Genomic DNA, 144,179 nt, shown 5'->3' on the forward strand with positions numbered 1-144,179 from the left:
TTCAAATAAGTTTAATTTGACTTACATATTGCCACCCTAGACAGTATAAGTTAGTAACCTAGCCCACACAATATTCTGAAATGGTGGTCCAAACTCCAGCTCTTTGGGTTGTGCTGTTTTGTATACTGCTACTTTTAGTTTCAATACCTGAAGTCTTTCTTAGCCTGAATAAATGATTTAAACTGTGAATTAGACAAACATGCAGCATCCTACAAAAGGAAAGAAAACTGTGCATATAAAAGACGTACTGTTTGCCAAATCTGCTGAAATGGAGCATAACTCCCCAGACTGGTTATCAGAACTGATAGTGCTGGAAAAGGGATGGGAAGGCATGAGCACGTGAACCTGTTTCTTTCAGTTATAGAAAGTCAGTGCAACTAGAATAAACTGAGGGATTTCAAATGTTTCTATTTGATAGCTCAGGACATAAACTAGTCTCATTCAACTATGAACACTGAAAAAGGATTCAGTCTTGCAGATCCAGGTTGTTGCTCTCACCCTACCTGGTTGCTTTGGCTTTCTGGTTATAAGGTGAGTTAGTGGAAGGGATTTTTTTTCTTTTTTTTTTGTGAGCATATTTGAGTTTTTCTTAACTTCTTCCTTTACTTTTTTATAATTTCAAAAAGCAGAAATGAAAATGTCCCTTCTCATATTACTAACTTTTTCTTCTTCAAGTGGGATTTTAAGGTTTTTCTTTTCACAAGGAAAAAAAAAAAGGAACTCAACATGTCTATTTTAATGTTTTGTTCCAAATAAACTATGTTGTTCTTTTTTTTCCAAATAACTCTTTTTTTTTTTTTTTTACTTTTTTTTCTTCCCTTCCTTTTACTCTTCAGCAGCCAAACAAATACAATCAGTTATTCACACAGGTCCTAATAAACACGACAAATGATGAAAGCCAAAGATTTCCTCTGACATTGGAGAGCTGGTGAGAGCCCAGCATTGAAGATTCTCTATAATTTTGATTCCAAGCTTTATCATTGTTCAGCTCTGGCCACAGGGACAGCAATCCTCTCAGAAACTGCTGGTCCCTGGCCAGTAATGAAAGTAGGAAAAGAGAAAACTGGCCAGTATTCTTCTCCAGTTCTGATAAATGACGGTGATTTTAAATAACCTTTTAATTTACAAACAGATCCTTGGAAATGTAACCAGCATGACCCAAGAAAGGGGTGAGTTCAGACTCAGCCAAGAGGATAAGGCTGGACATGCTTTGGCAGTGGGAGGACCAGGCTGAGTAACGTGCACCCATGCTTATTGCTGTCTCAGGAACATCTCTGCGAGCCGTGAGACCTGTGTGGACCTTCTCCCATCATAGACCAAACCAGACGGCATTTTATCAAAAGCCAAAGAGCTTTGCTGGAATAACTCCAATGGAACCCTCTGATTAGACTCCTATGTACGAATCAAATGGGACACAAGGAGACAGGGCTGGAGTTTAGTAGAGAACTAGATCACACAAATACTTACTTGGTGGGAAATACATGATGGGATGCAATGGAAAGCTGCACCTTGTCCAAACCAGAAATCACATTGCATGCAGCATCCTGTAATAACTTCCTCCAACACTGCAGACAGAACTACATTTCTGTCAGATGCCCATAATTATTAGCTGGGAGCGGACAGGTTTTAATGAAATATTATGGCTTCTAATTGTTTCATGTTGAAGAGCTTAGAGTTGGGTATTTGATAAGAAAAGGTCATTGATAAGGCATCCCAGCAGCATAAGTCTGTAAGTGCTGGAGTAGGCAGATTCTTGGCAGCAGTGACCAACCCAGTATTGACTTCTTTGTAAAATAAGATTCACATGCGGATTCAGGTAAAAGGTGATAATTGGGTGCCATCAGGACCTGCCAGAAGGCAGGGAAGGATGTACAAACCTGTAGGTGTTGGTATGGCACTGTTCCACCCTAGTTTTCTTCATATCACATACAGGCATCACTGTGCTTTAAAAAACTCTGCCCAGCTCCCACCCACACCGCTCAGTTTCTAAGGACTGGAAAAGTGCAGAACTCTCTATAGCTAATGAGATGCTTGCTGTTGTCATTTTTGTCACATTTTGGCTGGAAACCCAGCTTTGAATCTCCTTTCTCCTTTATTTTGAGCTGATAAGTGGCAGGACTCCTGCTTGTCACCCAGGGTTTCTAACGATCAAGGTACTGAAGTTCTGAGTTGAAGTAATTGTCCTGTTAACTCTTGGACAACTAAGTGTGCTGCAGAGTATATGTTTGGTCTTGGTTCTCCAATAAGCCTACTAGCCCTCAGGCTTACAAGTCAGACGTTGTTTTCCTTTCTCTCTCTCCCTCTGTCCTGGTTGAGATGCAATAAGGATGTCCTGTAGAGTTGCTCTGAAAACCGAGAGCAGGACTGATGCCAGCTGGTTTCAGCACACCACACTCCTGTACCCTTAGGCTGCGTGTGATAAGGGTGCGAATCCTTGATCTGCAGTGGGCAGAGCAGAGATATCCCCATGGGGAGAGGTTCAACCAGTAGTAGGCAGGGACGGACTCTAGGACAGGGTTCATCACTGAGCACGTTCATGGGGAGATCTAGTGCCATGTACACAAAACAGCCTTCTCTGGTCTTTGGCTGCAAGTCCAATTTGGTTCTTAGAATACTACTATGTGGGAAATGGCTATTTTTAGGTGATGTTTCAGCTTTTGTCCATATGATCCAACAAAACGTTAAGTGCATATGGAATTATGCTGGTAGGACTGAATCCTCTGTGAGCAGTGCTGGAGGAGGAGGTGTTAAGCCTTTGAATGCGCATGGTATTACAGCAGTGACACAGTGCCTGGGCTCTCTGTGACACACTCCCTTGTGATCTGCAGACAATCCAGAGTCTTTCTAAACTTATCTGAAGGCAAATGGACTCTTTCTATGGATCACATTGAGTTGAAGTTCAAACTTTATATCCCCAGTGAGAGAGAGTGAATGCAACCGGTTGCATGTAGAGGGAAGATAATTTAACAGCTAAAATTGATTCACTACACAGGAAATTGCTTTAATGTCATGGAGATCGCTAAAGTCCTCATCTTGGCATTTTGCCATGGAAACCACAGGGGATCAAAGGAAAAGAATGTCATTGCCCATTTTTAATCACGGCTCTTTTTTTTTTTTTTTTTTTTTATTGAGTGATGTTTTTGCAGCCATGAAAAGCCACTTCACCACCGAACTTACACAATGAAGCTTTAAAAGCCAAGCTCAAGGATTTCCAGGTATATGTGATCACATGTTCATCAAATTCAGAAAGACTGTGAGGGTCTAATCAATGCTATGCTCATTATAAACCAGGAGGGATGGCTCTTGCACAGAGGACACTCTGCAGGCATTTGGGATGGCTGGGTTTTAGTGATGATTTTTGCCTCAGACTTCTCAGGTGACTTTCATTAAAGCTACTTATATTAATTAATTTCTGGGCAGCGACTGGAGTTCCTCACATGGAAAACAGTTTTTGGCAGCAGGTGATTATCCTTGCTTCCATAGATAATAAATGCAATTGGTTATGCTTCCCTTTCCTCAGCATTTGTATCATGTTTTTCTGATTTCTGAGTTCTGATTTAATCTGCAGAGGGATCCAGTGAAAGTCAGTATGCAATATTTTGCTTCTCAGAAAGGCCTAGAGCATTAGACCCTTTGCTTTTAAATGAAAATGGTTAATTCACACGGAAAGGAGGGACAGATATAGCAAAGACTTGTCATCCCTAGTTGTAGATTTGGCCCCTACCAGTCATGTGAACTGGTGTAAATCAGCTTAAGAAGGGGGTGATCTGTGGAACTGGCCCCATGGACAAGGAAAAGCTCACTGATCTCTCACTGCGATCTATTTTTCACTGCCTGATATTCAAGTGCATTAAATACTGTGTCTTTTATACAAATAATTACTGTTCACTTGCAGTTGCCTGCTAGGCATTTCTCCAGCACAGAGGAAGGCTGATGCTTTGTTCTGAGCGATAAAGACCTGAGAAGACAGCACTGCTGAACTGGGCACACAGCAAGGATGAAACACACCCATGATGCAGGAGCAGATGAAGCACCCTTAGGAAAGCTGGAGGGGAAGATGCACGGGTAAGACCACCACAAGGCTCAGGAGGTACTGGTCACCTGGCAGGGTGGGAAAGCAGCCAGGGATGAGCACAGAGTCCCTGCAGCCAGGGACCAGCACACAAGTGCTTGGCATGCACGGTGTGTCGAGGAGGCAGGCAGGCCAGGGCTTTGCATGCCCCTCCATGAAGGGGCAGCAGAAATGGAAAGAAAGGGTAAGTCTCATTAGACCTATTGGGCAATTCTGTGCTTGAAAGAAATTTATTTTAAATGGCTTGCTAAGGAATTTAAATCAATAAGCACAGATTTTGATGCCTTGCAAAATCTATGTTAAAAGACCAGTCCATTTTTTTTTCTCCCATGGAGCGTGTTATTTTCAACTCAAAGTGCGTGTGAAGAGATTTAAGTGGACAGATTTGCACTAGACATCAAAAAGTTACCATGAACTCTGCATTTCCAGAAATCAAAGCATTCCTTTTGAGCTGGATAAAAAACACATTTGGGAGATTCACTTAACCTAGCACTGTATCCCAGTGCTGAACTAGAGTAGCAACCAAGCAGCAGGATGCTTAACCCCAGACCCAACTGATTTACACCTGCAAGTCATTAATTACCCACTCATATAATTATTCCTACCGTCAGATCTATTGTGTTTGCATCTGCATGTGCGGGGTTGGTGTGCTGAAGTGCTCTCTGTGGTACTGAGGTAGATAGCTGCAAGAGTTGTGTGCAGGATATCATTGAATCAGAGTCCTCTAGGTTGGAAAAGACCTTCAAGATCAGCAAGTCCAACCATGAGCCTGACCTCCCAAGTCCCATCACTAAACCATGCCTGTCAGTGCCACATCCACACGTCTCTGAAATACCTCCAGGGCCGGGGACTCCACCACTTCCCTGGGCAGCCTGTTCCCATCCTTGACCATCTTCTCTGTGAAGAAATTCTTTATAATGTCCAATCTAAACCTCCTCAGGCACAACTTGAGTCCTTTTCCTCACATCCTATCACTTGTCACCTGAGAAAAGAGACTGATGGCCTCCTTGCTGCAACCTCCTTTCAGGTAGTTGTAGAGCGATGAGGTCTCCCCTCAGCCTCCTCTTCTCCAGAATTAACAACCTAATTCCCTTGGTCACACCTCATGCCTTGTTTTCTAGTCACTTCACCAGCTTTGTAGCTCTTCTCTGCACACACTTCAACAATTCATCCTCCTTCTTGTAGCGAAGGGCCCAAACCAAATACAATATTTGAGGTGCAGTCTCACCAGTGCCACATACAAGAGGACATATACTCATGATGCACAAATTTCATGAAATTTGTTCCCACCACTACCGCTGCAGTATCATCTGGTTGTGACAAGCCCAAATCAAACCACTGCCCTGGGCTGGAAACTGCACTGGACGATATCCTATGCCATTATATGCCATTACATGTCTGGCATTGCCAGACAGTTGCAGGATATTCCAGCGCTGAAACCTACGCTTGCAATAATATACTTAACAATGCAGGAATCACTTAACAACTCTTTACCATGGCAAAAGAACTGTAATGTTTTTGTAATTGCATGATTATTACCTCCATATATGAGTCTTAAAAAAAAATAATAAAAAAATCACATCCAGCCACCTAGTTCTTGCAGTGGTGTTGCCTTCATTGTGGTGGTTTTGGGGATCACACATGGTACTGATGCTTCTACTGGCACAGATGTTCTCAATGGTCTCTCATTTTGAGAGTGATTTGGTCTGATTTTGTGTGAGATTATCATGCTTAATTTGCCATGCCTCCTTACTAGCTCACTGCCTCTGTCTCAGCCTTTCTTCCTACATTGCCTTTGTCTGTGTCTTCTTCAGGACTGAGAAAAATGAGTCAAAATATCAGGTGGAACACCTTAAAACATGATTTCTTCACAATGGTTTTATTGCTTGTTTCCAGCAGTGTCAACCACAGAGAAGAACCTCCTCTGAAGCAAGGAGATTAACCAATACAAAGGAAAAAAAATAGCCAATTTATTGCATATGTACAGAGTCAGAACAAAATAAATAACATCAGGCAAAAGGCCATGAAACAAGGCAGAGATTTCACCTGTGCTGAGCAAGCAGGCCTGGTCTCACTGGCATGGAGAATACATCACAAGCACCTAGGTACATAACAATCCACAGAGATGTGGCTTAACAGTGATTCTCTGTTCACAGCCAGTTTTCATCACTCTTTGCTGTCAAAGCGTATTTACAGGAGGACAGAGCAGAGGTGCTTACAGTTTGAGTGAAAAGAGTCAGTTGGCACCAGCTACTGAGCAAGAACAGCCTGAGCTGCGTTTGAAACAGAGTATGAAAAATACACTCTTGAATTCAAAAGTGCCTTTTTAAACTTAATTTATCATCCATAGAGTATCAAAAGTGTGTGGTTTTTTTTTTTTTTAAATCTGCTATTCAGATCTCCTCTATGTACAAGATTACAATATCCACAAAACTAGGGTATAAAACACCAAGTTCTCTGCTGATGCCAGTCTGTGTGTCCCAAAGGCTTGGCCCTCAGAACCGAAATGGGCATTATTTCCATTAGAAACCTGTTATGGATTTTCCAGTCCCAATGACTATCTTCTTCCCTGTGACTTCACAGTATGCTAGAAATAACTAGGGTTTCAAACCCAGGGCTCTTCAATACATAATGCAACACCATGCAAGCAAACAAGGACTTGGGACTTTCAGGCAGTAGGGGGTGGAAGAGGTTGTCCATTGGCCCAGGAAAGACGTGGTTTGTAACTTTACAGATCTCTGAAGGGAATAAGATCAGTCACTGTAATTATATCTCATCAGGCTGGTATGTAAATAGTGGGTTTGGCAACTGGGTGAAAAGTTGACTGTCTGAAAGAAAATGGATAGAAATCTACTCTGCTCTGGATTTGGGGATGTCTGACTCCAAGTACCAGTCCCAGACTTTATTCTTTTCCCTGTTACACCAGTTTATATCCAGAATGATACCATCAGAGTCATTCCAGATTGATATGGGTATGTACGAGGCCAAGAGCTCCACCTCCTACTCATCAAGGGTCATCTACAATCACGAGGCGTTATGGTCCTGTAAGCACTGGTCTGTGAAAAGTGCAACGTTGCATTGCAAGTTGGGGAGCTCAGGACTCTGGTCCTTGTCCCCAAGTCTGGCACATTCGTCCTGGTGCAGAGATGCCGTGGGAGGCCAGGACACAGCGGAGAAAGGGCATGTTTTACATGGGCTGCGGTGGCAAACCTAGATTCCTCTTCCCTATGGGGGGCTTCTCAGGCTCCTTGCTTCTGGTATCACATGCAGTCCCAGAGAGCATTAATCAAACCAGGTGCAAACATGACAGAATAAAATGAGCTTTGCTATGGCACATACTGGCACTTCCAAGTTTGAGGGACTTCCTTCTAGTCTGAAAATATCACATATTTCCTGCAGAAACCCAATGGTTTCTGCCTTGTTTGAACACTATGGTGATGGTAGAAGGAATGCAGGCAGAGGGTTCCCACAAAAACCTGCTAACCCCTGCAACAGAGCCAAGCGACATTCACTCCTGAGCTTTCTTTGTAACTTCATTTTGCTTTCTAAAATCCAACAGAATTTTTTCTAATCAGAAACAAACAAACAAAAAAAATCAGATGTTTCATCTCCTGGTCTTGCTTGGGATCCCTTTTTTCTTTCAAAACTGCAGTAACGATGCTGCTGCACATAGTTCTGTTTTTAAAACCTAATTTCAAGTTAATGCCCTGAAATTCTGCCACAGCCTAGAATTTCTTTACTGCTCTTTTTCAAGCCCTAAATGTGGTCATATTCTCATTTCTAGCTGCTTATAAGAGGGCCGCCGAGCTATATAGGTCCCAGCTGAATAGAAATATCTAGTCTAATGTTAGCATTGAACTTTGTACCTCTAGACCTTAAGAAAATAATTTAATTTTTATAATTTAATTGTTCCATACATATTAATAATTAAGAGTTTAATCACTGAAACCTTGAGTGACTAATTAATAGGATTGGATTTGATCTCTCACTGGTATAAAATGGGAGTAAACAGTTCCAGGCTGAAGATAAAGGATTTCTTCTAAAGGCAAATTCCAGTTTCAAGCTTGTGTAAATCAGGAGTCACTGCAGGGAACTGATGGATGCATGTGGGATCAGAATTTGGCCTGATTTCTGTAAAGAGTTTCAGAGTCCAACTTCAAGATCCTCAAACATGTCAAAAAGCTTAACACATCCAGTTATACCTCCTCAACTTCTTTTGTACTGAAGTAACTGTTGCATTCACCAGAGTTGTTCCTGTCTTACCCCAAGTTAAAGAGGTCAGACTTGTGCTTTGTGACAAACAGCAGTAGCTCTGAGCACAGCATCGTGTATTCTGCATTGCTTTAGCACGATGCGGTTTGGGTTGTCATTTGGGGTTGCAGTGAGGTCCTTGAACTCTATGTTAGCGATGCATTGGGTGAAAAAATTCAGAGCAGAGAGGCCAAGTTATCCAGCCAAATTCCTGCACTAAGTCACCTAAACAAGGGCCCGATCCGAAAGCCAGAGCAGGCATGAGAAACATTTTTTCCGTCAGTCGATTGCTCATATCCCCGGAGAGAAAAGCTCTGGTTTCATCCCTGGCTCCTCTCTTTTCCTGAAAGACGGGGCCAGCACAGCCGGGCTGGCAGCTCTGCCCTGTCTGCATCCCCAGGATTGCCATGCCTGTCACAGCAGGTATTCACCACATCCATTTCAACCCTTCAACACCCCTGACAGCATAATGGCAATGCTGTTGGATTTTCAGTGATTAAGTAATTGCAAGCAGGATGTCTGGGAGCACTGTTGCTGGCATGTTAACGTAGTTAATTTCTGAAGGAGCTCCCCAGTTTAGGTTGCGGCCTATCTTCAGGCTGGTGGTGCAGCTCAGGGGCTGCAGAGGGGCCTGTTGCATGGATAATCGGCCAATTTTTTTCCCTGTTATGTTTCTAAAAGGCAAGTCTATTCCTGCTGCCTTTGGCACGTGGTTGATGCTGGCACAGGTAAGCACAGGGCTGAAACTCATCCTGCTTGAGGCTCCCAGGCAGGGACCTTCTCCCACAGCAGTGCTGCCTGAGACAGATGGGACACGTTTCCCTCACATCTCAGGCAGGAGGGTGCTGCCAGTGGTGCTCCACTTGTGCTCAACAGCTTTGGGCTTAAGGTCCCTGCTTTGCTCGGCTGGGACCTGGGATTCAGGTTCACACCTTAGGCACTGACAAGATTAGGCAGTTCTCCTCTGCAGTCCACCAAGTTTGCTGGGCATTGAGAGCTACCACCATGACAGACGATGGGGGCATGACTTTGCAGCCTGAGGACTCAGGTCTTTCCCAGACTGACGCTGCTCCCAAACTCTGAACCAGTTTACAACAACAGGAAACATTTTACAGAAAGTGTGAAAACTTGGAAACCGAACGAGAGCTTTCCCCACTTCTGGGCATCCCAGCAGCTGGCCCTTCGTGTGGTGAAGTGCAGAGCTGGGTCAAATCCCTGCTTTGAACCACACATGGGAGAATTGGTCGTGCTCATGGGACTTCTCCAGCAGGTTCTGTGTGAGTCCTGATCCAGGTCTGACTGCACTCACCACAGCAGAACCAGTTCCAAACACAAATTCCCTGCCTCTGAGGGCTTCAGGGGGATTTCAGTGGGTACCTTGCTCCTCGGGGTGTCAGGCCATAAGGGCTTTGGTGCAAGCAACATGCGGGAATTTTAAACACCTTCTTGGTTTTTCTGGATTTTGGGAATTAGACAACTGCTAAGAGGATTTTAAAGACCTCATGGCACATCAGTGTTGGATCCTGACTGCTAATGATATGGTTTCAGTGCAGCATAGCCATAGCAAGGATGACTTGTACCTGTCTAGCCTGCAGTTTAATTCCAGGAGCATGGAGGTCAGTGTGACTATCTTCACAAATATCTACCTATTCTCTTAGTGTTTTTTTTTGTTTGCTTGTTTTTTGTTTTCAGGCTGGATAGCCATGGTTACACTGTGATAGCATCCGAGCTAGCTTGCTGGAAACCCGTGAGTACATGTCCACCTTTCAGAGCAGTTGTATCACACTTGTGCCCCTTACTAACTTTGTCCCTCTCTGCTGCCCTCAGTCCCATATGTGGAGAAATATTTTGGTAGCATCCAGCTCAGATGATAAGTATGGCTCCAGGGAGGGGTATGCAGTGGAACAACAGCTCCTCAGAACTGAGAAAGGAATGGGATGTCCTGGTCTGCAGCCCTCCTTCTGGCCTTGGTGTGGTTTGTTGGCAGCGAATCGGAGATGTTTCAAACAAGCAAGCAAACAAGCAAAAAAACCATTAAATTAAAGAAGTTTCCCTTCGATGAACTACAACTTAATTTTGAAGAAAGTCCAGTTGCTGTTAGTACCTGGTGGAAAAGTTGAGATCTTGGATTTTCCACACCCAGTGTAAAACTGATATAACCCCAAATCAAAAAGGGTGGGACACAACCATGAGCATCTGCTATTTTCTATGTTTGGGTTTGTGGGATTGCCTCAAATGCAGGGCCTGGGAGTTTGAGCTGTGATTCCCCATGAGCTGCCAGCTTGGCATGTCTGAGTGGGATTTGGTTTCACCTTTCTCCTTATCCCCTCCATCAAGAAAATAAAAGAAAAAAAAAACCTATTCCATTGGTTTTAGCAGGCTCTATGTACATTCCTCAAATAGGGATTGCCCCAATATGGAAACTATTAGACCTTCAAAAAAAGATGTAAAATGCACATGCACATCTTAAAGATCTAACAGTGCCTTCATCACAGGATGAAAGTTCCCTGCAAAAGCTGAAGAAGAAATCAATTTAATAGCTCCTTCGCTCCTTCCTGACTCCTGGAGTGCCAGTTACGTGCTGAGGCAACCTTGTTTTGATGAAAGCAATTTTGCTTGCTGCTGTGAAGCTAATTTTTTCATCTGGAGAGTGGCTCCTTATGGCAGGTCTGATTCAATTAAGGATTACAGGGTTCTACATCTCCCTTCCCTGGCAGTGTGTGCTAAGCAAGTGCAAACGAATTACAGACCAATTGCTTTCCCCTGATCCCTAATGATGCTGGGTGCAGTAATGCACCAAAATCGATGGGTGAACTTAAAAAGAATGAAAAACACAGCCGTTCTCCGCTTTTGGCATCTGTACCTGGTTTTTATACATGCAAATCGAGTTTCCTGTCCATTGAAAACAACCAAACAAGACACAATGCCATGAACGCAGTGCAGAGAAGGACATTTGTGCTGCTCCTTCTCAGTGAGTGTTTTTCCAGAGGGCACCCAACGGCGCTCGGAAACCTTTTGCTAACGAAGATGGCGAGCAATTAGCAGAACTCGCTCCAACATCGGGACATCCTCCAAGGGGCTTTCCTGGTGCTGCAGCTTTTTCTTCGCATGGGTAAAACACAGGGCGGGGGCCATGCGCTGGCCTTTCCCCTTCCTGCTCATGTTCCTCCTGTCCTTTCTTGCCGTTTTTGACTCTCTGGTGCCTTATCACCACCTCTTAGCTGGGCTTTTGGCACATTCAGAAGTTTTTAAAATTTATTTTCTTTTTTTCACTTCTTGCCTCCCTCTCTCCTTTACTGGCTCATTTTTGTAATCTTTTAAAAAGTGCAATTTATCTGTTTCAGAGATGCCGGTTCTGGTAAAGCCACCAAGGACTCAGGCTCTCCCCTCCCTTTCCCCCCTTACTTCAGTATTTATAATAGGATCTCCCAGGCTCTCCTCAAGTGACAGGGACCTTTACTCATAGTTATCAGCCCCTGAGGGCACCAACTCAGAGCGAAAGGTCTGAAAAGAGGGAGAGGAACAGTATTTCTCTGCCTCTTAGCTTGTCTGATCTTGTTCTGGATGCCAGTGGCTTTTCCAGCATTTTGTCCTCTTTTGGCTCATGCGGAGCACGTCATTTCACAAGGGTTTGTCAATGTGTTGCTGGTTCCTGGGGATCCTTCTCTCCCTTGGATGCTCAGTACTTGGAGAGCCTCTCCCTGTCACACCAGAGAGAATTCGGCCTGGAAGCTGGAGCACCGGCGTGTCTTTGGCGAGCACTTGGTCAGCATGGAGATCTGGGTGCTGAAGTTGGTGCCATTGCTGCCTAAGGAAGGGTGGTGATACTTCATGTCTGAGCCCAGGAACCGCTCCAGGTGCCACCTCCGCCACTTTCGCTTGAGCTCAGCTTGGACCTGGGTGGTGGAAAGACACACACGTCAGCAGAAGACAGAGTTTACTATTGCTCTTGTTTGTGTGAGCAGCAATGGGCAACCCACGTACTTAGAGGCCAAGAATTATTTTATACAGGTCACTAAACTCAACCCGGTAAGAACTGTTAGCCACTTAGAGGAGAGGTGACACTCCAGTCGATAAATTAACAGTGCAGAAATTCCTGAGCTTCAGCAGAAAGGCCAGCAGAAAGTTGCTTATCTGACAAGGTGAAGGTGTTAGACTACTTAACTTCAATGGAAACATGTTCTATACTTTGTGTGCAATTAGGATTTCTTTTTACTGCCCTGTTTTTGTCCAAATACAACCAATTTAACTACAGCTTGTTTGTAAAGCCGTCAATACAGCTGCGCTTTTTTGACAGAAGCGCCTTGTTCCTGCTCAGAGAGTTTACACATGTCATCTGGTCTGCACTGTTCAGATTCAAATCCTGAACAAATCTGGCCACTGTCCCTGTCCCCTCATGCAGGCTTCCAGTGCAAAGTTTTGGATGAATTAGATGAAATAGCTGTGTCTGAGGGTTTCTGGGATCAGCAAGCACAGGAAGAGTACAACAACACAGATGCAAACCCCAGGACTGGAAATGTGGAAAACTCAAGACCAATTCCTCTAAGGTGGAAACATGTTCACCTGGCATTGGCCTGTGCATAACAAGTCACATCAACCCTATTTGGGTTTTGGATCGTTAATAGGTGTGTGTGGCACTGCCCTGCTCCGAGCAGGCTTACCAGCAAAGGTCTCTGCTGGAACTGCATGCCACTGCGTGATGCACACATGGCATCGGCATGGCTGAGAGAAGTATCAGAGCTGTAAGACAGCAAGTTGTGATTCTGGACACTCTTCCTCTCCCCAGGAAGCTGGAACACAACCCAAATCACAGCTGTTTCTTGTCAGTTTATTGAGCTGAACGTGCTCCAGCTGACAGCAGCAGCTCCAAGCTCTCAGCGGCTCACACCTACTTGGTAGACTTTGCGGTTTGGGTTTGTTCAGTCTCTGCTGAATTTCTTACGGGCAGATGGAGCGTGGTACAAAAATATCAGTGGTAACAGGCCTCCATCCTGGCAGTGGGCCTGATTCTGTGGAGGTTTCCTTGAGAGGGTAAGCATGAGTAGGACTCAGAAGATGGGCTTTATCACCTGCTGAAGGTGACCCGTTCAGATCAGGGTTTATACAAGGTTATTTGAGAGTTTTGCTGATGCTGTCTCTTGAGTAAAGGAAAGACTCAGTAGCAGCAATACTAAAGTGCACATTAAAGTCCTAAAATGTTTATTAATTGTGCTGGAAACCATCTGCCAAATGGTTGAGTTGTTTTTGTGGGGTGAACCATTTGACTTGGAAGCTTTCCCTGATGTGGTAATATCAGAAAGGGGACACTCCTCAATCTGCTCTCCGCAAGCATTCAATTTGCCTCAGCTGCAAACATTAACCAAAGAACACTGTTGATCTTACCTCCCCATTGAGGAAACAGTACAGAACCGCCACCACAAATCCCTAGGGGAAAGGAGAGAATAGGCTTTTAGCATCTCATAGGTTATGCTCCTCAAGACCGCAACTCAACCTCACTCCAGCCCTGGAGAAAGGCACTACTGAGGTGCCCCTTAGAAACCACTTGGTTGCATCTTCCCTATAAAAGGAGCAGGGGAAGATTGATTAGGGTACATTGAAGAAGATGCATGGCTGTGAGTCCAAAGCTTGCTCCAGACTGATGTTTAAGGCCATCGTCAGTCCGCTCAGCTGTAAGTGGAGCACCTGGTCACTCCGACTTGGATGTTAAAGGCAACTGGATGGGATACCAGAGCTAGCTTGCTTCTCACAGCTAAAACTGGGGAGATCTAACCATGCTCACTAGTGTGTTGTCAAGGTCAGAAATATCTTAGGCAGAGAATAGGGCTAAACTGTTCCTTCCCTATCACCCCTATATTTTGAGAATCTCACCTTTCCCTGAAAAAATTCTCTCCAGCCCTTATGTTTGCAGACACTCAAGACAGGAATTGAGAACAGGTCCATCTAACTCTCAGAGATGCCAGATGTGAAGTGATGTAGGCAGGGATGTTAACAAATATACTGAGTTAACATCTAAGCACACCTCTGACATGTGTATGGTACACAGCGAGGAATTCTGCTTGGAGGCTGTGCCAAAGTGGCTAGAGCTGACTAATGGATGGGTACAAATGCACTAATAAGTTGTTTTTTTTTTTCTTTTTTTTTTTTTTCTCCATGGAACAGCAAGGCCAAGGTTAACAGCCCAGCTGTGGAAGTGACTGACGTGAAGTGTGTGAGAAGGTCTACAAAGAAAACTCTATCAGGGTTTCCTCAAGATTAATGCATCCTCCTGTGGAACCTGCCTCCTGCACCTGCCCCTTGCCTTGGGCAGGATGTAGAGGCAAGACTTTGCTAACAGAAGAGATGGTGCACGAAAGTCAGCTTGTTGAAGACAGAGTAGGATGCCATTAATGGCAAGAAAGAAACTCTTGCTGAAGAGCATTTATCTCATCTTACTTTGCTAATGATACATAAACTGAATGGAGGTGTTTGATTTTCTCTGCTAAGTACACCCCCCCTCCAAAAAACAACAACAACAACAACAAAAAAACAGCAACAGGGAACTAGCTTATAAAGATCTGTTTTCTTTCCAGGTGCCTAAAATGAGGAGAGAGAATCTCCTCCTGGAATTTCAGGAGGCAAAATATAACATTGTCTTCCATCCCTGCCAAGCAGGAGTGAGTAGCTTTTTCCCCAAAGGCATAAGAACTACATTGGGTATGTCCAGGGAAAACCCAGCTCAGATGTTCGTTTATTCCTGTGATGGATGTGGTGACTAACTGGTGGTCCAAAGGGTGACTTACCTGGAACGACCCAACCACGAGCTCAAAGACCAGCTTAACTTCTGCTTTGAAATTGTCAGGGAAGAAAGCAAACATGATGTAGTGAATGCCAAAGAGAGGGATCAGCAGCAAGGTGGACTTGGCCAGTCTCCTGTTGGAAAGACAAACATGAGTCATAAGGGGAGAGGGAAGAGGAGCTAAAGGGTAAGCTGATGAGAAATCCTGCAGCTGAGCCTTATGCAACCCTGAAACTTTAATTTGCTGCTGTACATATTTGCCGATTGCCAGGATCATGATGTTGTCACCCGCATCACACACGTTAAATGCCTTTGTTTGTCATTAGGCGATGTGATACAGGCCATTTACCCTGAGGTCCTGGGAACATCCAGGTTTTCAACAGCAGCCTCGAGCGAGCAATGTCAGGATGTTGACCTCACCCACTGGGCAGAAATGTCTGGGATATAGCAAAATGAGGGAGCTGAGATTAGCTCCTCACAGCTTAACGTCCCTAAGATCCCCCTGACAACCTGGGCTGGGATGTGATGAAATGTGGAACCAGACCCTCAGCTGGCCACAGTTGCTCTACGCCAGTTCACACAAGCCAAGGACCATGCTGGGCACATTTCCACACGCTTACTTTCCTTCTCGTTAACAGCTCTCAAAGAAATACACATCTTTGGCTGAAGCAGAGTGATCAGCCCTAGATCATTTCTTCTTGGCCTGCAGACTGCAGATGGCTGGTGATTTCAAATGTGGTGACAAATTAAAATGTGATATCTTTATTCCCAGTAACTTCAATGGAGGTATTTCTTTCCCCCCTCCTCTCTTCTTCCCCTCCCACCAGAGATCTTTTTTCATCTCTACAAGCTAAATCACCATCTAGCACTGTCTTTGTTTGCTTAGGATTTCTGAAAATTACAGCTTCTGGGAGAGAAATGGTATGTTTAGCTCAGAATAATGACAGGCTATCGCACAATGAATGTCTCCAAAGGAGGGGGATGAGCAGTATTAGTGCTTAATGGCATCAGGCTGGGTAATCAGTGGTCTAATTAGGAAGAGATGATAATTTATTAAATCTAATCATTATTAGAATCTAGCTGACAAAAAAAATAAGGATTTAAGAAATTAAGAATTTAAGGATGCTTAAGGTGGTTTTGGCTCCCTTGGTCACCCACATCCTCCAGCATCTTCCTCTCCCAGAGACTTCTGGAGGAATTGAAGGTAAGGCTAAGATGCTGGAAATACTTGTTCTTCCATCTGCAAACCCTTCACCTCCCAAGTCCCAAAAGGCTCAGTCCCCTCAGATCATCTTCATTTGTTTTCCATCTGTATAAGCCCACTGGGAAGGCTGCTGTGCCAGCATTATGCAGATGATGTTCATCACTGTATCTCTCAGCAGACATTTCCAGCTTTCCCTGGGCCTGGCCCAAAGACAGTTTGATGTTAAAGCTCTGGTTGGAGGCTGTGGTTCTCCAAGGAAAACCTGCTGGCTGCAACTCATTCCAGGCAACATCAGTGCCTGCAGGAAGCTGGGGATCTTTCCAGGAATGTGCCTTTTTCTCACGCCATCCCTCACTAGCAGGCACATCCCTGCTCATAGTGAGTGGATTCAAAATAAGAGTTTTTGTGGATGTCTTGCTCTGCCAGAGGATGTCCTGCCCCCAGGAAAGCAAGGACTGTCATTGTCATCACTGACCATCAGAGTACCATGTTCCTTGCTGTAAGAAGCAACTCCCTCCAGTGTGACACACATGACTATGATCCAGCCCTAATTACCCCTATTTCCTGACAAATGAGAAAGCAACTAATTTTCTAAGCAAATCACAATTAGCTATCTATACTGGCTTTGCAGAGATCTCTCCTCTCCAGTCTTTCAGGAACAAATCAAGCTAAAGGAATCTGAAGTAATGCCACCTTCACCTACCCTATTTGTAGGGGAGCTGTTTACAATCTCCAGTGGATTAGAAAAATTTGTCTTATCATTTCAGACAATGTTGGGGTCTCAGGTACAGCTTTTTTTTCCACCTGCTGAACTCTAGCATTGAACAGGGCCTATATACCTGTACACTTAGGAGCTCCCTCCTCCAGTTTGCACAGCACCTCAAACCAGTCTCCTGCTTCCAGCACTGAGCTTCCCCAAAATACCGCATGATGTTTTGTTTCTTCTGTCATCTTCAAGGCAAGCTCCCTCTTGTCTGGCCTCATGATATTAAAAAGACCTCCCTGAAAACCACAAGGAAAACTGTTGTCCCTAGTCATGGTGTAATTTCTCCGAAGAAGCTGACTGTGCAGGAGACAGAACTGCTTGAGAGGTTGTCTCAAGTTTGTTAATGTTACCTGCTGGAAACCATGGCTTCTCAAAAAAATTAACTTCCACTCCTGGCACAGGGTGCATGTCTTATACCTTTCCTCTCTGAATGGTGACAGGTAATTTAGGAAAAACACGTTTCCACTAGCCTGCACTGAACCTACTCCTCCCACTGGGAGTGGTAAGAGTGAACCAACATTTTAGTCATGTTCCTGAACACATAATGGAAAGTTGCCCAGAAAACTTTGATGGTAATATTGATCTATGAACATGCACAGAATAGAATGAGATGAATTTTGCTCAACTTTTCTTTGGAGAAAACAAGGTGTTTTCTTCTTCTATTTCCCTGAAATATTGCTGTCCTGTTCTTGCACAAGTCTCTGTCATTTGCAGAAAGCTGTTTTGGGAGATTTGTTTTCGTAGTCTCTGATACATTAAAGCCCAGCTCAGTGTCTGTGGCATTAATGAGTGAGTCAGCAGCATACCTGAATTTCCAGCCTGCAGCTAAACTGAAACTGGTTGGAGTTGAACAATACGATCAACATATCAACATTTTTTAAAAATAAACAATATAAAATAAACAAGAGAAGGAGGGAGAAATTCAAATGAGAGATTTCTGATCTTGTTAGTTTAAAACATATTCATCCCACGTTTGGCAGGAGGAACCAGCACTTATCATTAGCAACAGTTTTTGGTAAGCTCTCTTGGGTCCTGCAGGCCAAACCCCCTGAAGCAAGCAGCAGCATTTCAGATAATAGGGGTATGACATATAAAAGGATCCAGACTGCAGATTACACGCCGGATGGCATTCATAAAAGGATCTGGACCCCAGACGTGCCTAGCTGTCACTGTTTAAAGGTACAAGTCTTCCATAATTCCTGCGTCCTAGATGCCAGGCATAGGCAAGTATATCAAATGTCCTAAGGCCTTTCATACGGCTTGGACACCTATATGTGAGCAACTGATTCATGCCCTAATGGAGCTGAGATGCTTTTCCAGGCAGAGGAGGAAGGTGAGGAACTGAAGACACGAAGATCATTCATACTTCAGCAATTGGTTCCTGTCTGGCAGGCCAGTGAGGGGAAGTCTGAGTTATTTACTGCCATGTCATGCTAGGCTTGTTTACCAGGCAATGAGAGATTTACTGGCAGCTCACACTTCACTGGAAAATGTGTAGAAAAAAGCCCTGAACTCAAAGCTCAGCATGACCTGCTAGGTAATCTGGGCATAACCCTTCTGATGCTTGTTGGCTGCACTTCTGCAGAGATGAATGGGAGCCAACTGCTCCAGGCTGCTGCATAGTACTAGAACATATTTCAATATGCTGATTTAATCTATCTACCTGGCTGAAGCTGTTGCAGTCCTGGAGGCAGGATGATACAATGCCCAACTGGAAATACATAAAGAGACGTGATAGAAAGCAGGGGGCCTGGTAATGTTGGTGTGTTATGACGATGAAAAAAGAAATAATAGGTTTTGGCTGCTGAAGGAAGAAGCTAAGGTGAAATACTGGAATTTCCCTTCATAAATTTGAGAATCTCTAGAAGGAGATGAAATACATAATTTACCATCACTAGAGAGAAAGACTCAGTATTGTGGTTGGTCGATATTTAAGAACCATATTGATATTAAGTATTCCATCTTGCAGAAGGATGAACTGAATTCAGATTCTTCAACGTACACAGCTCCCTCCAGTGACAAAGAAGATTTTATGAGCAGTGACCAGGTAGACACTGTACTTTTTTAATTTTCAGTTACTTTCTAGAAATCCTTTAATAAATATCCAGGATATTTAAAATGCTAAGCCAGGACAGTTGCAGGAGACAAAAATGAGACGAAGTCTGAACTTTTATTTTATTTGCTTTGAGGTCATAAGAAATCCATACAGATAGACTGATTTCTTACAGACTTAAAGTGCTGCACCTAAGACCAGTCTTGCACACGGAGACAGATGCTGATCTCACTTGTTGTTCATTACAAAAAGCCCCATTAAGGTCAATTTTTTATCCCTATGATAAAAGTGCTACACTAAGCAAAACTTCTAAAACAATGTGACTTCTCAACATTGAAGAGAAATGGGAATATTAGGGATGGATTAATTCAATCTGGTTCAGGGGTCTTTCTTAGCATAGGGAAAATTTGCGATATATTCTACTGAATGTATGGATTTTCTGGATCTTTCTTTGAAAAAGGTGTGCTGAGGGTAACTATTTCAGATAAAAAAGCACCTGTACTGTAGATGGCTACTCTTTGTTCTCCATCAGGATCCCTTGACCTTCAGAATCCAATATTGAATATACAACGAAAAAAGCCTTTTTGTTTCATGATCATTGCTGTTGCTCTCGTGCCCAGACATTTAGGCAGATGTCCCATTTCCTGATTTCTGATCATCTTTAGTCAATTAACAGTTACAAGATTCTAATGAGTGAAATGCAGACAGATGCAATACTTCAATTAAGACCCAAATAGGTTTTGCAAAACCATGCAGTACTGTTGAAAAAGTCTAGGACTTACGAATATTGGCTGGTTTCGTTGTGTCCAACGTCTGGGGAATGCAACTTCTGGACTAAGATACGGATGATGCAAATGAAGAGAATGAAGTTCACCTGTTGGAATGGGGAGAAAGGAAACAGAAAAAGAAGTAAGAGTTACGCTCCTGCAGTATTATTCTCCAGTGAAAAGAGACGATCATTAAAGGGGATTCCTTTCACTGCAATATTTTTGCCATGGAGCAAGCCGTTGTTAAAAAGCCATGAGCAGAGAACCCCACTCTAGGAGCACATAGTTAACCGACATAGGATGGCAGCCATCTTGGGCCTGACATCAGCCTGCTTGGGACTTTGTGTCATACATCCCAAGTATGATGATGTCAAACCCATAGAGCACAGCTATGCACGACGTCCTGCTGCGCGGGGGAGTGCCGACGACAGGGTGGGAAAAGAGCCTTGGGAGTTAGCGGAGCGACGGACGTCAAAGCCCTCAGGAGACGGTGACATGGGACCGGCTGCTGAGCATGTCAAAGACTGAGGCGGTAAGCCAAAGAAACCAAAACAAAACACAAAGCAGTATCCACTTAAGCAGGCCTCTTCTCAATGCTACTGGGCATTTCTTCTCTGGAGAGAAGTTAGAGACCTTGTATAGCAAGGGACATACCTCACCAACATAGTGGTGGAAAACTTTATCTTCTACAAGGTTAGACCACACGAATCCAGCTAATACCTAGCTCTTAGATGGTGCTTTTCACTTAAAAATCTCAAACTGCTCCATTAACATACTCAAGCAATGCTAATCTTACTTTATAGACAAGGTGTAGAGCTAGTAGATGGCATGAGTCGAATGAAGATCTACTTGCTTCTAAAGTCCTAGCCCTTGAACCATGCTGTTGTTCATGCAACATATACAACAGAAAAAAGTGATGATGGATTTCTGTGGATTTAGTTTAGTTTTAGTTTGGCAAACAACCTCTTTCTTTATCTTTTCATGTTTAGTGAAGGCAAATATAATTCTGATTTTTAGAGATTTAAAGGCTGGAAAGGATTGTGTTAACCAGCCAATCTGATTTTCTGCAAAAAACAAATTGTAACATTTCCCCTAGCAATTCCTACATTTATCTCATCAACAGGTGAATGAAGTAGATTAAAGCATATCTCTCATTTAGACAATCACTCTTTTTTAGAAGGCTATGAGTGAATGAAATTAATTGTATTTCTTTGTTATGATGCACTGCTTAATGATTCTTTATCTATCCCATGCCATTTATTATAGTTTCTGTTCATATTTATTTGCTTATGAAATGGTTTGCATCTGACATGATGGCAAGTAAAATTTATCAGTTCAAAACAGAATTACCTAGATCAATTACTCTAATGAACATTGATAGCACACAAGTTGCAGCACTGCAGGTAGGATTGGAGCTGCTTCCCAGTTTCCTGTCTTATATTAAATATTGACTGTGTTGGCTTGTTGTGGCTAAGAGTAAACATGGACAAAGAAATAGGGCAGTTGTAAGCAGGTGGGGTGCTACTTGAAGGTTTAGTATGGCCTTAGCATTGCATGGTAGAAGATACGGCTATCAGGCAACTGGAGAAATTGTTCAGCATATTTTTCAACCTAGAATTCAATTAAAGGCACTTGACCCATTCCCAGTGCTTAATATCTTTAGGTTGGACAGATTTTTCTAACTTTTAACTTATATATGTATTTCTTCCTTCAGTTGAGGTCTATGTTTTATTCCAGTTGACATGCAGAAAATGTTGCATTCCTCCCTGCAGAAACATGCTATTCATCAGATAGCTGTTATCATGGCCTTCCTTTGTGACAGATTTATATGATATCTGCAAAAGCAAAATCAGAAATTGCTGAGTAGATTTTGTTTGGTAATGAGGAAATGATTTACTGACAAAAAGAAAACATAGAATCATTGATCCTAGGAGAATAGGGTGTGTTTCTTTACCAAAAGGTTATCTTGGGAAAGGGAAGATACTATTTTATCTTTCTACGGTGACATAAATATTTTGAGACATGTCATTAAGTATTTTATTTCTTTTCAGTAAGGTGAATAGAGTAAGTAATTATTCAAACTGTTTCAGTTTGGAATCTCTGTATGACAAATGCTACAGAAAAGGTCTCTGTGCAGTGCACGTAATATATGTGGAATAAGAAGAATGTAAGTCTAAGAAAAGATTTCAGTTTAAAAAGAGACACATTTAGTTTGATTTCTGTTGTACTCTTTTCCTTCCCTTCCCACACATTTTTCTTGATTTGAGAAAACTCAAAGCTAAGTTTAACTCAAGTTCATTTGATTTCAAGTTTTGGCTTGATACCTAACAGAGGAAACATAATATTCAACAAGGATGGAAGTACTCAGAGTTCCTTAGAAGTGTCATGGTTTCTGTGGTCAGAACTGATCGTATCCAGAGAAGCAGGGAGTGAGGCATTTTTGCTGATCTGTATGGAAACTAGCCAAGCTTCTCAAGAACTTTAAAAACACATAGCTGGAATCCAGCTTTGTATTGGATGCTATAACAAGAGGCAAATACCTGGAGGAATTCATCTAACTTCTTTTTAGCTAGGTAGAAATTTAGGGTAGGACTCATCCCATATTACTTTATAGTGTCGACACCTACAACTGAACAAGTCACCCTGGGCTCCGCATATGGTGAGCTCAGAGAACAAAAACATTAATGGCAAAATTCATCTGATCTAATTTAGACATACATTGATTCATTACACAAAATGAGTCTTTCTGGGTCTTTAAGCACATTCCTTGATCTCCTCTGGCTGCAAATTCCCATGGCTACTGCACCAGAATGCCCAAAGCAACAAGATGAGATGGAGCTGGTCTGAGTTAAATGAGCTCCAATTTGGATGCTCCAACACTCAAGCTCTTCCTGCAGTCAATGTTTAATGGTAAAGAAGTTTATCCAAAAGGTGAGCTTCCTTATCCCAAGACAGATATTCATCACAGTGTCAGTGCCTTTTCTGTGGATTTTTACAGAACACTTCTCAACATGTTTCCACCCCCCACACTTAGTATTAAAGATTTCTTTGCAGAATGTGCTGATACTTTACCAAAATAGACACCAAAATAGGAGTTTTAATGATCCACCAGATGGGGGATTCTATTATTTCCTCCCAGCACCTAAAAAGAAAAAAAATCAGACTTAAAATGTCAAGAAAAGCAAACAGGCAGCTGTGTAACCTTCTCAGGTAATTTGTTTCCCTAAATGCTAAAGTTGGCTATGACAGGTTATATGAAAAGCACTAAACCTGGCATGCATGATCTGGGAAGGGCTGACAACTTACTTTGCAGTGGCTTTGAGCACCGGTAGGTAGCATTTGCCCAGATATAATGCTGTGAGAACTTCACTCCTTGGTAATGGAATGGGCTGAAAGATGTTATGCTGGCGTGATAGTGGGGGAGGGTGGAGATTTGCTTAACTTCTCCTACACTGAGGTTTCCTTCAAGGAAGCGTTACCAAAATCACAGATTAGTAAGGCCTCTAATGCTATCCACCATCATGGATGGGGATTTCCTTAAGCACCGAGTAATCAGCACCATCAGAAAAAATAAAATAAAAATCCCCTTCTGAAAAAGATGACAGAAGGCATATGGTGGGATTAGTCTGACTAAATCTAGCTGGCTGCATCTGAGCTATGGATCTAGTCAGACATGTCCATAAGATCCAGGGTGCGATTTACCTCCTCCTGAATCAAAATGGTCTGCAAACCACACCACTCACCTGGGTCATCTGGAACTGTATTTAAAGCCAACAAGGAAAAGACAAACTAGGAATAAATTAGAAATGACTAATGCAGCTAGGAACACATTTCTGTGCAGTCCTCACAACAGTCAGGTGATTAAGGGAGCATTTTCAGGAGAGCATTCATGAAAATTGGTCTTCATTCATGTTTGAAATAGATTGTTGGAAGCCATTATAGACAGTTTTGGCTGGATTGAGCTCATCTAACTCAAAATGCTGACTGAGCGAGTAATGGTAGATGGAAAGACTCACATTTAGGGCACAGTTCCCAAGACCTATTTTAGGCATCACCTTTAGGTTGAGAAGAATTACTAAAGAACTACCCTCCATGGACCACACTGGCTAAATCTCCACTGGCTATTAGAGGAGGCTAGAGTGAATTGCTCAAATATAGATGTTTATACTTAGTCAGGTGCACACTGCCCTTTCATTTAGAATTAAAGTGGCCCTAATTATGTCTAGTGCACTTCATTTTTAAAATAAATTCAGGCAGTCTGAATGAAGGTCACTTTACTTTGGAGTTAGAATGTCTCAACAGAGGCTTAATACTGTTTAACAAATCTTACATATTTAGGTTTTATTTAATCTGGGTTAATTTCTTGTAATTTTTCTCTGTAGGTCATTTTAATATGAAAAAAAATCTACATTAGGTATTAAAATATCCTGTAAATTCACACTCTGTTTTACTTGGTGCAAAAATGTACCACTTTAAAGCCTCCAGAAAATGCAAAGCAGTCTGTATTTTTATTAAAAATTGCTGGAGCTGAGTGGGAATATATAGTAAGAAGAATTGGTAGTCAGAGTGGTTAAATCCTTAGGTCTCTTTCTCATTTTAGGGGCTATTTATTAACACAGTAAATAAGGTCAGTTTTATGCACATAGAATGAAACCATAAAAGAATTCAGTAGCCCTAAGGAAATGTGTTAGCATGACTATACATCAAAAACGCAATGAGAAATCTGAGCTGCTTCTCTTACTGAAATAAGGACAAATCAGGACACATTTGGAGAGAGAGAATGCAAGGGAGAAAATGGAGTTAACCATATGCTGTAAATGCAAGATGCCAGTGTATGCACAGTGAGTACATAATGAGCACCTGATTCTGTAACTCTCCAGAGTGTTTTCTCATAAAAGCATTTCAAATTACTCTGGTTTGACTGCTTGAGTCAAAGCATGAGGGAGGGCTGCAGGATCAGATCCTGTTTACTTGCATATCTCCTTGGGTAGCTCAAATATCTGTCTCATTACTTATCTGTATTCTATCTATTTCGTATATAAAGTATCAAAGGCAGCTGTTACGTTAAAGAGGATGAAGAACAGATCCCAAGATTTGTCTGGAAAAAAAATCAAGAGTTTTTAAAGCTGTTCTATGGGATAAAAATGGGTGTGTTTATTAAGTTTGTGCTGCACGAGTGTATATAGGGTCAGCTCTGCAGGATGTCAAGTGCTGCTCTGAGTGTGGGGCAGCTGCTAAGCTGGTGCACCTAATGGGACCACTGGGGACTGGTCACAAATTCCCCACAAATATCCTCATCATCAGACTGGGAAACAAAGAGAGTAAGCCTAAATTCATGTAACTGTGTGTCTTCATGGAGGTCTGGGGGAATTTCCTGGTGCGTGGTGGCAGGGCAAAGAAAGCCTCTGCTCTGACTGCCTTTGGGGTTACAGAAGGATGACTGGATTTCTACAGCTGCAGGCATTTCCTTGGCCTTCCTTGGATATTAAGGAAGGAAAAATTATACAGAAAAGAGAATTGAGTCCACGGGCTTACCCAACATTGAAAAAGTAAATCTTCACAATAGTCCAAGCAGTGATGAACACGGAGGGGGCACCTGGTGAGAGAACAGATGACGCTACTGTTACAAATCATCGTTCACATTTTGAAGGCTGATCTCCCCCACACTCCATCTCTCCTGAGTGACTGATGTGATGCCTTCCCTTAACAGTGGGCAAATGCTTCATGCCTTTGGTGCTCATGTGCCTAACACAACATGCTGCCTTTCTCTCCCACTGGCCCCGTAAGGTGACTTTCCTGTAAACTGCTCCCTACCAGATTTATCATCCTGTTGCAAAGCCAAATGCAAACAAACAAATAACAACAACAACAAAAGCAAAAAAAAAAACAACTGGTGATGGTGAAACACAAGGAACAGGAATCGCTTTAGACTTCCAGTGTGGACACCAGTAACTAAGCCAGTTACCACACTAGCATCAGTGGAGAGAAATATGCAGTTTTAAGACAGAGACCTTCTGAGCTATTTTAGATGTTTTCTTTAGGACAAGGAATAGTACTTTGGACTCCCCTGACTGTGTTGCCCGAATCTACACTATCAAGGGAGCCTGGAGCCTGGAATCTACACTACCAAGGGAGTTCATGTGGAGATGACAGTAGCTGGCCATATGAACCTGCCTTCTCTCCTCACTCCATAATCTTCTCCCTGACTAGGGTGGTCCTGTTTCATCCTTGTGGTCCCTCTTTCCTCTTTGATTAGATTTAGGTTGGAAATATGCCAGGAAGGAACATCTCCATTTTGTGTTAGTCACAGTATTGTACATTGTGTATTACTAGTGATTTCCAAATGCAAACAGTAATGAGTGTGTCCAAATCATTAATTCTTGCACGATCCATTTCAGACACATCACTGATGCTCTTGCAAATGATGTATGACTGAAAGGCCAAAAATCCTTCAAGCTCCTGTCATTTCCTTGAGTTGCCCTTCCTTACCCTAGCAACCTCTGAACACATTACCAATGCAAGACATTTCCTTTAAAATCATACATTTTTCTTTAAAATCTTTCAGCTGTACTGTGCTGAAAGGAAGAGTATCTATGTGCAAGGCAGGTTTAAAGAAGGTCTAACCTGATTAACTGCATCTTAAACAAGGCCTGCTAACATCACCTCTTCTTATGCTTATAGCATGGAGAATCATCTTCTGCAGTGTGAACCCAAGCGTAACTCCTGTCACTTTCAATGGAAGTTACTCTATGGCTAACTGGTCAAATCCTGAGTCCAGGCATACCCCGTAGATGACAGAAATGATTTTTTTTCCTTTTCTTTTCAAGATTACTCCCTGCTCTAATTATTTCCCAGTTTCAGCTATTGAGAACATGGAATAGAAAGCCATTTTTGCTTCATACATAAAACTTCAGATAAATGGCTTAAAATGGAAAAGAGATCTGTTTCTTCTTTGCAGAAAAAAGTTGATATAGTAGGATTAGTTTGTGTAAGTTTGCAGTTCAGCTCTGGGCAACTTTGTGAAGAGTTTCATTTTGCCTTCCTCAGCATTTTATTTTATTTTTTATTTTTTTTTTTATTTTTGTGTGTGACTGGATTCACATTAAAGCTGGAGAAATCATGAATGCAGTGAGCAGAAGGTTATCAGCTTTAGCACACAGGTGATGGGATCTCAGGATAGCTACCTAGCCTGAATTCAGTAAGGCAAGGAGAGCAAGGGACTGCAGGGTTGGGTTCAGTCCAGGAGTCCTGCCTAGTTGAGATCCTCCCTTACAATTTAAGGTCAATGCATGATATAACCTTGGGACCCCAGCCAGGATCAAGTAGGAACAACTCACTATAAATGTGATGGAGTCAACAGTCCTGTAAGATAATGAGGTGGCCAACTCTCAACGAACCTAGCACAAATTGAGCTCTTAAATACCTTTGAAGATTTAGGCTAATACTGTTAAACTCCTCCAGTCACTTGATCTTGCTCCTGGTTGTACTGAATTCTAGTCTGCAATGTAACATATAGGACATCTCTGTCCCCCCTGAACCTCCAAGTCTGGGGATTAAATTGCTGTTAAAAACGCCTGCCCAGATCACCTCCTGGAATTCAGGTTTGAGAAGATGCGTACCCCAGCCAATCAAGATGTACCACCAGAAGTACTTCCTCTCTGAAAAGAAGGAGATGACCAACAGGGTGTGAAGATACAGCCCTTCCACCAGGAGCCAGAAGAAGTTGGCCATGACACAGTATTGGAAGAAAACCATCATGGCTTTGCAGCCTACCTGGAAGAGAAGAAAAAAAGAGTGGTGAACTGCAGCATGTTTCCATAGCAAAAACACCAAATTAGCAGTAAACATCTGTGTACGGAGTGCATCCTCAAATGAGCCAGCTCAGCTCTGGGCACTGTTTGACTGTGTGAGCCCGGAGATAGATGCACTCAAGCCTGGTAACCCTGCTAAGCTGTGACCATGATCCCTACCAGCATGGTGCTTCTCTCTGTAGGGTTTGGGTGTGGGGAGCTGGCTTAGTGGCAGAGTGGACACTGGGAGGTCTTGTCCCGATGGGCAGTTACCAGCCCCTCTGCTGGGCTGGGGAGGGCTTGTGGGTCTGAGCTGTGAGGCAAACCATTGCCCTGGTTCAGAAGAACCCTCCAAAAAGGCTCTACTTTGAATTGAGACCAACCCAGGGACTGGGCGGTATAGCCCACAAACCCTTGATTCAGCATGGTGGAGGTGATCTGCACTGGAGAGGAAACAAGATGAAGTGGGAATTTTTTATACTACTTTTGCCACCAGAGTCAGTGTCCTGATGAACAACATCTCGAGTGACTTGGGCATCACAGTATCATGGTTCCCCCATCATTCTCAGTGGGGCTGCTTGCTAGTATTAACCGTCCCCCTGAACCCAAAGAAGTGAAGGCTCTGACTTGAACAAACTGACTGCCCAGGATAAAAATAATAAAAACAGCAACAACAATAAACGAATTTGCCCTTGAAAGCAAAGTCCAATTATAATCACTCTGTGGCCTGGAAGATATTGCAAAAACTGAAGAGGTCTGAGACAGGGGTTTGAAGAAAGTCAAGTCTACAAAGGGCTGTGAATGCTCAGTAAAGATCCGTGACACATCTTTTTTTCAATAAGGAAAAGGATAAGGAGGCAAAAGAGGGTAAACACTAATGAGCACGGACAGATTTGATTGCATTGGAAGGGGAGAGTTGAAAAGGGAAAGAGGATTATTTTTCCTCGGAAAATGAATAATTAAACACTGCAACTTGCTGCGAAGATTTCACTGCAGCACAGAAGTAGGATGATTTACAGGCAGTGGGAACAGTCAGCTTAGAAATGAAAGAAAAAAAAAAAGTGAATGGGAAATTTCTATCTGGAACTCAGGGTGAAAACTGCTGCAAAACACCTGAAGGCAGAAGTCAGATGTCCCAAGAGGTATGGGAGCCCTGGCCATTGCCCCAGCACCTGATGGATCCAGGTCCACAGCTGGGTCCCTATTCCCTACAGATTTACAGAAAAGCATTGGTTGCATCATTGCACAAATCCATGTTGTCTAAACATCCTCGAGATGCTGATTCAGCTGGCTTCAGTGAGTCTGCTTGGGTTATGGCCTGCTCTTGTTGGGACGAGGGCACGAGGACCCGGCTCACAGCACTCTCTGTTAGCAGCCTGCCCTTGGTGCTCTGTGTGTGCACTACGGGGAAGTTAGAGCAGTAATTGATTTGCACCAGGGACAAGCTCACACATCCCCCTGCTCACCTCTCCTGTTGAAAACAGTTGCTATGAAACCCACTGGTTAAAAAAGAAGCATAGAAAATGTTTTCTCGGCACAACATGTTTTGGAGAGAGACTTTTCCCCGCTGATCACTCAAAATTAATTCAACCCTCTCCTAGCACCCGCCAGTATGTCATGCTGGGGGATCCTCACAGGCTCCTGCTAATCAATTTATATGCACTTCACCTCCCCTCTGTGAGGCAGATGGCATAAACAGAGACTTGCTGCAGGGTGGTGATGGGGGAAGGTGGAGGCAGAGCAGGCACTTCACTCCCAGGCAGCGAAGGTGACACGGAGCTGAGCTGACAAGGGCTCAGGACGTGGCATCCTCCTCCCCGTGGCATCCCTGTGCTCTTCGTTTCTCCCTGCCTTGGTGTGCATATGGCTGTGTGACACTGACACACCTCATTTCTTTTGCCTGAAGTCTTGGTGTGTCTGCAGCCAGTGGGGATTTGCTGGTGTGAGTGTGCTCAGCAGTGTTTGGCCCTAATTCAGCAGCTTGCAGGTGAGACGTGAGGTTTAAGGGAGCAAACTTCATGCATCTCAACCCCACACTCCTCAAATATGAATTTGCTTTGGGGAATGAATTTTGGGGGAATCCTTTCTGGATGGCTGTGTTGGAGCTACAGCAGAGTCCTGTGACTGGAGCATGCCACAAGGGGCTGGGATGGTCTACAGAATCAGGAAAGACACCTCACAAAAAATGTGTGTGATTTTTTTTGTGTAAGAGAGGCTTTCAGACAGAAATCCCCAACTTGAGTTTGCAGAACTACTGCTGTCACAGAGAGGAAACTGCACTGAACTACAGCTGCAGCAACAATATCCTCAAGTAAGGATGACCAGATCCATCACCTCTTCTCCCACGAGCAATGGCAGCTACTTTTGTGGTAGTCTCTGGCCTTCACCTCCTTCCCTAACACAGTGCTAGTGGCTTGTTACAGCCTTGAGGCAAATCACAAACATGGGCAACAGCTGGTTTTTGTCAACTCCTTTCCTAAGGGGGCTGTAGCTTTGCAATTCTCTGCTCTGTGTTGGGAGATATTGGGCTATTTGAGCAGTTGCTACCACCCCGGGCATTTTTTGCTTTACCTGGAGAAAAGATATTTTTATGCATCAATGCAAGCACATGGCAATAATGTTTTGCAGCCTGGAATCCCCTGTGACACAGGGATGCCCTGCACTGGAACAGATTTGGATGCACTGGCATGGACCAAGCTTATCTGGTGCCTACAGTGAAGCTCTATCACTAACTCATGGTACTCGTGGTACTTATGATACTTCCTTGCTGCCTGGGTTTCTTGCTACCTTTACCTAAGATGGGTAAGTTTAAACTAGACCATCTATTTCACAGAGAGATGCAGTTTCACTGTTGACTGCAGTGTTGTTCTTCCCTTGAATCCTCCTTGACAGCCAGCTCTGTGACACATTCAGAAATCAGCCCTTCCTGGCTTTTGAGAGACCTCTTCATTATTGCATGCAGCCCTTGATAATGGGTCTCTGCCTTTCTCATCAGCTGTATTCAGCCTCAGAATGGCTGTTACAACGCTGGGAAACAAAATCTGTGTTTACCTAAGATGCTTTACCCTTTAGATGACAGGCACTTGGCAGACATGAGCTATAACATCTCATAGAAGATTTTTTTCATTAAAGATCAGACCTCATGACATGTCAGTGTTGAAAGACCAATACAGGTTATGTTTAGAAAAGGCATTTCAACAGGAAAAGCAGCATTGCAATACTTTTTTTTTTTTTCCTATTTTCTCTTCCACTACCTCATTTACAACAACGCATTTTCCTGTCTTCCTCCAGGCAGCTTGCCCTGCTCGTGTCCATTCAAGACCTTGCAGTGAGATGGTCTTCCCCAGCTTTGCTGGTGTGGTATCTACCCAAGTGTCTCCTCTCTGCTTTCCCTCTTTGGGACATGGGATATTTGCTTTTTCCATTAAGGTCCCCTTCCTTTCCACTTGTGCTTCTGGCCACTAACTGTGGAGACTGATTCTGCCTCCAGCTAAGGAGGGATGGAAATCTCTCTGATCCCAGACCAGCACTTTTGTGCTTTTCTTTAAATTCATCATAGTCAATAAGAAAATTTCATCTTTCTATTTCTATTATTACAGAAGTTTACTTGAGGATGAGATGAGGCATGCTTTAGGGCTTCTGCATGGGCCTTCCTTGCCTTACTGTGGCCAACCATCTATGTTGGACTCTTTAACTGAGGACTATCTGAAAAAGAGAAGCTGTGCAAGATTCAGCTGCTTACCAGTAGGCTGCTTATGACATTGTAGGCACTGTCACGTATTTTGTTGGGCTTCCAGCTGCTGTTCCAGAAGGATGGAGATCTACAGGCTCTGTATCACTTTCCTAAGTGCTGTGTGATGGGACAGTGATATCATTGGGACATTCACAGGCATTTTAAAGGATATGAGATGTCCATTGTCAGATGGCAGAAGTCTGCCCATTATGGAGAATCCTTAAAGGTGCTGAGCTAGCAAGTAATGGAAAAATCTTATTTATTGCAGTGCCTGAATGTCCTGAAGTACACTAGAAAGAAAGGCTAGTCTCCTCAAATTTAAACACATATTTGAAATCATTTTCTATTATTTTCATGTTAGTTGTGCAAAAAACATGCAAAATGCTGTCTTGCTGGTCACGGAGTATTTAGCATTCCCATTTACAAGTATATGGGTGTGAATGTCTGCTTTCTGGGTAGGAAACAGGCTCCTGGCTTTCAAAGCAATGACTCCATGTCATGCTGGGCATATATTGCCCTCCTAGACAGAGCTGCTCTGAGATCACACTGATTTAGACATGGAGAAGCATAATGGTCTAAAAGCTAACAAAGGAATAGAGAAGGTAGAAGGGATTGCATTGCTTTGAAAGAGAACATCTTACAGTCATTTTAGGGAAAATATTTAATGGACTGTTGATACTTAGGGATATAGACTGTCCTTCTAAAAAGGAAGGGGTGAGTAAGGATGAAGCACATGAGTGGTTAGACTGCTGGCATGACTCAAAGAAATATACTTAGTTGAGAAGCTGGGCAAAAATTTTAGGATGTCAATAGCAGGTCAAATTCAAAGCTTACTGTAATGGTGGTAAAACAACGGAGCTACTCACGGCCAGCATGCAGCACAGAGTTCATGTGCTACACAGTAGCTGCAAAAACCACAGCCCACTTTGTCAGGTCATAGGAAAAAAACACTCAAGACACAACCAGGCTTTCTGAGAGAGGGGTAAAGAGAAAGGGCATAAGGGTAGAAAAAACAAGGCAGAGCAATGACCACAGGCTACCAGGCTCTGTACTGTGCCTAGAAGCTCTTTATGCTTTAATGCTAGCCCTGAGAAAAAAACATTTTTCTTGTAAAACTGATGTAGTGACTATCTGACCTACCCAGAGAAATGCAGTCCAGATGCTGGGGGCGGTGATTAACACAGATCTGAACCTGTTGTTGCATTAAATACACATATATCCTACCCATCAGAGATAACAACTCTGCTCAAGGTATCTCTGCTCATTATTAACTGCTAAGCACTGGCAGTCTTGACCAGCTGGTCAAGATTTCTCTAGAAGTCTTAACCAGCTGGTCAAGAATTTCTCTAGCTCAGTATAAGTAGCTTAGTTGGACAGGAGCTAGTCTGAGGAGGATGAGGTTTTGATGGAGGTACACACACAACATACACATGTACATACAGCAGCCTCCTGTGAATGCAATAAAACTCTACAAAAAAATAAGTCAGGTAACTATAGATACACTGCTGTGCACCAGAGATCATCACTGCACCAGCACAAATCTCTCCTGGCTTTTCTTCTGGGGAGATGGTGTGCTACAGGTTTAGCATCGGGGTTAAAGAAAGATCTAAATCCAATCAAGTACAAATGTACACCTGAATGATTGGTCATTCTCCCGCCCCACAGGCTATAGCTGGCCTGGAGATGCCTGGTGATGTAAATGGTCTGCCTCAGTCTCATCACCCCAAGCACTGGACTTCCCATCAGGAGACCTGACCTGACCTCCGCATGGTCATACATGTATGACCATGTCCCTGCATGGATGGGACCCCTGTGCATCCCCCATGTCCTTGCACCTTCAAACTCTGCATCCTGCTGTAGTGTGGAACACGGCTTGAGGGGTTTGTGGCAGGGCACCAAGATATATTTAAGTCAACTTAAAGATATATTTAAGTCACCACATGCAATCCTGGGCAATGCTGCAGCACCTGGCATTATTGATGAAGTTGGAGCATTGCCTTCAGCCCAGTCCCTAGCGCCTTTGGCAAAAGTATGGGCTCAGATTGATTGCAATTAATCATGAAACGTGGAGGCCTCTAAATCTCCTTTAAGGTACTTGGGTCTTTTTACCTGGGCTACCACCACCGAAGCAGGATGAAGAGATTTACACAGAGATTTCTGCTGGTCTCCTCAACAGGAGACAGATGAAAACTCATTTTCTCAGTGACAGATTTATCCAGCACTTTTCTTTTATGTTGCCCAGAGGACATGACCTGTCCGAAAGGCTAGTTGTTGAGTGACTCATGCTGAATTTGCCCACAGCAACAGCTGCTCTTCTCCCCAGCCTGGTCAAGGAGGCTTCCTCGATGTTATTTAAAAGCTTTATATAAATCCCACTTGTGATCCTGTTTCCAAGGCATGGCTGGAAGATGGGTTAGCACACAGCAATACCACCTAGTTTGTTGATGCTGAATTTTGGGTCTCCAGGCACAGGAATGGCCTTGCCCTACATCTCCGTAACTACAGTGCCATTTTAGTCTTAATCACAGCTAAACACAGGAGTCTTGAACTGATTCCTGTCCCACATGCCTAAATCAGACTGAATCCCATCCCAGCTATTCTTCTGTTGAGATGTCCACCTCAGCCAAGGCATCATGTAATTTATAATGAAGATGTAATAACCAGATAATTGCTCTGCTGGTTTGATTGTACAATATGATTATTTCTTCATCTCACTATCATCTGGACACTGGAATTCATATGGCTATCCAATTACCAATTGTTTTACAACCTAAATATTGTATGCCACTATCTGTAGTGGCATACAGTTCTACTCTGCATGGCCCACTAAATTCTGTGCATGTTGCATGGAGATGTCAGGATAGACTTAGTTTCCAAATACATGCTTTTGTTTTTCACAGGGTATTTCTCTCTGCTTTTAATTTTCCTTTTATAAGTTTGGTTACTTTCCAAGACAAAAATAAGCTGATAGGGAATAGATACACTATACTAGCCTAGGTATTACTGCGTCTGTTAAGAAACGAAAGGTGAGGATGATGTTCAGTGAGCTTTTCCCTAGGAAGATGGTTATTCCATTGTGACTGTTGATCCTGGCTTAGCCCTCTCATGAGGAGCTGGCAAAGATGTGAAGTTGTATCTTTAAAGCCTACACCTATTTCTTGTCTCATTTCCATGCTTAAGGCTACTGGCTTTTATATATTATCTTTTCACTACTTAGTTGGCTTTGACAGAAAAATGGAAGAGTATGCCCCATCCAAGGTCCTAAAGGAGGAGCTGCAGTAGAGAAGACATTTCCAGAAGCTGACTTGGCAAACTGAAAATGCGAATATCAGTTTGTTATCTCAGCTTCTGCTGCTGTGTCTAGTCTTCTTCAGAGACAATTAGGGTGATGGTTTGACCCTACAGAGGCCAATGGCAAAGCCCCTGCTGACTTCAACAGGGCTTCATGCTGGAGGCCTAATTTACAGAAATTCTGTATGACGTCAATGGGAATTGTTGACAGAAATAAAACAGGTTCTTACTGGGTGATTCTGTTTCTCCGAAAATGAGCGCTTAGGTCAAGCCAATTTGCTTAGCCACAAAAAATAAAAGGAAAAGAAAAGTGCTAACTTGCCCTTGGCACGCTCCTCCTTTTGTGTAACAACAAAAAAATAAAGTAAATTGAAAACACAAACAAACAAGACAGGCTGGCACAAAGCCACCGCTAATTTCTTCCCTCTCTTTAATTGCAGTTGTAGACTAGAATCAAACAGGTAATCAAATAAAAAAAGACCCGCGATGTTTATGTTCTACCATGAAAGGGAAGCAAGGTTTATTCAAAGAAGACTTCTCCTAAGCCACTTGGGGCATTTGACTCCTTTCCTCCTTCCCTGTCATGTAGTCTGACAAGCAAGCAATCTTAAATGCTAAATTGCTACACTAGTGGGTGGCTCTGCAAGCTTCCATGGGAGATGCGTGGAATTTTTGTGTGTTGAGTCCTAGCACTGTCTAGGTGTAAAGTAGTTTGATGAAGGAAATTCTTAAAATGTCATCCTGATAGAGATGATGTGGCTTCTGATTGGAGCATGTAACCTTTAGTTTGTGAGGACCTAAACTGTCAAGTTTAAAGCCTTGGTTAAAGCAATTTTTCATCTTTCAGGAATTAAAATAAAGAAAAAAATGTCTTTAAAGACATTCACTAGAATAATAATTTTACATCTTGATAACAGATTCTTCAGCTCTTGCTGCCCTAGCAGCTTCAATTGTAAGTCATCCCTATAAAATGTACAGCAGACAGATCAACGTATCTGAATTCACAGAGGGCTCATGATCACCATCTATATCAGACACAGGAATAGGAGACCTCAAACACGGATTTTCCCTGTTAACATGCTGCTTTGCAACACCGGTGCCCCAGAAACATTATGTGGGAGTGCTCTTAAGCCTTAGCAATAGCAAATTAATTCAATTTATCTTAACCTTCTTTCCTCTAGGTCACAATGCATTACATTTTCATGCACCCATCTTTGCCTAAGAGCACACACTGGAATACTTACTGAATGTCAGCTGTCACAGGGCAATTTATTAAGCCATTATAACCTGGATTTGTGTGTAAGCTTGTTGATTTGTCACTGCCTTCACAAAACAGAAATGCTATTTCTAGACTGATGAGCTGTGCCACACAGCAATATGCATGCACACGCACATACTGCTTCAGCAAGCTAAGTCTTGCTGGCTTCCAGTATGACTGTGGAAGGATGTCGGGCTTAATCTCCACGTCTCTCTCCTCTACCCCTGCTTCCACTTGTGCTGGCTGGGCTGAGCCAGGACTGAGCCTGGGTAGGGCATTATTTCTCTGGATTGAGTATCATTGCTCTAGCAATAGCCAAATGCATATGGGCCCCAAAGTCCCCTAAGGTAACCTTGTCTTTTCGTGGTGCTTTCACGTCTTTAATGCAAATTGAAAGCTAGTTGCAAATGGTAGGATATTTAAAAGTCTCTCTCTGCTAATATGGAAGTTACATAAAACAACCTCTAATTTATGTGCTTCCAACCCAGCAAAGCACGGCAGGGTCAGATCCTCAACTGGCAGAAGCCTTGCGAATTCTGCTAAAACAAATGAAGCTACACTCATTTACTCCAACTAAAAAATGTGGTCCACATGACTGCACTTTATGCCTAGCCCACCACCCATGAAGGCCTCCTCAAACACAACACTATCTATTCAATTCCGTAGGCAGCTTTTATGTCTGCTGTACCTCACATAAGAAGCAAGTTTAAGCCCCGTGACTGCAATCCTCACGGCTATTTAAGCATTTCTCTTTGGCCGACTTTAACAAGGGTTATGTAACTGACAGCCTTGAGGGCCTGGACCTTTCTATTTTGTCTCTTAGGAATATTAGTTTGATTTTTTTGGGGAGGGGAGGGGGAGTTGGTCTTGTGAATATTTTTAAGATGTTGATTAGCTCTAGATGGTCTAGCCTCTGTGTCAGATGACTCAGAGTTGAGCTTAAACATAAAAATAGAATTGTCTTGGTAAATGGGGTAACTGTCCTTATTTCACGCTCATCAGCTGAAGAATGATAACGGCACTTCTGAACACATCTTCAGTAATAAGGCAATTCAACCACAAGTCAGCAACTAAAGGGAGAAGGTGGTCAGAGTTTTAATTATGTCCTTCTCCACACCTGCCCCATGTTCTCTTGTTGTTCTGCATTGCTCTAAGGTGCCAGCACATGACTGGGGCATTGCAGTGTCAGGCAAGATAAAGTCACTTTTTCAAAGGAAGTTCCTGCTTCAGAGCTCTCCCACAGTCTAACTTGCTACCTTCACTCCTGGGTTATTTCCAGGAGCAAAGGAGAAAGGTAAGGGATAACTCATCCAAGTAAAACAATGTAAAACCATGTTAAAGCTTGGTCTGCAAGGTCCATACCCTCTCAAGGGTTGCATGACAACAGTCCAAGGACCAGAAGGGGCATGACCCAGAATCTAATACTTTCTCCTTTAAGGAATGGATCACTGCATCCATGGACCTTCCTCACCTTCCTAGCCTGGCATGCTGCCAGTGCCACATGCCATGCACCCAGCTTTATCCCCCACTGCCATTCATTGCCTCCCTGTCTCAAAATGATCATTTTACCTTCAGCTTCTCTGATACTCAAGGTTTTCTTCATTCTCCAACACTGCACATTCTCTTCTTCTCAAACTCAGACCTTTGCTCCCTTTTTCTCCCACATCATTTTAGTAGATCTTCATCTCCAGACACCACAACCCTTCTTCCCCACCCATTTTATTCTTTTCTTACTACTGCCAGCCCTGACCATAGTTGTGTCTTTGTGCAAAGATGGGGCTGCCAGAAACTGCTGTCTCACTAACAAAAAAGGAAGTTACTGTTTGCCAGCAGCTCCACAGCAACTACCTGTGTGCATGCCCTCTTCCTATGGCATGTATGAGGTGGTTTTATGTCTCCTTCATAAATATCAGAATGGTGGCTTGTACAGATGGAAACCTCTTCTATTCTAGAAGAGATGGTAAGATACCACATTCCTGTGTGGAGTGTTTCTGGCTAATATTAAATTTCAAACAAGAACGTGAAAAAGTCGAGGTAGATAGATAGCCCATCTCCCATGCTCATGGCTGCTGCTGGCCATGGGCAGTAAACATCCAAAACCTATTTATAGCTTCTCAATGCTTCAAACACCCTTCATCACTGAATTTGCCAGTAAAACCTCAGATTAACTCTGGCCCTGATTTTCAAAGTGTACTTGAAGGCATTATTTTTTATTTTTAGCTTTGTTTGCTGATGGGTAATATTTTCACTATTAGGCCTCTGTTAATTAAAGAATGTAGCTGTAGCCTCTTTGTCTCTCCTTCTCCCCTCACCTCCTCTCCATTTTCTGATCCTTTCTAGAAGTGCCTCAATACCTTTGGTGAACTGAACCTTAAAATGCTGGTGTGAGATTTGAAAGAGATTTGGCAAACATAAAACGGCCCCATTTCTTCCTCTTTCTTTCTTTCTTTCTTTCTTTCTTTCTTTCTTTCTTTCTTTCTTTCTTTCTTTCTTTCTGTTGTGGTTTAGCCCGGCTGGCAGCCAAACACCACACAGCCGTTCGCTCACCCTCCCCCCTCCCTCTCCGGGATGGGGGAGAGAAACGGGAAAGTGAAGTCTGTGAGTTGAGATAAAGACAGTTTATTAAGACAGGGAAAAGAATAACAATAATAATAATAATAATATTAATAGTAATAATGTGTACGAAATAAGTGATGCACAATGCAATTGCTCACCACCCGTTGACCGATGCCCAGCCTATCCCCGAGCAGCCGGCCCCCCACCCCGGCTAGCCACCCCTATATATTGTTCAGCATGACATCAGATGGTATGGAATACCCCTTTGGCCAGTTTGGGTCAGCTGTCCTGGGTCTGTCCCCTCCCAGCTCCTGCTGCATCCCTAGCCTGCTCGCTAGCAGGACAGAGAGAGGCTGAAAAGTCCTTGGCTTGGTGAAAGCACTGCTCTACAACAATTAAAACATCAGCATGTTATCAGCACTCTTCTCATTCTAATCCAAAACATAGCACCCTGCCAGCTACTAGGAGGAAAATTAACTCTGTCCTAACTGAAACCAGGACACTTTCTTTCACTTATTTGTATCACATAAAGGAGCTTTCTCTAGTTATTTTTCTTCCTCTGTCATTTACTTTGCTGTAAAACTTCGAATGTAGCAGTGATCAGCAGATATAGGGATAGCAGCAGATATGGGGATATCAGTTAGTATAAAGATAATATTCCACTGCTAGGTACAAGCAAATCTATCTATCTAATCTAGTGGTAAAAATGTAGACCAAGGAAATGGGTGTGTTAGGTTTGTGTTGTGACAGCAACACCACAGACATTCTCAGCAGAATCATAAGTAGAAGCCAAATGCTGTCAAAAAGCTCAGAAAGAAGAACTGAAGCCAGTGTGTTTCAACACCTGTCCCTGAAGCCAACAGAAACTGTTTGGCCAGGTTTCACAGAATTTTTTGGACAGGTAAAGTGGTTCAGGTAAGACTTGAGTGGAAGAGCAGAGTGAGAAATATCCCACTAACAGTGATTTTTCTTTTTCTCCTTGTGCTGCTCCTTGGGATGAAAACCAAATGTGGCTACTATCTATCAGTTGGGAAGGGTGAGGGTCGTCGTCACTCTACACAGTTGAGCAAAAAGAGGCAGTCCTCACTTCATACTGGGTCTCATTTTCATGGCATGACAGACTTTAAAGCCTTTCCTTATCTCAGGCAGCATCTTTGTGCCTGACTTGTCCAACTGAATTCAGTGGATGGGGAGCAGTTCTGCAGCAATGAGCTGAACTACTGAAAAAGTGCCAGCTGATGAATTTACACATTTTGGGGCCTGACCCAACTCCAATTAAAGTCAAGGGAAAAATTCTCATTGTCTGCAGACAGAGTTGTGCCAGACTCTTCCCCCAAGCCAGTCAGCCAAAGTTCATCAGACGCCAGTTTGTGATGCTAAAATGAGCTTGCCCTCTTTTGTGTAGGTGAGAGTAGACGTCTATCACAGAGGATGTAACCCAGTAAAAGGGCCATGTCTTTAATTTCCAACTCTCCCTCTTTCTCAGATGTGTCACAGACTCCTGCTTTTTTTTTTTTTTTTTAATTTCAGAGAGCAGAGCAGGGGACCTTCTCTCCTATAAAACACCACTAGATTAGCCAGGGGCTGTGTATATGAAGGGCTTAGAGTGCTGGGTAAACCACAGGAAAAACCTTTGCAGCAGAACCTAGCTCTGCTGCTCCCTGGTCTAGAGGCCAGATGCAGTCTCCAACCACTAGGTCAGAAACTCTTCCTTCCTATGGCCTTCTGAATATCGGTTTTATTTTTACACAAGTGCATAAAAAGGCTTATACTCTTCCAGTTTTCACAATAGCCTGCATATCAAAGCACTCTTCATGAAGTTGGATGGATTTGAATCCAGATGGGGATGTGCTGGAAAAGAAAATGTGTCTATCTTCAACTTCCATATATAAAGTTCATGTAGGAGCCTGTAGCTTTTATCAATTTGGCCTGAGGCAGCTCACGTTAAAAAACTAATTTTCCACTCTGAAAATACAAGACATATATATGCTCACTATTGCTAAAGGTCCTGCCCTCCTTTGCAAAGAAGAATTTCTCATTGGAATTTAATTGTCTTACTGGAATGCAAAAGGACAAAGAGAAATGATCCCTCCCTTGGCTGGATTCTCAGCAAAGGCAAATTTGCAGAGCTCAACAGAAGTCTGAATTCAATCTGTAGAACTGAATCTTTATATCAAACTGTTGGCTTCTTTGTCTGTAGCTAGGCTGGAAACATAAGTGGTGTATCATTATCTTATCCAGATATTACATTCATGAAACTAAATCAAAGCTTAGCCATTAAAACACACACAAAACCAAATGAAAAGACAAGCAAAGAGTTCAGTTCAATCCTTCTACCAGGTTTGCTATTTTGGCTACTGAGCGTCACCTGACATTTTCCAGAGAGTGAAGGAAAGAAGAAGACAAAGCGTGGGAATGCCTAAATGGAAGGTCACAAAGCCTAGAGTAAGCTAATGTGAAAAAACTAAAATTTGCTAAGAGGGCTCTTCAGTCTGGCAGCAAAAAAAAAAGAACACAGAAAAATGCAGTCAAATACAGACTGGAAAGTGGTGCAATTTTTCATGCAGTATGAGTAACTGTTCGATGCAATGAAGCCACATGCCATGAGTTTTCCATCAGAAATGACTGCCTAGGTGATGACTAAATGATTGACTAAATGATTAGACTGAATGTATTCTGAATGAATCGGAACAAATAGTTATTGGAGAAGTCAGGGTGGGTGATTTCACAGAACCCTCCTAGCCTGATCATCTCTACATCTGGGTGCTTAAAGCCCATATTCACTAATACACTTGAGCATATACCTATCTTAAAGTAATTTAAGCCAACATGATGATTCAGTTTCACATAATTACAAACATTGCAACTGAGGGCATGACAAAGAAAGTGAGGTTTGCTCTACTACTGACTGTTGGCACATTTGGCAATAAGCTGTGTGTATACATGGCCATGAGATTTCAATACTGTTTCTACCCCTCTAAAATGTTCAAGGTCACTGGTGGTGCTTTGTTTCCCACGGGAAAATCCCACTGTGCTTTTAGAAGGACAGCTGTCTCTAAAGGTCAGACTACATGCTGCTATGCGCCTAAGGACACACCTAATTCATTTGGGCAGCTGGGGAGAGGAGAAGGAGTGAGGGACATTTGCAAAGCTGCTGCTGGTGAGGTTCCTTATAGCAGCACAAAGGGCCTGGGCCACTTCGTGTAGATCTTGGGATCAACGGTCACTTAAGCCTGCTACATTTACTTATGCAAATGAGCCTTGTTTGTCAGCTCAGGGTTTCTGCCCCATGAAAGGCAGGGTAAATTTTTCACTGAAGCAGGAAGACTTTTCTTTCCCCCAGGAGTGGATCTATCAAGGAAGATGAACCAAGGAATTTAAGCAGTTTACTGGTACCACACCCCAACACCATCAAGTGCACAGTGCATGTTCTGGCTCATGTGATGGCTCAGTGATTGGCAGCATTGGCCCTGAGTCCCTGAAATGCTTATGGCCACATTCTCTTTGGCCATAGAGACATCCAACAAACTTTATTTTTCAGGGCATTCATGTTGAACACAATGGCAATGGTTGGACTTAATGTTCTTGAAGGTCTTTTCCAACCTAAATGCTACTATGAACCTGTGATTCTACAACCCAAAACTACTTCAGTTTAAATTTCCATAGAATTAACACTGTAACTGAGGTTTCCTATACTAGATAAAATGAAGCAAAAATCCTGCTGCAGCAAAGCCTATGAACATTTTTTTTCAATTACATATTCATCTATATTAAGTGGAATTCCTAACAGGTTGGAGCATTGGCACATATGTTGGTGGTGAGCTTAAAATACTTTTAGGTGGCTAGTGCATAAAACATAATTTTATGTCTTCGTACTGCAACAGGTAAGGTCAAATTCGGGAAATAGATCCCTTCATCAGTAATGCTGGGAGAGGTTGTAATTCATTTGGATTTTATATACCCCTGAATCTGTTTTGGAAGGGAGGTGCTTTTGTCCTTTTTTCCTTAAAGGAACTAAGTGCAATACTTTCTCCTCTAATAAAAAGACCTCTATTGCTTTGGTTCTCCCCTCTTCTGAAACAGCATAGTGGTGACAGCATTCAGTAAATTAAATTGTTTGTTCAAATCTCTCCTCAGACTGAATGAGCTCAAGGCCATATCTTGCATTATCAGTAGAAACACGAAACCTTCCACAAATCCTATAGTAGGCCCTGGATATATCAACTAGTTAGTACCCATGTCCCCCAAGTCAAAATCATATCCTTCAATTTCAAAGCACAAACAATGCAATTATTTCACCTAGCTCAAGCCAATCTAACGCAACCAAGCCCGACATAAATTCAATGGATTTTATAACTATGTCTGCAAGCAGATGAATATTAGGAGAGGCATTGTGATTGCATTCCATATAGGTATTTTTTCCTTATGGCCTAAAATATCACCCATATTCTGCAGGGGGTAAACTCAGTCCTGTGTAGTGGAGACAAATTTATTCTACATACTTTTGTAACCCTTCTCTAGGATCCAACCATTCACCCTGAACTGGCATTTCCCATTAAAATCCTCTGACACACACGGTGGTGGTAGCCATGAGTCTGGCTTCCAGGAACGACAGATTCTGCAGGACAAAGCCCAGTATTTATACACAGAAGTGCTTCAGGATGGACTATTGCAGCAGACACTTCTCACAGAGCCTTCTGCAATCATGTCTGAGTCACGACCTGGTGCAAACTCCCACAGGAGTGAGAGGTTAGGTCAAACTCCATGGTTCACTGGGTTCTTGGCTCCTCTGCCAATTAGCATTGGCAATTATCTGTGGCAGCAGACACCAGCCAATTGTTCATCCATGTTTATATGTCATTGTCATTCATGGGCCTACATAATAAAGTCCCATTGCTGAAAAATACACATCCCAGTGAACCACAGAGGAAAAAGAAAAAAAAAAAGCAGAGGGTGGGTGGTATGTGGTCACTGCAATGGAGACATGGTGTACACAGTTCTCGGGAAAATGATGGGAGTAGGCTGCTCTTTGATATTAACTGGGAGGTGCTCAAGCAGAAAAGCCATTATAACAGCAGGGATGGGACTCAGGGTACAGATACAGAAAAGTCAGAAGGCAAGGAAGAGATTGGGTGGTGAGATTGGGAAGAGAAAAGACAGTCTTTTCTGTTGCTTTATGATGCAGAGAAACACAGGTCTTGGAGAGATCTGCTGGACTGCTGTGTCCAGTCCCCTGCTATTGCCAGCAAGTAGCTCATCTAATGTTATGAACTTATTATAGAGGTTTTTTTTTAATTTCTTTCTTTTTTTTTTTTTTTTGAGACTTCTGATCACATCTCACTATTTAGGTGATTTCAGTTTCCCGCCTAAATTTATTCATGACTAATGTCCTCTTGCATCAACACTGCCATTAGATAAACAGCTCTTCTCCTGCCTTAATGTTTGCTCAAGCTGATTACACTGAGTCTGAAGGAGGAGAAAATACACCAACTCCTTTATTCTCCTCCTTTTTCATCCCAGAGGGAAAATCTCACAGTTACACTTTAGCGTGGGATACAGATCCAGATGAAAAATAGACAGTGATGTCTATATATAGATTTCCTGCCTGAACTCGTGCAGAGATCTGGTCAATACAATCAGTGGAGCTCAGAGAGCCATCCAGCTCACCAGATGTAGATGCCTTCTTCAAAATGAGGTGGACAGCTGTCTGGACCCTAGTGGACATATTGGTTAGATCTCAGCTGACTGTGATTGCACTTTACACATGGAGCTCATGTGTTGGTATTTAACCTGCAGAGTTATCTCAGTCTGGATCTCCCACCACCTCTGAGGGGAAAGGCTTTATTGAATCCTGAAGCAGAGGATGGCAAGTCTTTGATCAGGATATATAAGAAATTAGCACAGAACTGGGAGATAGGCACAGGATTGACTGGAATCCCAAAATCTTGCAGTGACCAAGTTGTGGGTTTGACCTTAGAAGGGGCTAGAGGTCTATAAACTTTTCAGCCTGGTAATTTATTTTATGCCCTTCCCACACAAATTAAGCTTCAGCAATCAGCTTTTTGTTTCTTTTCAAATTAAACAAAAATATTGAAGTCTTCCCAAGGTAGTGTCTTACATGCATTTGCAAAGTAATTTTTGGTGCATTGTTTAAGAGAGGCAACAGAACGCGGCAGAAACTTATGCACAGCTACTTACTGAGCTCACAAAGCAGTGTTCAGGTTCTCCACTTTCAAATAGGATAACATCCTTTATGAAGACTGCAATGGCTCTCATTATGAAGGACATGAAGAGGTGCATATGAATATAATTTCGAGTACAGTGTAACTTTCTGTTGAGGAGAGATGAAATAAGATTTCTGAATAGCAAGGCTTCTCAAAAAGATTATTTATCTATTTACGTGTTTCTTCTGCCAAGATATAGACTTACAATTAAGCATTAGAAACCCTGACACAGACAATGTTCTGATGTAAATCATGGCAAATTCACTTAAGCCTTTTTAAAGCCACAAAAGATGTGGCATTCCATATATCTGTAGCAGTGTTGTTTCTTTTCCAGTTCTCAGAAAAAAAAGGTCAAAAGATAGAATGATAGAAAACAGGTCCGTCATACCGCTTTCCATTGGAAAAGAAATAGTTTTGACTCAGTAAACTGCACTCATGATAAAGGTCTGTTTTCTACAGAATGTTTGTACTGTAACAATTTTTTTAAAGGTGAAATATTTCTTCAGGGGGAGAAATAAATTAGCAGCTGCTGCCAAAATTAACACATATTGCAGGTTTTCTGGAGCAATGTGAATAATATTTTCACTTAAAATGGCTGGTTATTAATTACATTAAGAACAACACAAGGGTTTTTCTGTCCCTTGCCCACCAATATTTTGAAGAGGAATTTTCATCAAACAGGTCTGCTTTTCAAGTGTATTTTGTTCAGTCATCAGAAACAAAACAGACCGCACTCAGCAACATGATCAAATTACCATGTTTTAATGAGTTACTGTGCATCGGCAGAGTTTATGCTCTTAATCTCTGACGATGGCAAGATAAAGGGACTGAGCTGAGTCCTCTGTTCGTGTGGTGAAACCAAGCCAAATTACTCTTTTTCGTGTAGAATTCTAATCTTTTTTTTTTTTTTGTAGAAAACGTGAGAATTACTCTAGAGCATACACTGCTTCCTACAGCTTTCTTTGGTGACAATGTCTAAAATTGTCATTAATCGGACAACCATATCACACATTTCAGGGAAGCTATCAGAGAGTGGCACAAGGAGATAGAATTGGATCTAGAAGGTTCTTCCAACTCTTGGAGGTCTGCTTTTTGCTGTTCTCCCTACATACAAACACCATTGTAACAGGAGATTGCCTCATGTATAGGCTTGTTTGGTAGAGGTACCCAAATATAGATGCCTGAATCTATTATGAACAACAGGAACTGAGGATGAATTCAGATGCCACAACCTAGGCATCTAATGCCATTTAATTTGCTCTACTATATCTACCTTTCAATCCATAAGGGCCTGGGTCTCCTGAAGGTCCTACATCACATCTGTTCAGTTTGTGCATGACTCAGAGTCTCTAGCATGTCTAATATGGTTCTGGGTGGCACTGTTTTGCCCTAGAGCTCCATGGGCTATAGTAGGAAGTATTTCTGAAATGCATTTCTGGAGGTAGATTTGGGGTATGAATCATCTGTCCCATTCTGAATACCTACTTTAGCTGAAATGCATCATTCCATAATGCCCATTCATACTATTCTGACCAGGTATCTCAGATACAGAGATCCACCATGTAAAAGTTTACATTTAGTCAGATGAATCCCACCTTAAATAATTGGACTGGGGGTTTTAACTGTCATAAAAATGCCACAAATCATATATCATAAAACACTGATACCAAAAGATGGAGGAACATCCCTTTCCTGTCCATCTTAGATGTGTTTTGCATCCACTCATGGTCTATAGCCAAAACAGTTGACTTATTTGTATTTAAACAGCCACCAATTCCTTTGAGTCACCCCCTTACCTCTGTCTTTTTTTGCTCGTGCTCTTACCTGAAGAGACATAAAATGATCATAGCAGCTGTGAGAGCAATGAGCGATAAGGTATGTCCAATGGTGTAGCCGGTCTTGACTGTGCCATAGAATGTCGTTTGCTAACGTGAAGGAAAAAAGCAAAACAAGATTTTCAAAGAGCTGCCAACATCTGTCCAAATACCCTGTTACTGATATTTTCCTGACTTTCTTGGTGAAATGAGGGAACCATCCTACTCCATTATCTTAAAGAAAACCTCCTTCACCCTTTAAAATCACATCCGCCAGACTACATGATTCAAATACCACTGGTGTGAATAAGGGGAATGTGTCTGGTTGCAGCAGAGCTTGGATTACACCAAAACCAGGTTACTGTTACACGAGGGAAATGTTCATAGAGGAAGGATTCTGATTTGACACTGGCAGAGACAGCTACATGGTTATAACCTTGTGAAACAAGAGCGACTAATGTTCAGTTAAATAGTGCACTGATGTGTCAGCACTGAGGCAGTGAGCACGATCAGCTTCATTATATTAATGAATTTTGAGGACAGAACTGGTCTGGAAATTGGTTTTGCTTTTGTGGAAGCTAAACATTGTGTTTTGGCAAGAAAAAAAAACAAACCAACTTAAAGTATTCTCATTGAACACACAGAAATATATGTTAATTTAGAAATTAGTCCACAGCTTTTCTCTCTGATTGCATACAGAGGGAGTCTCTGAACATGGAGCACCATGGGATTTAAATCCAACAGGGAATCCTGTTCTAAATAAAATGGGGAAATAAGGTAAAAAATAATCCAGCTCTCCTAAGGCTCTCCAGCAACATTAAATCAATATATTTTGATCCTCAGATTAAAAAGAAAAGATCAGTTGGTATTTGGACATTTATCAATGAAAAATCCAAGTTTTTATGAGAGTCCAACCCAGCTTGTAGAAGTTCTTATTTTTCTAGCCCTTGATTGACCCTTCTCTGCCCTTCTTGCCACCATTTTCTGTAAAACAACTAACCAACCAAAACCACAAAAAGCAGTTTTGACAGAAAATCTAAACCCAGCCTTATCTGGGAAAACACTCTTTAATAACAGTAAGGGCTGACATTTTTTATAGGTTATTTTCATGGGCCTTGATAAGCACTAGGTGCTGTTCAGGACCAGTGAGGCTGAGATGAGGGGTAATCCTCTAGCATTTACACAACCCAGCTTAGAGAGGTGTTAAGACAGAAATTTCAGAGTGCAAAGGCTACACTGGTCACGTCTATACTGCTCCTTGGACCACAGAGCTCAGAGAGGATAAAAGCAGTGTCTTTGTAGCCTCATTCAATGAATCCACATCACTAAGAACTTTGGGTCAGGATTCATAGCAAGGGCTTCTTTTCTAATTTATTTACCTGATATACTGATGGAGTCTACAGAATATGGCCATACCTATGCTCGCCCACCTGCAGAGCATGGAGGGACTTGCACTGCATTAAGGAACAGTTGAGGTTCCACCTTGCTGTACTTGCTAATGACAATCACCTCCTGTTTTACAGATATCAAAGGAGATAATTTTACCCAAGATCATAAATGGAACTGGAATTTCACTGTTAATGCTTAGATTACTAAAATACTCATCCTAGAAGGAACAGGTATTTAGAGAATTGAAGGAAATGCATGCCAGGATGCCCGTGTTCTGTCTCTAGACCTAGACTGACTTACTGAATAAAATTAGACAATTTTATCATTCCCTCTATGACTTCTAAAAGCCTGTCCTTAATTTCACTGGAATGTGATATGAACGATTAGTTAAGGTAGACGCTAAACTCAGATTAACTGAGAATTATCTTTCGCTTCTGTTCAGTAGCCTCTACATTTGTCCCTTGGTAAATGGAATTAGAATGTGAAACATTTACATTTGTAAGTGCAAAACAACAGAAACACTGATATCAAGTCTTCCAGCAGCCCTGCATGCAAACTTGCTTTGTGTTCACATCACCTATGCTAAAGTCTTCCGTGTTTCTGCTGGTAAATGCAAAGAGGCCCCTCTGGAGAGAACTGTGGGGTGAACTGATCTATTTTCTTCATTGCCTCAGGGAGAGCCTACAGGGACAGTTGGGTGGCTCCCATCTGAGCAGGTGGAGGAACAGGGTGGGGAAGCTGTGCATCACGCCTGATAATGGGATAGTAAAACAACACCCCATTAACTAATATATGGGTTTTCAAGGTCGGATTGGAGAAGGAATCATTAGCATTGCAGAGATCATAAATGCGCTACTTTGGTGGCTATGTCTTCTACTTCATAAAAACTGCCAGAATTTATAATTGAAATCATGCACACAGCCCTTATTTATTTTTTATTTTTTTTTTCTGTTTCTGCCTTGAGACCAGTAGATGTTTAAAGTTCACGAAGTGTTTTAGGCATGGATAGTTATCAGTCTGTTCTGGACCTCATGTTCCATACGGCCTGCTGTTCTCCTTTTTTTCTATTCCCTTTATTTCTTCCTCCACAAACTGACAGCCAATTCAACAACAACAAAAATTTATTCTTCTTCATGGGCTAGGACTGCATGTTCACCCCCCTCAGCCACCTTTCACACAAATTAGACTTAAACAGCATGACAAAACCATGCAAATCAAGAGAAAATAATTAAGAAAGAATTAAAAGAGCACAATACATGTTCTCTTGGTAACGCAGCACTCTGGCAGTGCTGCAATCCATTGGGTTGCCAAAGCATGTCCCAGGAATTCCCAAATCCCCTTGCAGCTGGAACATAAGCTAGAGGTCTTGCTGGAGGGTCTTCGCAGAGCAGACCTGTAACAATGGCTTTCGCATTGTGTAACTGGTGCCACAAAACTCGATCTTAGGAACGGGACACGAGGATGTGAAGAGGTGGCTGACCTCGAAGGCAGACTAAAGCTCTCTCTTCAGTAGATCCCTGATATTCTTTGTGTATCTTTCCCTTTGGTATTTTCTGAATTCTTTTACTATTAAGGCTAGCAAAGTTCAGCTCAGATTTTCTGTTAACTCTTTGAGTGCCTTTGTAATGTGTGACAATACACAAAGACCACCCACCATAGATATATATTCATTATTAAGATTCCTGTGTCCAACATTTACAAACACTGAGAAATGCCATACAGCAGAAACAAACAAGCAAGCAAACAAAAAACCCACACTTGGACATAGGTTTAATATAAATATACAATTGCAGTAAAAGATAATATTTTTCTAGCATGAGCTTTTTCTTGTTGACTATAGGAGAGCTATCGGTGTCTAGTTTAGACTAGATGTTGAACTTTTGGTTACGTGAGGTGAATACTGCATCTAACAACTTCGTTTATCTTCTTTAGACTTTACCCTTCGTGCCTCAGCATGCAGCAAACCAGTAACAAATTCCTTTCTGTGCAATGACAATACTCTGTAATATTTGAAAGCTAATTATATCTAGTTCAGTGATTACTAATTTACCTGCAAGCAATATGCCAGAGAGTTTGTGGATTTTCTTGCAAAATTCAGTAACATGGCCTGAAAATGTGTGTGCTGCCTAGCTTCCTAGACTTTATCTGGTTGAGATCAGCACAGCTGCACTGATGACAAATGAGTTATATCGGTTTATCCCTTCTGATCTTTTGATGATTGTGTTTGGCCTACAAATACTGGAATCACCATACCTACTCAAGGCTAAATATAAATATCTCAAGGAAGGCCTTGTTTCAAACTTGAACATGGAACATCAAGCACCTGAAGTTACACTTGGGCATCACAGAGACACTGGTCTGATCTTCTCAGGTGCTGAGTTCCTGCCACCCCCTTGGAAATCAAAGGGAGGATCATCTCTTTAACCAGACACTGATCTCTGCTTCCAGAGATCTTCAAGATGATCCTTCATTTTCAGGGAATTAGAGTAGGAATGGAAAAAATAGAGGTTTAGAATACCATGTGATTCTGCTATCTATCCACTCATGATAGTAAGTCATGATATCCACTCATCCAGCTCTACAGACCTCTTCTCCTGGAGTGCTGTTGGAATCATATCCGCAAGCTACAGTATACGGTGCAGGGTACACATCTGTCCAGCCCTGACTTGTGCAATTCCTGGTCACATTTCCTAAAAAAATAAATAGAAAGGGATGATTAACAGAAGAAACATTGGGCTTGCTCTTAAACATATGTTTGCCTTTTCTTCATTTAAATGTCAGATCACATTTCTCATAACACAGTAAAAGTCTCATACATTTTCTCTGTTAAGAAGTACTCGTCTTACACAACACATAAAGTGGAGGAACCAATTGGCTCACAAATTCAGTCTTCAGTAGTTTTTAATATTGAGGTGCTCACAAAGCATCTCTTCTAATGGTACCATAATACCACCTGGACTGAGTCCCTTGGTTGTGGGCAATGCAAGGCTATTGTCTGAGAGTGTTATTGTCTCCGTTCCTGGAAATTTCTTCATCTAACCAGAGCAGTGAAGTATTTACAGCTTTCATTTTGCTTGTGAGAAGCCAAGGCAGGGATAGATAAAGTGCTGATTTCATGTTATACAAGTAAGGTGGGAGAGCTGGGAACTGAACCCAGTCCTCAAAACCCAGACCTTGCCTACAAAACAAGTCCTAAACTTTATTCAACTGCGATTCCCATGAAACCTACTGTACTGGTGCTTGAGAAAAAAATACTTCAAAATTTGGCTAAGAGGGAAGAAAAAACAGATACTGACCATCTGTATTGCCTGTTTTAACATGCGTACAAGATGTTTGTCAGACAGAAACAACAAAGAAGCAAAACATCAAAAGTAAATTGCATATTCCCCCAGCACCTTCTCTGACCACTGATCCCTAACCAGTCCATCTCAAGTGAATCACACCATTGTATTATCAACTTATAAAATTTCACAAATTGAATGCTTGGCATTCCTTTGGTGTCTTTTATCACATAAAACATCCTGCCATCCCTGACCGGAAAGCTGGTACAATAAACAGAATAAGCAAATGGTAAACAGTCAAAACTTGCTTACGGCTTTTTAGTTGAAGAATTACATCAGTGAAACTCAAGAGCTTTGCAAACATTTCCAGCAGTGAGGACCTTTGCACACAGGAATAATAAAACTGCACACAGGAGAAAATCAATTATGCTGCTATGAGTCATGAAAATATCCAAGCATCACCTCCAGGAATTTCTGACTGTTGAGTCATCTGAACATCTTCATAACTATACAGTCCTATCTTGCACTGAAATAATCATCAGCTTATCACCTTACTTAATCCAGTTCTTGAATCCCTGTGATAGGTGAATTTTGATACCAAAACTTGCCTCTGTAATTCTTCCTTCTGACAGATCTGAACACAATGAAGGCTCTGGTGCCTTTGTTCCTTTCAACAGCTGCTCCAAAAGTAGCTAACTTGAGCAGTTTGGTGGGTTGTTGGTCCCCAGGCTTTTCCTTCATGGTCACTGTTTACATTTCTTTTTCCAGGGTTCATATCAAAATCATAAGAGATCATGTGCAAACAAATCAAGGACATGACTGCTCAGTATTTATTTATTTTTAAGGTGTTATGTAATTTCTCCATTACAACGGATCCCATTATCTGATTTTTTCTGCTTCCTATTTCCTGTTCAAGACTGCTCTCTCTGTCTGGGGATGTCTTCAGTTTTCATGATGGTTTTGATTCTTTGCTTCTTATTGTCAGTGAACTAAGGGGTGCCAGTTTCAGTTCCATTCATTTCCTTGTAGTTCTTCTTTTTAAGTGCACTTCCCCATAACTGTTTGATTCTTTGTAATTCTTGTCCTCCCTGTTCACGAGTACTTTTCAAAATTGTCTTAATGGTTTAGCAGATGTGTAAACTAAGGCAGAGGGAAACAAAATCATGTAGCATCACTGGGATTAAAAAAAGAAAAAAATCTGCCTAATTTTAGGGATTCTCTCTTCCCTAATAAGTTTTTCTACCACCCTTTGCTGCTCATCTTACTTTTTGATGCACAGATTCGAACACATGGTCTGATACAACACATCTTTATAACTCTCATTTTCTGTGCTAGATGCCTGGGAGGTGCAAAAAGTACAAGGTAAGAAATTATAGATTTTACCACACTACCATTTTGGGTCAAGTGCTGGATGATATCTCCCCTCAGAGCAAACAACATTTCTAATTACTACCTAACATTAGGTTGATTACTTTCTCCTGAAGATGAACATAAAACTTGGAAAAATGCCTCACAAGCTTAGTACTTACTCTGAGGTTTACCTAATAAACAGGCTGTGAACTTTAGACTAAAGCATTAAGCTAAGATTTTTATGCTACAGGCTCAAAGCTCAGCTCTGTCACACACCTCCAGTGGAACTGCAGCCAGTTCATTTGTCCTCACTAGGTTTCTGTTTCCCCACCAATAGCAGGGCTTTAGAAAGGGGATATACTCGTTAACCGCTTTTTCCCTGTCCCAGACATGAAAATGAAGCTCTTGTAGGTTTTGTATTTCATTTTTATTGGAAGTATTACAACTGTCAAACTGGTGCACCTACTCCTAAAAGCCACAACCATTTCAAAGAGATGAGGTTTTCTACCTAAAGGGGTAAAAAAAAAGAAAAAAAAAAAGCCACAACTAGCTATCATCTATGATAACAGTAACCCAACAACATGTTTTGCCAGAACTCAGCTTCCTGATTTCACAGAATCACAGACTGGCTGAGGTTGGAAGGGACCTCTGGAGGCCACCTGGTTCCCTCCTGCTCAAGCAGGGCCACTTAGAGCTGCTTGCCAAGGACCATGTCCAATGGCTTTTGGATATCCTCAGATATCTCCTCTCCAAGGAGGGAGACTCCACAAGCTCTCTGGGCAACTTGCTGTGGTGCTTGGTCACACTTACTGTAAAAAAGTGTTTCTTTAGGTTGAGACGAAGCCTCCTGTGTTTCACTTTGGTCGTGTTTAGAAAATGCAAAGGAAATTAGAAAGTGCGAGAAGGGTCTCATTACTTTAGAAGCTCACTATGCATGGGAGCCTTGCATGTAACTGAAGTCCTTTGCTGGGTGCTGCCTTTTCTCTTTGCAGATACCAGGACAAAAGTTTTTTAAAGGGAACAAGGTGATGACCTTTTCATAAGACTCCCTGCCAGGTAGGAGGGGATTGATGTACAAAGGAAGGAAAATAACAGTGCAGACATCTGAAAAAAAAAAAAAAAAGAGTTCTCAAGCTGGCAAATATAATGTGCAGAGGTAATCCTTACACAAGCTAAAGGAACTATAGCTATTGCTGGAGAACCAGTAACATAAAAGCCACTGCTTATAGAAGAGAATGACAAGTGTAAATATGAGGCTAGACCTTTGGCTCATTTATATCAGTGTTTATGACAATCAAGGCATAAATCACTATTGAAAGGCAAGGGGTAGAGCCGCAGGCCTGAATAACCAGTTTTCACTAAGTTTTACTGCAGCAGCGCCTTAAAGGCTCACATGTAGCATGATGGGCCATAAATGTTTAATCAAACCACCATATCCCTTGATCCAGCCCCAGATACCAGTAGATGTACTGTATGAAAGTGCAAATGTGTCAGTGGCTTCAGGCTGAGCCCCAGCAGGATCAGCAGGGTCTTTCTCAAGATCTACACCAGCTCACTACATGTTACCGAACTGCAAATTTAATCCTCTATGGTGACAGGAAGGGTCATCCAAGCCTACATAAACTGCTGGGATTTATACACGGCTCTTCCTCATGTGCTACCTCTGCCTGCATTCCTTGAAAATCTGCTTGCAGTGTGCCACAGCAATTAACAATAATCTACATGAAGCACGAGGAGTGACTGCATTTCCTCCGTACACTTCTCATCTTTCTGGTAGTACGTCTGCTATAGGACAGGACTTTGCCATCTGGCCCAGCAGCTGCTCCTGGTCTAAGCAAATGCTTCCTTAGAGTTCACAATCCCCTCACTAATTTGCTAATCTGCACAGTCTGATGGCATGCCTATTATGAAAATGGAATTGATGGTTGTAAGCAATTAGCCGAATGCTTGAATCTTTCCTTCTGATCAGCTTGTATTAAATCTGGCACATGCTGCACACCTATCCTGAGTAGCTTTGCCTTGCTTGCAGGGTGATTCAGAAACTCTCTGCTATGGGTAACAAAGAGAGAGGGAAGGAAATCCCTCTCAGTGAAAACAAGCAGGACTGGCTAAATTCACTTTTTGCCTGATATCTGTTAAAAAACAACACAAAACACACATTTCTTTTTAGCATTAAAAAAGCAGTAAAAGAAAAAATACCTAAACCTGTATACTCATGAAAAGATTGTCCAAATATTCTTGTTTTTACTTCAGCTTGTGTATATTCAGATTTTGTTAATTGTTTTAATTCACTTTCTTCTATGGAAAAAAAACATTCTCCTCCTCTTTCTCTCTGACATTACTTTTTTTTTTCTTTTTCTTTTTTTGTTTTTTTCCATTGGAACTACAAATAACAATGAGTTGACATTATTGATACTAATCTGGAGACAAGGAAGACATCTTTTTTTATCTTTTCCTTCCTCTTCCTTTTCCCCAGTTTGGGTGAAGAGCTGTTAGAGGTCCCTATGAAGAAGGACAAATTAAGCAGCAAAATAATTGTACAGCTTTGCATCTTGTAAATCCTGGTAATGAAGCAAACATCTTCTCAGCTCCCTCAAATGGAGGTTATGTATGGGCTAGTGTTCCATACACCTAACCATCAAACTTATTTCTATACTCTGAATATATCTTACATCTTTCTAGTGATCTGATATCTCTTTGCACTTCTGGCTTTCACTTGTACCTTCCTGGCCTATCAGCCCTAACAGTTCTTTGTATGTTGGGTGAAAACACACACCCCTTTCCTTATTTTAGACAGTTTCATTTTCTACCTCTTATCTTGTACACCATGAAACAATCATTCCCTACCTACTTTCTCCACAACATTATGACTTACATCCTTTGAATCCACATTTTTCTAGTCTGAAGAGCCTTAATCTAGCTACTCCCCTTGCACAGTTTCCACTCCCTCCTTTATTCATACATTGCCCCAGTGATGGTGGATTCTCCTTTGGACCTGAGTCCCCCAACTATCACTGATGGACCTGCTCAGCTTCACCGTCCATGAAGTCTTCTGGCCTTTCTGGTGCTCCCTCTGCTGCCCACACAAGCAGCACAAAGGATCAACTTCAAGGCTTCCTCTCTGTCGCCAGGATCCTCAAAGCCCTATAAAAGATGCCTAACTCAAGCTCTGCAGTGAATATTCATCTTCATTGCCATTCCTTAGGAAAAATGGAGACACTCTTCTACAGCAAAACACTGCACACAATTTATTAATTGGTATTAATTGGGATAGAATTTCTTGAAGAGGAACACAGTAAGGTAAAGCTTTTAATTCAGTTTCCTGATGTATAAACGTATTTGGGGATGATGTGGAAGAAACATGTATCAAAAGAACCTTTCAGATTGTGTTATACCCACCAGTAAAGTCTTGTAGAGGAACTACATGATTAATTCATGGCATAGTGAAGGAGGAGTGAAGAGTCAGTGCAACTGAGACAGAAACAGGAGATTTTCTTTATAAAAGCTGTTTGATCTGTGTAGAAGTTAAACACTGAATAAGTGAATGGAATAAATACAAAGAGATAACTGTATTACAAGCAATTTGTTGCATATGTCTAACTCTCATAAGGTTTTTCTCTTTCTTAATTATTTTTCTCTCTCATCTGTTTCAAATACACACCTCAGACTCAGAAATATATCTGAAAGTTTGTGTCATAGGTGAGATTTTAACACTTTGATCTTAGTGGGAGAAAACTTCTTATTGGCTTTTAATGGGAGCCTAAATTCATTCAAAGAGATCTGAGGCCAGTCGTTGCTAAAGGATGTTCTCTTTAGTCTTCCTCTTGCTTCTCTTGCCCTTTCGTGTAATAGCTTCTAAAGGAGAGGGAAGGTCTGCTCTAAGTAGCCATCTGTCCTGCTGGTCTGCCATTACCTCGTGGTCAGAAATTGATTTTTTCAAGCAGAAGCTATTAAAGCAATAGCAGATCTTATCACTTTTCTTGAGATGTTGCTGAGCCCACTGGAACATGTGTAGTTCCATTTTTATTATCGATCTGTCCTGCTGTTATTGGGAAAAACCTGAGACTTCTAGACAGAGCTACAGCTTGTTTTTTAACCGGATACAGAAGTGGTTAGATCTGGGAGAAACTTGTGACTTGTCAGTCACAACAAAGATATTTTCCAAACTTGCTTGTTGTGTCTCAGCCATGATTTTGTAAGATCATTCTTTCAGTACAACTTCTGCCAACATGATGTATCGAACAGACAAACAAACTGTGGCATAGACTCAGCACATCACATAACAGTCACAGCCTTCAGTTTCTTCATTTGTTCCTTTTCACATCACTTGGTCTGTAGTTATTACTCTCGCACTGCTGCTGCCCTAAAGCTTACCGCACCTGTGATTTCGGGAAATCCCCCATTTTCCTTTCTCCTCCTTTCCCTTTCCTGCACGTCACATTTCTCAGCGTGAAGATCTCGATCCTTAATAAACACAGATAATTCCTCTCTTCTTAACATCACATGTTCCCCTTAATTAGGCACCTTTTGCAAACTCCAGTTGTTTTCTCACAATGAAAGCAGAGCTGTCAAACTCTAGGACAAATTTCTCATTAGCTCTTTAGACACTGCAAGTACAGTACACCAGGAATTATTTACAAGAATAAAATGAACAGTTCTGACTAAGTGGAGGTATTAACTCCACAAAGCATGGGCTGACAGCAGGTTTTCCATCTGAGGACCTCACGGCACTGCTATCCCTGGGCGTACATGACCTTCTCAGCACCAGACCTTCAGAGGAGCAGGGCAACCGTGTCACGACACCTCAGCTGCAAACAAATCTCAAAGGTCTGAAGCAAAACTAAGCTTTAAATAAGCTGCACATCCAGATAGCCACCTGTTTCTTCAGTCAGTTACACCACTGCACATTGCTGGAGCCAGCTGATGTGAAGGGTGCACTCTTAAAAGCAGATAAAAAGATCAACACTGATCTATGGAAACAGAGTAATCCAGCACTGATTTCTGAGCTGGGCCTCCAGTTGTCCATGACAAATGAGTGAAATGGATGTTAAAGAGTGCTTGGAGGCTGCCCTGACAAGCACGGGCAGCAGCAGCATTGGCTGTCCTGTCCCCTTTTCTGTGACTTTCAGAATGGACTATGCAAATAACTGCCACAATTCCATATGAATGAGGACGTTTCCTAGCAATTTTATCTTTGTGTCATGAAGGTACGTTTGGACTGAGGCTGCTTGGCACCTGAGGACGTTGACGGATCTCAGTGAACAAACCTGCATAACAGATAGACTCAACGTTTTTTTTTTCTCCTTTCAAATGAACATTGTAGTAAATAAATAGTGGTTTTGGTTCATTTTGGGGTTCTCAATGATAGTGGTAATGTCTTTTCCTTATCCAACATCTGGTCATCCCTCTCTCCGTTTTGTTCTGTTTTCTTTTCAGTTTCAAACGCAAGATAGAAAAAAAGGAAAGAAAATGAAGAAAATAACCCTGGTTCAAGAGAAGGAAATTAAAATGTTTTGCAAGTAAATGGTAATCATTTTTAGAGGCTGGGGAAATGAGTATGATTCTGCATTTTTGTTTGTTTTTGTCTACTCGTAAACCTCCTTCACGTGAAAAAAAGATTGGGGTTCATCTCACTAAACTTTTGCCATTGAAATGTAAGGACAGTAGACTCAGGTTCCCTGCAGAGGTTATATCAGACCTCCAAAGGTCATCTCATCCCTTTCTATGACATGTTGTGGGATAACTCATGCCCTGCAAATGCCTCTCTTTCCCACTGGCTAGAGGAGAAATTAGACAAGGAGTTAAGATTGGATGCCTAACTGTTAGGTGCCCATGGTGTGGTGGAAGGAATTTGACTGTTCATTTAACCAACTGCATAGAAAGACAGCAGAATATCAGATCCCTGTGCCTGTATCCATGTCCTACTTACAAATTTCATTTGATTCTCCCAGGACATGGCTACACCTGCCCCAAGATCCACCCTGAGAGACTCAGGTGTTTTTGAAGGACTCCCTGTGGGGCATGCGAGGACTCCACAAGCTTGCAGGTGACATCAGTGGAGTTACCCCCAGTAGTCTGTTTAACAACTTATTTCAATATCTGCAGGTGACTCAGACTCGGTTATTTCATGGGGAGCTCTTCCCTTTGCTCTGTGCAGTTGTGTCGGTGTGTGTGTGTGTGTGTGCCAGAACTGGAGGGGTGGGGAGCTCTGACAGCTGGGAATTGCTTTACCAAACACCACTAAGACCTGGATGTTACCAGTAAATTACATACATTGAAAGGATTTGACTTGATTGCCTCTGCCCTAATGAGGTTAGATAATGCTACAAGGGATTAGTCCATGTCTTTCAGGGTGGAGGTATGGAGAGAGAGTGCCATTTCCAAAACTCTCTGCAGATGAATCAGGAAGAAAAATGAGATGACAGAGTTAAATCTTTGCTGTCCATCATACTGAATTTGTTAAAAGGTCATCAGTCAGAGGGCAGGAATGAAATGAACCATGTCTTGTGTATAAGTGCTCACATTAACTCATACCTAAGATCAAACAGTAGTTAAAATAACTTTGGGCACAATACCAAAAAGCAGAATGACAAAAGATAACGAAAAAAGTTTTTGATTGATATTTGTTGAATTGAAATATGCCACAGAGAGAAAGATGCCTTTTAAATTCCAAAGGAAAAGCTATCTGACAGACGATTATGAATCTGCAAGTTTAAAATGATGGAAGACATGCAAAAACCAAAAACCAAATGAAGACTTAATTTTCATGATGGATTGTGATTTAAAACATCTACAATAACATAATAAGATCCATAATTTCTCAGGCAATGCTTGGGGCTCTGCTTAAGCAGGAAAGGGTTTGTTTAAGGACTGTAAGTCAGATTCTGAATGCTAATGCTGTCATGAACTTGAGTTACTCCAGGTTTAAAAGACTGTAAAACCAGAGAAGATTTTGTCACACGGTTCTTTAAATATAAGCCAATATTTGTATAACTTGCAATAATATTTAACACAAACACTATTTAGATAAATCTGAAAATTTTACCTATGAGCCTGTGGGTGAGCAGATTTGGTCCACCTACAGCTGCCATCCTAAGCGCCTATTCTGAATTACTCCATAGAGCAGTGGGGAAATCAGAGGCTGATTCAAACCACAGAGAATCACCTCCAGGATAAACGGGAGGTGCCTCTCTGTTGACTTCATGAGAAAGTCCACACATCTGGGATTAAATGATGAAATGTCAACCTTTCATATAGCTGACATTAGGTGAGATGATTCTGACCCTGATTACCCACACTATATAGACAGAGAGGAGCAAGGCTGTATAGGCAGAAAACACATTTTTATTAACATACACTTTTGTTTAAATTCAAGAATTTATAAATCCCATGACCAGATTGAATCATCTTTCTCAAGCAGCCTAGAACTTTTAGATCCCAGTCATCATGTAGAAGAATAACGGCTTGCTGTTTTCATTAATCAATGCTGATAAATACCCTTGTCATTTTCAAATTTCTGTTTTGAAAAGACTGTTGTAGAGAAAAGACTGCAAACCTAAACACTTACTGTAGCTGTGCACAAATATGGACCTTAGAGATGCTGTACAATACAACTGGCAATTTTTGTAGTTGGTGTCAGCCACATGAGTCTGGTGACATGACTCTCATCCCACTTTAATTCTTGCCCGGAAAACTGCATGAAACCTTCTGAATGAGCACCATGGAAATCAGTCTAGCAAACTGAGTGCATGTAAAAGCTGTCAGTGATAAGCACAGACAGCTTTATGCTCATTCTGAGACTCCAGGTAGCCAGTAAAAGCATCACCTCCTTGGACAGCCAAAGCCAAATATTACTTGGAGAATCTGCTTCACAGCTTGCAGCATTTGGGATTGCTAAACGGGATGGAGAGCAGCAGCTTGAAGCCAGGAAATTGCCTGAGCCAGATGGTCAGCATTCTTAGTAATGACATTCAGAGGAAGGGACATAATTTCACTGAGACAACTCAAGATTCACCTGAGACTAATACGAACAAGTCTTGGCTTGCTTTTATAGTTCATAATGCACAAATCATAACTGAGTATTTGGTGAACAGGTGCAGAATTGAGTCCCCCACTGTGCTGGCAGTCAGTGAGCTACATGGTCCCGCCTCTTTCCCTCTCTATCTCTTAGGCTCACTGCACATGAAACGTGGTGGGTCCATCAGAAGATCTTATAGAAGCAGTACTAGGGATGTCTCAGGTCTTCAACATCATCTAACCACTTCAAAAGATCATCAGATAATATCTCCAAATCAGTCTTTAATTCCCCCACAAATCCCCACTGGAGCCTTCTTCCAATTTCTAATCTGATGGTCTCATGACAGTTTGCAGATTCCATTTTTCATCCAGTGTTGGATTTGGGCTTAAAGCGCTCCTCTCCTCTTGATTTTGCTCTTGCAGTGAGAACTCCCACCGTTTGTTTTACTAAGCTAAGCAGGTGTCACGGAGCCATGCCACTCCAGTTTCTCCTGGAATGACAGAGCTTTTATTTACCAGAAGATCTATCTTGTACAGATTTAGTTTTTCTTTGTCACTTACATGCAATAGGGAGAGACTAAAAAGCAGTGGTAAGATTTTTGGAAAGTCATTTCCCATCCTCTTGTACACTGGAGGAACACGAGGAGCATTGCAGCAGCTACCCTGCTGCAGTGGATGGCAGTTTATCTCAAGAGCCTTCCAGGTACTAAACCTGGCCCAAGGATCAGATCAGTACAGGGCACGAGACTGAGGAATGATGATTTCCAGTATTCAAGAGGATATGTGGAAACTTAATAGGTGTTTCAGGTGGGCAAATAAATCTGTATGTTCACAACCTCTAATCTGTGATGTATTAGGCAAATTTCCATATCAGTTTCCTGACTGTTTCCTTACATTGTATTTTTATGATTATCATTTGTGCATGAATGTCACAATAGTTAACCGAGAATTTTGATTGTCTTCTCGTGATATTGTTTTAGATCTTCAATCTGCTGGAAAAGGTTATGTTCAAATACAATACGACAATGGTAGGGATGGCATCAGAAGGATCCATGAATCAGTGCTGGGTGGTAATGCCAGCTAGAATCTCTGATGGCTTCCCATCTACATAAAAATGCACTGATGACAATGTTTGCTCTGAACAGCAGCATCACAAACAGTTTGGCTAAACCTGTAAGGTTATGCCCTCTCCACTCAAAAGCATAGTGCAAAAATGTAAATTCATGGTAGGGGATCCATCAATGCCTATAAATTCTTTTTCTTAGTATCATTCATGCCCAATGTTTGGCAGCATATTTCTAATCTGTGAAAGAGTTGGTGTTTGGTGTAAAAGTGTAGAGGATGAACAAAACAAATAATGACATGAAGACGTTATTTATTGGATAACGGGGAACTGGGAAATCAGGAATTCTTGGAACAGAGGAGGGAAGATACAGGTGAAGCTATGATGATGATATCTGATAACTGTGATGTCACTGTTTCAAGGTATTTGACCAATATTGAAGGATTTTTTTGAGCTGAACTGTGAAAATGCATGCATGTATTAAGGTGCACAGGGAAACTGCCATGCCTTGGTAACTCTGGAAGTAGGCACTGTTCGCCTGCAGAAATGCAGGATTCAGACAAGTCTGTTTGAGATGACTTGAATATACAGATAAGTAGAATTAATGATGAACTGCAGTTCATCAGGATCTCTTCCTTGTTGAGTGCAGCAATCCTGGCTATTCCCACCCCCACCCCCTCAAGCAATTCATCTCATAGCTGAAGCTTAAAAAAATGTCAGTGCTAGTTTTTACTGTTTAACTTGTGCAGGATGGACAATTTGCTCCTGGAGAAACTGTGGGGAACAAATCTCTATTACAAGTGTCATATTCTATGTATTGAAAGAAAGCTGGAACACTCTGGTGAAGAGATAGCAAGTAGTGCACTTTAATAATAAAAAGTGCCAAAAATATTTTCATCTATCTCCTTCACAGGGTACTGACGAATGTCATAAAATAATGAAAATCTTCTGTATTTGTGAATGGCATAAAAATTTAATGTCAAATGATGTCAGGACTATGCTAGGGATTTAGCATATGTATGTATGTATGTATGTATGTATGTATCATACTTATATACATGTATGTATGTATGTATGTATCATACTTCCCTCATTGTTCTGTCACGGTGGAATGAAGTATTACAAACTCTTCTTAGGGAGGTTTTTTTCTTCCTGTTTAACTAACTGCTGGGACCCTCAAACCCAGCGAGTGCACATTGTGCCCAGAAGAGGAGGGCACAAAGCACCGATTGCAGGCAATTCCTCCACATGGCTGGACCACTGCATGGGGGTTTCGTCCTGCAAGATGTGGTGTTGGAGCAGCTTCTGCCTGCTTTCCCTGTATGTTGATGCAACAGTGAAGAAGTATCAGGGCGTTTTGGAACAGGGAGGTTACTGTACTAGGACAGGACTCCAGGAATTTTGGATTTCCTTTCTGGCTCCACCAGGGCTTTTGGTGTGGCCTTGGGCAAATCATATAATCAGTGTGTGCTGGTTAATCAGTGTAGTGTCCTGCTCTGTTAAACAGGGACAGTATTGTATCCTTACTCCCATTCATAACCTATCCTGTGTGTTTGCCTATAATCCTGTAAAAGTGGAGACTGGTGCAGTCTGCAAAAAGTGGAGCTTGGTGCATAATGTCCACTGAAAAAAAAGGCTTCGTTTGCTGTGGAGGCCTGCAGGACTAGTATAATAAAAATAGAAAGTAATGACTATAATCTAGAAGGAGACAAAGAGTCCTGTTGCTGCATTGCCCTTGAGACCTGAGTTTTAAATTAAAGCTTCCCAGAACATGCCAACCGGTGTATTAAGCTGCTTTCTCCATTAACCTTCCCTGCCCATTACTTGTCCGCTTAATTTCTTGGCTGGTGGCCAAATTAGTCATTTCTGTGGAAAAATACTTTATTACACACAGTTTCAGCTTGTTTATTTTATGTCAGAGACTTAATTAATTGCAGTGCTAAACTGTCCGTTTTGTACAGCAAACATACTATTACACAGGTTGATTAAACTTTTGCTGCACAACATCCGTATTATTGGATTTCACCAGAAGCCTCTTTTGCATCCCTATGACACCAAGTAGTATGTTGTGCTGGAAGAAGATTGGGAGGATGATTTAATGGTTTGAGCATCCCTGTATGGCTTGGAAACCTTCTTTACCTTGTGCAAATCCTTAGTCCCACTGAATTTGTTCTCCGTCTGATTACACCAGAAACTCTACCCGCGATGTGATGTAAAACCCTCCAGGCAATGAAGCCATACAAGCATTCCAGTGAGATAAGCTGTCTTACCAAGGAAAGTGGTGAGGAATCTGAAGTACTTTGGGCATGGCTTCACCACAACTGCTCCCACCTGCGCTTCAGGCCAGCACGTGATGTTGTCCCATTGCCTCCTGCAACCTGGGGAAAAGAGAGAAGCTGATGGTAGAACAAAAACAAGCGACTCTCTGCTATCTGCTGTATGGGGCAGAGGAAATCAGCTCTGCAAAGGTGCATCGAGCCCTGGTGCAAGCACCTTTTGGAAGGAAAGGCACAGAAATATTTTGTTTAAACATAGAGTTTTCAGCTACCCGAGTCCCTGAATTGCAGCACTGGTGATATCTGTAATTTTTCCAGAAATTGACACAGAAAGAAGAGAACCAGACAAATCAGAGTTAACAGTTAGCAGTGCCTTTTTAGATGAAAAAGACAGAAATGCTTAATTAAATCTCTCTCTTCCCTGCCCTTATCTCTCCTTCTTGCATTAAAACATCTGTCCTGAACATACCAAGATGCACAAGCCACGCTCCCACTCCTTTTCCTCTCTCCCCAAAGTTTTGTCAATGGTATTTCTTCCCATTGCAATGAGATGGTTCTGCACGGGGTGGGCTCAGTTGGATGGGGACACTGATGACAATCAAGGGATCAGGAGTCAAATCCCTTCTCATGAAGCAATATTTCTCTTTAAAAAGGGAGAAGGAACAAAACCCTCCTGGAGGCTGAGGAGGGACAGGGCTGTCACCAGGAGTGGTTCAGGGTGGAGCAAGGTGGTATAAAGCCCTATCCAAGCCAGGAGTGATGGCATAACCAATAGAGCTAACTTTAGAGAGAAACTATAGTGTTTTATTAAAATGAAACATTTTCCAAGTTTTTTTGAATTGAATAAATACTTTCTGGGAGAAAAAAAATGGCCAGGCATGCCCTTTCTGAAGAGCTGCAATATGTTCTGATTTTGTCCTTTTATTTCTGCTTTTTCAAAAGACACTAATGATATCCACATATACCAGAGTAACAAATAATGTAATATTAGCACTGAAGACAAAAGAAGTTTGCAGACAGGAATTAATAAAATTTCAGATGTGTTTTTGCCAACATGTTACATATTTTAGAGTTCTTACTAGAATTTTGAAGACGATTTTTCTTTTTTTCTTTATCTTTCTAACAGACACTTTTATGGCTGCCTGAGTTAGATAGATGGGCTGTCAACAGACCTCCCTGAGTCGCTTCTTTATAGAACCTCTGCTCTCGGTTACTCGTCGTGTCCCATTACGTTGCAACACTTCCTCAAACGTGACTAAAGTGTTGCTGTTAAGGTCAACTGCCTAACAAGAGAAACTGGAATATGAAGAAAAAAGCCTTGAGAAAATACTTTCCACATGCAAGTAAAGGGAACTATGAAAACCACTCTCAAGCTGCAGTGCTTGGTGATGACATCCTGATCAGAAATTCCTCCTTTAAATCATCTTTTAGGCCTTCTGCTAAGGAAAAGGCTGGTGTCATCATCGGTCTGTTCAGAGTGAGACAGCAAGCTGTCTCAGATCAATAAAGAGAGCACACAAAAATACTCCGAAGCTGAAAAAGAACCCTCAGCTCTCTTTCAAATTTATTTTACAAGTTTTTCCTTCATTCTTTCATGAGCAAATAGCATTTCTCAAATGAAGTCCTGAGGTGGGTTTATCACAGCCTGAAAAAGGGAATAACTGACGGTATCTTCTTCATGCAAGCTCTTCTGTAGCATTCATTAAAATTCAATTTTCAGATTTCTAATATCAGTTGCAAAGCTCACTTTTCACAGTGTCTTACTTATCTGCTACCAAACAGCCAGCAGCTCCAAAAGTATTAAGATATTACATATTCTGCCCCTGGAAAATAGATGATTTCTTGACAAGACCTTTCATGTTCTACAATCTCCATCAACATCAATAAATTATAATGGGCCCATTACCCCAGGACAGGTTATAATGCAAAATAAAATACAAGGTGATAGCATCAGATGGCTTTTTAAATGTTCTGAATTAGGCACTTTGAGAATATTTCTGATCCTCATCTTTTTCCGTGATAGCATTTTTCACCACCACCTGTGGTGCATGAAAAAAAGCTTTTCGGTGTTTTTGTAGCAGAAACTCTGACTAAAATAAGGTGAGGACACACAAGACTCATTTTGCAAGACACACAAAGGGGATCTTTAATAATTATTGTTTCTGCAAAGACCTCCCATACCTGCCCATTAGCTCTTCCAGCGCCATTCTTCCTTATTGCCTCCCCAGATTTGCTGACGCTATTAGTGTAGCTGCCTGGAAGGGTCCAGGTTTCAAAGGTGGGGTTCATACCCCTGCTTTTATGTGTGTAGAAGTTGGAGGTGTGAACTTGAAGAAGCCAATGGAAAGCAGAGATCCAGAAACTCGAATTTAGCTAATTTTGAAGCATTTGAAGTTCAGCAAGATACAATTTACTCGTACTAAGTCTAAGGCAGGAGAAAAGCTTAATGTCTAACACATTATAATAACTTTGAATAATTTATAATAATAATTTAAAGTAATTTTGTTTGAAATGTGAGGCAGAAAGAACAGGCCTTCACATTTTTAATGAATTGGAACAATCTGAAGATCTGAAGCAAGATGCTTTGCAGTTGGAGTCCAGCACTCACTGCTCACCCTGCAGTCAGCCCATTACAACTTCAGGCACAAGTTTGTGCTTGTCCATCCAAATCATGACACAGACAGCCTTTATCAAATAGCCTCAGAGAAATTTGTCTTCTCTCTCCAAAGCTTATAGAGCCTACCCTGGCAGACTACTGGGATCACGGGGTTGGCAGGCAATACTCAGCTGTGTCACTGCGACAGACCAAAATCCGAGAAAACTATTTGAGGGTAGAAACAGCTCCAGTGGTACTTGGAGAAGAGAAACCCCTGTCTTCCCTGTGGCATCACTTGGCCTTCACAGATGTAAGAAAGACAACAATTTGTTTTGCACGATCAAATCATGTTTGGTGATTGCTAAATGCTTCCCCATTAATTAATTACAAACGTTTTCTCTGTTGCACTGAGTATCTGCAGGAGGGATGCAAATGTATTTATCATTTCTTATCCAAGGCAGCAGGTGGAAATGACCCATGGATGCACCTTTCGTAAATATTGTGATCCTGTAAACAGTTGGACAAACCCTTCAATGCTATTTCAATCAACATGACTGTGCTGCTCATTTGCTTGTTACTGCAAACCAAGGAATGCACACTGCCAAGGATTATCCTCTGCTTTGGAAAGGATCACAAGTGAGTTGTAAGAAGCACTGTGTGAAAACAAGTGTGTGACTTTTTCAAAGATGGTGGCATTCACAAATTCTCTGGATAATCAGTACACTGTTTAAACTCTTGGCATTATAAATATGCACATATATGTAAGAATCTTTCCCTTTTCAAATTTTTGACTGTGACTTCCAGACCCTCAGCTTTGTCCTGATGTTACCTGGTAAATCAGGAAGTGCTCTCTGGAGCCAACTATCTTCTTCTGAAGGGCTGCAGGGAGAAATCCTTCACAACTTTAATGATGTGGCTTTTAACCTTACTTCCTTCACTTAAGCACATCAGACTGCTCATCCTCTCACTATAAGCCATGCAATTAGTGTAATTACTAGCAGCCAACTCTCTCTCGAAACAGGCTCCTGAAGCACTGCTCAAGGAGTACCATCAATGAATGTGCTGGAGGCTGTCAGCCACATGTTGGAGCTCAGGTCTTTACATCCAACAGCTCAGACTCCCTCTTTGCAAGCCAAGTGTCTGGGCTGCAGCAACCACAGCTGCCTGGGCTTTGGAGAGCCCTCCTCTAAGAGGTTCTGACTCAGAAGCTCATCTTGGGGTGGTGTCCACCATAGGGCTCTTCTTCCAGCCAGGTAGGACATGCCCGTTCCCTGGCTGCCACCACAACAGTGGCTGAAGGCACTGGCAGAGTCCCAGCTGCAGTGATTTAAGAGACCCCACCACAGCTACAGAAGGTGGTAACCTTTTCCACTGTCACTGCTAAATGTGAATCAAAGCTCGGGCCCTCATTTTCTCTCCCTTTAAAAGGTTAATAAACACAAAACATGTCAATTTGCATGAGGCACAGGTATACGGTGCTTTGCAGAAGTGGCAAAGCAGAGCGCAAAGAACATTTATTTGAGTTATATCTACACTTACAGAAAATATACAGTCAAAGCTTATCAGGGAAGCAGCAGAGAATAAGTTCCCTTCATGAATAAACATGAATCTGCAGAGCTCTGGCATGGCTCTGAGACGTGACCGGGTTTGGCTGATGAAAGAAGTGAATGGCAGTAGGCTGGTGCCAAGGCATGGTCTTAACCCAGCTGAACCCCCTAAGTCACGGAAAAAGCCTTTCAGCACATCTGTCATTCCCACCAAACGCTCCCCAATGAATGTGGTCACTCCTGGCCTCTCCTGGATGACATGGGCACAGTTTTTCTCTTTGAATCTACGTTCAGATGCAAAGATACCCATTTGTTGCCTGGGTCATGTCGGGATGTCTGCATGCCTCTCGCTACCCACAGGCAGAAAACAGCAAGCCAAAGGTACAGCTACATTAAACCAAGCTGAGATATCACCCAGTACCATCACAGGCAGTGGTAACCTGGTGTGTTTTCAATGGGAACTGATTTTCACTCCAATCTAGTATCAGTAGGCAGTTTCCATCCTCTCTGGAGTTAGGGCTGTAAAGAGCTACCAGGTGACATTTACTCTCCCATTGACAGCTTCTGCAGAAGTTATTATATCCAAAGATGCTCTCCCTTGGTTTGCCAGTTTGATCTCCTTACAATCAATTATCTTTCCGTTGACTTTCTTGTCCCAGTTGGACATTATGTTTTTTTACCTTACTGAAGAAAACAGACCCCAAAAGATGGTCCCTGCAAGGATTTGCTAACTGTGCTTCAGTTCTAGAGAGACAACTTGAGTTCAGTCTTGGTAGAGAGTGGGAAAGCCCACCATGAGCCTCAGAGCTATTACTACTGCCCCAGCCTCCAGTGAGCCCAGGCTTCCTGAATCAGAGGTGGTTTTCTATTTAAATTTTAAAAATTATGCATAATAATAACAACAAAATTATGGTAAGATTCTTACTCTTACAAAAATCATTAAAATTAAATGTGATTTGATTTTGCTTTTGAACTCATGGAAATTTTTCATATTCACAACCTCCTGGGCCAAGGAATTGCACAGTTCAAGTGTCTGCTGAAAGAAGAACATCCTTTTCTGAATTTGCTTTGAACCTGCTCGTCACTGGTTTCATTAGGAACCTAGTTCCTTTATGAATACAGAAATATTTATAACCTAGCCACAATCTCCCTTTCCCTGGGGAGGAAAACCATAAAATCCTCTTTTATATCCATCCTCAAGCAACTCTTTTTCAAGCTGAAGTGGCCTAGCTTATTTAACTACTTTTTGCATGGAAGCAGTTTCCTATCATTTCTCCCTTGTGTCTTTTCTGTTTCTAATTCTACCTCATCTTACCCTGCCTGGACTTTCAGAATAGGGTTTTACCTTATTTTTCTGCAACAGATTGGTTTTGATTGGAGCTACCTTGGCTCCAAAGTTTAACTGCAATCCTTCCATTCTTGCCTGCAAAACTCAATCCTTCCGTCCTGTGTTCACTGCTATGCCCTCCGCCCCCAGCCCCACTCCTGCATCCTGTGGGCATCTCTCCTCTGCCACCTCCACCTATTGTGGTTTTATTTTTATCAACACTGACGATCTCTTCCAAAGCAAACCTGTCCCCTCAGAGTTTCCCTTTCAACTTTCCATAGCTTTGCATTCAATTTGGATATTTTTTGCCTGTCGCTGCATGCTATCACCCCAGCACCATGGGCAGGATGTGACAGAGAAACCACTTAGCTGAAGGAAAACCACAATCCTGCCAGAGCAGGCAAAACCCTGGCACTGTTACATTTTCTTCCCACCACTGCTTTGCTCTTTGTGGCACACGTATGCTCCTTTATTCTTCCCTCAGTGAGGGGTTTGCAGTACCAATTCAGCAGAAAATGGACTTGGGAAATAACAGAAGGCAAAAAGGATCCCCCGTGAGGATAAATAAAAAGAGTTTATCTTGGACTTTGCCTCTGTATGTGTGGCAAGACAGAGAGATCAATTTGTTTTTTCCCACTCTGTGTACAAGCTGGACAGAACACTGTTTCTTGCTATAAAAATTGGTTTGCACTTCTGCAGGGGCTTCCAGTAGAAACTGTCCAGGAACTCAACAGGAAAAGTCAAAAGATATCTTTTGCAGAATGTTTGCAGAAATTTGACTCAAAGACATATGAAAGAAAACTCACCTTAAGCTCCCAGACTGAGTCATTCTAAATAAACAGCATGAAAGAAATCACCAGAGAGTATTTCTAGAGGATTATTTTTAAGCATGAAAATCCTACGAGTTTTTCCATCATCAACATCTACTAGGAAACAAATTAAAAAAAAAAAGTTTCTAATCTTTCAGCTTTTCTTTAACCAACAAACTAAATAAACACTTGACTTTTTTTTTTTCATCCCTCCAGATCACTCTTCTCATAAATCAAACTTGTGAGCTGAGCCCTTCTGCCTAATTTCAGAATCCATAAACTGAAACAAAAGATGCCAAGACATAAGACAAAGATTTATAAAGTGGGTTGCCTAAAACATCACTTATCTCCTCACCAACATCTAAACAAGAGACAGTTCTTTAGTGTTCTGACATGGAGGATGCTTAAAGGATTGATCCAGGGCTTCCCCATTCCTTGTTCAAATGCCCCTGTATTTGCAGAAGTTATACGTAAGTTAAACTGTACTTGGTCCCTTTGAATTTACGTCGCCGAAGATGACTAGGCTCAACCTCAAGAAATGCTTTCTTGATCATTAGGAAGGCAACAGTGACTGCACTGATAATGTGAGATCTCACATGGGACTGACTGATGCTGAGCTCCTCCATACCTCACGGTCTCACCGACCGAAAAGAGACAGGGATGTTGTGAGGAGCACAGCAGAGATTTTGTGGGGTTTCCTAATAAAACAAGCCAAGCAAAGACAGGACACGAGTGCAGCAGCTCTCACTGATGGTTCAAATCCTGTGAAAGCCAAGAGACCCTTCCTCAGCCTTCCAACGTTGACCCTGATCTTTGGGAATTCCTTGCCTTTCTGGAAACATAGGTGGCAACTTGAATCGTAGCACCAAGAAGTGAGCTTAGAAGACTTGGCCGCTTGAATGAAATGCCAACCCTCCCAGTGACCAGCTCATTTGACTTGCTCATTGAGGGCAAACAAGCAAGCAACAGCCCCTCTTATCTTGCTCTTCAGGTAAATGTTGTTAAATATGGTAAATGGGGGTAAATATTGGTAAATATGAAACCCCACTAAAAAAGGAAGGGCAAAAGGGAAGTTTCCTCAACAAATCACAAGCCACAGATTGCCTGTCCTGCTACTAGAAAGCTACTGCTGTTGTTGCACAAGCTGGAGTGTGCTTTATCAAGTAAATTCTTCCTGAATTGGTTCTTGCTTATTAAACATGCTGGAAGTGTGCTTCTTGCCCATAGCACTGTGGAGCATCTGCAGAAGAGAAGTTCTGTAGATAGGGGCAAGAGGGACAGCAATGCATTTTCACCTGGCCTTTGGTTTTACTTGGAGGCATATTTAATGGTCAGAAGGTAAGAAAAAAAAAGTTTGTGAGACACCAATAATTTTTTAAAAAAATTCACAATAGAAGCCCTACTTCGACCTTGTATAGCACTTCAGACTTCAGCTTCTGTTCTCCACAGTTTCATTTTCCTAGGTTAAAAGCACAGGCTATCAAGAAATAAAGGCACTGAAGTTACAAAAAGTCCAGTGCACATCAAAATCATGGAAAAACTCTCCACTGGCTGTAGCAGGTTTTGGATCTTAGCCATATACTGTAACAGGAGCTTGACATAACTTATGGAATATGCAACATTTTCCAGTGTACTTATTGTACATAAAAAGGGTGGATACCATCAATAAAGTGCCCTGACACAGTCAGTAAGAAAAAGAAAAAAACAAACAAACAAACAAACAAACAAACAAAAAAAAAAAACAAAAAAAACCACCAAACAGCAGGAAGAAGAGATTTCCTAACCAGAAATCTGATGGGATGTGAGGTGGACAAATAAGCGGTCAGAAATATATTAAGAGCTCTGCATAGATGGATTTCATCTGAGCAATTAGCCAAAGCTTTGAAAATGTTTTGGATTTGCTTTCCATTGGTCTATAACGATGGCTTTTTCTCCTTATTTCTATATCCCTTGCATAACCAATGCTGTGTGCATTTATATATTATAGCATTCTAAAAGAAAAATAACCAAAGAGTCCGATGGTATTTCCAAATGTTACTTATTCTCCAAGCTAAAATGCCTTTTCCAGTACAAGATTTATGTCCGCTAAATGGTTGTTAATCCCAAAAAGCTACAGGACAGCTGTTCCTGAGTCAAATAAACACTGCTGTTTGTTAGAAAGCTTGCAGCCAGGACATGTCAGCAACAGGCAAAACAAAAGCAAAGCCTCCACCCCTACAGCATATTAAGGAAGAAAACAGATGTGGTAACATCTTATCTCATGACTGTGTCTCTAGAAAGATGAGGTCAAGGGAAAAAAAAAAAAAAAGCAAAAACAAAAAAACAGCTCTTAGCCCTATAGGGAAGATTGGTTAGGTGCTGTGTAGATCTGTGCTTGAATTTCATCTCTACAGAGGGCATCCTGAGAAGGCATCGCACCTCAGCTGGGAATTGCCAGTCCTTGGCAGAGAGCTTGAGCAGGGGGTTACCATGCACAGCCAAGTAACAGCTTTGTAGGGAAACCACCTTTGCTCATCATTTCTTGAGGAAGAGCCTCCTTGCGTGGGAAAACGGCCATCAGCTTCAGGCTGGGTTCGAGCAGCCAACATGAAAGTTGTGTGGGCTGATCGCATCTGAGGGTTGAAGCTGGGTTTACCTCTGTGGTGACAACGTGCTTCCTCCTCATGTTTCAGTACTGAGTTTCCTAGTATGGCCAAGGGTAGATGATCCTCCAAGAAATACAGGGCACATTTCTGCTTTTTAAATTTCCACAGAGCAGGGCCCACCACTGCAAGAGCTGCAGCATGGTGTGCTGGTGGCAGGGAAGAGTCCCACAGCAGACAAGGGAAGTGTTAATGAAGGAAGATCATTTGGAAGTATCATGGAGTGGCCCAACCCAAGTGAATATCAAGGCCACCATCCGGTAACTGAAAGAAAAGTTTCCATTAAATAGAAGGCACCTTGACTCTCCTACTGATCCTCTAAGACAGACAAATGAGAGTCTGGGCTTTAAGGTCTTGATGACACATGGCTGAATATTCTGCTCTTGCAGGAGAGACACGTTTCCAGGAGTAGTAAGGACTGATGTCCCACCTGGCAGCTGATCCAACACTGCTGCTTGTACCAAGACTGAAACGAAGGAGCTCTACTTATCCCTTGGATCATCAGCATTAGAAATTACAAAAGACAACATAGAAGGAAGTCTTGCAGGTCCCTTTGCCTTTCAAGAGATTGTTAAGGACAAATGCAGGTGACTATTTTAATAGACTGAATTGATTTGTCCTCCAGGCTTCATTGAATATGTTGACTAGATCCTCAGGACTTGATTTAGCTCCCCAGAAGGCAGCAGTTAATGCCATTCCTGATGTCCCAAGGTATACGGGATTTTTGGAGAGGCTAGTAGATATGAGATAGGACTTAGGGGAGCCCTTCCCACTTCTGAAACAACAACTGGAGGCCACATTATTTATTCAAGAGCATCTGTTAACATTTTTGATGTTGATGTTTTGATGAACATTTTTGGCTAATGGCTTGCAAGAGTCAGCCACTGTCCAAAGGTTTGCTTCTCTTATTTCCTGTGACTGCTCTGAACCACTGGGACAAGCCTGTCTGCTTCTCTCTGCAGACATCCTCAGCCCGGGCACAGGTCTGTCCTCTGGCTGCACCAGTGCCATCTGACAATATTACCCTGACCACCCCTTGCATGTCTGCCAAGGCGTATATTCCCCCTGAAAGCTACCAGCCTTCAAACCTGCCAGCTCGCTGGCTTGTCTGAATGCTCCCTCCACTACTGAGCTTCGAGCAGTGGCCTTTTGCTGACAAAACCATCCGTCCGATACATGTGAACGGGTAAGAAGCACCTACAGGAGCACTTGGCAGGTCTCAGGGATGCACCACGCAGCCAAAATATGCAGCACATCCTCAGCCTTGGGTGAGCGGTCCGTCCGTCCCCCTGCTGTGTTCACTGCCTCGAGTGTTTGTGCTCCAAACAGCCATCTAGCGCCTGCTCTGGCCACGGAGCACCTGGAGAGAGGCTGCCACACAAACCCAACCTACACATCATCTGTCCCAGGAGGTCTTATGCAACCGGGAAGGTGAGAATTCGCTTGAACTTTTGCAAGCAAGGAACTATTAATTATTTCTTATCTTACTGCTCTATAAACAGATGGTGATGAATAAACAGACTCCTCATTTAAACTTCATTAATGTTTTTCCAGCTTGACTTTTAATTTCCATATGTTCGCTGCTTCTTCTCTCATCAAACACGCCTTGACTTCTTCAAGGGAGACTGAAAAAGAACCCCAAGCTCCAAATTTGGCTTTTCAAGCCAGCCTCCACTGCAGGTCTGTGGAACAGCAAATGCATTATATAGAGAATAAACAACATGGGCCATTCTTCACCTGGGTTCATTTGCATGTGGCAGTGTTGGTGATGAGATCACAGGACTCAGTTTTATTGCCCAAAGCAAGCTGAAGCACGTACAACTCAACTGTACGTGAAGAGTGGCTGGGAGGGTGATTGGGACTATTTTCTTTCATGTTTTCCACTTTTCTGATTTTTTATTGAGTTTCAAACCCTGCTTGCAAGACAGACAGGTCTAGATTGCAACTACAAAGTGCAGTGCTGAAGTACCCAAGGTATCAGAAGCAGCTCAACTGTAGCAGCTCCTTGATGGCTACCGGCAATACTCAATGACACTTAAAAAATCACCTCAGCTATCTCTTCACTACTGAATGGTGGCGAACAGACAGACAAAATGTTGATCTGACTGCCTTCAGCTGAGATGTTCTGAGCCCCTTTCACTTCCTCTTAACTTCTACAGGAATTTAGGATCCAAATCGAGCACGAAATCTTCCCTTTTGGAGGAAATCAAACAAACTGAAAAACCATAAAGAAAAGGAAGTTCAGCACAGGGAATGTAAAGACCTTTATGTGGGGAGCAGTAATGCCAAGTACCCATATAGGCTGGAAAGTGGACTGGCAGAGAAGAACCAGGGGGTCCTGGTGGACTCTGAGGTGACCACGAGCCAGCAACGTGCCTATGCCACGAAGAAGGCCAACGGTGTCCTGGGCTGCATTAGTCAAAAGCAGGTCAAGGAGGGGATCCTTCCTCTCCACTCAACTGGTGAGGCTGCACCTGGAGCACTGGGTCCAGCTCTGGGCTCCCCAGTACAAGAAGACAAGTCTCTCCATGAAGACCATTTACTGTATCATATCGTGCTTTCCTGCATAGAAGAATGGTCACCAGAGCTGCTCATCCCATCCAACTATGACTCACACAGTACCTCATTCAACTGTCATCACCAAATTACTCTCCCCCTTCCAAAAGAATATCTGATTGTGGAGGGAATTGATTAGCAGTAATGGGATTAAAAAGAGAATAAGCACAGTCAACTCACCTAGACCTGATTGCTTTTGTTGACTTACGAGAGACAGCCAAAAGAGACAGGATTTTTAATTATTTATTATTTTATTTGGGTGTTTCAGATTAAACCGAACTATTTGCAAACTGCACCCATGGAGAGAGAAGCTTTCATAAAGAAAAAAAAAAAAAACAGCAACAAACAACAAAAAAAGTCACTCTCTGTGCTCAGGGATAAAAGAAAGCAAGTGGAAGTCAGCAAGCAGCCATGTAGCAGTGAGACCTGCCTTGCAGCAAGCCTTTAGGGCCTCTGACACACTTCACATGGAGAGAGATTTGCCACCATCTGTGGGCCTGGAAAGCAAAACCCCCTTCAGCTATCCTCTCCTCTAACCCTACTGCTGCTAAGTGTATTATTAGCTGAGCAGTCTCCGCGTTGCATACAGATGTCTTGGCTGAAAAAGTATCTGGAGTAAAAGCTTGGTTTTCAGTGGGGCTGGGATTGCATTCTTTGCTTTTGAAATTTGCTTGTAAGCATTTTCAAAGCAATGCTGAGGACTGAGGAACTCTATTTATCATTAGCTCCTACAACAAAAAAGTGCCTTGGAGAACCCCAGGCTATGGAATTGCCTCATTTATTTATGCTGTAGTGGCGGGAGATGCCACCGGAGAAGCAGCCCCATACAGCTGGAGAGCAAAGAGAAAGGGAAAGACAACAGCCCAAGGCAGCTACCGCGCATCCTCCTATTGCAGAAGCTGCTGGCTGTGTGGGAACTCCTGTCTGCAGAGCGATTCTCAAAACTTCTCATCGTGCTCATCCAGTGGGGAAGCAATCATTGAAGGCATTCAAATCCTTGGGCTGAACTGATCCAGTCCAGGCAGGATTTCCCCAGCACCGGCTGATGAACATGTGGGATGACCTGGGAGCCCCATGAACTCTGCAGCTGAAATCCCAGAGCTGACCTGCTACCAGTTACATATAGTACACCCACGGTGCAGAAATTATGTGGCTTTTCTCTTTGGGAGTGTTATTTCTCCTCAGGTACATAATAAATTCCTGTGAATTTTAATTGTGGGTGCTGCCAAATACTGCCTTTCCCATTCTATCTACCCGCAGTGCTTCCAGAAGCCCAAATCATAAAATACCTGGACACTTTTCAGTGTGTTTGTCCTTAACTTACCCCTTCTAGACAGGAAAATAGTTTTATTTTAAAGGACAAAAACTAAAACCAAGAAAACCTAGGAGCCACTTCAAGTTCACCAACAGTGCTGCTTTACTTGCAACAGTCTGTGGTTATCAAGTGAGGCAAAGTTTGCAGGGAGAACTGCTGTGACACCAACTGGGAGAGAGATTAAAACATGCTTAGGGTGGGAAATTAAGGAATTTGCAGAGAATGATTCACTAATCCAGCACCCAGGTATATCTGTGTGTGATGCAAGCCAGCAGCAATTTCTCCTTGGCTGTGTGATAAAAGGAAGAATAACCCAAACTCGTTTTCCAACATGTTAAAACCCAAAAAAAGTCTCCTACATCATATTATAGAAAAGGTACAGGCAACGTTACCTAATTTTAGGTCTTTCAGGACCATACTCTGCACTGAGATTGAGATGAGGCATTTTGTGCACCACCTCCTGCACTGAGCAGGGAAGGGTCCTGCCACTTGCAGAGTAACAAGTTCTTCAGAAGACTTTTTAAAATAATTCTACAAGTCATATTGTAAACACTCTTTGGGGCAAAAGAGGCTGCAAGATCATTTAACAAATACTCAACTGAAGGTTTTGTTTCCCAAAATGCATTTTTGTATGTGAATGCACAGATTCATCACTCCTAATAATGGAATTGGGACTTCACCTCATTTGGCCAACCCCCCTCCAAGCCAGTGAACACCAGTACAAGATTCATCTGGGAGCTCTGGTTATTTCCAACACAGCTGAGCTGCTCCCTAAGCCTCAGTCAAGACAACCTGAACATGATTCATCTTATCCTAAGAGAGATGCCTACATTCAGCCAGAATACATTAGGGTTACCTAAAATCAGGTAAAAAAGTCTTTCACCAGGTCATTCCCAACCAATGTCTATTTGCCAACGTGAATCCAACAGATCCGTCTATCTCTCTTGATTTTAATACTAAAGAACCCATTTCTGTTGTGGAATCATGATTATCATTTTACAAGTTGTACAAAATGTGCAAGACTCCTAGTTATTTTAGCATCGAGGTAAAAGGGTAACAGGGCAGTGGATTTGCAAGGGCAGTCCTACTCATGAAACCCAGTCCTGTGCTGCAATACCCACCCGCATCGTCCATGCCCTTTCACAAACGAGGCAAGCTCCATCACGAAGTCAATAAAACACATCTTCCTGCAGCTGTCCTGAAAGGCTGTTCAGTGTCCTCTGATGGTTACGAACTTCCTCTAAAGCCCAAACTTCAACCTCACAGCCATTTTATTCTTTGTACACGCTGCCAGCTCAAACCAACCCTCCCTGCTGGTTTCTTCCTAGTTGCATCTTCTGCAGCCCTTCCTGTGCTCAACAAGCTAATATCTTCTCATTGGACGTGCCCACACTTTTGTGACCTCCATGCCTCTCCTGTGGCCCTAACACAGTCTCCTCAAACTGTGGGTAAATTCATGGGTACTGAATCATGCTCCCAGTAGGGAACAGAGAGGCTGTGGTCTGGCCCATATTGAGTATCTATGGTCCAGGATTGCTGATGTTAGGAATAGCAACTGACACCTACTACCCAGACCGAAAACACAGAGATTTAATTAGAAAAGAAAGCATTGATTTAACCTGTGCCCGTACACCCACCCTAATGAATAGGTGTTCAAAGACAAAACAGTGTTAAGACAGATGCTTTTGTTTATCGGTGGAAATCTACCTGCTGGTCATCAATCTCAGTACTACCATCAGGTGTTCTTAATAAATGACTAATCTATCTGACACATCAAATTACATCTGTGATTAAGCCCCTCTGATCAATACAATTGATAATAGCTTCTAAACAAAGCTTTATTTCCAGACTGTATTGAAACTGTGTGTTTCCTTAATTCCACTCATTTAATTAGAAAGGATAATAGATCGGTTGTTAAATCTCAAGTGATTTTCTTTTTGCTAACGGGATGTTGAATGCAGAGAAGGCAATACGCATACCTGGTGATAAATCAAGGTATTACATTACAGATGGCAGGGAGTCTCGATTGCTTTCCATTCTACTCCTTTGTGGGACTGAACCGTATTAAAATTATGCTTTCCTTGGGAGTTTTAGCTAGGAGATTTTATGCAGTGGTGGGTTTTTTTTCCTTTTTTAATTTATTTCCAACAACATTAAGACTCAACAATCTTCATGTCCCTGCTGCCTCCACCCCACAAAGTTCAAAGTTTTATTTTGCAGCTGTGCTCAGTTACATTTGTCAAGTTACCAAGCCCCACTACAGAAAAACAGCTTTTTCTACCTATTTGAGCTCACATGCTGTGCTTTGTACACTCCAAGGGGGAAATGCATGCCATTTAGACATTTAGAAGCTGCCTGTCCACATCACTTTCATAGTCTCCTATTTGAGAGCCAGAGCAATTGCATGTGAGAGATTCTGGCTTCTTCCTGTTGATTGCAAGGGCAGTCATGAGTGTTTTGCTAAGGGGCAGGTACCGAGCTCTTAAATGCCTACCGATGTGTCTGGGCAAATGGGCGCCAAACATTTTCCACAGAGTTTGCATTGTAAAACTTGGTTAGACACGCTGTATGTGTCCCTTAGCGCACTTGTTCCACGTTCATATCACTGATGACTATTTCCGCCCTGGACAAACAGACACATGCAAATGACATCTAACATTGACTCAGGAGTAGCAAGTATTGTCCCATGGATGAGACAATTTCATAATGCTCACAACTACGATTCCTGAATGAGACCCATTTAATGATTATGGGAGTGATGAGTGAAATGTAGAATTACCCCAACCAGTTTTTCACCATTCCACTATGAAACCCAAACTCCAAAATATTCTTAGAGGCTTTCTACAGCTTAGACGTTAATGGCTTGCAACATGACTGAGCATGTTTTACATCAGAATCTGCAAGAATACATTCAACAGTTTACTTCAGTGAAGAAAAAAAAAAACAAAAACAAATATATTTTGGATTAAACTTTTCAACGAGGAAATCAGAAAAAAAATTAATGCTTAAATATTTATTCTTCCATTTTGAATATACTGTATTTAATTTAATTTCTCTAAATGTCCATGAAAATGAACATTTTGTCCATGAAATGAAGCATTTACCTGGCTTTCAAGTGAAGATTTTTAACTACCCTGACTACTCACTTCTTTACTGGATTCTAGAAGAACATTTCTTCAAACAGCTCCATTTTAACTGTACAGGGATGCTTGAAATAGTTTCCAAATCAAAGGAAAACATCTCAGTAGATAAAAGCAGGGGCCAAAAGCCATTGTTGCATTCAGTAAAGCTCCCCGTGGGACCAGCTTGGCACAAGGATGCTGTTCTATCATTAATAAGCATTGTGCAGAACAGCCTTCAGTCTGTAGCCTATTTTAAAACAATGCCAAGTGAAAGAGGATGAGAAGACATCCGCTTTCAATTCTTCCTCTTTCAAGATGTGGGATGCAAATTTCAAGCAGAATATGCATCTTCCCACCCCTTTCTCTGGTGATGTGATCACTCATTTTCAGAACCTGACAGTCTTCCATGGGTCCCTACACCTCCATTAAACACAAAACCAGGACCTGGCATGTGAACAAGGAGAGGATCTGCAGCTACTTGGCCAGACCTCAGAGTCCCCTTGCAGCCATGGAGCACACCCTTCCTTCTCCTGCTTTGTCCCCAGGACAGGAGTAATTTTGGCCTGTGTATGGGAGGAAACTACAATGGCAGGACTCAGTCAGCTGGGAGACTGGGGGTGACCCTCATCAAACTATTCAAACACTTGGTTGATGGAACTGTGCTTTGGAAATACCTATTTCTCTTTCTGCTAACATAAAGACTCAACACCAGCTGGAGCGAATCCAGTCACTGCCCTGCTCCTGCAGAAGAAGGGGTGAGAAATGGCAGCGGTGAGGTAGAGGTGAGGCCAGGGATGTCAGCCTGCAGGCTGTGGAAGGAGGAGGGTGGTCCCATACCTGAGGTCTGATTATCCACAGCGATCTCTGCCAAGCACTGGTTGCGTTCCTCTTCAATCTCCAGCATGATGCTGCACTCTGGGCGCGTGCTGGATACCTACAGAAAGGGCAGAGAAAAGGAGAGTGAGCAAAACCCATCTGTACTCAGGGATGTGTTCCTAGGGAATCACGGCCAGCCAAGCTCTCCTGGGCCACTGCACAGTGATGATATGCATCCAGTCTCATTTTATGTTTGCTTAAAAGAAGGGACTGTAACCCAGTGTCTACTGAAAAAAATATATTTCCCTCCATTCCATCTTTAAAAAAATCTAATTTTTTTTTTTGATGATCAGGAGGAATTCTGTTTCTTTATGCTTCAGGAGCTCTGCCTGACTAACCTAACACTGACAGCTATCTAGGGCAGGAAGATGGCAGCTTTAAAATTCATGCCAAGAGCAGTGGGATCTGTGCTTACATAGTTTATTCCCTCCATTCTCACATGGCCTGCCTCCTGGCTTATGCTAATTCAAAGCAAAACAAAACCCAAATCAAATAAGAACAAAATCTCAGATGCAGATTGGGAGATCAAGGAGCTAAAAAGCAGAAAATTCCCAATAACATGACTTTTTTTCCCCCAAGTGCTAAGTCAGATCTAATTATATTGTTTTTGTAATAAAGCCATGTCTATAGACGCACAGGTACTTAATTGTGGCCTCCTTACATCATGAATTTCATGAACTGTTTCAATCACGAAGTATGTATCATGACAATTTGCATCCAGAAAATGGAACCAGGAGCCGGAGAATGGACACACAGCACAGCCACGCTGTCCCCAACATGCTCCCAGTTTGGAGGGAGCACCCCACTTCATTGCTATGGCAGTGGCAAGCTGAAATCCAGGTCCCATTATGCAAGGGGGATAACAAACACAAAACCCAGTCTCTTTCAATGAGATGGCAAACTGCATTGAGCTGGGAGAAGCCTATTCAGCTGCAGAGAGATGGTGAGAGGGAAATGAGGTGGAGAGTGCAGAAGTCTTGGCTTGAGTCTATGTGGTCATTGCTAAATGCAGGAAAGACCCTGAGTTGGTAACAGATTTGAGAGGCAGGGTCAGAGCCTGTAAAACTCATTGATTCAGCGTTCACAGTTGGTGATTATTATTATTATTATTATTATTATTATTATTATTATTATTATTATTTGTGTGGGGGGAGTATTTTTGCCTGAAATAAGCAGAGAAAGGAAAAAAAGAACATTTCATGCCGCATTTCAAAACATGAGCTACTTCCCTACTCATTCTCTAGCCAAGGCTATAAACCAGAAGATTCAGAAATCCTCTGAAGGAACAATTCTTTGATGTAATTTGCCCTTTAGATTAAAATTTTAAGAAAATTGAACATATTAATTTTTATTCTCACCATCTCTTATTAATCCAACCAGCTCTCTTCCCTCTTTCACCTCATCTCTTGCTCAGACTGTAGTTTCCTTTTGGCGGGGAATGGGTCTTGATTAGTAGTGTATAGACAATTAATTGTGTGGTTTTCCAATCAAATTAAAACAACAGCAACAAAAACAAAGACATGGTGTAGAAGACTTATTTGGAATTGTCTTGGTATTCAAATGTTTCTTTTTTTTCCAAAGGAAAACAGCACTTGGGAATTTTTATCCTGTCTCATTTAAAATATAGTAGCTTCTTTTTGTTTTAATTTACAGTGCTTCTTGCCTTTTTATTTTAACTGTAAATAAAAAGCATGAGGGGTTTGCTGTAAAAAACAAAGATTGAGATGTTCTGCTGTCAGAACATTCTGACTTTTTCAATGGAAGCTTAAAACTCTCTGGACTTAACCTATTGCCAAATTAATCTCACATTTATAAATAATTTGAGTTTTCACTTTATAAATTAATTCATCCATCTCTAACTTTGATCAGGGTTGGCAAAGTGCTATGTACTCTTACAACACATTTTTCTAATTTTTTATGCAGCAAATTTTCTACCAAGCCCATTAGCAAGTACTTCACCACCACATCTTTCCTGCACTAGAAATGCATGCCTAAATTGGTTGATCGCATATTTACTCCCACTACCTGATATTTACTTTTGAGCAAATGTTTCATCGCCTTTCAAAAAAAGCACAGCCAATACACTGTTAAGTAGTTTCAGAAGTGGGCTTGTGATAGATTCAGGGAAACTTGACTACAGATATAATTTTTAAAAACTCATCTTTTTTCCATCCGGTCCTAGAGGAATGAAATCTATGTTAATTAAGACACAGCTGATCTGGCTTTCATAGTGCTAGTGTGAGCTTTTAAGCAAGGTGGATGGCTCTAATGACTGAAGAAATTTTTAGGTGCCCAGTCCCCACTGGTTTCAAGCAGAGCAGGGCACTGAGGTGAGATTCATATGATGAACTTGTGATGCCCTAGGGCAGCCCTCCTTGCCAACATCCTTCCCTCCAGGAGTGTGTGGCCCCTCGTAGATCATATATTGGATCAATACCACCCAGATACCACATAGATACACTAAGCTTTCTAAAACAGCACAAGATACCTTTTATTTTTAGAGTATTTCACCTTCTTTCTCATTGGCACACATCTTCCCTTCTTTAAGTTGGGTAAAAGCTATGTGTTTTGTATGAACTGATTTTTGCTATTCTTTCTAGTCCACAGAGAGCTTGTGAGCATCAGCCCTGAAGGTTTTCATGTCCCTTTGCTGACTGGAGTTGGACCAGTTCAGACTAAAATACCTACTATTTAGCTGGAGAAAGCCAGTGATGTGTGAATTTAGTGTCTAAAAGACCTTAAACGGAATATTCAAGGTCAAACAGACTCACATTCGAAGCCTTCTAGTTTATGGCTCACTCTCCACATTCACTAAATAAGGAAATAAATAATTGCAGCAATCCCACTTCTACATCCCCAGTGATAACACAGCCCTCACATATCACAGCTGTCATTGCTATGGGCTAACAAAGACTGCAGAAAAAGAAAAAAAAATGGTTTTGGACACCAATAGGAAAGAGAAAAGCATGGTTTTTTTTGTTAGTAGGTCATCAGTTCAGCTGGCCTGGTGGTGAACAGGGTGACAAGTTCAGTTGCCTGAATTCGTTTACCAGTTGACAAAATGCTTATGACTGCAAAGATCCCACACGAGCTGGGAGTCTTGCCTGCTAAAATGTACCCTCCCTGTAAAGGAGACTATAGATAGCTTGGTATGAACTCCCTTCATTACTTCCACAGCTTGGTCTTTTTTTTTTTTTTTTTTTTTTTCTCCCCTCCCTGTGGAGAAGGCAGAGATTTGGGATTTTGGCATCTTTCACAGCAGGGGGGAATTGGCCACACAGACACAGGGCTAAGGACTACACCAATTCATGTTTCCCACCCGACAAGTGTAGATAAAGGGAAAGCATGACCACAGCTTTGGTTAGTTCACTTTAATGTTAGCTAGTGAACAATAATCCTTTTTCCTGGGCATGTCCATCATGGATGTGTAGCTAGCTTAAGCCCAGTACACCCTCCCTTCCTAAATGCCCTCCTGGAAAGAATAAGTTACCATGCAAAAATTGTGGTGGATTTGTCAGGGGCCATTTTCCCGGTACACACACTGAAGCCCTGAGCAGAATGATGAAGGGAAATTCTTTTCTGGATGTGATTTACTGTAGCTCTGAATTCTGCAGCAACTCCCATGTGGAATTATCCCCAAAGTCTTTATTAATGAGAGTTTTCCTTCCCGCAGGATCTCAACAATTGTTAGAGGATTACTGAGCAGTCTGGTAATGCTAAGAAAGCCATTGTGTACACTCTTTTAATTAAATACAATTTAAAGGATTGTCATTGACTGAAGGAGCTACAGAAATGTTCGGTTTCATCTGTGTCGTCATTGGCAGGGCCAGGCTAGCTATGGGGCAACTCCTCAAAGGTAGGTAGGATTCACAGCAAAGCCACAGCTACAGGTAAACAGGAATAGGGGCCCACAAGAGGTAACACGGGCCCCAGCACCTCCTTTTCTCCTGATCCAGAGTGTCACCTGAAGAATCCAGCAGAGACGGAGACTGGAGTGACCACAATGACAACAGCATTTCAAGGCAAACAAGGGAGGGGTAGAACAGGAAAGCCTACAGAAGATGAAGCCACATCCCTCACCCATTTCTGCTCAGCTCCCAGAGGCTGTAGAACAGTGACACATTTCTCTGAGTGCTCTGAATGAAGACACCTTCACAGAAGCTATGGGGAGGCAGTAACTGTATTAGACAAGAGCCTCAGTTGCCTTGGTTTCTATAACACAACTTCATAGTCACTGCTTGAGGCAGTGTTGAGGTTTCTCAAGCTTTTTTTTATGTGGGCTGCAAAGGAAATGAAAGACTTTAGCAGGCAGGTCTTATTTCAAGCCTCAACAGCATAGCCCTAGAGAGGCTGCTCGAGCTATGCCAGAAGAGCTTACCGTTAGCTTCAGTCCAGAGACTTTCATTTACACTTATTATTTGTAGGAACACAGGACTGAAGGAATTTCTTATGCAACAGTCTTGGCTCTGATTTCTTCCATAACTTAATTCAGCTCTGTCTTAAAACTAGATTTGCAGTTTCTTCCGTTTGAACATCCTCAGGAAAATAGAGTTTTATTAATAACAACCCTTTCAATGAGCCAAAAAATACTGTGTGTGGTTCAAGTGCAAGGATGAGCAAAGAGAGTGGACCCACAGAACATACTAACAAAGGTTTTCTATCTGTAGTGATGGATAACACAATTTTGAACGCTGTCAAACCTGAGCTTCACAAGTTCTGGTGGTCTTGAGGGGGAAAAAAAGTTATAAATTATTTATGAAGTATTACAACTGTTTGCTTTTCTAAAGAAACTTTGTCTAAGAATCAAAAATCATGGTAGAAATGTCATGTCAGCAAGGGGAAGTAAGTGTTAGATACCAGCAATATAGACAAAAAGAGAGATAAGACCAAGCTCAAAACATATGAAGCACCCTGTGTGGCCTTCATAGGGTCAATAAGGAAACTGTAGTTTCAGAATAACTTGCAAAAACAAATGTTTTAAGGGAAAGCCAACCTATACTCTGCTACGGTCTCAGCTCTTGTAAGTACACTACTCTGCAACCAGCCATCAGTAAGGGACTCTCAGACCAAGGTAGCATGTGTCCTTAGGAAACTTTCCCAAATAAAAGAGGTCCAGGCAAATACCCAAGTATCCTTACTCTCGGTTTGCTCCCTCCATTTTATGCTTCTGCCAAATATAATCATGCCAATAACAGATCTACCATTTGACAAGGAAAGCAGATGTTTTTCTTCCAGTTCATCTAAGCAGGCCCTGTTAAACAAAGGCAACTTGGCCTAATCAATCTAGCAGCTTGGAGGCATGGAGACTTCATTTAGTCTCATTGTCCCCTCTGTGTGTGAGGGGTTGGGAGATCAAAGAAACATGTGCAGAGTGTTTTGCAAAGAGCCTGAAGAACCAGAGGGAAAGGGAAGCTGAGCAGCTGTGTTGCTTAACTCCTTACTGACAAGCTTGTATATCCCTCTGTTGGAAAGCTGAATTAGGTTCTTAAGCTAGAAGCTCTGCCCTGGCACTGGAGTAATGACACAGAGAGATTAAACAAGAGGCAGCGATTCAGAAAATTCCCACTACTGAGCAGGAGACAGCTCTGATGACTGAGTAAAAATATTTAGCTCCTTACTTAAAATTATCATCTGGAGTAGCTAAGCATGAATTTCCTTTCCAGGAAGCTCAGACGAAGGACATCAATGTAGGCTGTTGCAGAAAGATAGAGAAGCTTCAAGACTGAGATCAGTGGTGTTTAGATCTATCATTCAGTGCACAGAAGAACAAAGAGCCATAACATCTCTGCTATGGTTGTGAAAAAAAATAAGCAATGAATGATAGTGATTATCCCAAGGGGCAGCAAAGGAAGGAAAAAGGGGGACTCCACTACTTGTCATCTCTAGAAACTGGAGTGCAGCAAAGTAACCTGCAGGTTGCCCTGAAATACAGGTCACTGACTGCTTCTAATTTCCTTTTACTTTTGGGTCTAAGGAACAGAGCCTGGTTGAAGAAAATTCTTCTTTTCTTAAAGGTTGTTCCAAGTATTAATTACTGAACTGATCAAACCTTCTGGAGGAATTTCACTTCCAAAGCTTCTGCTCAGGCAATTACAAGAACAAAGGAAATACAGATCCAGAACTGCTTGAGCCCCAGGACCCAGACACATGATTTGTGGATCCAGTGGGCCAAAAGCACACATCTCTAATGTAGATATCTACATCTGCCTGTTTCACATCAATCATCCTTCCTTGCCTGCAGACAGAAGCAGGCACTTTCAGGGCATGAGACACCTCAAGCTACAGGAACTGTCTAAAATAGGTTAGAGGAAACTTAACCTATACTGCTTCATCCAGGGAGCCTTAGGCAACTGTTTGAGGCGTGGATGTCTACATTCCAAATACCTAAAGTTACATGAGAAAACCCACAAACCTGGGCTCGTTTCTAAACTGAATGATTACCCTATAGGCAGCCCCATCATTCCCCAGTGTACTCCAAGGGTAGAAGAGAGATGGTACCTGTCAGGAGAAGTTGAGTGAAAGACTAGTAAGCGTGCTAATAAGTTTATGGGTTGTATTGTTTTCAAGATACATTGAATTTGAAAGGCTGTTCAAAAAAAAAAAGGTACTTGTCTTCATGAGAATGTGCAGGTACCTATTAATCTTTTCCTGAACTGACACCCACCCGGCACTGAGTCATCCCATGAGTAGCCACCTCTTGACTGCTGTGCACAGAAGAAATAGTCCCCAACTCAACTGCAAGCTCAGAAGAGACTTTAAAGCCCCAAGTGGATATCACAGCAAACCCAGAAGTTGCTTGTGTTCATTCCTGTCACCTCTGTCCTGGGCAAGACCCTAACTCCTGGCAAAGCCTCCATCCATCCAGGTCTGATTCTTGCCGTGGCCAAGCCCTGGGGCCCCCACCCAGTCCTGCCTTTTCTTCACTGCATCCATCTATTGCCGCTTAATTTCACTCCAACCGTGGCACCAGAATCTTGTTTTCCTCACAGATCCAACCCAGACATGACCACCCACCAGGTCCACCTGCCACAGTATTGAAGAGTTGGATTGATCTGCTCAGATGGCCCTATTAAGTTATAAGATTTTAGGTGGGGGTGAAGAGCAGAAGGGACTCCCAAATCCAGAGCAATGGAGAGTGGCAGTTTGAGCAACCCCCTGGGGAGCTCACGGGCTTGTAAGTGTGGAGGCTGTGGCAAAAGAGCTCGTTCAAAATCACAGTAAAGCTCCTGCAGGCGCTTCCCTGCACTTCATGTTCTCAGTCAGGCCCCACTGCCTGGGAGCTGTGTACAACCGTTGACACACAGGACCCTACAAGCCTCCCAGAAGGCTGGTTATTGGATATTATTTATAACTGGGGAGCAGGATGAAGAAATCTGGATGTTCTCAGGAGTTCTGCAGTGGTCTGGTTTGAGGAACCATAGTTTGGGTTAGAAACGTGCAACGCCTTTTAACTTTAGGGGAACTGAAAGCTTTAAGAATATCTAGAAATGGCACTAATCCAGTAAAGCATAGGCTGGAGTATGCTTCTCTTTGCAAGTTCAGGCATTTTTTTTCTTTCCCACACATTTGGGAAACGACTGTGAACATGCAAGGTGGTGATGTTATAGGGCAGCCCAGCAGCCAGTGTCCCAGGCATGGCCTTTTCTAGGCAGAGCAGGCACTCTAAAGCTCAGTGGCATCCAGCTGGGTGGATGAAAGAGGCTTTCTGGCATTTATTATGGCACAGCCTTAGCATCTCCAGCTCAACAGTCAAAAGTGGGCACATTCAGCATTTGCAGCAGTTGGCTGCATTTTTCCTGAAGTCACTGAACAGTCAGTGGCTTCAGGACATGGATCTTCCAAACTTCCCAGCAACCATAAGAAACAGCAAATGTCTGATTTTCTTAATTGAGCACAGGTTTGACAAGGTCAGTACCAATTTCCAAAGAGCAACCAGGAGGAAATAAAGAAGCAAAAAACATACAACACATAAGAAACAAGACATGAATTCCTCTTACAGTACATGTCATCCTTCCAGCAGTCACCACAGTATCTTTCTACAATACAGTCGGTGATAAAGTTTTAGTAGGTGATAAGGTTTTAGCCTTCTTGGTTGTCAATATTTTCAACATCTGTAATTAAACCAACATTAGGACAAATAACATTGGATTTTATTATTCATATACTACTTCCCATCCTGAAAAAGCACCTCTAAGAGGGATTGTTTGTGCTACCATTCAAACTTCATATTGAACTCCATGTACATCTGGAACAATCTATATATGCATTTAATTTCAAAGACTGGTGATCTCCAAGGGGGAGTCCAGAAAAAAAAAATACAAAAATGTTGGCAAAAGATGTGTTTGGCTCATTCAGAGATGAGGAAAAAAAAGAATCTTTCCTCTTTCAAAGGAAGCAAAAGGGATTTAATCAGCAAGGCTCTGGGTGAGGACATCACTTGTAGATTTGTAAGGTATCCTTCATAAAGCATCAGAGCTCTCTATAAAAAGATTCCTCACAGACAGCCTAACGGATCCAGCAGCATCTTCCAAGAAGAGCCTACCAAGACAAGCTCCCTACTGAGGCTGTATTTCAGAACAAAGGATTGAGTCACTACTCCTAATAATGAAGGATTCAAGAGCACCCCAGTGATTTAGAGACACACCAAGAACAAGAGCTGCCATCTTTGATAAATCAGCACAAGGCCACTCCTCTCTTCTTTGGCTGAGGATAGAAGCAAAAGGGTAAATCACCTTGCTAGAAACATGTGAGGGAGTGCAAGGTTAGGACAACCACAGGGAGAAAAGATTCACAAGAATGGAGAAAACCATTCAGAGAGCAACTGAAGAGAACCTTACCTAAGATAGTGCAGGACGGATACACAGAGACAGCCTTGATTTAGAAGAATAAAACTTGCTGGAGATCACTGTCTGGTTTTGCAGAGCTCTCCTAGAGAAACGCTTTTAATTGCCTTTACATTTGGGAGCTTTGGATTCCGATATTTTTGACATCCCTCACCCTGCCCAATGGCTGGTCTATATAGAGAACACAGTGTATGTGAGCAATTGATAAAGAAACACATCTTCTCATCAGGACTTAATGGACTGATTGATGATGGAGATTCTAGGAAGGATTTACATTCCTGGAGGAGACAATCAACAAGAGCTGAAACTATCAGAATTCATCCTGAACAATTTTCAAAATGTGAATGGTCAATAGGGATACAACTTCTAGTTAAACATGGGAATAACTCAGAAAACTGGTCCCACCCTTCCTGGCTGAGAAGGATTTAAATCTACAGGTTAAGCAGGTTGTAACATGAGCCTAAGAGCCTTAGACACACATGGAAATATAACAAATATGAGATGACATACACACACACACTGTCTAAACCAGGCATGCAAACATTTCCACTTGAAGAGAGCACTGATGTCTTTGCAGGAGCCTGAGGGCCACACCTAATGCCTCTGCCAGACCCAACCACCTTCCACTTAATCACTCTTACAAAAATCTCAAGATCCCCAGATGCAAGGCTGCTATGACAAGGCTGCATCTCAATTATTTTCACATTTGCTGAGTACACAGCTGAGTGGCAAGTGAAACATGACCAAAGTGAAGCGTCAGGTGCTAGAAATATCTGTATTACAAATCAAACCACACTGGCAATTTCCACAATATGGACATAGCTAGACTTGGCCAGAAGAAGGCTTATCAATGGCTTTAAAGAAGCAAGGACCTCAGCCCCTCATTTATTTCATGGTCTCAGTATGCCAGCTTGGCTGTTAGCTATAGCTTTGCTTCCCATCAGTCCCTGATGCAAAGTCAACTTGCAGATGTTTTCCACCATGCAAATAAATTGTGATGAACTGGCTACTCAGGCAGATAATTAATTCTACTTTATTACACCGGGCATTTCCTTTCATCATTCCTTACCAGATAACAATACAGCGGGGGAGAAAAAGCTCAAAGGGAAAATGTTTCTGCTTTGTTTATTTAAAAGGGGAAGTGTACCAGGGCACAAGTGACATAAAAAGAGATGTAAGTGCTCCGATGGCAAAAGTAAATCTTAGCAGTACAGCACCACCAGACCTCTCACAGGTGATGCCAATGGTTGTAGATCTCAAAAAGTTTTTACAAAGGTAGCATCTCTAGCCTCTTTTGACTGATGGAGAAACTGAGGCAGAAAGTCCAGAATTAACCATCAAGTCAATAGATAAAACAACAACAACAAAAAACATACCCACAAACAAAAATATCAGATGACTAAATTCAGACCAGATTTGTCATACGCCATTTTATGCTGATGTCCAACTTTGTCTGAGGAGAGGTCCTGCTTTGTATGGAATGTTTAAATGTTTTAGTGATAGGAAAAAGAGTAATGGTTTTAAACTAAAAGAGGGTAGGCTTAGATTAGATCTAAGGAGGAAATTCTTTACTATGAGGATGGTGAGGCACTGGCACAGGTTGCCCAGAGAAGTTGTGGATGCCCCACCCCTGGAGGTGTTCAAGGCCAAGTTGGATGGAGTTTGAGCAACCTGGCCTGGTTGGAGGTGTCCCTTCCCATAGCAGGGGGGTTGGAACTAGACGACCTTTAAGGTCCCTTCCAACCCAAACTATTCTATGATTCTATGATTCTGTGTTCTCCTCAACATACCCTAGTCAGCTAGCAGAACTAACAGAGAAAATGAGACATCGGTTAGAAAAAGCACTGGGAAAGGAGTCAGCCCTTGCCCAGTAGGAACAAGACAAGGACTTAAATTTCATGTTAGGAATATTAGATATGAGGAAAATAATAAATTAGATAATTAGGAAGATAAAAGCTGAGATAGACACGAGGAATGATCGGGAAACCTGGGCAGCGTGGCTGATGGCTCTTGGAAGAAAACTGTTCAGAGAAACAGAAAAGGCAAAAAATGCTGAGATTTATGCTAGAAATTTGGTCTTTGTTGTTAGGACCAACACAGTTAAGCAGGGAATGTCTTCCAGTGATATGAATATAGAGAGAAAAACAACAGGGGGTGAAATGAAATTACTATGAAAAGTGCTGAAATTAAAGATAAAACTAAATATAGCCCAGAAAACAAGAAGTCACATGCAGTTTATCCTGTTCCTCCTTGCTCCCCCCATCCTCAGCCTTCTGTTCAGTGGCTTCCTCCTACAATTCTGAAGTAAAAATATAATTTTACTAATAGAAAGTGGAATGATTGCACATGGAGAAGATAGCGTAACTTGAACAATGAAGAACAACAGGACTGACTGTGAAGGCAAATAAGGGTACCGAAAGCATTACACATGGGTTGAAAGCCACCGAAAAGAGAACACCACCAAGTCACAGAATGGTTTGGGCTGGAAGGGACCTTTGAGACCATCCAGTTCCAGCTGGGCAGGGACACCTCCCACCACACCAGGTTGCCCAAAGCCCCATCCAGCCCGGCCTTGAACACTTCCAGGGATGGGGCATCCACAGCTTCTCTGGGCAACCTGTGCCAGTGCCTCACCACCCTCTGAGTGAAGAATTTCTTCCTCATAGTTAATCTAAATCTCACCTCTTTCAGTTTAAAGCCATTACTACTTGTCCTGTCACTACACTCCCTGACAGGATCCCTCCCCAACTTTCCTGTAGGCCCTCTTTAGGTACGGGAAGGCTCTCTAATTTAGAGAGAAGGATATCATGGAGGATATTGTCAAATGCTTTGCACAAATCCAGGTAGATGATATCAGTTGCTCTCCCCTATCCACCAATCTGTAACCCCATTGTAGAACGCCACCAGATTTGTCAGGCACAATTTGCCGTTAGTGAAGCCACATTGGCTGCCACCAATCACCTCCTTATTTTCCGTATGCCTTAGCACAGTTTCCAGGAGGATCTGTTCCATGATCTTGCCAGGCATACAGGTGAGACTGACTCAGATTGGATAGTGGGAGTGGCAGCATCTAGCTGAAAGTCAACATATGTAATGCTTTTTTTATATGAAAGAAGGAGGGAAAAAAGATCCAGACATCTATCAGCAAGTTAATCTGAGCACAGAAATATACATTCTTTTGAACACCACTTGAAGGAAAGAACAATCAAAAACACCATAGCAAATGGAGTTATGGATAAAATACAACTTGCGGTTTATCAAAAATAAATCATGGTGTTGTAATTAATAGCCTTTTTTTTTTTAATAAGGTCCCTGTTTTTTTTTTCTATTTATTTTTGACAGAGGAAAATTGATGGATCTTATCTTTTCTATCTTCAGTAAATAGTCTAATTGCATGCCAAAAGGAAATGACTGCCCTAACTATTGATATAGGGATTAACATAAGAGTTGTGAGGAAGCCAAGGAAGTGGCTGGTGTGAACAACATACTCTTCACATGGTCTCTGTCTCCAGCAAACACCTCTTGTGGCATTTTCTGAACATCCTCAGAGGGCAATGCTTGGTTGCCTCAGTGAGCAGGAAGGGTCAGAATCCATCATACAATTATACATGCCTGCAAATGACCAATATGGCCAATGCAGATTTGCCTACAATTGGAGATGGAGGCAAGGACCCTTACAAAGGGATGGAGAAAGATAATTTAAAAGATGATGATGATGCTCTGGCAAATGCCCAGCCAACCTGGGAACTTCCCCCTCAGGGTATGAATACTAACAACTGAACTACAGAAACATGGTTTAAAAATAGGGATGAGTGTGAGCACAGTAAATTATAACAAAAAGATCCTTGCAATGTAGATTCAAGATAGCAGTGATGAGACAGACAGGATTAATCAGCCCTTCACAGCCAGAAAGCCAATAAACCTGGATTTTCATTCCTTCTCCATGCCTTGTCAGCACCTGTCTGCTCCGCAATTTCTCATCCAGAACCTGATATTTCCTGGCTTCTTTCCAGCATCCTTTGATGCTGAATGCTTGCTCACATAAATTCAAGTGACAGCAGTGATACCAGACAGGTATTCCAGAAACTGCAGTCCTGCAGGTTAACTACATTAATGTTGGAAAGACAAGGGAGAAGGAGGAGAGGGCAAGAAAAAAAAAAAAAAAGAAAAGGAGAGAGAGAGAGAAATAGTGACTAAAACCAACCTTGGTTTTGGGAAAGTATGAAAATATGCAAAAAAAGTTTTTTTGCAACTGCCCCTTCAAGCATTTAAGCTGAAGTAGATGAGGGAGAAGCAGTAGCACGTTGAGTAACAGCAATGCTGACTACTCTCGGTAAGCCACCAATTCCTCTAGCCAAGTCTTAAAAACCTCCAAGAATGGAGACTTCACAATCTTTCTAGATGACCTGTTTCATTGCTGCACAACCCTCATAATGTAGAAATCTGTCCTCTTTGTAAAAGTTCTGCAGGTACATTTTGGATAACACCCTGGGGAAAACTTGAACTCAAAGAGGAGTCATACTATTACATCTTATGCAGCAAAAGGTCAGGTGTATAGTTATGTGCCCCCTTTCTCATCTTCAGAAATAATAACCAGTAAATCTGCACTGGGAGGGTGGACTGTAAAACACAAACTTCAGCCAAAGAGATTTCTATTGGCTTCAAAACAGCCAGGATTTCACCTAGATTCCAGGTAGCTGGCACAACATAGATCCTGGCTAACTTGCTCAGCAAAACAAGAATGGTATTCTAAGAATGATCCAAGGTCTGGAAAAAAAAAAAGTCTAATCAATCACAACCAGTAAGTGCCTAAAACATAAGACGATTTCCTACAGACGATAACTATTTACGCTGAAAAAAGGCTTAACAAATTCCTGTGACTGAACTCTCTAATGAGACAAATGTGGATTAGAAATAAAGCACTGCTTGGGAATGGATTAACACTGACTGGCATGACTTAGTGGAAGAGCCTTTCCAGACTGACTCTTCAAACCAGTTGGGTTTGTACTGCAGGTCCAAAGCAGACACTGTTGGTCAGGGCTATGCAGGTGGTCAAGACTAGATTTGTCTCAGTCTTTTGATTGTATTTTACTGTATTTTTGCTCAGATATTTTTTACTCAGATATTAGTTACAAGTTATGTCAATGCACCAGTTTAAATGGAAGAGACGGACAATTTAGAGAAATCTCTATCTGCACCTACCTACGTACAAACACACACATTTATCTCAGATATGTCCCCTTTGTGAAGGCAGCAGGGTAGTTTTGTTGCTTGTTTCAAAAGTAAAAGCTCTAAGTCAAATCTCTGGTTCCATACAACAGAAGATAACTGAAGATTTGCGGAGTTTTATATGGAAACTGTGGTTACAAAATGATTTCAAGCTGGCCAAGAGAAAAAGGAGCAGGTGAAATCCTTTGGATTTTTTTTTTTTTAAACCATTTAGCTACAAATTTCACAGACCAGATAAAAACAACCAAATAAACAAACAAACAAACAAAAAAAGGATTAGGATGGTCCTTAAGGGGTGAACTGTTTTATCCCCATGTGATATAGAGAAAGTCCCAACACTGGCTTCTGATAAACTTTTGTCCCATCTTTTCCCTGCAATAGAGACTTGACAGAGTCCTTATTGTCCCTAATCAATTCCTGGATTTCTCTACAATGACCATCATGCAGATTTTGGCTATCTGTGACTGTAATTTATGGAGTGAATTGCTAGTTCTATCCAGACTGGTTATGGAGAACAGGTACTATTTTTTTTTCTTGTTACCTGCATCAGCCTTTTCACATACTTAGAATCTTGCATAGAATATCCTGAGTTGGAAAGGGCCCACAAGGCTCATCAAGTCCAACACCTGGCTCCACACAGGACCACCCAAAAACCAGACCCTATGCCTGAAAGCAGTGTCCAAATCCTTTTTGTACTTGGCAAGCTCAGTGCTTGGGCAGCCCTGGGGAGCCTGTCCCCTCCCACTGCCCTGGGCTGCCTTTCCCGGTGCCCGACCACCTCTGGGTGCAGAACCTTTCCCTAACACCCAGCCTGACCCTCCCCTGTCCCAGCTCCATGCCGTTCCCTCGGGTCCTGTCGCTGTCCCCAGAGAGCAGAGCTCAGCACCTGCCCCTCTGCTCCGCTCGTGACGGAGCTGCAGGCCGCCATGAGGCCTCCCCTCGGCCTGCCCTGCTCTGGGCTGAACAGACCAAGGGACCTCAGCCCCTCCTGCCTTGCCCTCCAGACCATTTATCATATTTGTAGCCCTCCTTTGGACACTCTCTAATAGTTTTATGTCCTTCTTATATTGTGGTGTCCAGAACTGCACACAATACAGATCAGGGTGGGGAAACCCCTTCCCTCATCTGGGTAGCAGTGCTGTGCCTGATGCACCCCTGGGTATGATTGCCTTGTTGGCTGCAAGGGCACATTGTTCACTCATATTCAATTTGCTGCTTACCAGAACCCCCAGATCCTTTTCCACAGGGCTGCTTTCCAGCCTTTCATCCCCTGGTCTGTACCTATATCCAGAACAGTCCCATCCCAAGTGCAGAATCTGTCACTTTCTCTTGTTAAAATTCATGCAGTTGGTGATTGCCCAGCCCTCTTAATTTGTCAAGATCCCTCTTTCAAAGCCTCTCTACCCTTGACAAAGTCAACAGCTCCTCCTAATTTAGTATCATCCACAAACTTCCTTAGAATGCATTCGAGTTCTGCATCCAGATCATTTATAAAAACATTAGAGAACTGGCCCTAAAATTGAGCCCTGGGTATCCCCACTAGTGACTGGCCATCAGCCTGATGTAACCCCATTTATTATAACTCTTTGAGCCTGACCTGTCAGCCAATTTTTCACCCATTGTATTATGAATTTATCTGGCTGTACCCAGAAGGATATTGTGAAAAACAGTATCGAAAGCTTTGCTGAAATCCAAAAAGATTACATCAACTGGCTTCCCTTGGTCAACTAGCTGGGTAACATCATAAAAGGAAATTAAGCTCATCAAACAGGACTCTGCCCTCATGAACCTGTACTTAAAGACAAGTTGTGATTTCACCCCTCAGGGTTTTGTTTTCCAGAATAAACATCCCAAGTTCTTTCACTTTTTCCCCCCTACCATTTTTCAGACCTTGCATCATTCTTCTGACCCTGCCTGGATTCTCTCCAGCTTGGTCCAGGGCTTTTACCCAAAAATGGACATATGTGCTCCAGTTAAAAGTCTATGAGGGATGACTTGCCTCTTCTTTTAACCATAACAAAAGTTTGGTTCCAGCTTGTTATTATTTATGTTACTTACAGCCTAATGCAATAAAGAGCCAAATGAAAGTGGGGCTGCCTACATGTTCAGCACCCGCTCTGAATGTTTCATTTTGAAAATAAATTAAAACAGGCCAAAACGATGGAGAAATTTGGATATTGTAAGTGGAGAAAAGAAGCTAACAAAGCTGGGGAGGACAAGATGTTTCATCAGGAGCCGGAACCAAATGTAACTCTTTCAGATCCCTTATCAAAGTTTTAATAACAAAGTCAACTTTGAGCAAATTCTGGTAACGTCATTGTGACAGGTGAAAGCCCTACTCCAATGAACTTTATGTTGCACTAGGTCACTTACAACTGAACAGGAAAAGTAAATTGCCAGCAATAACAGCACCTCAGAGGAGCAGCAGAAAAGCTATCACAACAGGGCATCCCCACTCATACCTTCCAAGTCCCTAACTGCTGTGACAGGTTCCAATATCTCCTGGATATATATGTTCATTTTGAAAAAAAAAAGGGCAAAAATACACCCTTGCCCTGCAAAAACAACAGCTGTTGATAAAAAAGCTCCCATTTGGAAAGCCAACATTTCCTCATTTTAGTTCCTCTCCATTTATAAACCCCAGCAGCTCACATGCACACGTATGAACCTCACTCAGAGCTCCCCAGGCAGGCAGGTTTCACGGCATGCCTAGGACTTTCCTTATTATAAATAAGGACTGAATCGCATTCAAGCTTAAACTAACATTGAAGGAATGGAGGTAACCAGGGGAACGATTGCAGAGAAGGTATCGCTGTCTGCTGTGGTTTTACCTTCTTTCCAGTGTTCATATGCCTGATCAGGAACACGCATCCTACAGATATCTTTATGTTATCTGTGAAGCACAATCACCCTCAACATCTGAACCTCTGTGTCCCTTGAGATAAGCAGACTGGCATGCATCATCTGGCCAAGCAGGACACTTAGTACATTAATGATCTCAAAAATGCTCTTTTCCACCCTGACCTGTCTCTGAGAGTTCAGCATCACTAAGCATCAGTGCAAGCAGTACAGGTTCCAGGGAGCCATCAACAAAGCTGGACAAGACCTCCTTGGAGCATCCACAGTGCACCTACAGCTTTGAGGTATTGCACTCCTTGTTCAAACACATGTGCTCACTGGGTGGGTGACAGCTCCAGCTGAAACACACAGCTATAACACTCGCTCCTCTTCCCAGATTGCTGATAGCTCCCCTAAGCCTCTGACTCCACCTGAGATGGACATAGCTTCTTACTCTGTGTCCTTGATGAAACACAACCCTCTGCTGGGGCACTTTTAGATCATTTGTGATCCATGATATTTCTTCACCTTTTTTCCTGTGACAACTTCACGTTAGCAATGTCTTGCTGGGTAACTTCACAGCAATCAGTGTAAGACCTTCTCCTGTAATCCTCAGCCTACACCAGTGTCTGGTTAGGGTATTCATTCAGGACGCAACTGGAAAGATGTCGTCTGCTAACCCATCCGTATCCACTTTCCATTTCTCTAATGAGTCAGTCAAGTGTATCCATCCACGGAAGATAAATCATATGGCTTCAAGAAGCTCTGTATGTATGTAAAGATGAAACTGTATAAACAGGTTAAAAAGAGCCCTGTTAAAAATCCCTCTGCGATAGCTCAAGCTGCTGTCAATGTTTCTAGACACAAAACACCTCATGGGAAATAAATGCAAGCCATCTTAAAGCATTTAAGGTGTGTCACTAAAAAAATACAAATAAATCCACTCCCTTTTCCTTCTGAAGTTTTGGAGGAAACTTTTTAATCAGAGGTTTCTTTTCCACTTTACAAATTCTTGGAAGTCACAGGTTTCCTGCAGAAGGCATTCACCACAGTAGCAATTTAAGCATGGACTCAGAACAAGTGTATTCCAAGAATTTTCTGAAAACATTAACACAGAAAATCCAGCCAAGTTATTAAGCTTGCCATCCAAGTCATATGAACATGAATATGTTCTATAAACACAGACATATCTCTAGAAATAATGACACATAACAGAGATCCCCTTTTGTATGTATTCTACCTACTGAAAGCTGAATTTAAAGCATGGCATGTTTTTTTTTTTTTTTTTCCCCCTCTGGTATTACTAATTGTACTAGCTATAAAATTCTTAATGAAACAACACTTACATTGTTCATAACAATATCAAAACTGTCTCTCTGTGGAATGAATGAAGTGCCTCTCTTAGATCTTCTCTGTGAACTCTGGGAAATTTCACTGCACAAATAACAACATTTGTCCAAAGCTGAGTTTTGAATGAACAGTTTTGGCAAATGGATCATTGCATTTATGTGCTCTCCTCTGACAGTTCTTCATACCTTTCTTTGGGACCTTGTGTCTACACTTTTAGAAGGATCCCGTTAGAATGCTGTTATCTTTTTCCCACCTCCAACTTCTGATCTGCTTTACCAGAAAGCAACTCCAGCATATTGTGGTATCCTATTAAAATGTCCCCATCCTCTCCCAGATTATGCTTCTGTAGTAAACCTGTAATAATAATAATAATAAAACAAAAAACAAACAAACAAAACAAAAACCAAAAAAAAAACCTGCTCCTTTTCTGACCTGTGTGTCCTACCTGCCACATAGCCTTCTCCTCCTGGTGGCCAGGCACCAGCCTGATCATGGGGTACCTCCTTCACCACATGGCCCCTCCCTGGCTGCCCTATTTGCACCCAGTGCTGCAAGATGGATCACAGTTCTTCTGGAGAGACAAACCAGGGGGCCAAAATATAACAATCCAAGCCAAGTGTAATTTCCCAATGCAAATGACTAACTTTGAGTAAAACCTAATCTCAGTTCAACTAGGAAGTAGAAGGGGCAATTGGAAGTGAAAATACGTAAATAAACAAACAAACAGCCCAAACCCAGCAATATTTATTAGATGGAAGGAACATAAAGGAATTTGAATGCTGTGTCATGAAGCTTAGAAGAACCTTAAGACACTGGGAAAAATCTGCAGCTAGTAGGAATAAGAGATTAACAAGATGTTATTACTTTCAGGTTCCCACTCTCTCTACATGAATTACAACAAACAAAATCTTACAGATGGTACAGTCCAGTAGAGGAAAGTTCATTGTGTGATTTTGATCTGTATTTGGAAAGCAGCAGGGCAACGTGCATGTATCTGATTATGATGAAGAAGCTTTTTCCAGTCCATTAGTAACAAAGATGGATATTAAACAACATCTACGAGGGATAAACATTCAAAATCTGCAGGCCTGGATAACTTGCACCTAAGAGCACTTCGGCCTGTTGAACACAGCCAAAGGCCTATTTGAACACAGCCAAATGCAAAAGCTGTGCTCAAGAAAGAGTGAATTCAGTGCAGACCTCCAGTATGGCAGCTTGAATTCTGGAAAAGTAGTTCTGGGGCAGAGGATTTGGGGATTAGAAGAGGTAAATAATTCAGCATGAACTCCCAGTATGAGCTGATGAGAAAAGGCTAACACAACTGTTCACTGTATAAACTGAATAGCAAGGAAGAACAGAAAGATAATACTGCTTTTCCACACTGTCTTGGAAAGATCTGTGCTGTGATGCACATCAGGCATTTTAAAAGGGCAATGAAGACCAAGAAAGGGTGTGGAAAGGAGCCATAAAAGCAATTATAGGAGCTTTACATTCTTTTGGAGCAACACCTGGATGCCCTTACTGTAAGATTATCTCCGTAGACTCTGGACACCAATATTTAGGTAACAGAATCAAGTGCTAAATATCTTCAGAGGTGCACTCTACCGCAAGGGAGTTCAGTCTAGCAGAGAAGGACACAAGGAGATGCAAAGTGGAAACTTATGCAAATTCTGAACTCTCTCCAGAGTGTCTGGATTAATAACTAGGGCAAGGGGCAATGGATGTGCTGAGTTGTCCATCTCAGCTCCTGTAAAGGAGAGTTCAAAGTGCGAGTTATGCTTTTATCAGAAACAAGTTATTTAGATTCAATTTGCTGGAGGTAACTAATGAAAATTAGTTGTTTTTAATAACTAGCCAAATAAAATAATCTACCCTTCCCATCAGGAATTACTCTAATCTAAATATAGCTATAACTACACAGACTTCCCAGGCTTCTGATGTCTGATCTTGGCCCATGCACTGAGACATTAAATTCCAGTTGGATTTTCTCAAACAACTGCTGGCCTCTAACCATGGAAGTCCTCTTGCTCTCACTGCTGGACAATTGGAAACAAACACAGTCAAATAATGGAACTTCTGTCTCAGTAACGTTCTGGACTTCACGAGGAGGAAATGCTGCACAGAAATCCTTGTGACCTCCACTTTACGGCCACTTTGTTTTGACTAATGGCCTTTAGTTAGAAAAAAGCCTGAGGATATTTAAATATCCAGATCATGAAACAAGAAGAGACAAAGCAAAGTTACACTGATGCTGCTGGAGCCACTGGGTGCTGCCAATCCCAAGGTTTCACCAGTATTTGCTCTTCATCCTGGTACGGTCAGTGCATTGCAGCCAACACATGAGCAGCAGCAGCAGGCTTCTAGTCATCATGAGCATACAGAAAGGAAAGATACTGACAGTTTGCAAGCCAGGAGAAAAATAAATGAGAAAGTAAACTCTCGTTACTTTTTCAGAATCATTTCATGATTTTTACTGTTGTTTTTGCTTTTTTTTTTTTTTTTTAATTTCTTGTATTTGCCAAAAGTGACTAGCAGCTATTATTATTTCACCAGTGCAAACTGGTGATGTTGAGCTGGTCTCTGTACACACAGAGGCATATCCAGCAACCCAAGGTAGAATTAATTTGCCTGAAGTCTGTTGCCCAATGCAGCACAGCTGGGAAGGTGTTCTGGCTAACCAGTATGATGAAGGGCATAAGAGACCTGTGCTCTCTACACAGGTACCTGGGAACCCTAGGCTACCTCAACTTGCTAAAGACTGTACCTGGGGGCAACTACATTAAGACCCAAAGCTCTAGTGACCATAATGAAATAACTAAACACCTTGATCTGAAAATCAGTCCCACCTTGAGGACATTTTTACAGCTCTGCATCCAGGTCTTATTAAAGGATGAAGGATGGTGGGCATCTAGCTGTCCTTTGCATCTGAAACAGCCTCTTCCTTCCGGCTTACAGAAGAAATAATTCCATCCGGAATAAAGGAGCTGCCCCACTGGTCCAGAGAAGAAGAAACACTATTTACACTTTTCTTTGCTATCTTTTGGTCTGCAAAGGAGGGATATCCATGTCATTAGTTCTGGCTTTGCAGAACCCCACAGCCCAGGCTTGGAGTACTTGGCCCAGGACACAGTGAACTCTGGCTGCGACTGCCAATTACAAAGTACTTGGATGTACTTCACCTAATGACAACAAATGGATTGTGCAATTACAATTGCAGATATGCTGTGGGACAGCATTTCAACCCTCTTGCTATCTTAGGGTGCCCTATCTGTGTAAAGGAGAGGTGCACGGTACATCACTTATCAGCCTAATCTGGGTGCTAATCTGAGAACATGGACCCAGAACACATCTGCAGTTCTGGGATTTCACAACTCAATTGCTTTTTGCTTCCTGTGAAGAAAGTAACCTTTTCCCCAAGGCTCAGCTAAAGGCAGAGCTAAAAATGCACTTTGATTGCACAAGGTCATTACAGACATGGCAGAGGTTGTTCCACTGAAGGAATCGCTTCCAGACAAGGTAACAGAGGCTATTGGCAACAGATGCCATGCTTGAGAAGGACAGAAGACGTTTAGAATCTTTTTCTCTACCACCTACCAGCAAGTAAAAAAAGAGGGATAGTCTGTTCAGCAGCCCTGCCTGCTCGTTGCAATGACAAATTACATTCACAGCTATCTGATTCTTGCCAGTAACTTCCCTTAACTGGGTTTCCTGCCCCAGTGGATTGCTTCCTGCCCAGAACATCCCATCCCCAGAACTGCACGTATTACCAGGGACTGCTTTTTGTAGATGAGAATTTATGCCATTTTGACATAGCACAAAGCTGGAGTGGTTTTAAATCATGGCAAAACTGGCACCAAGATGCAGCTGTGAATTGTGCATCCCTCAGGTTTATTAAGCTATGAGTATTTCTAAGACGAAGCAGCTTCTCCAAGTGCGGAAATGTGGCTTTATATCTTCATTTGATTCCCATGTTCCCAGGCTGAGGATCAAGGGATTTACAGTGAAGACACAGAAGTGGGATGGGGTGAGGAAAGAAGAGAAGATGCAACAAAGCCTAAAATTAAATGCTAGTACCCTATTAAAAGGCATTTATTTTAATATAAAGCCTGTCATTTCAGTGGTCAAAGCCACATTTACTGTCACTTGCAACTGATGTACTTTACAGGATCATAAGACTTCAGCCAAAGAGAGAGCTCTCTTTTTCCACAGCTTTCCCACTTGGGCAAGGAGCCATCCACTGCCACGTGCTCCCAGCAGGCCTGTCCAGGTAAACATCCAAAACCGACGCTTGCAAAGTGCTTTAGGAAAATGAAACTCAGCAATCCTGCCCCATTTATTTACAGCAACACCCCAGACTATAATTGTGATTATATGGACTGGAAATACTGTTATGGATGAATATATGAAACAAGAAACTTTAAAAAGCCTAAATCGGAGAGACCCTTGGGAGTTCTGGATGGTGTTTCTAGGTACTATCTCACTGCATTTCTGGTCCAGCCTTTCTTTTTCCCTTGATAGACATGAAGGTACGTCAGCTTTTGGTAAAAATGTCATTCATATTCTTAATAATACAAGTTGCTATTAGACAGCTGAGTATTAGCATTATCTGACAGCAACATCTCATGCAACAACTTAACAGCCTGACCAAAGCTGCAGTCAATGGCTCAATATCAAAGTGAAGAGTGTTGTTCCTCATGGGTCAGTATTGGGATTAGCACTGTTGAACATCTTTGGTGTTGACATGGACAGTAGGACTGAGTGCACCTTCAGCAAGTTCAACGATGACACCAAGCTGTGCGGTGCGGTCACCACGCTGGAGGGAACGGATGCCACTCAGAGGGACCTGGGCAGGGCTGAGAGATGGACCTGTGTAACCTCGTGAGGTTCAACAAGGCCAAATGCAAGGCCCTGCACTTGGGCCAGGGCAATTCCAAGCACAAATACAGGCTGGGCGGGGAATGGATTGAGACCAGCCCTGAGGAGAAGGACCTGGGGGTGCTGGTGGATGAGAAGCTCAACATCAGCCAGCAATGTGTGCCCGCAGCCCAGAAAGCCAACCGTGTCCTGGGCTGCACCAACAGCAGTGTGGGCAGCAGGGTGAGGGAGGGGATTGTCCTCTTGGGAGCTCTTGGGAGACCCCACCTGGAGCCCTGCACTCAGCTCTGGGGCCCCGGCACCATAAGGACAGGGACCTGTTGGAGTGAGTCCAGAGGAGGCCACGAGGATGCTCAGAGGCTGGAGCACCTCTGCTGTGGAGCCAGGCTGAGGGAGTTGGGGTTGTTCAGCCTGGAGAGGAGAAGGCACTGGGGAGACCTCACAGTGGCCTGCCAGGGCCTAAAGGGGGCTGCAGGAGAGCTGGGGAGGGACTTTTTATGAGGGTAGTGATAGGACAAGGAGTATTGGCTTTAACCTAAAAAAGGGTAGATTTAGATTAGATATAAGGAAGAAATCCTTTACTATGATGGAGGTGAGACACTGGAACAGGTTGCCCAGAGAAGCTGTGGGTGCCTGTTGTGGTTTAGCCCGGCTGGCAGCCAAACACCACACAGCCGTTCGCTCACCCTCCCCCCTCCCTCTCCAGGATGGGGGAGAGAAACGGAAAAGTGAAGTCTGTGAGTTGAGATAAAGACAGTTTATTAAGACAGGGAAAAGAATAACAATAATAATAATAATAATAATAATAGTAGTATTAATAGTAATAATGTGTACGAAATAAGTGATGCACAATGCAATTGCTCACCACCCGTTGACCGATGCCCAGCCTATCCCCGAGCAGCCGGCCCCCCCACCCCGGCTAGCCACCCCTATATATTGTTCAGCATGACGTCAGATGGTATGGAATACCCCTTTGGCCAGTTTGGGTCAGCTGTCCTGGGTCTGTCCCCTCCCAGCTCCTGCTGCATCCCTAGCCTGCTCGCTAGCAGGACAGAGCGAGAAGCTGAAAAGTCCTTGGCTTGGTGAAAGCACTGCTCTACAACAATTAAAACATCAGCATGTTATCAGCACTCTTCTCATTTTAATCCAAAACATAGCACCCTGCCAGCTACTAGGAGGAAAATTAACTCTGTCCTACCTGAAACCAGGACAGTGCCCCATCCCTGAAAGTGTTCAAGGCCAGGCTGGATGGGGCTTTGAGCAACCTGGTCTGATGGGAACTGTCCCTGCCCTTGGCAGTGGATTGGTCCCTTCCAACCCAAACCATTCTATGACTCTAAATGTCCCCTTGACTTAGCCTAGTAGCAGCTCCAGTCTTTGCTCCACAAAATTAATGCATCATATGTAAGGGATAGCAAATAGAGTTAAGTGCTTTCCTTAGCACTTAACTTTGAGGCATTTAGTACCTTGAAACTCACAGCTTTGCTCTGAAAAGCCCTTAAAGAGACAACAAAGGTCAAGGGTGTCTCCAAGAGCAGCAGCCCCCTTGAATGGCACAATTAACTTTATGCCTTAACTGCCTCCTGCTTCTCCACCCAGAAAGTTCAAGGGGAGAGATTATTTTTCCCTCTATTCCATCCTTTAGAGTCCTGTGAAACTTAGAAGTGGATACAACAAGCTGGATCATCTGCTTTCCTTTGCTTCCACTGACAAAGGGATTGTTACTTCCTGAGGCTGGAGCAACAAACAGCAACTACACAGCCCTGTCCCCGTAGAATTAAACCTGGCTGGCAAAACCTGTCTGTACCTGTATTTGTCATGGACTTCTTAACCTGACTTGTAGGTCTTCAGGGAGCTGTTATGTACATCCCTGAGGAATTGCCAGCTCTGCATGAAAAGTATCTGGAGTCAAAGCAAGGATACCTTATTGCTCCTTTCTGCTGAGGAGATGTAAGTAAAAAAATCCCAACACTTCTTCCAAGGAGCGGGGAAACAACCCCTAACTTAGGATCCAAGCCCCTCTGGATTTAAATTCCCTGCAATGACAAGCTCATCACACTTTTTTCTCTTTATAGTCACAGTAATTTGCCTTTTCAATGGCATACAAATTAAATCCATCTGGAATGGCTTTTTAATTAAAATCATGCTTTGCTTATCAGAGTGAGAACACTTAACTGATTACAAAAGAAACATGCAAAGCTCTGGCATCCCATTCCTCATTCTCCAGCCGGGTTGTGCAGCAAACACACTCTGCTAAACCACGTGTAACGCTTTGGAGACTGTCCCACACGAGCTCTCCTCACCCCAATTTTGGATCAGAAAAATTCATATAGGGCATAGAGTCTATACAAGAAGGTAGGTAGAAAACCTCCCTATCTCCAGCTGAACCTGGTGGAGTTCACTCTTGTTTGGATTTTCTGACTCCTAGAAATGCCCTACAGAAGCACAAAATCTCTATACTTTTAATTTCAGCTCTTTGGCTGTGCTGTTATTTATCTTTGTAGGCAACTGAAAGGTTTCCCACTGTCTCAAAAGCACCTTCAGGCTGGTTGAAGCCATACATCTGACCCATTCCTAGAAGATATGCCACAGTATTCCACTCCATTGGTTAAGAGCTTTTTTTCTTTTTTCTTAAAAAAAATAAAATAATAATAATAATAATAATTATATTATTAAATATATTAAATATTATTATTATTAATTATTATTATTATTATTATGAGCATTAAATTTACGGTCAGATCTTCAGCCAGCATGGCACGGTACCGGTAACATCAGCAAAGCTAAGCTGATTTATTCTGGCTGAGGATGGTAACTGCAGGGCAGGATTTTCCCAAGCACAACCATTAGTTAAATTCCTGGGGCTGAATGAATAAATGACCGAGCTCCTGCATGCTGTTATCTTTCTATTCTCTGTGCCAGCTTCCACTAGGGAAAGGGACGTTGAGGCAGATGTTACAACTGAGGTCTTGAACTCATGCTGTTTGCAGTGATCCGATGGGACTTTCTATCAGAATAGCACCATCAGAGGAACTCAGCAGCATTTTCCTGATTGACAGAAGATCGCACGCTACTTTATTTGGGGAAGCTACTCTTATTTTTAGTTCCAGTAAGACCACTGCAGCCACGAAGTGCTGGATTCCAGAGGCTGAAATAACCCTCTCCCAGAGGAACCCAAGGACAGACACATTGATCTCAAAATGTCTCTGATAATGGAGAAAATGCGATTTGGCCATTGTAACTCCTCCTGCCCTCTCCCTCCTGAGCCCTAGATGTGCCACATCACTGATGCTACCCGTTTGCACTGATAGCATAACTTGGGGGTACTCAGTAACGTATTCCACAGGAGACACCAAAAGCCTGATCTCATGGGTCATGACTCTGTTACGTTCTTAAATACCTATAGAATCAAGACTTAGCCCAATATTTCCAAGCCTATTCTTTTTTCCCCCCCGATTAAATCTGTTTCTGTTGAAGTGAGTTAGAAATCCCCAAACTAATACTGAATACGCTTCAAACTAATAATTGTTACTAAACTACTTTCGATACTGAAACTCTTCCACTCACAGTATCTGGTCTACAATTTACAATGCAGGTCATTATCCCTTATCTGCATGTGTCAGTCTTCCAACCTGCAAACTAGCAAAGTGACATTTCCCTCCTTCCCAGAAATGACTGTGCCATTATTTAAAGATGTTACAGTATTTAGCACATTCTGGTCATTTTCTGGCCTGAGAAAGAAGGTTTAAGAACAATCCATAAAAAGCAAGTTTTGTCTTTATTCACTCTTCTGTCAAGAAAAATATCTCAGAACTCATGAAGCTTTCCAGTTCTGTGATGAGAAGGCAAAATGGTAAAAACTACTCCATTTTTCTCCCCAGCCAGTGAAGAACTGACATGCCCAAGGATAAATATTCCTCTCACCCCAAAAACTTTACAAGCAAAAAAATACACCTTTCCAAAAATATTCCTCAAGGTGGGTTTTTTTATTATTATTTTTATTTTTTAAAGGGAAACACATTTGGAAGGTAATGCTCAGCAAGGTCTAATGTGAAGTGGTCAGTAGAATTTCTTTAGATTTTGTCCTTAAGATTCATGAAATCTCATTTCACGGTAACCACGTGCCCCACACCCAGAGGTCAGCTGCAGCTACTAATTGGGTGAGCTGTGCAGAAATATTCTGGTTTCCGCACTAATAGACCTCAGTATCAGAGTAAAATGTGAGCTTTAAGCTCTCCCCATCGCCCAACTGCCCACCCCTTGGAAGCAGCTCATGTCCCTCTGCACGTGCAGCTGGAGGCAGCTGATTGTATCATTTCTGGAGAGAAGGGCCATTTTTAAACTTATTTTAGCACGGTGTGAAGAATCTGGGAGAGATTTCCTATGGCTCATAGGAGAGCAATCAGAAATATGAATTCCCCTCTCTCTTCTCCCCAAACAAAATGTTTACAAGACACAGACCTCATCTGCTCTGTGAGACACTGTGCTGCAACTGTCAACCCAATCCCCTGGCTGAACGCTAAGCATATGGCATAAGCATCATTATTCTGATGAAAAAACTTTTCCCTGCCTCTGTTCCCTAACAAAACCCTGTTCCCTTCATGGCAATGACTCCCATGACAGCCTGAATGACGACACTGCTGGCTGGTACGGGAAGGCCTGAGTCAATAGTGGATGGATTCCTCGAAACAAGTGGTAGCAGGGACAGGGAGCAATGACCCCTGTCACATGCAGAGCAAAGCCTTCCAGGTCACGCTGGGTTTCTTGCAATAGGAACATGTCCTGGCCCAAATACACTCCCAAGCATATTTTAGAAAATAAAGAAAAAAAAAGAGGCCAGTAAGTTTGCCAAGAGAGGCCTCATCAGTGGGAACTTCCCAGTGGAAAACAGGCAAAGTTGTAATATTGGGGGGGGACTGTATGACACCCTAGAAAGATCCAGCCCTCTCTAACAAACCAGTATCTTTCCAAGTTCATGTTTGAATCTCCAGCTCTCACCAATGTCAAAGCCAAACCTGGGTGCGTCTCCAAGCCCAGCCACCCTCCCGTTCCTGCACTGCAATGATGTCTTGGTCTTGCTCCTGGCTCTGCTTTGCAGGGTTTTTGCCTAAACAGGAGGGCCAGTACTGCATTGTGAACAGTACCACACCAATTTCTTTCCTTGCATGGCAGCTGCATAACACACATCATATGGGAAAGCTCCCCTGGGACAACAGATACCACATCCTTTTCAGAGATGGCCCGACCTCCATTGCAAAAGAAGTTGACTTTCTGGCTCTCAGCACTTCTCCTATAGCCAGCCAAATTCAATCCCATAGAGTGTACAAACACTCTTGTGCCAGCACTAGCCTTCTACTTTTGGAGACACTTCCACTCCCAGACATTATCACGAGCGCACGTGCAGGGGGTAGTTGCACCATCCCCTGGTATCGATTTGCTAGGCAAATCTAACCACATACAAACTACTTCATCTTCATGAAATTAGTTTAGGCAGACAAAAGTGAAAAAAAATAAGCAAACAGTATATTTTTCTTATTTCCAGAGTGGGTTTTAGGCCCACCCTTAGCAGAAAGCCCATTTACAGAGCCTGGACCTGAACTAAGGACTTTCCAGCCTCATCCTATGCCTGAACTGCTGCCACTCTCCACCTGCAGCTCAATTTACTAGTTCATCTCCTTCTACTCAGAGTTACCCCAGCGGATGCTGTTCCTTGTCTGCACTTCTCCCCAGGCTACTTTGCAGGGGAGCAAGCATTTATCTTTAGGTGTGTTGTACTCTGGTTGGGCTCTCCTCCCAGGGCTGCAATATATATGTAATACTTGTTTCAAGGGTTGACAGCCTGGGAGGCTTGAGTGGTGAACTGGCAGAGAAGAAATAATTACTAAGTAGAGGGGCACCAACCTGCCAAGCATTTTAATACCCCTCATAGAAACAGAGATGTGACTTTTCAGCAGTCCCATAGTGGGGAAGAAAGCAAGCCCAAATCAAAGACACAGCTGCCCTTTTATTATGATGATGATTGCAGTTGTGCAATAACAAATCCTGTCAGTTCTTCAAGAGAGAGGAACGGGGAGAAAAACATTACAGCAATACACAGAGGAAAAACAGCCTGGAAAGAGGCAGCACAGGAGAGAGAACTGTGCCCAGGCTGCTTCGTGCTGCCAGCACGGGCTGTCCCTAGGGAATGCTGCAGCTCCGGGATGTTTCTAGGTGGCACCAACCCAGGTGTGACCAGCGGACCCTGCAATCAACCCGCACAAGAGATTTATCCCAAATGTGTAGAGTGGTCACGCAGAGATTTTCAGGCTGGCCTTGGAACAGAGAGCAGGAAACCTCTTTGCAGCTGGGCTTTGTGACTGCTGCTTTTGTGTTCCTCATGCCCATTGCTTGCAGCAGCGCTTCCACATTGTATTTTAACCTCCTCCTCTATCTCATCTCACATCCTCACCAACTCCTCATGCAAATATCATGCTGGGATCACAGGTCCTGGCTGGCCCCAAAAACCCAAGGTCTCCATCATAGCTTGTAAGAGCTACGTAGACTCTTTTCCCTTCTGCATCTCTTTTTACAAAGCCTAAATACAGGTCTGTTGAGCAGACCAGGTGTCTTTCCTCTAACAAAAACTGCAACCTATCAACCCTTCGCTACTCTTCCACGAGTGAATCAAGTGTTTCTGGAACATGCCCCTTCAATAAATCCTGGTTTTATCTGCCTGTAACAATAACGTAGTAGTAAAATAGCTGAACAAACAACCAAAGCTTCAGCTTTATAGCTAGCTTTATAAATATTTTCAAATGCTTATTGGTCCCTTAAGACATTTTTGAGGCTCAGGTCAAGTAGACCCAAGGCAGCAAGCTCTGATTTTTAATTTCCTTTCCATCTACAAAACTGTCCTGGCTTGGCCAAAGAGGTTAAACCATGAGAGCTGTCTGGCTCTGGAAGAGCTTCCCAGTCAAAGGACCATTGTGAAAAAGTGAACTTTAATAAGTTAAAGGAGAATAACCATACAAATACAATCTCTAAAACTAACTCACGCCAGTTTTATTAAGTACTGCTATAGCTGTGATCGCCTAGTGATATACAGAATGTAATATTTTTACTAGACTAATAGAGATAAAGGAAAAAAAAAAAGCTTTTAAAGCTCTAACTCTGAAACAGTCAGGAAATTTCAGGCTATGCGTAGGCCGGAAATAACTGTTCTGAGTTTAGTCAAGTTTGTTAATTACAGAGAAAAGAGTAATTAGCACCTGTAGAGCAGACGAACTGCACTGGTAGGGAGGAGCTGGTAGGACCACCAGCCCTTGTAGGGCTGCAGGGTGGGCGAGAGCTCTCAGCTCCGAGACAGCAAGAACCGAGATGAGAAGAAAACAGCAGCATGTCATAAAAACCAACATCTCCACCAAGTCTGTGCTTTGTAATGCCCAACAGAACCATGGATGGTGATTTGTGGGCTTGGCTTCTGGAGATACTTCAAAGGTCTGTAACACAGAAAAATGGTAGCGATAGCTTTGCAAAAACCATGCCCTCCAAGCAGCATGCTTCTCTTGCAGATTGTCCCACTGACAAAAGTCTTCATGCTGAACCCAGCACAATAGCTACGGGGCTTTGTTTCTTTCAGATCCCAGGAAGGACTGCTATGTCTGAAAGTATATCTATTTTTTTAAAAAATATAATCTATTTCAGTTGTTCCAATATAAGCTGTTACTTTCCTTGACAAACATTGCTTCATCTGCATTGTACACAAACAGCCTGAAGATAAGCCCCTGACATACTGTTTGCTGAAACACGTATAGCTTTCCAGGGAAAGGGAAAAAGAGTGGGCCAGGGGGGGACACGGTTGATTTTGCTGCAAATGGTGTTTCAAAAGAAATGGGGTGGAGGGGGTGAGCGAACAAGAATTCCTGCACCCAAAAACACAGCTCATGCCCCAACAGCAAAGCTACAGAAGGCAAAAAAAGCTTTGCACAGAGAAATTGTCCAAAAAGAAAACTGCATAACACAAGTCAGTGAGTGGAGAAATACGGAAGCTGGGGGGAAATTCTTCAAGAGGAGTCATTACAGCACAGGAATTAAGAGCACGGCATAGCTAAGACCCACAGAGCTCTGCAGCCGTGTTTAATGTCAGTCCCCCAAAAAATGCGAGCAGCCTAGCAGTTGACACTTGAGCATGTCAGTAATTCTCCACGTAACGCTTGGCCTCCTTTCGGTGCCCTGTGAAGCTGGGAACCATCTCAACAGCAGCATTTTTCTGCCTTTGAATATGCTGAGCAGAAAGAAAAGCTGCTTCTATTGTGGGGAGAAAAAAAAAAAGTGGGGAGGAAATCCTGATTATGGTTAAAAGCTAGGGTGGAAATGAGAGAGACCCAAATAGCTGGGTGCAGGCATTGCAGGAAACAAGTGGTTTGTTTCAGGGCAGGCTCCTCCGTGCTTGCACTCTGCTTTGAGATGACGCCGGGGCAATAGCAAACCCCAGGGAGGGAATCCCAGTGGGGTCCCCAGCTTGAGCAAAGCACACAGCCAGTCTCAGCAAGGGGAAGAGAGCAGCAGCATCCCTTGGCTTTCCTTGCTGAATTGCCATCGCTACCTGCAAACTACAACGATTTCAGCCCCTCCCTCCCTCAACAAGAAAGCACATCGGCCCAGAGCAGTGGGTTTTAATCTGCTCAGCAGGCTCCTGAGGGCTAAGAAAGGTGACTTAGGGGAAAAGCAAGGGAATACATCCCACATGGCCACAAGGGGATGAAACCCTCCCCTGATAAATAGCTGGGGGTCTGTAGTGGGAAAGAGGATGGAAAAAATAAATCACTGCAGTTATTTAAATTAGGAGTTGGACTTGGCTACAGCTAAATAAGGGCAGAAGAGGTAGAACCTGCATCAGGATTTGGATTCTGGCTGCTTCCAAGCCGAGTGCATAAAGATGCTGAGAGTCAGATCTGAAGCAGCTTTTCGTTTCGCTGCAACTGCATAGAGTTGTGAGGGGCTTGGGGTGGGGGTGGCAGGGGGTGTCACATTCAGTGTATCTTGTTTCCCTTTTGTTTTGCAAAGGCGTATGTTCCTTAAGTTTGAACAGCAGCAGCCTAGCCACTTAGGAAAAAAGAGATAAAAGCAGCTTTTGAGTAGCGAATAAAGCAGGCTGCAGGGAAAAATTCAGCGTGAGCCTTTTTATTTTATTTTTTTTCCCATTCTTACACAACACATGGGAAACCTGGGGAGGGATTTGGCTTGCAGCCTAAGACCTCTAAATGTAGGTGTCTACATGGGGTTTGAGTGAACTGCCACTATAGTCAATGAGGGCTCAAAAAGATGCGCAACGTAGGCATGTGGTGCCATTTGAGATAGATTTATTTTTGGTTTCTGGCACCTGTATGGGGCTGGCAGATAATACAGCATCCACAGGCTCTTCCGAAAGGGGAGACGTGGGGCCAAGGGGCACCTTCACACATCTGGGCAGCCAAACTGAGCCCGACCACACCGGGATCCTAAATCATCTGGGTCACACGTAAACGCCTACGCAGAAATGCCGAAACGTAGGTGTCCTGATCTGCAAGGTGATTCCCACCCCGAGGTCACCTGCAAGGAAGCTGACAGGCTGATTAGTTGAGATAGACAGTGACATTTATAAGGGCCCTGGAGACACTCGCTGCTCAGATCTTACTTGTGATGTTATGGATCACCAGGTATTAATTGAAACATCTGTTAAACACAAAATCAAGGTTGGAGCCTTGAATAAACATCTTTTTAAAAGATGCCCTATAGATTTCAGATTTACAAAGGAGACACAAAGTATTGATGTTTTCCCTTCTGGAAAAGAATTGTATTTAAATTGATTTTTTTCCCTTTCTTCTTGATGAAGTGCAATTTCACAGCGATGAACCACTGGGGAGCTCACACTGAGCTTCACAACTCAAGTAGGAACAGCCCTGAGCCAGCTGTAAAAGGGAAGAGAGGATCATGAGGACAGCAGCTCAGCAAACACGGAGCTGGCACCTCCATATTCAATTCCTCTGGTCTCCTCCTAACTTTAAATCAATGCAACTCAACAAAGCCAAGTTGTGAGGTCCTGAAGAGTTTATCCAACCAGCATCACCAAGTCCGTTGCCCATCCCGCTAGTGAAATGCATCAGAAAAAATTCCTGAATTAGAAAACTCTCCTGATTAATTTCTAATACCTGAATTTGAATTGAAACAACAGAAGTGTAGATCTCCCAGCAGTTCAAACACCAAAATGGATGGTTAGTGATTGCCCTGGGGGTAAGAAATCCACCTAATGTGACTAATGGAGGAGTTTAAGGCTGTTAACATCCACTGTTTCAGTTGACTGGAAGAGTGACTTTGTTAACGTAAACCACATCAGGGTCTCCAGAATTCAAGCACAGCTCAGAAGCTAAAATAGGTCTTTAAGTCCAGGAAATACTCTGTACATATATAAGTTAGTGCTGTAGATAAAATCTGGCACAATAAAACGCCAGCAAAGCAGCACTAATGTGTGCTTTCCAGCCAAGAGCAGCCCACAGCACACATCCTGGTGTCCCTGAATTTACTTTGCAAACCAACCACCTAAGAACTGCTGGACTTAATCCTGATGTCACCTACTCTAACTTTGTAGCAGGGCTGTGTTTGCTCCGGGGCATCGCATCTGCACGGCTGACGGAGGAGTGGGGGATGAGTGTTGGAGGCAAGGACCATAACAGCAAAGAAATATCGTGCCTGCTTCCGCCTCTTACCCCTACCTGCTGGCTTCCCGCAGGTCAAGCCGTGCTCACACAGGCTATTTATACTTGTGTGGATTGGCAATTATTAATCATAATTGCTTGTGCTATTATATCTCTTTCCTCATCAGGGTTTGTGCATGAGCCTAAGTAGTTTAAAAGTGATTTGTAGCAAAGCTAATAGCCAGCAGATACTTCTAGTCAAGCTGAAGTTTGGGGACAGAACATCTTGGCGCTATTAACAACATCCTTATCAGAAGGAAACTTTGTACGTCTATTAACATCTCCACATGCCTTTAAGTGCTCTAAAAAGCCAAAGCTGGAGAAGTCTGGTATTGCCCCATTCAACAAACAGAAGGGCTGTGTAAGGACTTAAGGAACATCCAGCCACTGGTGGCTGCAGGGAGCCCACCTGCATCTCAGACCTTCCCCAAGGCACTTCCTAGTGAATGAACTCTTCCTGCACTACAGGCCTGGTAATGTGAAAGGTAAAGCTTGTGCCCGGAGAGATGAATCATCCCAGAGAGATCCCTGGTGGTCAGGCACAAGGCCAAGCAAGCTGCAGGTTGCTCCAAAAGGGAACGGTGACAAGAAGAGCGCTCAGCTGGTGAACGGCCTTCCCGAGCCACGCACGGGACCTCCCTGACATGGTGTTGGCTGGGTTAGCTCTGGACGGAGGCCAATCTGATAGCCGGCATCACTTCCCTTCCTCTCTCAGACAGAGAAACCAAGGGTCCAGTCCTGCTTCCACTGCAGCCCTCTGGGATCTCATTTCCAGAGGCACAGACGCTCCCTGCCTTGGCTGGATTCCCACCCGAGCGGAGCTCGTGATTTCTGGAGAACGTCCGGGAGCCCGGAGGGGAGGGAGCAGCAAAACACCGAGTGCTCAGCACTCCCTGAGGGAAACCTGAGAACAGGGGGACAAACCAGTGCCATGGCACAGGCAGGCTCAGCAAGTCTCATGGAGGGGGCTGGAGCGCCTGTCTGTCCATCTGTCTGGCCACCCAGCCGCGCTCTCCAACCCACCTGCTGGCCCAGAGCTCCAGGCCTTCTCCAGCTTCTCCAGGCATCTCTGACCCACACATTTGGATCACAGCTGGGGATTTTTCCTGGCTGAGTTTCCTAGATTTTGGTCCTCTCATGGGATTTTTCTTGTCTTTCTAATACAGACGGGGGAAAGTCGTTGAGACCGGAGAGCAGGGTTGTGTTCATCACACATCCCTTTCCAGGCACCAGCACACACCTACATCCCCTGCGCCACCACGACACAGCAGTGCCCTTACAGTGCCACACGGAGAGCAGAACGGGACCTGACATGCTCATAAAACCAAGCTAAGCCCTGCTCCTCATCCAAACTGGAGTAACAACATTTTCTTCGTGCAGATAATTAGACTCCTTTCCTGCCTCTGAGCCACCGATCCCATGCAGGTGTGACAAACCACCTCCTGGTGCACTCAGATCTGGCTGTACAGGGACAATTGATGCTGAGCAGGGAGATATTCTTCCTGACCCTTTTCTTCTTCTACAACAAGGATTTATGTCTACAAGCTAGCCCAAATACCTGGTAACCTCCCAGTCCTACAAAGTCAGCAGATGATGTGGCAAGCAGAAGACTGATTTTCATGAGATACCAGTCTTTCCAGTTGCTTCTGCTGGAGGCCATCCGGTAAAAGGAAAATGCCATTTTTTTTTCCCCCTGAAAATTGTACAGGCTATCCCTTAAGGAGACAAGGTACAGTACAGCCCATGCAGTGACACATGCAGCGACACACCAAGGACATGGCTGAGTCACAGGCTGAGCAGACGTAGCCTGAAGGGCTTTGGGGCAGCTACAACACACCACAGAGCAACATTGCCTGGCTCAGCATCCCAAACCTTCCCAAATCCATTTTTCTTTAGGTCTCATTCTTTCTTCTTTTCCAAGACTCAGGAAAACTGAAACACCTCCTTCATGGCCAGTCCCATCCCCTACTTGTGTGCCAGTTGTCCGTCTGTAAAACTACCAGCGCACCTTACTGCTCTGCATCCACCAAGTACTGTGACCACCGCCCTCGGGGTGAGAAGAGCCATCCACTGCTCATCTGCACCACTACAAAAGGGCAAAACCAAGACCTGCAAGTAGCAGCAGCATCCCAAGCCCTCCCCAGCCAGACTTCCCACGAAGCAGAACAGACCCTGCCCTGCATTTGTATTCGGCGTGGCCCTCCGGCTGTCACACCAGCTGACAGTGCAGCGGGGAGGGAGTTTGAACCAGAGTATTTTTAGAGCACTGTAAAAAAAGGAGAAAAAGGAAGCAACATATACATCCACACCCGAATTAACAAGCCAGACAGCTTTCTCTGTCCATGGTCCCATCTGCTTTCTGATGCTGGATATTTGGCAGCTATCCCTTCTCTTTAAAAAACACTGGGAAGGACTCACCCCCTTTTACAACACATTGTGGTCCCCCTTGTGTCTGCTTCTCCAGAGCTTCCCTGCTGGGGACCGACCCCAGCTGCGGGAGGGTGTGAAGATTGCGGTGTGAACCCCCCCACGGGTGGGCTGCAGCACCACGCTGCTTAAACAGCCTTAAATATTCCACGTAGACTTTTTTTTCCCCATCAGACACTGTAGTTTTGCCTATTTTGCTCTTTTGCCTTGTTATGCCCTAAATGAGAGCTTCTTAAAAATGTGTATTGCTGAAAATATACACTCTGAAAACTTCCAGTGTTACACAGAGACAACGAGACTTTTGGAGTTACCCAGAAGTAACTGGGCACCTGGTGCTCTTTGAATGGTGGCTTTGAATGAATAAATAAATGCATTTATACATAGATAAATGTTAATAAATCACAAAACCTATGCATTACTGGGTTTGTGACAAGGCCTTTTTAAAACATGTAATTTCATTGCTAAATGAACTTTGTGTAGGATGCAGGAGTTAGGTTACAGGATTCTAGTAAGTACCTTGCCTCTTCACCAAAACATGGATTATTTTGGTTTAAGTGTATTTATCTCAATTATCAGATTCTCAGTCAATGGCAGATGAAAGAGATGCAGATATGGCTGAAGCAGCTGTCCTATGAACTTAAATTTAGCTATTTTTTTTTAGAACAATCCTGTTTCTAGCATTTACATTTAAGCTGTTGAAGGACCAGATCCGAGTTTTTTATTCCTTCATGTACACTTCATGGCAGAAGCAGAACAAAACTCTGAAGAAAAACATGAATTACCCAGCGGGGCAAACTTGGCTACTCCCATATCTTGCAGTCTGAAGGCACGTGGAACCCACCAAGTCCTTCATATTGTCCACTTCCCATTTACTAGACACAAACATCTCCAGTTTGTTGCTCTCTGGGACAGATTAGCATAATCACAGCCCTGAACAGGCTAACCAATCCAACAGAACCCTATAGGGACTATTCTGGATTAACACTGCATTGCACACCCGGCCTCCCAAATTTAGCACTTTTTGCCCAAGTGTTAAACTTGACTGTTGCAGGAGGCAGGACTCTGGTGAGCATGGCTTGAACCACAGCAAATAAAATGTACCCAATTTCCTTTTTCCACATCTGTAAATCATGGAAGGCCAAGGTGAAAGTTTACAACAGCAATTAGAAGTCACAGGGCCACCACAGTTTTATAGCAGTGAACTTCTCAATCAGCCAATTGTTCTCGTTCAAAGTTTTTCCAATGACACACCAATAAAAGTTATCACAATAAACTACACGAGAAGACTTTGCTGAGCGATCGTTGATCCCACAGCCTTGTTACAATCACAGAGCTGCTTCTGCTTTAAAAGTGCGCACTGATTCCCAGGCTCAAGCTGAGAAACAAAAACAACAGGGATTTTCTCTGGCATCTGACTCCTCAGCATTAGTCACCTCACAGATACACGGAGATAAGGAGCTTGTAAAATCTCTCTAACCCTCTAGAACAAACCAGGTGCTAGGAATGTTCAAAAGAACGACAAAGCCACCGCAGCCAACGGTTCCACTAAACTGAGGCAAGGAAGTGAGATAAAGTACAAAACAAGAAAGTCCTACAAAGGTGGAAAAGGGACCAGAGCTGGCCTTTGGGCTGCACTGATGCTGCTCGCCATCATCCCAAAGCTTCGTGGGTCTGCGCTCATTGATAGGAGCAAGCGCACTGCCTTAAGGGCCTGATCCTGCCAACGCTTGCATGTCAAACTTCAGCAGACCGCACGACTGATCTGCAGGATCCGGCCCCAAAGGACCTCTTCATGCCAACAGCGTTTAAAGAAATGGGATTTTTGCCATGGGCTTCAGTGGAAGCGGGAGCTGGAGCAGCTCCAGCAGCTGGTGGGAGCGCTGCCCCCTTCTCACTTCCCCAGCTTGAGCCCCGGCCGTGAACTATTTTGGATTTTCCCTAAGGCAAAATCTGTAGAATTCCTGGAACTAATTGCCTAGCCTTTATTTATTTATTTATTTATTTATTTATTTATTTTTATACTTCAATCCATTTTCCCAGCCTGTTCTTCCACAAAGAAGAGTCTTTGGTGATGCAGGTGGTTGGGTAGCACGTGCTGACAGCCAAAAAAAAATTGAAATTAGTCCATTTGTCTTGTTTCCTAAGGGGCAAGAGGAGAAGAAAGGGGACACAAGTGATGCAGTCCCAGAGCTGGGTAACTTCCCACTCTCTGGGTTGCTCTGCCTCTGCCTGCTGCGGACCAGAGCAGCTTTGGGCGAACCGCTGTCACCAGCCGAGCGAGTAGAAGCAGCCTGCAGCCAAGTAGCGAAGGCACAACCCAGCTCCTGGGGGCAATCTCACCCAACCCAACAGTGTGCCGGGGAGGCAATCACATCCTTCAGAGGAAGGAAATGTGTGGGAAAGGATTAGAAGTAAGAGGGAAACTCAGCCACAGCCAGCTCCCCATCTCCTCCCCCTGCAGCTCACCGAATTAAAATGAACAGTCTCCTTAAAAATCAGACACTGCGAGGCTCAAGCTGACAGATGAGAGCTTCGGTGAGATGTTCAACATCCGACCCCGTGCCTGAACTGTTTGCACAGACAATTAGCTTTTGCGTGCACACGTGTGTGTGTGTGTGAGCGCCAGGCACAGGAGAAACAAGCCCGTTCGCTAATTCTCCAGTGTGCTACCAGCTGGCTGCGGCGGCGATGGAAACAGCAGTGCCCCGCTCAGGGACCTGCAAACGTGGGAATTGTAAGCAGGGGACACAACAGCCAGAAAACCCGTCCTTTGCTCCCACATTCTGCTCGTCTCAAACATTGCATCCACGTGAGGTTTGGGTGGCAGAGATCAGCGCTTCACTCAACTTCTGCTGGTGGCTGATCTCTGTGCTGGAGCTGTCTGCCCTGCTGCCCCCTGTCCCCCCTAAATATTTCAGCCCGCTGCTCCCAGGGCCGGGGGAGTTTTGCACAGAACGGTGCAGGAAGCTCCCGGACGGGAACCAAACTGAAAGCCAAGCTGCAAGGCTGGATGGCAACGAAACCGAGAGCCAGTCCTGATAGAAAACACCGAGAACCCAAAGCGAATCCCTCCGGCTCCCGCGATCCTCTCACTCTTGAAGAGGAAGCAGAGCTTGAAAAACAATTAATTAATTAACCGATTACTATTGCACGGACTATGCTGGGAAAGGGAAACCCAGCAGAGGCGCGCCTTTAACCACCGCCGCTTCCAAAGTTGCCCAAAGTTTGCCCAAAGCAAAACCCCTTCGCCAAACCCCCTCCGAAGGAGCGGACAGCGGGGCACTGCCGGCCCCGTGGCCCCGAGCCGGGGACACTCACCGCGGAGAGGAGGCAGCTGAGCACCACGACGCGCAGCCCCGCGCACCCCATCCTGCCCGGCTCCGGGCGGTGCGCGCAAGGCGCAGCGCTGCGCTCCCGGCTCTCACCCGGCAGCCGCGCATCCAGGGAGGGACGGGAGGAGGAGGAGGAGGAGGAGGAGGAGGAGGAGGAGGAGGAGGAGGAAGAGAAGGAGGCGGCACCGGCCGACGCGCCCCCTCCGCGCCTCTCCGCCCCCCGCCCGCCCCAGGTGCCCGCGGCCCCCGCTGCGCTTCCCACGGTGTCCCCTCCCTCCTCCTGCTGCCCCCCTTCTTCTCTCTTTTTTCCACCTGCCCCCCTTCTTTTTTACCCCTTCTGCCTTCTTCCTTTTAATCTTTTTCCCTTCTTTTGCCTGCTCTTCCCCCCCCCCGCTTTTCTTTCCCTCCTGTTTTTCCTTCTTTCCCATTCCTTTCTCTGTTTCCCCTTTCCTTTTTACCCCCTCTTCTTTACCCCCTCTTCTTCCCTTTTGCTTTTCTCCTCTGGTTCTTCCATTCTTTCTCTCTCCCTCCTTTTACTTTTCCTCTTTTTCCTCTTTTCCCCCTTTTACACGTTTCATTCCTTCCCACCCTCCCCGCTTTTTTTTCTGCTTTTCACTGTTTCCCCTTTTCTCTCTTTTCCCCCTTTTCCCCCCACTGTCCCTGTATTTCATTCCCCCTTTTCCATTTTATCTCTGTTTTTCCTCCTTTTCACCCATTTTCCCATTTCCACACCTCTTCTAATTTTAAATCCTCTTCACCCTTCCCCTCCCTTTTCTTCTCCCCTTTCCCCCTTTTTTTCTCTTTTTTCCCCTTCTTTCATTTTTAATTCCTTTCAATTCTTCCCTTCTCACCATTCTTTTCTTTTCCTTTTTTTTTCTTTTTCTTTTCTGTTTCTATTTTTTTTTCCTTAACTCATTGCAATGGGATGGAGAGAAGCTGAGGCAGAGGAGATCAGCAGAGCTTGAATTTTACTTTTCACCCACCAGCTGGTGCAGTCACTATGGGATTCCTCCAGCCCTGGAGCAAGAAGCTTGCACACCAATGACCAGCTGCACATAAGCATCTCCCTCTTCAGGAAGCCAGGAGCTCCCTTGTAGATTAACCTTCCAGGCAGCTAAGTGCTGTGTTCAACAGCTTGCTGGGATCTGTCCTGAAGGCACTGAGGAGGGTGCTGAGGCATGGCCTTGGCACAGGGACAGTGGTTAGAGCTGGCAGGGCTGCAGATGGTGCAGATGTTGCCATGAGGTCTGCGAGGGGGTCGAGTGGTGCTGGGGGAACAACCCAACACTGCTGGGAAGGGGCAGTCGGAAGCATTTGGCTTCCTCCGAAGCAGCTGCTGGCTTGGGAGGGCTGCGTGGACAGCCAAAGTGTGCAAATCCCAGCCCAATGCAGTCAATCTGTGTGCCCGCTCTCTGCCCTTCTCTCCGTAAAAAGAGAAAAAAGTTCCTAGATGCCTGTCAGTGGCACGACGTTTCTGGAGTTGTGATTCTGAAGGACAGCTCAAGGCCAAATTTACCTGTATTTTAGATGTAAATGTAAAAAAACCCTCCCCTCTCCCACACAGCGTGGAAGGTTTCATTTCAAACCAAGGGCAACGCTCTTTTTGACTTGGAAGAAAACACAGGTATAGGCTTGCTTTAGCATGAAAACCCAAACAAGTCCGATAAATAAAGGTGACAGCAAGAAAAACAATATTCTTGTCTCTCTTCTCTCCCCAGTACTGCTAGATTTTCAAGCTCAGATGGGCAGATTTATTGTCTTGCTATATACAGTCTCTAGCTCTCATTAGCAAATCATTAAAGCATTCACTTCTTGAAGTTAACGTGTAAAAGGTAGGAAAACCAGTTCAGCATTTTTTCCCCTTTTACTCTCTTTGGAGAGATCTGTGCTTTTATGGATATTTGGAGGACATTTTTTCCCCATTCTTTTGCATTTGGTACGAATAAAAACAGGCTTGTATCTTGTTTGCCTTCATAGGACTGATGGTGGCTTATAATTGCCAGTGTAAAAAGAGGGACGAGATGCTAATTGCATCAATTAGTTGCACAACGATTTGAACACACAACAAAGCTATTTAAAACTCCATTCTGATTGTAAAATGACAAGGGAACAGCCGATTAGCTGGTCACTGCATCTCGCAGCTAATAATAGCCACTTTATATTTGCTTCTTTCAGTTATTATGTGGCCTGAATGCGTTCAAGTAGCCTGCTGGAGGCAGATTTCCCTGGGTGGGGGGGTGGGGGGGGTGGGGAGATAGAAGAAAGTAGTGGTAGATGTTGGTCTTCAGCTCCTTTGCAGAGAGGGAGCCTGAGTGTTTTGTCTCTTGTGACAGTGATTTTACAAGAGAAGTCTTGACTACTTTTGAGCAGCATGTTTTGTATCTTTGACATACCTTTGGCACCCCGTTTGCTCTCTTCTGTACCTCTTCTTGTCCCCACATGTCCTTTTTGGGACAGAGGAGGGAGCCAGAACCATTCAAAGTCTTGGTGGATGGTGGTTTTATGCAACAGCATAGTAATGGCCAAGGTTTAAACCTTTATTTTTTTTTGCCTTGGCTGGGGACAGGAACATGTCTAAGTCTTAAGCTGATGATTTTCCTGATCAATTATAATACCAAGATGCATTTCCCCCATGACGTAACTCTATTATGAGGTCATCTCCATGTAAATCTCCCTGTAAATCAAATTAGGTCGGTGCTTGTCCCATTGTGTTTGCATTTAACATATTTCTGTGGAAGGTTTTACGAGGCTTCAGGACCGTGTTGTGAGGTTAGGAAGGTAGTAGCTGCTTGGTATTGAATGGTCTTTTTGCAAATAGGTTGATGTAGCAGACTAGAAGGCTTTTTTTTTTCATCTCAGTCATGAACAATTCAGGAAAGTCTTGATCCAACTCCTTCACACACCAGCAGCAGCACAGTTAACTTCTGTGACCACTGGCTTGGGCTAGTGCATCTTCTCTGTGGCTACCTAACCTCATTTCTGTTATTTAGTCCCCTTCCGAAAATGCAATTAACATCTGAGCTGGGGCATCCATCATAAAAAGACTTATCTTTCTGGACATTGCTTGGGAAAATGCCATACAAATGTAAGAGATGTTGGTGGAGGCTAATAGCAGCGATAAATAAATGCAACTGGGGTGTTTCCTGCCTGTATATTTTTCCTCTCTGCCCCTGGCAATCAACAATACAAAGACTATTAACAGTAGTGTCTGAAAGGACAACATTTTAGAGCTGATTCATGCAGCAGTTTGCTGAAGGCTGGATTTGCTGTTCTGTGCCCTTGGGGTTATGTTCCCCATTTAGCTTTCTCTCCAAACCCAACACAGTGCATCTGTTCTGCTTTCCACTTTGTGAATTTGTTTAAATAAAGTAATAGCATCACATTCCATAAACGAACTGCGAAATATATTTCTATGTATTATTTGCATTGGGATTAGAGTCAGGAAAATATTCAGCGTGTCGTTATTCAAACACAACAGTTATATCCACCTTTATTATTTGCAAAATGAAGCATTAACTATCGGTGGCTTCATGTGTTTTAAGTCTCCTGATCAGTCAGTAGGGGAAAACTTTCAGGCCTGGTGGATCAAAGTTTTTTTTGTATTCAAGTTTCTATTCTTTTGTAGGCCTCCCCTGATTCATTATTAATGCATTATACCAGGCCACCAGTTGGTCTAACCAGCATCTCTCCATTCCTATGCAGAGAGATCTCCCAATTTACTCCAAATATTTATTTGGTTCCATCTCCTACTCCAATATTATAATGAATATATGCATTTAGCAGCCTGTTTTTGAAATTAATTTCTGTTGTCTGTGCACCCATTTCTGCCAAGAAATGCAGGTGTCCACAGAGGGACTGATCAGCTCCAGTAGGACATCTTGTCTGCAAACCTGCTGGAACACTTAGCCAATGTTCCTTTCCAAGTCTTCAGCTGCAACAAGAGAGGTCTTAATACCCTTCTTATATCAGAGCAAAATCCAGTCTGCAGAGCAACACCACAAATGGAGTATGTGAAATATTTCATTCCTCAATTTATTAACGAAATTTGGCAGGGACTTTATTTAAATTTAAGCAGCTTCAGTGAAAAGGTGTTGGATATTAAATGATACTTCAGGAGAAAAGAAAAAAAAAAGCAGCCTGAGCCAATGGTTATTAGTTGAAAACAGCAAAATTTGAAAGAGGAATGAGACCTCCCAACCACACCCCAAAATAACAATAATAATAATAATTGCAGCAAGTTCCACTCAGTTTAGTGTTCTTCATCTTTTTGTGTTTCTGCATCACGACATGGTTTAGTGGGTGACGTTGGTGGTAGGGGGATGGTTGGACCAGATGATCTTGAAGGTCTCTTCCAACCTTAATAATTCTGTGATTTTATGATTCTATGCCTTTGGGGAAGATGGTCTCAGGACAGGGCAACTGAATGAAGTGCGATGACCTGAGGGGTACACAGGTATGTGTTTTATCAATCTCTTCTAAGCATAGCTGATGGATTCAATTTATTTAACTGTGGATTTTTAGAAGTAAAATATTGCCAACTGAGCACATATTATCTGATCTGTTTTGCATAGTTGGGGGTGAGGTGACTCGTGCCCTGGACTCTATTGACTCTATTGACTAGATCTCTACCAACTCTAAAGGGATTTCATGTGACAAGCTGGAAATGAAAATGTTCATATGTAATCATCTAGTCACCATCTGAAGCCAGCCTGGATCCCTAAAGTCTCATTGCTGAATGATTTTCTTGGCAGATATAAACAGCTGATGAAGTGTCATTCAGTGTAGCTAGGGCTTCAAACATTCATGCAAACCTGAATTGTTATTGTTTGTTCTCACCATTCACAATTAATATTACTCTCTATCAAACCCAGAAAAAAGAGTTCAGAATCAAAGCCATAGCACTTTAGTAAAAAATATTTCATGGGTGTACAGGGAGTTACTATTATGGTGAAAAAGCTCTCAAAAGTGAAGAAAGATAAACAAGGTGCTAAAACTGAAATGAGTCTAATATTGTTTTACACAGTTGTCAGCTTTATGAACAGTCCATAAATATGTATTGTGAGTGCCTTTTATAACTTACATATAACTATCACTCACAACTAAAATATTAATCAGATGTTTAAGTGATGAAACTGAATATATTAAAACAAAAATGAAAACAAAACCAAAAAACAGAAACAAAACTGATTTGATGATTCCCCAAGAATAATTGCACAAACCAAAAATATGGGAGGGGGCAGATTTTCAGCTGTTGTGAATCAGTCATATCATAATATCATACCATATGCATATGATTTTCATTTCTTTTCTTACTTTTTTACCATCTGGAGGTCTGGTCCTCTGAATATATATGATACTTACCATTTACTCAAGAGGTATTGTCCAATGAAATTATTAACAATTAATATTATTCTTTTTATCTGTATTTTTTCAGTGCTTGCAGCCTCCAGTTGTGGGTCAGGATCACATGGTGCTGTACAAGCATTGAAAAAAAATGTTTTGTTCTGTCAAGCTTATGGCATTAGTACTGTGAGTGTGATAAGTTATAGGTTGCAACACTTTTCCTGGCCCATTTTCAGTTCTCTCTCTCTCTGTCTCTGTTTTTCCCTCCTCCTCTGGTCAGAGTATATACAAACAAGGTATCGTCCTTTTAAAAGTTATGAGCTTTGAGTTGTACTAACCACACTTCAGCTAGGTGCACTGTGGACATAGGTGCAGCTAAAACCTTTAAAGTGTTGTATAAATGTTTATCGAGGTTTTCAGTGCGTTGCCGTAATTTATTCTTTTTTTTGGGGGGGGGGAGCAGAGTAAAAGAGATAACCCTTATGATTTTGGTAAATGAGACCACTGAGGAAAGGGACACAGAGAAAAATTAAAAGCTTTGATTAAGGCGGAGGAATCTAATCATCACATTGCGTTTGGTTTATGCATTTGGTTTATGCACAAATCCAGCAAACAACATTTTTGCCATGCCTGAGTTCAAACTTCAGGAAAAGCTGTGGATTTTGTTTGTTTGTTTGTTTTTCCTCAAGAAAGTGCTCTCCCCATTCCCCTACTTCAATTGTGATCCTAATTCTAAATACCTCCCCTGCAAAGCATCATTCCTCCACTTACCACCTGCTTTGATTTCTTTCCGAGTACCTTGTGCTCCTAAAGTGGATGTCACCCACAAGGGTCCCTGAAAGGAGAACCTTTGGCCATGCAGACTGCTGATCTTGGAGCAGAGCTGTCCTTCCCGGCAGGGAGGCCAGTCTTCCAGGAGAACGGTGAGGCCGTCACAAAAGGTGCAGGTAAAAGCCGTAAGAGCAAAGGAGTACTGGAATGTGGTGAAAGACTTGGTGAGCTCCATTGGCTTGTTCTTATATCCAGTAGGTGAATGGAGCCTCAGGAGAGACTCAGCAAACCGAAGGTCTGTGCAGGATGAGCCGAATTGTTTCCAGCCTCCTGGACTGACCAGCTCTGCACTGGTGCTATGGGGCTTTAGACAGCTCCACATTGACACCGAGATCCAGGCGCCTGGGTTTGGAGCTGAATCCCACCCAAGGAATTCAGTGAACTTGTTGCTCTCAGAGGCAGAGGAGCAGCTCTGGATGGTCCCTGTTCATCTCCTCCTATGTCTCTGCTGTTCAGAGACATCTGGACTAGCCGCCTGGCTGGCACAGCACCACAGTTTGACTCTGTGCGGACACCAGACACCCTCGAGCAAACTAAAAGCAAGCTGACCACCTTCCAGCAGGGTTCAGGGATTCTCCTTCCTTTTCCAGAGCTGTTTCAGTTCCCAGCAGCAATCCAGTGGTGAAGTTCTAGAAACTTCCCTGGGTTCACTGACAAGACCTCATAAAGCTATGAAAGCATCAGAGGTGGATACATCAGAGCAGAATGTTAAACATCTGAAGAGCATGAGCACAATATTTCAATTAAAAAGATCTACTTGATACAAGCAGACTGTGATCTTGTCCTTGGTCCCTGGGGTAAGGACAAATTATCCAGCTCCTGTTGCTCACCTCACTCTGTGAGGTAAAGATAGTCATAACCAGCTCCCAAAGTCCCAGGAGAGATAAGGATTAATCGCTTCATAGTACTCAACATTTATTTTCACACAATCAATGCCACTGGGAGCAGAAAAATAAGCTTTGCAATTACTATTACATATCCACGAGGGACCATTCACTCATGAAGTATTTGGATAAAACAGATTTTTAAAAAAAATCATTAAAAAAAGTCTTATTTATTTTTGGGCAGAGAAACTCTTCAGGGCTCAGGAAGAACAAGTCAAAAAAATAAAAAATAAAAAAGCTGTGCAAACAAACAAACAAGCAACAACTTTCTCTGAACTCAAGATGGCAGTCCGCTGGAAATAGAATGGATTAAGGAGAGTAGAATACCATGCATTATTAAAATGGCACTATTTACACTGGGAACACGTTAAAATTGCTCCAGGGTACATGACATGCTGGAGACACAGAGGAAATAGGGTGCCTGACTGTCTCTCCCTCCTTTCTTCTCAGAGCTTTGCAGAGCAACGGAAGAGAGAGGAGGCAGCAAGAGCAGTGTTACGTGTGCAGGAAGCTGATAAGCAGAATACCTAGCATCACTGTGATGATGCTTTTTTAAGATAAACTTGTCCTGGGTGTTTTCCTCCTAGGTGGGACCCACCACAAGGAAACATTTTGTTCTTGCACAGCAGACTCTGGCAGCAGAAACCACTTGTGGAAGGATCCCCACCTTCCTGATCGACATCAGATAGTATGCAAGCAGAACTGCTGGGCTGAAAGCATAATGCTCTAGAAACTGAGATAAGGGCTCCACTTTATCAATAGAGGATGTGACACAGCTGATGTCTTTGTGGAGGTGGCAGGAAACGGAACATTTTGCACAGCCTGGTCAAATGCATAATAGAGCTGCAATGTAGAGAGCATGCTTGCTGGTGGTGTCCATAGATCAGCCCCCAGACAGTTTCCGCTTGGGTGATGAGAAACCACGGTGGATAATGTTGTGAGATGCGTTTAAGAGCTTACGAGCCAAAACCAGCAGTTTCTATACTGTAATGAATTTCATCTGCATTGTAAGTGTTGTAAGTCATAGTGTAAGCTGGGAAAGTGCAATACACATTGACTAATAATAAGTTACACCAGGGCTCTTCCAAGCTGTCTGCCTGTTCACCACTGGTTGTCTCCACTTGTCCACTGGTTCTCCAAGCTTTCATCCACCTCTAGCTCTACCAGCTGTGTACACAATCTCCAAAACCTAGGAGAACGGGCATGCCTGAGTTTGCTGGAACCTGAAACCACAGCTTTGAGAAGACTGAAATGCCACATTCATCTCAGAAGGACCAAAAGCAGAAAAAGATGGTATTTTGGATGCCAGCATTGTTCATTGCCTTCACACTATTGATGAAGACCTGCTCAGTCCACCCAGTTGGTTTGGGGATCATAAGTTTTGGAGCCCTGAGAGGTCTGGCAGAGCCCTGGGGGACAGCAGACTCTGATTTATGGGCAGAAAGACCCCAGGAAGGAAGTTTAGAGTGTGAATCAGTGCCCCACAGAGCATTTATGGCTATGCTGCAGAGCACTATCCTATTTATTTATTTATTTATTTATTTTACACCTGCTGGGCTGAGCTTCCTTTTTCTCTTTTTCTGAATTGAGCTCCAACATAAGGAAAATGTCCAGCTGACATCCAAAGCGCTGAGCATGCAGCAGGACTCTCTTTGGGATTTATCTGTCGCAGGAGATGCCCAGCTGTGCAGGACGCCTGGGCCACGTGGGCTTTTCCCCCCAGCACCAGGCTGCCTACAGGCTTTGGTCAGGCTCAGAGATTGTGGTGTCTCGCTGGAACTTGAGGCTTGTACATGGCAAATGAGAATAAGGAGAAGGGAATACATCTTTCCCTCTGGAACTGAGATTTTTGGCAGTCAATGAACACCCTTTGTAAGACTATCGATTTTTCCTTCTGTTTGTTTAGCTGGGATATCCCTTGTTTCTGTCTCAAACCTGCTATTCAAAATCCTTCTTGCAGCAAAGAATTGTGGACAGAGCTGCTTATCCACTGTCCCTCAGAGTTATACTTTCTCAGAAAGGAAAAATCCAGCCAGGTATCACAGCTGGGAATCCTTCCTCCACCCTTTCTTAAGGAAACACCTCCTGTTTGCTACAGTTCAGGTCTCTAGCTACTGAATATCAGTTTAGAGTTCATGCTGCTTGCTTGATTCCCTCATCTGATGCATTTCTTACATAACTGCTGCCTCCAGGATATCTTTGTGCAAGCAGGTTAGGTATCCTTACTCTATGTTAGCAAAACATTACATCTATTGATGAAGTGTTAAGTTCTAAGTCCCTTCAATGCACACACAAAATGAAATTCAGTCTCTGGGGGGGAATAAGAAATGACAGTTCATTCTCTTGAATGAATGCTGTCTGAGAAGAATTTGTCTGTTATAAATGTCATTTTTGAGATGATTTTTTTTTTCAGACTTCATTTCTTTCCTTGTAAGGCTAAAAAAGGTTTCATGCACAAAACCTGTTAGACTGACTATACAAAACAGGGAAGCCCTCTTCTCATTCAGGGGTATTTACAGACTAAATCATATTAGATTTAACTGGATTGACAGAAAAGGATTTTCCACTGTTCCTATCATTTTTGACACTGTAAATGACAATAACATAATGACATTCCAGAAGCAATCATTTCCCCAGAGATGACCTGGTCTCAGTTTCTGTATCCAGACATGAATGACAGCAAAAGAGCTAAAGTGTACGGCATTACTTTGATGCCTGTGAATTGCCACCATCTCCAGGAGGTTTGGCAATGGCCTTTTCAGGGAGAGATTTTAAAAGTGTGGATGTTGCTATAGCCATCTAGAAAAATATCAGACTTATAAAGACATGCTGCCCATAGAAAGCTAAACATTATCCAAGGAGATGACACAGTATATGTCAAGGGAAGTGAAGCATCAAGCTCCAGTGCTTCAGAGTTAAGATAAAGACATTTAACAGATTAAACTTTCCTGATGTGTTGGCTCTGTGCTGATGTACCTGGTGACTCTGAAAGGGATTTCACAGAGAGGAGACAAGAATTTCTCAAGAGCTGAAGAGCCTGGTACTGTATTTTGCCTCTGAGATGCTACCTTGCCATGTCTTTGACTGGCTCCCCATGTGTTGGAGGCCTAAATCTTCACTGGCATAGCCCCAGTGAGTTTCACCACGGTTCATCGAGGTTTTTATATCTACTTCAACAAGAAATATGACCCTTGGCATTTATAACATCAGTCTTCTCCCTAAACACTAACCTAACTCTCTATTTACTCTCAGTCTCGTGTTTTTCACAGTGTCTCCTTTACTGTGTCCACCTCTTGGACTGCAGGCCCATTGGAGCAGAGCTGTTTTTCATACTTGTGCTGCACGCTGTGCCAGGCACATTTTGGTCAGCAAACAAGAGCTCCGGCTCACAGTAGTAAAGAGCAATCACTCCTGCTCCACAATTTCATGCAGAGTGGGAGTGGCATCTGTGTACTGATTCATCCCAGGCTGTAGATAGCCTGAAAACTGGGCAGTGTGTGGTTGGCAAAGGAACAACTATTCTAGCGCAAACACTGAGGACAGAGTCAAGCATTCATGGATATGCTTATGGCAAACTTTTGTTCTCAGGCACCCAAGTTTTCTGTCACAGGTAACACAGGGGACAGCGGTTTTTAATCTCTGCTGGCCCCACTGAGATCCTGCCATTTCAGGCATTCGTAGTGAGAATCCCAGGAGAAACTGGGGGTGACGGATGTGTTTTGCACATAAAACAAGGCATTGGCAAGAGCAGCTGGGCTAGAAAACTTACAGTATCTTTTCCCTCTTTAATGCCACTAGTTCTCTGAGGGTGAATTCAAAGGCAGCTGTGCCATATCTCGTACTGTTTGGGGAGGTGAGTGGGTTGTACTCACTCTGCAGTGAGTCATCCCCATCTTGTTTAACTGCAGCTTACCAATTTTCATTTGTTTATATGTGTGTTCCAGGCATATCTGATTGATGATGCATGCGGCTCTGGAAACTTACTGCAAGTCACCACACTTTCCATCAAAGTTTTTCAGCAGCATGTGAGGAGGCCACAGGACAGAGCATCAGATATGTGGATAAAATTTGCAGAGCTAAAGGTGTTCTCATTTACCCATTCATCCATGCCCAGGTCAAACCAAGATTCTCTCCTATCCTGCATTACGTAGGATAACTGGTAACATAAACACAATCAACTCCAAGGTGAAATGCAGTCTTCCAGTTTGCTTAAAAGTGAGGAATTCACAATTTTAAACATGTAAAGCCAACAAGGAATCTCTTAATTGTGGGTTATTGTCAGCTAAGGCTTCATTGTAAGATATTATCCACAGTTAGGGAAAACAACAAAAACAAAACCAAAAACATCGACCTGTTCTAAATCGCAGTTACTTGAATCCTATTGAAGTTGGTGGGGTAATACTACATGCTTAAAGCAAAGTTGCTCCCTGTTTAAGGACTTACTCAGGCTATCCTGAGTTGGGCTGAAAGTATCCCAGATTAGGTTAAGATCAGAATAACTAGTGAGGCCCAAACAAGAGCCAAACATCACATAAAGAGTTAGCAAGAGTAACTGCCTCCCATCTTCTTGCTGCTGCAACTCGTGAGCCACAGGTTGCAAAACACTCTGCAAAGGAGGTGGCTGGTTTTTAACTATTCAGTGCAAGCAGGGTGAAGCCTGTTTTACCTCAAGGAGATGCGATGGCATTTACACCTCCTCTGATAACTTCTCCCCAGAGGGACTGTCCTTGTCAAGGCCACAGAGCTGAACTTTGCAGAGGCATTCCCCAACAGGATGAGGCTCACTGTGGGGAAGTCTCAGTGGCACCACTTTCATTTCCTGGAGGTCTTCCCCAGTGGAGTTCCCCTGGGACGGTTAGGATAGCAAAACTCAGTGTTGTGTGTGCTCCACACCACCGCTGCTTTTCATGCTGTGCAAGGCTAGGTCTATTTCTGGACAATAAAAGGGCCTTGTATTAAAAGTCAGTATTTGCATGTTTTTATTTAATTATGGCCACAAAAACAAGCACACTGTCAATAGCCAAACTATAAATAGTGAAGTTTTATCACAGTGCATCCCAGTTTGCATCTTTAGATAACCTTCCGGCTTACTGTGTCATACATTAAAAGAGCATCGCTCCCTCATACAGCCTCTTTGTTGTGCTTTCTGTGTGGAATTTGTTTGTTTAAGCACAGGCAATGTCATTTAAGGTGCCCCATGTGAGCGTGGTATACATGGTACAGGATCTATAGGATCTGCAATACTTCTCTGCTTCTCTGGGCAGGCAGCTCAGGCAAGGAGCAAGTAGTGTGTTGGAAAAAGTTTTCTTTCAAACTGTGGTAGTCTTGAGCTATGGAACATCTTGTTGCAGGTGTTTGTATGTCTTCCCAGGCTTCTAACAGTTATTGGGAGCTTAATCTCTTGAGTCCAGGGAATGGTGTAGCTCAGCCCAACATAGATATCTGAAACAGCTCAGATGAAACCCATTCAAAAAATATTTATTGCTGTCCTTTGACTGTAATGCAGCTCAGAGATGACTTGTTCAAGTACAGAAGCCTATACTGCTAAGGCTATGTGACATAGATTGCACTGGGATTCAGGTTTTTGTTGTCCCCAGCTGTGATTAAGTTAACAAAAAGCACTTGTGGGACCCACTCATCTTGACCACAGCCTAGACCTTTCTCATTGGCAAGGCTCTCATCTAGGAGCACTTGGTGACAGCCAGTGATATCTCATCCAGATGTGCCCTGTACTCTGTTTTTTATCATGTAGTTGGCCACTTTGGACATAAAAATGGTTGACTGAATGGAAATCTTGGTGCTGATATGCTCCCAGACACTGTCGTATTGGAGGGTTTAAGAGACAGTACAGCCTGTGAATTAGGACCCTCCATTCAAACCTGATGCAGTTCTTTTCTTCAGCAGTTCTGGCAAACAGATTTCTCCTTTTTTTATCTGTTAAATGTGTTTAAATTTTAGACTTGCTCAATCCATGAGGCTGGTAAGTGCAATGGTTATAGAAACAATAGCAATCAGAGCTGAAATTATGTGCTTGGACTGACCTCTGCTTTGAGCTAGGAAAAAAAAAAAAAAAAGGAACAAGTTGCATGTGGGCTTGTTCAAAGGATGATCATCAGTCTGAGGTACAGACAACTTAAGAAAGAAATGCAAAGTTATTTCAGCTTTTATGCCCCCTATAGGTCCCTCCTGTAAATTGTTGTGGTTGTGCAACCTATTGAAAAAGAAAAAAAAAAAAGAAAGAAAAGAAAGAAAAGAAAATATCTCTTGTAACTCCCTGGCAGCTTGTAAAAGGTACACTCAAGGAAGGATAATGATTTGTACTTAAATAGGGAAATCTAATGTGCTGTGAAAGGATGAAATGCAACAAGCTGGGAAGCTGGGGAGATTACCATACTTTTCAGTCTCTTTCAGCTATAGCAAATGCTGCATGTTACTTGAAATAATTTCCTGTGTAAATATTTCTGAGCATCAGTAAGTTTTGAAGTTGTCTTTCTAGTTTTACCATCTTCCCTTGTTGGCAGTGTCTTCTGCCTGACATACTTCTACAAACTTGATACTTTGCTTTTGGTACATAATTAAACATGACAAATTATCTTAAAATCTGCAGATATATTAGTGCCACTCAATATTCCATTCATTTCAAAGCCTGTTGAGACTTTTCCATTTTTCTGTGTATTGAAAAAAGTGAAAAATAGAGGCAGATAGCTAAAAAATCCACAATTTTCACTAGTAGGATTTTCAAATGTTTCTTTACTTACCTAGCCAGGAATGGATTCATATTCCCCTCGTGGAAGCAATCAAAAAGTATTTATAGAAGTTATGCCATAAAACCTTGATATACTAGGTACTTATGGTCCTCTTTCCCACCTATCTCATAACAGCGATAGTATTTGCTTAGATATTCCACAGACAGCATGAGATAACTTATATTTTCAGGCACACAAACTTTGCATGCACTGCACTCAGCTCTGCATGGCAACATAATTTGAATATGCCTGTGTGACTTCCAGGTCTGCCACCTAACACTGCGAGAAGGTGTGTCTGCTTGGGGCTCGATTCCTGGTTACGGGGCTGATTCACGTGGCATGCAGGGAGTGCCAGGACTCTGTGCCCCTGTGCTGGCCAGGCAATCCCACCCAGCTGTGTTGCAGTGCTACAGTCATGTTACCAATCACTTGTATTTGCACAGAAAGTGGTTTAGGGAAAGCATTATTTGGCGTTCAAGAGGTGGCTAAGCTGTCATGTAGACATATCAAACATTCAAATGCTCGATCTAATCAGCATGCTATTTATATCCTTAGGCAATTATTAATGAGTATGACACATTGATAAGCTAGATCAACAGACAAAAAGATTGATTTTAGTAGAGGTACCAGGGAAACCTAACACCAGCATGACAAGGAATGAACCCAAAGCAGAAACCAACTTGCAAATATGGCCAGACTTTAGGGAACAAAAACTGCATCCTCAGAATTGGATGCATTTTTCCACAATGATCTGAATCTGCTCATGAAGGATGATTCTGTTTTGATCTGAGCACAGTACAACATGATCTCCTTTAACTGAGAAATACATACAAGGTGGGTATCTCCTAGTAAGTGCAGCAAATGCTTTCCAAAGCTACTTTTCTGGGAAGTAGATAAGTAGATCAGGCCTTTACAGTGAAATGAAAACATGAAGGAAGTATGATGCTCCTGATAATTAATTAATAAATAAATGAATTTGCTGATTAACTTGGGCACATCACTATGATGATGTTATTAGTTTATTTTTTATGCCACTGCTAACATATGCCAGTATTTTGGATATCTCTGTTCAGGTTTGAGGTGTGATTTGGTGCCATTTCAAACCAGCTACAATAACTGTCTCATAGTTGTGAGCAGAAGAGGCATCTGCAAAGTCAGCACTGTAATGGCATGTCAGTAGCTATTATCCTTTAATAGTAATCTGGCATGCTGTGATATCTTTATTTGTAGATACATCCAAAGCAACAGGTCTTAACTATGTAGAACCCTTTACCATATGGGTATCTGAATATTTATGAGGCACTGCCGTCATATTTAATTCACATCAATCTCCAGTGAAGTCACTGGAACCTTAAGAGGGATAAGTCTCATTCAGACATGGTACAGAAATGGAATCAACTCCGAAAATATAACCAGTTTTACAACAAAACCCCTAAAAATCAATCTTCCACTTCAGAATGTAGCCTAAAGGCTTGAAAGTCACTGAAATCACTCAAATGCAAAAAGAATGTTTAATTACTTGCTCATTTGGGAGGAGAAATGTAAGACTGTGTCCCCAGATTCATTTCAGGCTTATTTAGTAGTCTTTGTATTCAATGTTCTCTTTTGATGCTGAACTTTAAAATATTCAACATGGAAATTTGCTTTGTGGGGAAGGCTCCATTTCAATTGCAGCTGTCTAAAGAAAAAATTAAAAAAGATGTTGCTATCCTGGATCAATTCATGGTCTTTGATAGCACAGGCTGGTTTTGATAGTGACAAGCAAGTGGCAAACCTTTCAAATTACTGGAAAACTGCTGTGAGATATAAACTGATCTGTGTCATGGAGACAGTTAGCTGTTCGTGTCATGAGTGTAGACTTCCATATAATCATGTTAAGGAAATGGTCTCAGAATCACAGAATCTCAAAATGGCTGAAGTTGGAAGGGACCTCTGAAGGTCATCTAGTCCAACTCCCCTGCCTAGCAGGATCACCTACAGCAGGATAACATCCGGGCGGGTTTTGAGTATCTCCAGAGAAGGAGACTTCACAACCTCTCTGGGTACACAGTAACTATAAATCCCATAAGAGTAGGCTGCTGTTGGGGAATGAGCTGTATAACGTCAAATTCTTTGCAATGTAGCAAACCACCATGGTCTCTTTCTTCCATTGGGACCTCAAATGCCCTCAAATGGGACAATTGCCTGATCTGCCAATATCAATGCCTGATGCATGGGATCCTACAATGGGAGCAGAAAAGTGTTGCCACAATGCAAACCATGACATCCTTGGACAAAGTGAATGAACAGAACGGAACAGAACGGAACAGAATAGAATAGAATAGAATAGAATAGAATAGAATAGTTCCAGCTGGAAGGGACCTACAAAGGTCCTAAGGTGAGTTAAAGCCAGGAAATTTAAAAAGTGAGTCTTACATTTATGGGATAAAATGCGACAGGTCTGGTTTGGTTGCAGCTCTGGGGTAATTTAGCCACAGAGTAATTTCTTCCCTGTTTCTCACTTGCTTTATCTCTGAAGCAGAAAGTGTAAATTTGACTCAGCATATATTTTTTTAAATTCTTGGCTTCAGTTCTATCTTGCAGGGTTTGGTTAAGCTTGGATGGCTGTGTCCCTTGAATCAGCAAGTATTTCACTGATTTTCACATGTTTAAAGGCTAGACGGGATCATTAGCTCATCTGTCCTATCTCTTACATACTATGTGAGATGGGATTCACCTCACCATTTTTAAAGAGTGAAGTTAGACTACCTGTTCTAAAATGAGCTCTTTTCCCTTTGCTCCTTTATAGTCAATGGAAAAGGATTATTTCCTGTACAGGGAGATTCATTCTTCTCTGCAATACCTTTTGAGTCTAGGACGTGTAAATTACTGGACTGTGGACTTCATATAGTGGGTTTGGTCTTTGGGTGAAGCACAGCTTCTAGCAAGGTGAACAGTTTGTGCTGGAAAGTGTCAAGAGATGGTGAATTCACCACTTTCATTTCTTTTGCTACCAATTTCTCACCCTCATTATTAGAAACTGAACTCCAAAGATTGGATTGACTTTGACTGTAAAGGGAACCTTGTGTAACTAAGTCAAAGGGAAATGCTTGCCTTCTGGTATGCTGAATCCATCCCCATTCCCTGTTTCTGGCCATCTCATCTCTCAAAACATTTAGTAGACAGTTAAAGATCTTCAGAGATAAGTGATAGCAATGACTGTTGACAGGGAAAGATTTCCGCAAGAGGCAGAGGGAAGGCAGGGAGTTGTGAGATGAATGTGATGGGATGTGGTAGAAGAGTAGAAAATGAGTACTGAGAAAATGTGTGCTGAGAAAAAATCAGTCACACTGGTACTAAAACAAGGAGACTGATAAAAGCGAATGGTGACTAATTTAAAGTTAGTAAAAGGACACTTGTTTAATTACAGAGACTACAAATAACATGGGGAATTACCACAGTAAAAACTTACAGCCAAATACAAGGTTAAGAGGGAGAAGACACAACTGTTGGTGGCATTTATGGATGACCATGTTCCACTGAAAGTCAGTGGGTAGTAGGATTCATCTGCAACATCATTAAACAGAAAAAATAGTCATGCTTCAGAGTACAAACTAATAGCAATGACAGGATACAGAACAACAAAAAGGTAGCAGGATTTGTACTTTTACAGTTAGCTTCTTCTGAAATATGCAATACCAGTCAGTACTGGAGACAGACCTATCTGTGAGACGGATATTCTTCTCTGTCATATTACCTGGGCATATCACAGTGTGAATGAATGAATGTTTCATTATGACACACTTTTGGAATAGGAGATAACTACTTGGATAGGGAAAAAACATGGGAAAGGTAAGGAATAAACTCACAAGTCCTGACATAGATTAATTCAGATACCACACCTAACTCTTCTCATTGACTATTTAGGCAAATGAAAATAGCAGCCCTAAACTTTGAGTCATCTGTTTTGCTCTCTTGAACAAAAAGACCAGGGGATTTGTAATTAAGACATTGAGTACCAGTAACAGATGGCCTACTTAGAGCCTTTAAGGATTTGTCTAAGATAGTTCAAGTGGTTTTTAAAGGCAGATATATTTGAACCCATGTACACAGCCCCAGTCAGTGGTCCCAGCTGCCTTTCTGGATTTGTAAGGAGTGATAATACCCAGTCCAGCCTGCCGACTCCTAAGTCCCCTTCAATTAACTCTGATGTTGATATGTTCTTGTCTATAGCTGAGCAGCTGCCCTGCTGTACAGGGCATGTTTGTTACCGTGCATACCAGACAATATAAACCAATAATGTACTCAGCTTAGATTAAGGCAAAGCCCATATAAGCATTCATTAGGGTCAGTGTGATCTGCAGATCAAGTGAAGCTGTTGTCCTTCCCCTGTTCCGCATTGGTGAGGCCACTCCTGATGCTCTGTAAGCAGTTTTGTTATCCCACACCCTTCCTAGCTCAAGAGGAATGTGAAGAAACTAAAAGAAATTGAAAAAAGGGTTATGGAAATGTTTAGGGGATATTTGCACATACCACACAAACATGCTGAGGGAGACAGTGTGACAGCTGTGCCCCATTCTGCAGGGTAGCTACCAACCAGAAAGTTCCCAGCCTGTACTGATGTTTATTACACATCCACCTACAGGGGAAAAAAAAGTGCGGGGGAAAGACACTTTGGTTATATTTCCTATTAGGTTGCATTGCTTATGTGGCTATACTGAGTTATATGAGTCATGTTTAGTATCCTTAGAGTGTGGAAAGGTGATCTATGCACAGGTTAAAGAAATATTCATCAGATATGGCCTTGGCAAATGTGGAGAGGGAATAGATTAAATCACTTCTAGAGGTCCCTTCTAGGCTTGTTGTGTATGGTTCTGCATCCAGAGCACTTGTCTTGACATTTTTGATTTAGCTTGGGTATACAGGCAGCAATCCTCCAGCTGTCATAGCATGCACTATTGATTTGCTAAGCTAAAGTAAATACAATTGAAACACAAAGATTCATTAAGAGTGACTGTTTCTGCCTGTGGAGTCAATATGTTTTCAAAATGATGCATTACAACCTCATTAGGGTCTTGTTCCCATTCATGGATTCACCTGTCAAATGGCGAGAGAAGAAACAAAGAGTGCACAAAATCAATTTTCAGCACCGATATCTGATTCCTTGGGAATTCAGCATTTACTTCATCATTCTGGGATGCCAGTTTGACACAGGTAAATTCAGTGACTGTAGGGAAGCTCTAAAGTAGAATTATTGATGGATTAAACCCAGAGAAAGGAGGTTAAAAGAAAAAGGATTCCTCCAGTCCCTTTCTTAAAAGTACTGTGGTTAACTCTGGGTCTTTCCTCATAGGCTGTAAGGGGGTTAAAAAAAAAAAAAAAAAAAAAAGGCAACACATTTTCTGATTATTTGTAATAGCGTTCTGGTCTTTTACAATCTATTGAATAACCTACTGGGAATTATCTAACAGGTAGTCACAAAGAGATTTTTATTCCTTTTTAAGGAATGAATATGCTTCTGGATACATGAGTAATCCTCTCTGATGTTGTCTGTCTTAGATCTCTGTTAGAACTGCAACATGACAAAAAAGGTAAATTAAATGTATCCAGTTGGATGCTTTTAATTGGCAAGCAACGTCAACAGTTTTAGTGAGAAAATTTGGACTGAATTTTACCAAAGGGAATTGCTAAAATGTTTATGGAGATAATTGGTATTTTTATTTAAAAGTCTTCTTTCTGCTCCTTTCCTGGACAGTGGTTGTAAGAGGCTGGTCAGTCATTTCTATGTCCACAGCTGCTCTCACAATGATGAAAGTCTTTGCCTCTTCCCTGTGTGTAGTGATCTGCCTGTGATCTCCCTCAAATGCTTTAACTACACTTTCCCCAGGACTGAGGTTTTCGTTGTTTGGGGGAAGAATGTTCAAATGCGATTAAAGATATTTTGAGCACAAAACCACTGGGAATTGGTGCCCCCAAACCACCAGGCACACGTGGGAGCTGACTCCTCTGCATAACAGGCAGAAATGCACACACTACCAAGAATTAAACAGGCATTTTTATGCTTATCATAGTCAGAATGAAGTGTTGATGAAACAATAGTGGTGCCACAGAGAAGATAAAATGCAGAAACAGCCAGCCTAAAAATGAGATTCATTCCACATAGTTCTAGACACCAACGTCTGTCTTGGTTTCCCTAGGGACCCCCTGAGGCTGTGGCTCAATTAATCCTGAAATGTGCCAGATGATTCACACTCCAGTAACGTCACACCTTATCTGGCATGAAGACTTTCTCTTGATGTAGGTCTCAGATACAAAGTGAATGGGAGACAGAGTCTAAAGGATTTTCAGTAGTCTGCTCGCAAGTTAGGGCCACGGTAAATAACTGAGCTGTATCCTGTCGAATGGCTCACAAAGTTTTCAGCAGTGCTCACCACATTTTAGGTTTTTGAAGGCAGACAGTGCAATGCTGTATTTACACAGCAATTACCTGTGCATGGTGAATAGATAGCTGTGGGATAGATGTGGTCTTGTCACAAGTTGTTCATGTGGGTTTCCAGGATGCTGTGAAAAGGGCAAGCAGCAGCCCTTCGATCTCTTTTGACCACTCCACCTCAAGGGCCAAGTGTATCTCCACCCCTCAGTGCCAGTTGCAGCCTGCACAGCAGAACAGCATCTCTGCATGTGCCCGAGGTGCCCAGGTGTTGAAAAAGGTTCATGCTCAGCTCCTGAACTTCAGCATGAAATGATTTAGAGGAGATCAGACACTCATTTCCACCAGCTCTGCTGTGAAGATAATCCCCAGCAGAGTGATAGAGCAGGCGTCTGGCTGGTAACTGCCTGGACCTCAGGTTGGAGCTTGGCTGAACTGGCAACTCAGGTTTTCCCATCTGCAGAACATTGCTGATAGTTTTCTCACTTTTGCAAAGCATTTTGTGCTCTCCAGAGGAAAGAGCAGGGTAGGAGTTAATAGTGGTGATGACCCGAATGAGCTGTTTTACAGACATATATTAATATCAGTGGTGAGGGCTGGTTTCTTGAAAAATGCAGTAATAAATGCTGTTTGAAGTTTGTGCTGCTTCCCCACTGGGAAGAAGAAGGATAATTCACGTCAGTGAGAGTCATCTTTACTGAAAAATGAATCCAAAAAGAGAACTCCATAGGGCAGAGAGAGACACTTCCAAGGAAGAAATTCTCATTCTCAACTAGTTGGATGGGAAAGCAATTCCTTTAATAACAATTTGGAAAAACATATATGGCAAAGAACCAAGCAACCAAGCAACCAGAAGAAAACCCCAGACCCCACAACTAGGCTATCAAGAAGCTGTGGCAGAAAGCTACCTGCTTTTGTTAGCTCCAGTGTGCTTTGACTGTGAATGGAAATTTAACCCACACCTAAAGAAAGACCCCTAGGCAATGTAATTGCAGGGACACAATACTGGTGAGCCTTAACAAGGGAGCTAGTCACAAAAAAGACTACCCTGCAGGAGGAAGCTCAGGGCTCAACAATTGAAGGTGCTTAGCAGATGGGCATGAATATTGTAATCCTCATCCAGATTTGCTATAACCAGGGGTTCCAGTAGAATAGCTAGCCTGAAAGTGTAAATGGAAGTAATGTTATGATTATGGGAGAGAGATGAGATGAGAAAACCTTGGGAGCTACTGAGTTAGGGATTTGGGATGATAGATGAGAGCCGTTGTTCTAGTTGCTGTAAAAACTAAAATCCTGAGGCTAGCCTTATTAGAACATCCTTCCAGACAAGCAAAACATATCCAGGAAGAGCTGAATAGTGAAAGGATGAGAGTCTTTGAGTTATGTTTTGGGAACAATAACCACTGGGCCATGGAGAGTGTCATTCATCTGACAATTGCCCCTTAGCTAATAATCCTCAACTCCCTTTCTGGACAAGGGAGATCCAGTGAGTATGGTTTGTGGAGTTCAGCTTATGATCTGTTTCTTTCTAAAGCAGCTGTCTGGATAGCTGGACGGGTAGACCTCAAATACCTCAAAATCCCCTTTTTTTTTTTTTATTTTTTTTCCCCTCCATGAACTATGAAGAAAAGCAGGATACCTCCTGCAGAAAGTGCCCTTACTGGGGATATGTAGCCTTAGGCAAGATGCATCCCAGCCAAGAGACTCCTTCTGTGTCTTTAGGGGGAGCAGATCTACCTTGGGATTGGAAGGGGGATCTTTTAGAATTCAACTGAGTTGATTCATACAATCTAAAGATGCACGTGTAGGCTAGGATTTCTAAAAGGCTGCCAGAAAGATAATTTCCATTGAAATTAGGTGCTGAAGTGCCCTTAACACGTCTGTTTTATGAGATGAGATTTTTAGGAAGTTAGAGGAATCCCACTTTTAGTGTACTAGGAATTTTAAAGGATGTTGAATGCATGAAACAAAAAGTCTCTTGTTTATCCTCCTAGTCCTGTTTTATTTTGAGACCTGCAGCTTCTTGGCTGGAATGACCCTCCAAGCTGCAATTTCTTTTAATAACTTTGGCTTTGCATATGCTGAAATATACTGACTCTAGGTACAAGCCAATTTACATATAGTTTAGTCTAACACTACATAATCCACAGTAGATATCAATGGAGTTCAGTAGAAGGACAAAATCAAATTCAGAGGACCTTTTTATTTGCCTCTTGAAGCCATCTGAGTGAAAGAAATCATCTACTAAGCAGCTATCGAAACTCTGAAAGGTCATGGAGACACCATGGATGAAGATATGTAGTTTCTCCCACTCACACTGAGGCAGTATACTTAGTCCAACCAACATAACTGTGGTTGTTAGCATGCAACACACATATGTTTCTTAATAATGAGGATGATATTTTTGGATTATCATGCCCAGCTATGAAATGTCTGCATTTGTTTCAAAGAAATCTGAGGAGAACATAAGCCATGGTGAACATTTGAGGGAAAAATGGAATGTAAGCTGTATGAAAGCTTTGTTATTGTGCAGCTGCTTTTTTCCATCAAATTATACTTGTTTAAGAAAGTTTGCAATCCCACAACATGCACGGACTGGAAGAAACATATAAACACAAATCCAGGATAACAGGAAAAATGGCTTAGTATTCTGAAGGCAGAAAACTTGGTAAATAGAGAACCTTGGTTAATGGTTATCTTCTGTGTAAAGATCATCAGGGTGAGGTTAAAAGGCTGAATATTTTTCCCTGCTTTTTTATGTCTGGAGTGCGAGATCTAGGTTTTTGGATAGAGCTCAAATCTGATATAAATAAATGGTTTTGGAAAGCGAGACGTGATATCTCAACCTATTCAAGCCAGTTTCTTTCAGCTGTACAGTTTCAAAAGTTTTACTCCATGTTCAAATCCAGCCCATGGTGGAGGTCAAAATACTTGGCTGGTGTATAGCACAACCCACCTTTGTTTCCTTGCATTTTCTGTACTCTCTGAGTCTGGCACCAGCTGTTGGGGCAAGCAGAAAATATGAAAAGATGGGTAGGTTTAGGTTATTTTTATCTCTGCAGCTGTTGTATCAGAATCTCATTTAGCATCTCAGTTCTGTGGATAATCTGAATGTAATTAAAGGTTAGGTAAGATTCAGATATGCACTTAAAATTTTGGTTATTGCTATTCTAGAATTAGCACAAGTTGCAAGCACACAGTTAGGCTAGGTGTTGTACAAACTCATTATGGGACTTAGACTCCTGATTTAAATAGTTTGCAATGGAGCTGAAAAAAATTCTTTTTGCACAAACCCTCTTTCACAAGAACAAACAACAAATCTGTCAATTAAAACACTGAGGGAGTTCATGCCCAGTTAACAGTGTAATAAATAAATAAATACAATGTTGAGATTTTTGAATAGTCTTTTCTCAAAATAACTGTTTAATTCCTAATTTTGAATATGGTGTAATTAAGAAAATATTCTGCATAATAGCTAAAATAAAAGAATTGCTTTGAATTAATGGTTTGGTTGGCACAAGATAATTTTTACCCCTTTTTTCTTTCACTAAGAAATTAAAATCTTTAACCCAAACCATTTCTACTCTTTTATTATTAGTATTAGTATTAGTATTAGTATTAGTATTAGTATTAGTATTATA

General features: G+C 42.6%; 1 protein-coding gene across 1 annotated transcript; it reads right to left on the reverse strand.

Annotated features, from left to right (window-relative positions):
* Positions 1 to 10,012: 10,012 nt before the first annotated feature.
* On the reverse strand, positions 10,013 to 120,439 carry VIPR1 (vasoactive intestinal peptide receptor 1). The gene is made up of 13 exons (XM_035554445.2): positions 120,312 to 120,439; positions 80,681 to 80,777; positions 63,924 to 64,031; positions 50,530 to 50,633; positions 46,565 to 46,665; positions 44,715 to 44,847; positions 27,508 to 27,661; positions 25,424 to 25,484; positions 22,961 to 23,030; positions 19,904 to 19,995; positions 15,103 to 15,232; positions 13,706 to 13,747; positions 10,013 to 12,219 (listed from the first exon to the last, which is right to left on the reverse strand). Exons 1-13 carry the CDS (start codon positions 120,360 to 120,362, stop codon positions 12,028 to 12,030), a joined length of 1,335 nt encoding a protein of 444 aa, XP_035410338.1. The 5' UTR covers positions 120,363 to 120,439; the 3' UTR covers positions 10,013 to 12,027.
* Between the last annotated feature and the right edge of the window lie 23,740 nt (positions 120,440 to 144,179).

Source organism: Cygnus atratus, chromosome 2 (genome assembly GCF_013377495.2).
Source record: "Cygnus atratus isolate AKBS03 ecotype Queensland, Australia chromosome 2, CAtr_DNAZoo_HiC_assembly, whole genome shotgun sequence".
Taxonomy (NCBI): Eukaryota; Metazoa; Chordata; class Aves; order Anseriformes; family Anatidae; genus Cygnus; species Cygnus atratus.

What these genes read in the sequence shown, in the direction of transcription:
- VIPR1 (XM_035554445.2), bottom strand. Translation starts at nt 120,362, where the DNA reads ATGGGGTGCGCGGGGCTGCGCGTCGTGGTGCTCAGCTGCCTCCTCTCC. An exon ending in TCAGCTGCCTCCTCTCCGCG is followed by an intron (nt 80,778 to 120,311) that starts GTGAGTGTCCCC and finishes CCCTTTCTGTAG; the next exon opens with GTATCCAGCACGCGCCCAGA. An exon ending in ATCATTTTATGTCTCTTCAG is followed by an intron (nt 44,848 to 46,564) that starts GTAAGAGCACGA and finishes TCTCCTCAACAG; the next exon opens with AAAGTTACACTGTACTCGAA.